Source organism: Atractosteus spatula, chromosome 7, assembly GCF_055471065.1.
Source record: "Atractosteus spatula isolate fAtrSpa1 chromosome 7, fAtrSpa1.hap1, whole genome shotgun sequence".
Taxonomy (NCBI): Eukaryota; Metazoa; Chordata; class Actinopteri; order Semionotiformes; family Lepisosteidae; genus Atractosteus; species Atractosteus spatula.
The window spans coordinates 41947022-42087228 of NC_142712.1; the positions used below are offsets into that span (position 1 = coordinate 41947022).

Below are 140207 nucleotides of genomic sequence, written 5' to 3' on the forward strand. Positions count from 1 at the left end.
CATGACCTCTGTGCATGGCTGAGCTGACGCTGTGTGCCCCAGCAGCAAGCGCTGTCGCTCCTCTGCTGCTGAGCCAGGTGGTCGCTTAGTACTGCACAGATACAGGGGCTGCAGCACCTGCTGAGGCTGGCAGGGGGAGCAGAGATGGTGAAGGTAACATCCGGAGAGTCTGGAGCCAAACTGGGCCAGTAAACAGGGGGAGACGAATCTCTGACACCTATCAGGTAAACAGAAATTGCACTGTATATATTTTCACCTGTAGTCAGTCAGAAACTTGATTCTCATCCACAGAAGCCCTGCTTATTAGAGACCACAGGCAGTGCCAGTCACTCGTGTCAAAAAAGTAGGGAAAAGTAGGACAAGTTGCCAGCAAATGGAAAAATCTGTCGGTGTGAGGGATCCTAAATTCTACATATTATAACCATGAAGGATTTGTATGTTGTGAAAAATGGCATATGTGACAAATTTGAAGTGTTTTATGGCTCTGAAATGCAGGTAAACTATTTCTTTAGTAATTTGCATGAGCAAGTGTGTTCAGGAAACAGAATATTCAGTTGCTGCTGAGACTGAGTACTGTATATTAAATGCAGATTTCAACACTGAGCTTTTTGTAATTGAGAGGAAAGGATTTCAGCTGACAATTTTGTAGCTTTAGTGCTTAATCACACTTGTCAGCAACTTACAGCAATTTTAGAAGTCCTGCAATCTGTACATTATAAAATCCTGACAGAGCTTCTATGGTTCTTGTACAGTTTGCATTGCAGTCAACCGCAGAACAATCTGGTTGCGAGTGATTCTGCACCAATCTGCAGCTTGTCATCACTTGGATTCCAGTCACTCAAGCAGAAACACAGAGTAGTGGTTCTAAGTGAAACATGACTAGCTTGCTTTAAGCAAAGTCACGGTATTAATATAGAGGGCAAGTTTGAATTACAATGTTGTGTTTTAAAATAAGTACTTTTGCATGTCCTTTCCAAATTTAAGAAAGATGTAGTCAGCAAATATTCAATTTAGAAATGTATTCAACATAAAATCTAGTACCTGCAGATTTTAGTTAATTGATTTTAATTATAAGTGTTTTATAGCACAATAGCCATAGTGGACTGTGTTTGTTGGAGTGTCAGAGAGGAGAGTGAGCTGGAGTGTCAGAGAGGAGAGTGAGCTGGAGTGACAGAGAGGAGTGTGCTGGAGTGTCAGAGAGGAGAGTGAGCTGGAGTGTCAGAGAGGAGAGTGAGCCGGAGTGACAGAGGAGAGTGTGCTGGAGTGACAGAGAGGAGTGTGCTGGAGTGTCAGAGGGGAGAGTGAGCTGGAGTGTCAGTGTCAGAGAGAGGAGTGAGCTGGAGTGTCTGTGTCAGAGATAGGAGTAAGCTGGAGTGTCAAAGAGGAGAATGTGCTGGAGTGTCAGAGAGGAGAGTGAGCTGGAGTGTCAGAGAGGAGAGTGAGCTGGAGTGACAGGAGTGTGCTGGAGTGTCAGAGAGGAGAGTGAGCTAGAGTGTCAGAGAGGAGTGAGCTGGAGTGTCAGAGAGGAGAGTGAGCTGGAGTGTCAGAGAGGAGAGTGTGCTGGAGTGTCAGAGGGGAGAGTGAGCCGGAGTGTCAGAGAGAGGAGTGAGCTGGAGTGTCAGAGGGGAGTGAGCTGTAGTGTCAGAGATAGAAGTAAGCTGGAGTGTCAAAGAGGAGAGTGTGCTGGAGTGTCAGAGAGGAGAGTGAGCTGGAGTGTCAGAGAGGAGAGTAAATTGGAGTGACAGAGGAGAGTGTGCTGGAGTGTCAGAGGGTGAGTGAGCTGGAGTGACAGAGAGGAGTGAGCTGGAGTGTCAGAAAGGAGTGTGCTGGAGTGTCAGAGAGGAGAGTGAGCTGGGGTGACAGAGAGGAGTGTGCTGGAGTGTCAGAGGGGAGAGTGAGCTGGAGTGTCAGAGAGGAGAGTGAGCCAGAGTGACAGAGGAGAGTGTGCTGGAGTGACAGAGAGGAGTGAACAAAATAAATGCTACAGATAAAGTAAATTAATGTATTTATATTTATATGTTGCAAATATACCCTGACCGGTTGGGGTAAGTATGCTTGTTCCTGTTCAATGCAACTGACCAAAACAAAAGACAAAGCAAAGTACAGCAAAGCATGGTGACATCATGGGGAGACTGAGAGAGGCGGGGCAAAGTGCCTGAGCTGTGGTAAATGTAAATGTCTCGTGTGAGAAAGACCTGAGGCGGTGCAGTGAAGATCTGCAGTGTGACTGGGTCAGCGGTGGGCTCGCCCATACCACTGGAAGAACAAGCTGCAACTGCTAACTCAAACACGGCCATTGTGCAGCTGGATATAAAGATTACAGATTACATACATACATATATCATAATTCATATTAAATCTCTAATCCAAAATTTATTTCTGCGCACTCTGGAATCTTGTGTCTGCTCTACGTGATTAGAGAACTGAAAGTAGAACAAAAGAGTTTCACAAATTAAAAACTTTCTTTCCACAGCCATTGAAATTAAATTTACACTTTGAGGACGGGATGTCAGTGCTCCAGTTCTTAAAGAGAGAAAGCCAGAATGAGAGTTAGTTAAAAAAGCTCAAGGACGAACCTTTCCTGATTTTCTTTTAGTTGTACCACACCTGTACCTCTACCACACACATCCCATGTCATGGTTTACACGCCTAGTCATGCTTTTAGTTTATAGTGCTGTCTTTTCCTACACTGTACTTAGTTTGTTCCATAGTTGTAACAATATATAATGTGATACAAAAAAGGTTTTCTTAGAGATGGCATTGTCTATGGCCAGTGTTAATTAAGAGCACTGCTGTGAAATCACCACCAGAGTGCCTCAGTGTTCATCTTTCCTCTACAGTAGGACAGTGAGCATATTTCTGAACCAGGAGGTTTTTTTAGTCTTCTTTTGTTTTAGTTCCCTCTTGGAGAGAAGGTCTCCTGCTTGCTTGATGGCAGCATCTAGTGTCATAAACTCTCTTTTGACACCTGCTTGAAATGAACATTTGTTTTCCATGAAGCCAAATACTGATCATACCTGAACATGACAGAAAGATGGAGTAGGTATGTGTATATACTGTAAGTATGTGTATGTAAATATCCAAGACACACAATCATGAGTGTTTTTACAATCCACGACCCTGGAACAGCAGGGCAGCAGTGTGGAGCCAGGCAGTAGGGTTCTGGACTTGTCACTTGAAGCTTGTGGGTTTGAATCCTATCCTATCCTAAGGCAATGAGATTGAGCAGAGGTATTTCACCTGAATTCCATCCATCCATTTTCTAACTGCTTCACCTGTACTGTCCTGATAAGCTCTTCTCAAATTGTTCAAGTAAACTACTTCACCATTTAAATGCGAGCTGGTTTTGATTAAAGTGTCTTCCAAACTAGTAATACAGTAGATTTTTTTGTAATCCATAATTGTTTTCACTTTTTTTTTTGCCAGGAGTAATTGTTTGTTTTTAAACCAACGTATAGATTCGGATCAGTACGTAATGAGTTAAGGCATCAAACAAGGCACATACTTATTTGCATAGAATTTTATATTTTATATTCTGTTTCTGCTCTGTGAAATACTGTAGCTGAGTTTTTTAAAACTTTTGTATTCCTATATGTAAACTACAGTTAGATATATCTCATATCTCTCGTGTCTGTGGGCATCCTTGGATGAATATAGACAGATTCCAGCCATCCATCATCAGGCAGCCCATTATCTCTGGTGAGCGGCACTGAAAATCAGAGCCCATCCTACCAGCACACAAAGCAGGCAGAACTTTGGTCATTTTTGTCTAGGAAAAGCTTCTTGGAAAAAATCATCACCTTTCATCTTATAAATGTGAGTCATTAAAACATTCTGTGATTACTACCTACAGTATTACCTTTTCCCTCTCCATATTATGTCATTGTACTGCTTGAACCTGCTGTACAGTCTCTGCATCCTCTCAGATCACCACACATCTGTCTACCCATGTGAAACCCAGAGGTCTCCGAGCTCAAAGAAGAGAGAGCTGAGCCCAACAAAGAGCGCCCTGAGCCAGCTGGTCCTGAGGCTCACTGGCCCGAGCCACACCGACACCAGCCAGCCTCAGGACAGCACTGCTAGAGCACCACATATCAGAATCAACCACATCACAGCCCAGATCAGACAGCAGCAATATCTCACGCACTGGGACACACACACACAAACACAACATAAACTGGAATGCTACAGAACCCTAAATAGACGCACTAGCCGAATTTCTGTCCAACATAAGTAACAGCAAACAGAAACAGACCTTGACGAAGTACAGGCTCAGTGACACACCCTGGCCATAGAAACTGGGCGAAGGTGCACTTCCTACTGCACTGTGACAAATATTCTGGGATTAGAGAAACATTCTTTCCTAAATTTACAAATATAATCCCAGAATTCCCACACCTGCCAGAATCACAACAACTCCCAATCCTACTGGTAAAGAGAGGAGGGAACTCAGCTGAACTGGCAGCCCAGTGTGTGATCTCCTGTCACAGCCTGAGGAACAGTGAACCCCAATAATGCTCCATATGTTTAAATGTAAATATTTTATGATGTGTCTTCATTGTAAATGTCTGTAGATTTTGTTATGTTAATTTTATTTAGTTTGCTTTTTGGAATACTGATTTTACTCATGCCAATAACGCATCTTGAATTGAATGGACTCTTTTTACACAACCTCATGGAACAAATTCCTACTCTTTCCGCTAGATGGAGCCAGACGGCTTTTCATTCCCTTGAGATTAAAAATCCTTCTAACTAAACGTTGCGACTGTCAGTTTGGTCGTACCTAGAGATGATAAACACGAACACGAACAAATAGATATGTATGTCTTTCAACCTCTACAGATTGTACTGCGTTTAGTAAAAAAATATTTTAAAAAATGGTCCCTTTGTTAGTGTTGGCAAATGCAAGCTCACAGAAGCCTGGTGACGACACTTGATGGGTTAGAGTACAAAAATGGACACCTTGGAACCTGTACTGACTTACAGGTTTGAGTTTGGTTTGCTTTTCCGTGTGGAAAAGCTGTGATTAAGCGGAGACTGTAACCTAAACATTTTGAGCTTGCCTGGGAGAATTTTCCCTGGCAGGTTTTGCAAACACTGCTCAATATTGCGGATTGTGAGAAAATAATTCCATTATAGGTTCCACTGCAGCAGTGGTGCATAAAAATAGTACCGCGGACAACAACAGGCCTTCTTATCGCCCAAACGGATTTGTGATGCGTCTGACTCAAGCTATTAGCTTTAAACCCGCTTGGCAGACTCTGAGGAAGAAATTAAGAAGTGCTTTGAAGGATGCGGCAAAATGTCAGGGTAGCAGGCATCTTACATGAAAATCCACCCAATTCCTGATGCAGTTTTCCCCTGACTTTTCTAAAATAGACGTCCAGCTGGTTAATGTAAATTAAACAGCCCCTATGCTACCGAGATGGACTGTTCTCTTGTCCTGTTGCTTGGTCTGCAGTTACCACATTTGTTTCACATTTCAATTATAGTATAAGAACATAAAAATGTGAAAATAAGGAAAATTCTACCCTTCGTGATTATTTGGTTGTCTAATACTCAAGTGAGTTTTAAATGCTGTGCAGCTGCTTCTTGAATGGAGTCCAAAGCTGAGGTCTCAACTACCTGCCTAGGAAGCTTGTCCCTGACACCCACAACTCTTTGTGTAAAGAAGCATTTTTTTTTATTACCTGTCCCCTTAGAAATGTTTACTGTGCTACACCACTGTTAAAGCAGAAAAAAAGTGGGCTAAGGCACAATGCAACAATAGCAAAAACATGGTAGGGCACCACACAGACCAAGTCAAACTGCCAAAGTAAATGTCTATTGGATGCAGATTAACATAAGTATTCCCAACATAGACATCAATATTCCCATATCTACGTATCACTGTGAAATCTAGAAATAAAAAGGTTCTAGCACAAGGAATCAACATAACTCATGGGACACCAGAACTGGAGGCTTTTTTCTTCTGCCCTCTTCTGATAACTGGGCCTCCAGCGCCACTTCAGTGCTGGGATGAATCGACAATGGGTGAGATCGCCTGTGACAAAGGCCTCTGGCAGAAGGCTGACTTCACTCCTTCCAGCTCCCAGCCACACGGGAGGCTTCTCATGGTCCGGCCTCTCTCCCACCCCGTTCTCCCCATGTTCAAGTATACTGCGGTACTTTGGCAGGGCAGTCTACACAGCTTTCCCATGGTAGTGCTACGTTTATTTACACCAGACATTGACCACAGTCTGCATGATGCTTTACCGCAATTTCACCCTGCCTTACAAGCCTCGACTGTTTATTAACCACGTATCAGAGCAGAGAGCTTTCCCAGAGCTTTCTCATCCATACCTACCCTGCAGACCCACCACCTCTGCAGCCCTACTAGCACTGCACTATGTCTGCAGCAGGTTCATTTTTTCCCCACAGGGCTACAAGGGTTTCATGTAGAATCTTTCCGCCGCAATCTCCATCTGAAACGGGTCAGCTGATCTGTTTTCTTCACTTAAGATTGCTCTGCGCTGGTTTGACAAAACATCTTCTCTCTTACAAAACACTGGCAGAAGCTTCAGCTCTTTTCTGATTCTGAGCACGTCTTTTTAATTCTTTCCAGTCGATATAAAGGCCTTGGCCTTGGCCTGAGAGTTGAACTCAGAGTAAAGTTCAACAGCAGAAATGACTGGAATCCCCAAAGAATGTCCAGAGCGCTGTTGAATATCCTCTGTTCCTGTTGCCACAACGTAACGTTTCAGCAGGACCCCATCATGTGATGCTGTCTTGTACATTAAATACAGTAAATGAATTGTATTATCCAAGTACTAAACAATCTCTCTCTCAGATTTCTAAACAGATTGTTCGTGTATTCTGTGAACAGTGCTATAAGATTTGCCTAGGCAAAGCCTGTGTTTAAGCATGAACTGCTGCTGACACCAGAGAAGACCGGAGAGATGACATAACGCAAGGCAGACATGCCTTGTAATCTTTATATCCAGCTGCACAATGGCCGTGTTTGAGTTAGCAGTTGCAGCTTGTTCTTCCAGTGGTATGGGCGAGCCCACCGCTGACCCAGTCACACTGCAGATCTTCACTGCACCGCCTCAGGTCTTTCTCACACGAGACATTTACATTTACCACAGCTCAGGCACTTTGCCCCGCCTCTCTCAGTCTCCCCATGATGTCACCATGCTTTGCTGCACTTTGCTTTGTCTTTTGTTTTGGTCAGTTGCATTGAACAGAAGAGCAAAGCAGGAATAATAATTTAAAAAGTCTGTTCAATCGAGAGTGAGCCCACATAGCCCACATTCTACTGATAGAAAGAGAATGATCCTTTCAGGGTGTTTTTTTACGCTGCCTGTTTTTGGCCTCTATAAATGAGAGGGATGAGGGGGTGTCATTTCAGCAGTGCAATGTGCAGCTGCAGGCATGACCTGTCACTCTGGGCTGGGTAAGCGCTTTTAAAACAGCTCCACTGTGCAGCCAAGAATTCCCTGCATGTCATCACATTGGTATTTAAGCAGATGCCTGGCGTGGCGCTGCAATAGCTGTCTCCAGTACATTATTGTCTAATCCAATCTGCGGGCTTATCCCACCCCTATTATTTCCAGCAGCATTTCATTATGGTTTCCTAGGAGCACTGAGCAGGAATGGTGGGTTTTAGCAGCTGGAAATTTCATACTGTACTGGGCCTGCCACTGTGCCCTGTGCCTCGCTGCTCATGACTAAGTCCTGGTAAGACCTGTAAGCACAGCAGACATGGCATATGACTCCAAGGATGGAGGGATAATAACAGAATGACTGACCCCATAATCTCTGAGACGCTGTGACTGCTGCTGTGTCCTCAGTCTTATTTATTGTTTTTAACTGTTACGAAGCAGGTGTTTTTCTTCAGAAGCTAACTTTTGTGACTGCAGAGGTGGGGGCTCAGACCTTTTGAGTTTTCTCCACCACACTATTGTTAAAGGATAAAAGTGAGTCTCCACTGAAAAACCAGTGAAAAACAACACGCTATTGAGGGATTTTGTGCTGCAGCCTCTCTGATGGCTGGAAAGGTGATTTTGCTGCAACAGCAAACGCAGCACAATGAAAGCCATGGCAAACAACAAGCTCTACAATGAGATAACAGTGTGTTCTTTTTTTCTTATACAGAAATGTAGTCAGGCTTCGTTACATGCGTTATATAACACACAGAAGCCCTTTGTGCATTATGAGAAGGTTATCTTATCTTTCTCCAGTAAATGTATTATAAAAGAGATGACCTGTGACTCTGCCTCTGAAAGACGCTCACGGTGAAGGGGATCGGCTGTGAGCTGTAACACTGCAGGTGGGAGAGCCGGTGTCAAGTCACTCCTCCCACTGTGAACGCAGCTATGATAGTCATCAATAATGACACAGTAATAACTACTGTATGTCGATATGATTGACTAGTTCTTTCTTCGTAGAATTGCCCAACTGAAGCAGTCCAGCATCCCCGGTGACAAATCTGATCACGATTTGGTCTTGTGAAGAAATGTAGGTTAATTATACAGCCGTTACTCCTTGACAAATAAGCCAACAGTATCAAAGCGCAATACAAATGTACTCCAGTGTACTTATTTAGGAATTGCCAATTATAATGTATAGGTAGCCGATGCACCAATACCTTTCAACTGACAGTGATTAGTTTTCTCTTACAAAACCCTAGGAGAGCTTCCTTTGTTGAGCACACTGCACTCAACTAATGACTACATTAACACAGTGTTAATGGGAACCCATCAATCTCACTGCTCAAGTGAATAATTTGTAGCTTACTTGTTCTGGGAGGAAATAAAAAACAATTGTAACGTCGACAGGCTCAGTGAGCCTCCGATGCTGGTCCTTTTTAGATGGAGGATGTATCATTAAATCATCGTGATTTTTCCCATAAATGTTATAAGTGGGGACAGGCTGGCTCTGTGCTGCTAATAAAAAGCTGCCTGAAGGGTATGCAGTTTTACTGGGAATATTTATGCAAATGGAGGATTATGACTAATGCCTCCTTATGGTTCTTTGCGAGCTGTTTTGAAAAATGCTTCAAGAAATAATCACTTTCAACACGAGTTACCTTTCATTTCTCGTAATATTGTGACAGCAGCAGAAAAGACGCAGAATGCTGAGACCCCGTCTTCTCCAGCGGAGAAGAGCTGCTGTTTTCCCTAGCCCATGATTTATGGGAGCCTTCAAACAGCGGCAGAAGATCAGGCCCCGTCGGTTTAATAATGTACTTGAGAGCTCAAGTGGGAACTACAGCTGGAAGACCCCGCGGTCCTCCAGTACTTGATGTGGCGACTCCTCCGGTACCTTCATGCACACTTTCCAGCATCATGCCCCCCGTCCAGCTAACCGCTCATTCTGAAGACCTCGTCTGAAGAAGGAACTGATGGTGACTCAAAGAGGCTCAGAGGGATGCAGGGTGCTATATTACTTCCCCCACACAACCTCAGGCCCAATCAGACAAGGAAAGTCGTTATGGAAGTACAAGCCCCCCCCCCCCCCCCAAAAAAAGAAAGACGCAAACCCCTGGCTTATAGCACTCCACAGTGAGCCAAAGACAGGGACTCCTTGTAGAATCAGCTCATGCTATAACCTGCACAAGCAAACAGAACAGGAAGATGTTGATGCCTCAGATACCATGATGGTTTCTGTAACTTGTTTCTGGACTACATTTCCACAGCAAAGCAAGAAAGAATTAAAAAAAAACTAAACATCCTATATCCTTCTCCGCCTCATCTGTCCAATTTATAGGGTTTTCATTTTCATTTTCAGAGAATAATTATTGGGTCAATATCTACTTAGGTATCTAAAAGATTAATATAAATGTGTTGCCTTTGTGGGGAGTAAACAGTGCCTTTGAGTTCGCTGCTGTAATTTATAAGGAAATGAATCAGGACAAAGTTCCTGGCTTTAGGTGTAAAGCAGTAATGTATCCACATCCGCATATTTGTAGCATTAATGTGATTTTTATTGGATGACTGACAATACCGTGTTTTCAGAACAGGAGTTTCACTGTTGTTTATGGCAGGAAAGAGAAGACTATCATGTTATCTCTGATATACTTAACCACTCCAGCATTACATGCTTGTTTTGTTTAAGTAATTATAAAATACATCAAGATGACAAGTGGTTTGTCTCACACCCATCACACTGTTATACTTTCAACATTGAGACATAGCGGTAGGTTTTAATTTTCATTTGAAAGAAAGGTATTTCAAGAAACAAAAGTATGGCTTTTCCTAAATATGTTGAGATAAGAAACGTCGACATAAGACATAAGTTTATCTTTGAATAAACTGTGAAGATTGCCTTTATCGTTTTTATTGTAGAAGGAATTCATCTGTAAAAGGTTATATTTAAACAAGAAAGTCAATGGTTATGTAGGTCAGGGAAGAGCTCATTAGAGCACTGATCTAAAAGCATCAGTTATTTGGTTTCACCTGAGTTTTATCATTATTGTAAGGAAAATCAGATAATATATCTTAACATACAGTATCATTATGATTAAGGAATATTATAGTTTTCCTTTGTACTCAAGGTTGTACTTTCTTCCCTACAGGTTAGTGACATTTACAGGGCATTTCCATCAATCCATCCGTTTTCTAACCACTTCTTCCAACACAGGGCTGCAGGGGAGCCAGGGCCGATCCCAGCAATAACTGGGCACAAGGCAGGGTACATCTTGGACAGGATGCCAGTCCCTTGCAGGTCACACACAGACACAAACATGCAACATTCATACAAGGCCACTTCTGGACTTCCTGGACTGTGGAAGGAAACCAGAGCACCACCAGGAAACCCCCACACACACATGAGGAGAATATACAGACTCCACACAGAGAGCACAGGTCCCCAGTTGAACCCAGGGCCCCAGCATTGTGAGTCAGCAATGCTAAACGCTGCACCACTGTTAGGGTGCTTTCGCCATGTCCTGTGTTTCTGGGGGACTTGCTATTCAGTTATCATAGAGCTGCTTAGGCTGGTGAGGGTCCACTCTTTCAAACCAATCTAACCTACCCCATTCTCACTCGGTGGGGGTGTGGGAAAAGGCCAGGGAATGCCATCCAAACTCCACACAGACAGACACCTTTGCACCCAAGGACAGAATTGAACCCAGGCCCCCGCAGCTGTGAGGCTGCAGCTAAATGTGCTGCTACTGTGCCGCCTACTGGCAGAACAGACCTTTAACAGATTAACAATTAACGATTAAATAACCCCCCCACCCCAATGTGTTTTGTGACTCAGACGGCTCTCCCAGCTCTAGTGACATCATCAAAAACAAACCAGTGGGACAGTCTTATCAGCATACAATCCATACACAAGAAACTGTTTGGTAACGGTGTGAATAGCCTTCCAAGAGGGATAACTATTGTAATGATAACACTAGCAGAACAATGCTTTTATAAAAAAAATAACTTTTTGCAAATGGAAAATAAATCAATCCTGCATCCCTAACAAGCAACTCGTGTATAGAGTGTCTACTGCTGGTTAAAAGACAGTGACCTGAACAGGCGAATAGGCTTTGCTGAGCAGACGCTTGTTTTTACTCCTCTGTGGTACGCACCACAGGCACTTTAATTTTCTAATAGCGAAGGTCCCAGACAACAGACCCTAAAAACTTAGTGGCTGTACAATGACAAATTACCATGCAATTTAATAGCTGTTTTTTTTCCTCTGAATTCAGTACTGTGATCCAATATTCCCCTGTTGTGCCGCTCCCACTCCCCTCCCATATCAATCCTTACATTTTCAATACCATCTTATTTCATTTCCATCCAGGATCAGGCTTTTTTCCCCACCAAAGGTTTCATTTCAGCCCATATATGCAATGTGTAATCTAATCATGACAGCAGAGGAAGCAGGCTGATATTTCTCAGTTGCTAGAGGCTAGTGAGTGCAGATTGTTCCATTTCACACAGCAGTACAACACATTTCTTTCCCAATACACTTTTGCATAAGTGAAGAACAAATATAATTACCATTTCTGATTAAAAGCTGCATCCTGATGCAATTTGTGAATGATTCAACATACTAAAAGCCAGATGTTACAGTTTAGAAAAATGTGTTATAGTAATCTATAGAGTTTTTGGATTTTTTGCTTAAGTCATTTGGGGCTTGAATAAACATCTAGAGACAATCAGCAAGGATCTGCTGCAATCTTTTAATACGAGCAGAAAAACTAAACAATTGTGGCTCCCACATACAAATATGTATATACACAGCACAATCAAACAGCAGTATTTTTTAAAAGCTAGTTTTAGGCAAATTGATAAATCCCTTACAAACAAAAACAAGGTACAACCTGGGATTTTACTGAAAGTTTCAATAAATAAAAAGTAGTATAAAACCTGAAACCACCCATGCGCACACAGCAAAATACAACTGTTATTTTTCTAACACATCAGGTCATTGATACATCAAAATTGATAAATGTATTAAAATTGTATAAAAACTCAAATAATCAAAAGCAAAAGCCATTTGCTTAATTTTTAATCTAATGTAATTCAAATCCTCGCATGAGAATTCAATATTGAACTTGACATTTCAATACTCGGCTGTTTTAAAAACTAAAAACTTAAGTCAAGTCAGTTCTTCACACCTTGTGTTCAATAATAATTAATTGTTCCCTATAGCCATTTATATGCAAGGAAATTTTGAAAATTTTCAGTACTGAGAAAAAAAACTAAAAGGGGAAAATGACTCAATGTGCAAGTGCCATTAATTAGCATTTCTTAGACATCTAACAAGTACTTTCTGTCTAGTAAACAAGCACACAGCTTTTCCCCATCATCTATGATATATTCAGTTTTTAACATTAAAACATTCTACTGCTTCTGCTGCATTTTGTTCTATAATAAATATAAGACACAAAACCCTCCTAAAGTGCGGTAACATTATTCGCTAAATCAGATTTTTCCGTGCTGGACAGGATGCCAGTCCATCGCAGGACACACACAAGCACACAGGGACCATTTAGAGACACCAGATAACCTATGGTTAACTATGGTAGCGTGTCTTCGGGAGGTGGGAAGAAAACAGAGCAAATGGAGAAAACCCACATGGACAGAGGGAGAACATGCAAGCTCCGCGCAGAAGGTTTCACAGTTCAAAATCAAACCTGAAAAAAAACTATTTACGGTTCCCAAGACTAAATGACTGCAAAAATCCCCCAAACAGCTGGAAGCTGATTGGTGGTTGTCCACTCTTTTGATTTCATAAACAGATCACACCGTACCGTAAAATCCACATTATTAAAAATTGTGATAACGCATAACAGCACTGAATATTTGCAAGCCTGAGCAATTCAAAAAAAGTTTTGTTTACAGAAGAAAAATGTATATATCTCATATACAAGAGGTCAGAGAACATCACTCGTGGTCTTCAAGGGCCACAGAAAAGCTGAGATGATATTTTTTCATTGGCAGCCTGAGGCCCAGGGATAGAAAGTGAAACTGGTCTAATTAAACCTGAAAGTGGAGCATGAACCGCTAATCATTTCACTAACCCAGAAAAAAATCCAGGACTGTCATTCTTGAACACAGGAGTTTGTGACCTTCTCTATAAATCTACATTCAAACTAAAGAGAAACCTGTAGACGAATAACCATGATTACAGTATCTGAAGCGAGCACGAAATGCTGCCGACAGAAAGGACCTGAGAAAGTGCGCTTTGCAGTTGCGTGTGAACGCCATGCGTCTTCGCGGCGCCGCCTGGCTCGCCAGTCTGAGATCACGGGCCTTCGCCGCGGCGCCCAGGTCTCTTATCTGATGTACTCCTCTTCGGACAGGCCGCCCGTCCCCTCATCCTCGCTGTTCTCCGTCTCCGGTAAGTCACCCCAGAGCAGGAGGTTCAAGCCTGAAAAAAGCACGGCTGAGTTTGTACAAATTGTGCAGACAGCTGAGCTTACAAAGCTGGATCAGTTCCCCTTGTTGATCTTGTGCCTGATGGGCCAGAACAGTGCCCCCGACCCCACATAGTCCATGGAACCCAATGCTAGCCCCACAGGCTAGGGAAAATGCACAAGAGCCTGTGACCTAAATCTAATAGTTTACAGCCGTTAACCCAACAATACTCATGAATTTGGGAGTATTTGATATGTGTTCTAGCCATAATGAAAATGAGTAAATGTACAAGGCAGAATCATTAGCAGCAACTCCAGTTTTACTCAAAGGTCATGGATTAAATGTAAACCACCATAATATACACTGATGCACAATGAGAACAGTATGTTTTATCGAAATAGCAAGGAGAAGTGTTGACTACGTTATTAAAAAGAAAACACAAAACCACGTGGTGAGATTTCAAAGTAACACCATGTGCTCAGTGCTTTTCAATTTAAAATAGCCAAAAACGTGTTGAAACAACTCTTTACAGTCACTCCAAAATATGCGATTTGATTTAACGTAAAACCGGTGAAAGAAATGACGGTGTCCTGCTTGAATAATGGCGACTGCCTGGTCATCATCAGCGGGATGGAAGGATGGCCTGTCTGGGAGAGAATGAGAGGGTACAGAGGGATCCTGGTGTCGAGAGAGAAACTGAGTACAGTTAACATGACCAAACGCAGAGACTTGCGTCCTGTCCTGAAGTCTTCTGGTGTCTGGGAGAGAATGAGATGTTTTGCTTCAGCAATCTGTGGACTTGTCCATGGAAACTAGGAAACAAGTCTGTGGTGTAACCTCAAGCAGCACTCCCCCTGCATGCTGAAGTATCGACACGCCCGTTACCTGCCAGCCTTTGCCAGCTGCCCCGGGCTGCACAGGAAGAGTGGCAGGGGGAGCATTTCACAGCAACTGGTTGACAGTGCATCACATTTCATACTGAAATTTTATTATAGTTTTACACACTGTGCGATCACGTTTCAATCCATTTCTTTTGTGCGTCAGACCATTTCTTTGCTTGAACAAGCAGACTCTCGCATTGCTGGCCGATGTGAAACCATACTCTAACTTGATTAAGCCAAGTAACATGCAATGCATAAATGTGCTTGTACTGCATTCACCAGAGGTACCACCTGGTGCTATTTAATACTTCACTCATGTACAAGTTAATCTATGAATACAAAAGCATAACCGTATACAGTACATCACTTTCACTGGGATTGTCTTCTGCAGAAAGATGCTCCAGGATCTCAGTCTGGTTTTAATTTAATGAGAAAACCAAAGTTAAAGAAGCAGTTTGTGGCATGGGAGTGTGCTGCTGTTGGTACTCGGCCCCCTCTGCCCACTGAGGCACACAGACAAACTGAAGAGCAAGATGAAGGAAGGAGGGGGCAGCCGAGTTTGGCGCTACTTTTTAAGAGAGAGTGCTCACCGGATGGGTCCAGCCTGTTCACCGCAGAGACGGAATCGCTGTGAAACATCCAGAAGTGACCGTTATTGCAGGACAGCAGGCAGGGCTTGCACGGGGCCACCACGTGATAGCCCACAATGTTGCCGCTGGAACACAGAGAAAGGAAACAGGGAGTAAGCACTTTCATTTGGTGCCGCAGGAATCAACAACACAAGCTCCATAGTCTCCTCACCCGTCTCCTGCCGAGCAGCAAGGAAGCAGGGCAGCAAGGGGGTGGGGAGACAAAGGAGAGTTTTCCCACTTGCTTATCTTACAGTTTTTGTTTACTTATTTTTGCCTACTTTTAACTCCAAGGCAAAACCTATGACACACGTAAGCCCAGATTCAAACACCAACCTCTGCAATTACAAGCCACCCACATGCACACGCACCGCCCAGGCTGGCTCTGGAGCGAAAGAGCACAATTTACTTGAAAAGCATCTTCACAATCCATCACTGACACATTGCATTGGATTATCACGGATTTAACAGCATCAGGCTCAGGCCTACAGCAAGACAAGAGCAAAGCTTATGAAGAATAAGACAAAAGGTTCTTGCATGCTTGCCGTCACATCCTTAAATTAACATTTTCTCCTTTTTGCAATCCATGATGAATAAATGCCTTCCAACGTTATGGTATTTTTTGGGGGAAAACATAAGGCTTTAAGTTGTTTAGACATCAGTGCAACACGTTTCATGGCTCATTTTACAAGAACTGGGAAGTATATCAGGTTCGACCCACTGAACACTCTATTTGGGAAAACATGCGTGACCCTAAGCCATTTTCCCCTCCTATTGCAGCATTAATTTATTTTTAAATATCCAGTGCAAGGCTCAAGAAAACCCTCTGAAGCACAGGCTGCACATTTGTGACTTTAACCCGAATATGCAGTACCTTCTGATTTTCTGCACATGTCCATGAAAAGAAAGGTCCGAAACGAGAGGAAGCCGTTCTGCCTATCTAGTAGTTAACTGATACAAGAATCTCCTCCTGTCATTGTTTTTAAAGCGGCCAGGGTACTGGCTTCAACTAAATGCTGTATTTGTACCAAACCCGGTCTGCTATTGAAGACTTTCCTCGTTCTGTGTTGTGAATATCCATTATATCCATTTGATGGATCTTTTATACAAAGTGAATTCACTTACACATGTATTTCCTGAAGCAATCCCAGTGACAGTTATCCAACTTTGCCCAAGGGCAGCGCACACTGGTCCCCCATCTGGGATTTGACCCAACAACCTTCCAACACGTCTCTAACCACGACTCCCCCAAACCTGTCAAAGTGGTTTGACACTTCCAGTCATGGAGTTCTGTGCAGGTACCTACCACTTCAAACATGCAATATCCTTTAGTCTACATTTGCAGCTCTCCGTACAATAGCAGCTGGCGACAAAGTCGACAGTACTGGGAAAAGAAGGAAAAAACGAAATTTAACCGACTACAGCAAGATCTGGGAACAGCAAGTTGTCTGGACTGGGACATTTCTTCCAATAACAGAAGGCGATTTAAGCAAACATGCGCCTTCCGAGTGACTTCAACGCCGGAAGACTTCAAGACAGGACACGAGTCTCCGCGTCTAGTCGTCTTAACTGTACTCAGTTTCTCTCTCGACTCACACCAGCATCTCCGCTGCACCCTTGTTGTGCAGAGATTTAAAATTAATATAGATGATTACTGTGTCTTTTGTGAAAATAGCCCCCGAAAAAATAGAGACCTATGTTTGTTAACAGTTTAAAATGGATGTAAAGGCGTATTTAAAGACTAAATCGAAATGTAAGAACATGAAAGCTGTGCGAACCTTATCTTTATTTACATTGTTTATTTTATTTCATGTGTATGTTTTATTCATGTAAGTGTAATTGCATTATAGATGTACCCCGGGCAATGTTATTGATATGTTTAATGCACTCCTATTTGTATTACAAATCGGAATACATTTTGTATTGTATTTTGTAATTACTGCATAATAAAAAGGTAAAAAAACAGGATCCCGATGCAAACGGCGCTTAAGAAGGGGCTCTAGTGATAAAGCCCATCGCATCGACAGCGCCGCAGACACTCACCTGTTGGGAGGGATGTCAGTGGAGAACAGCTCTACTTTCGTGTCGGACAAAAGCACAGCCTTCATGCCCCGTGTGCACAACAAGCTATCGCAGAACTTGCAGCAAACCAGAGTTACGCATCTGTTTTTAAAGGTTGAGGTAGACATGATTTAGGAATAAAAGTGCGGTCTTCACTAATCACACTTTCAAACCGGATAGCGGATGCTGGCCGACGCTTATGCGTGATTCGGCTACTGGTAATTTTAGCTAAACACTATCGGTTCTAACTTACTTCATAAGTTGCTTTGAGGCATAAAGAGTTTTTTTTTTTAATAAACAATATTCCTTAATTCTGGACTGTCTACCCGCGCGATTGGCTCTAACTCAAAAGGTTAACAGAGTTTTTTTTAGTAACTAGCTACTGCACATTAATTTTTTAAGTTAAATCACGAACTTAGCCCTACATACGGCCTCGGCTATAGTCTTCTGTCTTTTATCTTCATTTGAACGTGTTCGGGTAGCGGAGGATCTGAAGAGCAAACCGTTAGCTACCGTTGAGGTTTACCGAAATCGCTTTTTTTTACTTCTAATTCCCCTAGCTCCGAGAAAAACGGACGGCCACGCTGTCTTCGCCGAACGTCAAATATCTGTCCCGTTTTTGAGCGCTCTCTGCTCCTGATATTGAAACGTTTTGCCTATTTTCTACTGACGGTCCGGCATTGTTTACAACTTGTTAATTCAATGGCAGCTAGAAACTTCCTGATACAAGTTCAAATTGACCCATCCGCCCCTCTGATTGGCTCCCCAAACCCACGGATCAATATTATTGGTTTACAGGGCGAACCAATGCAAAGCGCTCAGTGGACAATGTAGAGACATTTAACTTTATCTCCTCTTATCATTGGTTTAGAGCTGAAGACGTAGACCAATCAAATTTCTCCAATGCTTTGGACAGCGCTTTTTTTCGATTGGTCCGCTGAAGAACAAACCTACAAGTACCGCACAATGCGAAATTAAAAAGAAAAAAACAGTGTTTACCAAAAACCCACACGAAGTAATATTATTGCAAGGAAATTGTAACGATTTGGCTTATGTTACTGGTTTTATCTTACGTGTACAGCCTGTGCCACGCCTCTTTACTGCATTATCTCAATCCTGATTTAGCGGTGTGGTAGCTGCGTGAGGCACCGCCCCCTCGCTCCTTTCTTTTGGTTTGTCCAATATCACGTCAGTCTCAGCGCTCTTGGCCAATAGAATCGCTCGGAGCTTACATTTACCCCCTGTGGAAAGGGGCGGGTCCGTCCTTTTCCAAGACTGAGAGCAATGTTCTGAAGTTAAAATTGGGAAGTCAGAGTGGAGGATGTGAATTATCGTGTTCGGATTACAATAAAATCCTGTATGAAAGGTAACTATATTCTCTTCCATCGTCCAAGACAAGTGATTTACGGTGTTTGTAGCACTAGTCACTTAGCGAAAAGAAATACGTTTGTTAGCTTATTTCTGAAGAGCCGATGCTCTATAGAAAATAGGACTCTTGTTAAGTGAAATAACTCGACTCGAGCGCTATGAACGTGAGTTCATTTTGTTATGTTACAGATACTGCTTATGAGCAATAAGAAAAATAAGGCAGATAAAAACTGTTTATGATCAATGTCGCATTTTTTATAAGGACTAGGCCGTTTTTAAAATTAAGCTTGTGGTTATAGGGTTGCATTGTACTATTAACATGCGTAGCGGTAGCGGGCAAGAGCAAGCAAAAATCTTTTAACGTCATTGTCTTCATTTTAAGTAGCTGTAATAAAGATAGATAACGATTATCACAATTTACTAATCACAAATCCACCAGCCATTTCTTACAATGCTGATAGGACCTTAAATATGATCATTGGAAACCTACAGTGTCACTTACAGTGCTTCTATAATTCTTAGCCAACTATACATAAGTACAAAGAACGCCAAATGCCTTTACTGCGCAGAGGTGAAGTTGCCCTGGAATAACGTGTTTGCAGCACATTACCGGCTAGAGCACGAATCAGTGAAAATGCTCGTGCCCGCTCTTTCTAATACGGCAAATGAATTTGATCGTGTTCTTCCAGAATCGAGTTTCCTCAAACCCGCCCAGACAGTTACAGCGGTGCTGTCTTCTGGGGTCGATCTCCTTCTCTCTCCCGCTTTATTTGCCTGGAAAGTCCTCGTTTAGCCGACTCTCCTCCAGTTTCCTGTTGGAGAAGCTCGCAAACATTCCTTTGAAGTGTGGACGGGCGTTTGGGGGCTGAGGGAGATCTAGTTTCGCTGCGGGAGGGTGCAAACGGAACAAATACCGTGTAGCACAACTTCCATTTTTTAGTTCCAAGAGCTCTTTCGGGCCAGAAAGGTGAGGTGTGTTGAAAACAACAATTTTTAAAAAGAACGTGACATTTGTAATTATATAAGCCCTTCTGGTGATCAACAAGGTGTCTGCAAAGCACCGTTCACGCAGGCACTTGAAACCCAAGGGAAGTTAAATCTCTCTCACTGTAATTTGCTTATTGTCAAATTATGAGCATGCTTCCGAATTTCTTGAAATTTTAGCTGCCACGTGAGTTCCACCATTTACTCCATTTAAAAATAGTTTAAAACTTAGATGAGTTTAATTTCCCTTAATTTGTAGGTCAAGGGTGTCGCTAGAATTGATTTATTTTAAGCCTCTCTCGAGGCCCTGCGACTGGAAGATCACTGCTGGCGTTTTCATCGGCTTGTGCTAATTCTCCTTCTCGGCAGCATCCTGGATCAACTTCGTTGTATTAACTGTGAACAAATGGGATATCGCAATTCTCACTGTACACATTATCATAATCCCCAACCCCCCCCCCCCCAATCCGGACTGTCAGTGTTGTTTTTTCCGCAATACATCCTGTTGTATCCTAGCTAGCACGTTGCATTATCAAGCAATCCTTATCGGCCCCTCTCTCTTGTTTTTCCAGATGAAGACACCCACTTCGTGAGACGCCGGACAGCCGTGATATGAATTCTTCCGAAAAGGAAGAAAAAAGCCCTTGGGGAATTATTGGATCCGTAAACGCTTAAGAGGCATCTCTCTGTGTTTTTTTTTTCCCCGAAGGGGGAGGACTACGAAATTCCTCTTTTTGCGTGCGGGTGTGTGTGAGACAGCCCCAGTGATTGTGCGACCAGGACCGTACGAGCACGAATGTAACCAGCGCGTTGCAGAAGTGTTACCCTGCGCCCTGGGTTCGTTCAGAATAGCGGATGGAATGATTTTCCATTGGAAACAGTAACAGCAGAGCGAGAGGGCGGATTGGCTATAGTCTTTCCTGTGGATTTGTTTTGGGGGAAAAAAAAATTATTCAAATAACCCTTAGTGCCATTGTCATCCTGCTCCTTCTAATCCCGACAAGCGATATATTTGCAACTGTGTTCTAAACAATACAGACATGACGTCTCCTGCTAAATTTCGGAAGGAAAAGGAGATCATAGCGGAGTATGAAACTCAAGTCAAAGGTAAGATATTCCTGTGATATTGTTGTTGTCCGCACTTAAAAAAAAAAGATGGTTTATTTTTTTGGGGGTATGATTGAAACCAGTTGGTTCGGTGGCGGTTTATGTCTACGAAATGTAATTGCGTGTGTTTTATCCGTAAGAGAGCTTAATGTTCGATATAGCTAAAAATTATACGTTGAGTTATCTAGGGCTGAATTGTGAACTGTTTCCTCGTCTTGCAAGGGGTGCCCTTTTGATATCAACGTCTTAGTGTATGTGACTAATTGGGGGTAATTTTAGTGAAAAGGAAGAGATCAAACCGACGACATGCGTAACACTCGGGGTTAACTAGTTGTCTTTCGCGGGAAGATCCGAGCCGAGAAAGAGAAGGTTGTCGTTTTTTTTTTAAACCACAACGACACGTAAACCGCTGTGGAAAGTTGAGGGAAATAATTCAAGGCCGTGCCTTTCATTTTTCATTGTGAAAGTGGCGTTGCGGTGCGGGGTGCTGGCGCCGGTGTCGAGCCGGTGGGTGTCGCCTCGCGGTGTCGCGTGCCGAGGCCGGGGCTCGGGACGGCTCGGCGCGAGAGTAGGAAGGAGCTAGGGCAGGCAACACGTTGGATTCTGCAGATGCTGATAGCTGGCAGGCTGCGGGCTTCACACCGTTCAGTCCGAATCGTGTTCAGCTCAGTGCAAGGGCAGGATGCATTGTGCAAAGCAACTGAATTTGTTTGTAATTCAAAAGGAACGCAACAGGGGGAGAGAGAGACGCCAGCCTGACATTTCATGTGTTTTTGTATTTTCTGGAAATAGGTTCTTAGTCGCCTCGAATCTCCATTTTTCACCTAACTTGAACGTTTTGTGGCGATTTCCGTCAATGGTCCTTTGTTAACTTGCTCTACGCGTGTCTGGGTTTGAGTTCAGGCTCATTTCGCAAGAATGTGGTTTAATTAAAAAAAAAACGGCACCCGTCAGGTCCCTGCGATTTTCTTTAATCTCTCGGTGAGAAGCAGTTTAACGTGTAAATTGGGAGATAAGGGCGAACATAAAACGTCACAAGTCTGAATGGAGAACTTCAACCGCCAGCGTCAACCAAAATACCACGTACAGTACTTCTGAGACACACACACTTGGCCTTATTCTGTTCAATTGTGTAGCGCTGAAGGAGAGGGAATGTCGGTCATGCTGACGTTGGACTCCGGAATTATAATTCTCGATTCTCTTCCTGTGCTGTGGGGAGACATTGTGCTGAAGGGAGCTGCTGTAACAATAACCCCCCTTTCGTGCCTGCAAGCCCGTGTCACTGTTACGAGGGGTTGGGTTGCGTTAGCAGGGATCTCGGTGGACTGACAGTCGCGCTGATAGACCTTGCGGGAGGAGTCCCCCTGTGCGAACGGGCACATTCCAGAGCACAGCCGCAGCCAAGCCGGCTGGCTGGGGGTTTCTGAGCCTCGCGGGGCCCGAGAAAGTGAGGAGGCCGGGAAGCTGTGTGGTGAAATGAACCCGGGTAAATCCGGTCTGTGTTGGTGTAGTGGTGATCCGCTCATTAAAAAAAAGTCTAGGCGAAATACGTTTAACGGAGAGATTTGCAGTACAGTTCTAACATGTCCTCGTGTGACATGATCAATTTCGTGAAGGCCACACAAGTGTGTCACCTCTGTGTCTCGTCGTTGGCCGGTGTTTAATTCCTGTGCAGTGTCAGAAAGGGCCGTGCCGCTGGTCTTGCTCGCTAGATTGCTGATTTGAGCAATCCCAGCTGTGTTCTTAACCGTTCCCAGCGAATCGGCTTTGAACGGCACTGCTGTCCGTAACAGAAAAAGTGTTGTCTCCTGTTCCGTGTCCTAACCCCCTCCTGCGGACAGACAGGAGTGTTCCTTTCAAGTAAAATCACTGTGGACTCAGAGTGAAATATGCGCACGGTGTGGTTCTCAGCGGTACCATTTGATCTCAAAGAAGAGTTTGGAAAACCGCTTTCATTGACCCAGCTCCCCTCCAAACCCGAGCTCAATCGGTTCAGCCATTGGGTAGGAGTTGAATTTTAAGCCCCAAAGGTATAATTCAGAATGGCAATTGTGCTGAGCACCACCTCTCTCCAAAAAGTAGGTTCTGCACAGTGCTACCTGCACCTTATGAAGATTGAGGGCAATGGGTGTTGAGGTGTCAGTCATTTCTGTGGCTGCATAAAGGGATTTCTATACTTTCAGATGAAGGAAGGAAAGAAAAAAGGTGTTCTGTCTTGGTATACTAATCACTAGAGCAAAGCAGTAGGCTCCCATCCTTGGAAAAACGTCGCAGGTAGAACCAGTATTATTTATTGCACGTTTTCAGATGGACAGGCTGAAAAAACGGCAGCAGAAACAGTACATGTTAATTAGTTCTAGACTGAGAAGGTAGGTCTTTTTCTTGCCGGTGGCGTCCGAAGGCGTTCCTGCTCCAGCGGCGCTCGGTCTCGGCGGCTCTGCGTGGCCTTCGCTGCAGCCTCAGGCGACGGCGTGTGAGCACACGGATGAGAGAAGGCCTGTGTGGTTCCTCCTCCTCAGGCGGACCGGTTCTCTGCACCGGGGGCTGCCAGACAAGACCAGTCGCTTCTTTTACACGAGGCGTCCTGCATTCATTTCCTGTGGCAGCAGCCCCGTTGCTCCAGTTGGGAAATTGAGTGAATGCTGCCTGTGTAAAGGAAATGTTTTGCATGTGATTTGGACGAATAAGTCCCAAGAAACACGTGACGGCGGAGAATCTCTTCTGTCTCTCACAACGGGTGAGCCTGTTTAAGGCACCTCGCCTGGTGAAGCTGGGACCCTGCCCTCTCGCTCTGCAGCTCTTCCTGAGCCGGAGAGTCCCCTGCTCCAGCTGCAGCCTTCCTTCGCAGGCCAGTGATGCTCGGAGCTATGGGGCTGCGGTGTTTGTGCTCTGCGCACGTGTGGGGGAATTAAGCGGACCTGCCCTCTCTTGCTTTGGGCTCCTTTTACTGTCTTTGACGCTGGCACTGTTTAGTGTGAAGGTCAGTCCGTGCAGAGGCACACCAGGTATTAATTAAACACAAGAATCCACAGCTGTGTGAGGGAGGGCTCTCGTCACCTCTTAGGAAAGTTAACCCCTGATATTTATCTGCTTGTCACTTTTTCTGAGGATTCAGAATCCCAGGGATCCTGACGTGTCCTCAGAGGAAGTCACATTGTGGCATTGTTCCAATTTTCTCTAGTACCGCGGTCATAAGGGGCTGCTCTTCTCCGACATGAGCTGTCAGGCTCCACTTACTCATACCCTGCCTGTCAGGTACAGTACTTGCACAGCATGTCATCCACTTTCACAGTTATATTTTCAGTTAATTGTAAGTGTCTCTGACCTTTGGAATAGGAATGCTTGCCCTATTCCAAATATTTTGACTGCTGTTGTGATGGAATTGGATTCCCTTTCCTTTAAAGTTCTCCCATCCCAATCTGTGATTGTTACCCTTGTCTGTGATCCTTCAGTCCTGAAGTGCTGTGTCAGTAGTGAAATGCTCACTACCGGAGTAGTGCCTGAAAAGTGTGTGCTAGGGAAGATTCATAATGCTTAACTCTTCAGTTGCTAGGGAGGGGTATCTAATGTGCATTTTGACTGCACACTGTTCTAGCATTGTGCATTTTTCTAAGTGTGCATCAGGTAAACAGTAATCACCTGAAATTCTGCTGAACCTCGGTTCACTTTTCTCCACACAATGCATCATTACACTTCACAAGTCCAACTCTTTCTCGAACCTTCTCGAAGCTTCGTTCCCTGTGTGAATCAATATGGAGATTTTCAGCTTCTCCAGTGAAAGGCTGCATTGCTGAGTTTTCTGAGACACCAGGCCTTAATACAGCGCAGGAAAGAATTCACTCTGCTAACCCAAAACAAGACTACACCTTGTGGGAGTGATTCTGCATGGTAGCTGCTGTGAGGTATGAATCTGAAAGACAGTGGGATGAAGCCAGTCACAGCTGGAACAGCCCATCCAGTAGGCCTGAGCCAGTTCTGTCACCTGAGGCTTTGCGTTCCACCATGAGCCAGTGTTTCTAAGGTCTGACAAGTGCGTTTTTATGCTCGTCTCAGTCTTGCAATACAATTTATGGATCTTTATTTCAGGAAAGCATTTTTCATTCTGTGTCAGCTTTGTACCGACATGTTTTTCTCCACAGGCAGCAAACGTTTCCAGTCTCGTTCAATGGCGGTCCTTTTGTTCCGGGTCTGCTTTCTCAAGCCTGACCTGCTTCACGCACCAGGGCCCAGATTGAACCAGAACTTTGACCCACCAGCCTGCAGCCAAATACAAATGCAGGACTTGGAGGCAGGTTGCCATCCGATTGAATCGGAATGCCACTTGCAGACTGAAAGCAGCTCTCAACTGCTTGGCCTGTTATTGACACAGGGGCAGAGGTGAAATCGGGGCTTAACTTGGAGATGGGGTCAAGGAGGCTTGGCTTTTGTATGGCAGCCCATTGTCTGATGATGTGCGGGACTGTCTTCCAGGGAAAAGCTTTCAAATCAATTGCCATTCATTTGCATCTATTCCCACTTGAAGCTTCATTTGTTCCAGCCCTGCAGAAGGCTTCCGGTTGGCTGTTTGGGAATTCGACTGTAAAGCGACACTTTCTAGTGTCACAACCAGACTGAAATCTGTGCTCTCCTGCAGCAGAAAAACCTGGCTTCTGACCTGGACACTGGGGTCTGTGTACGTGACCAGCTGCAGCAGTGCTCAGATTCCAGTCTGGTTGTGACACTAGAAAGGAGGCTAAAGAAACAGCAGAGTCTATTGCTATCCCCATTCCAGCAGCTGACAGACAGCTTGACAGAACCGTCGCGTACTCTGCTTAAGTTTTATTTTACATAGCAGGTTTGAATTTCTTATTTCTAGAACGTTTTTATTCAGTTGAAACAATCTGGAATTTTATTTCCCCCTTGCAAGAACTCTGTGCAATAAAATGAAAACAAGCTGAAAGTTGTGGCACCCTCCATCTCAAACGTGTTATGCACTCGTTTTTATGAAGTGCAGCATGGTCATGAAAAAGTGAATGAATGTTCATTCATCCTAGTGAGCTGCAGTTACTTTTATTGCAGTGAATCCATACGTCTGTGACTTTACAGGCGTTCTTTACTCCACATGCTAGGATGAGAGAATGTCAGTTTAATAGAGGCATCACTGTCAAGCAGAATACAGTTTAACAGATCATTAGCTATCACTAAGAGCTGTGTCACTCTGCCTGGCATCTGTCTCTGCCTTCAGGGGACTGTAGTCTTGTGTGGGAGAGGTGTTGACAGTGCACTGTCCTGACCCCTCCTGCTGCCCCTCACGCTGGTATGAGGCTTGCAATAATAAGGTGTAGCTAATTAACAAAAATAATTGATGCATGACAAGCCACATATTGTGGGTGTACATTGTTGGTAATGCAAGTATAGGAATTTTACCTCTGCTTTTTCCAGAAGGTATAAAAGGAGGAGCAGACTTCGTACTGGAGAAAGGGGGCCACGTGTTGGTGTCACTGAATCACGGGGTTTATTCCGTCCAGCCGACTGTGCCTGGGTTAGAATAAACCCATCGGAGGTCCTGGCAGGCAGCTCTCCTGGCACCTTGACTTGTGCAGTAGAGCCCTGATGAGTATTAAAAGGGAAGAGCAGGAATGAGGCACAACAATAAGACAACGGGAAGGCGATCTATTTTAATGATCTAAACGGCCACAAATCTCAGTGTTCCTGCCTGTTAACTCAACATTAATCCGGCGGGACGACACCTCCCCAGCAGTGATTTATTAACCCAATTATTAACCGTGCTGAATGCGTTCCAGATTCAGGGGAAAGATATTCACCTTCGGCCACACAGATTCTTCTTTAGCCACTGTTCAGGGGAGGCGTAGAGGCTGTCAGAGTATTGCATTCTTGGTCAGAAAGAGAGGAATATTACAACAATGGCTGCACGGTTCTTAATGAAAAGTGTGCTAAAGGAGCTATCCTCAGTAACCTTTCTGAGGTTTTCCTTACTGTAGATCGGAACACCCATAGCACACAGCTGCACGGCAGGAAACACTAGCACTAGGAAACCTATTCCTCCCAAGTCATCGCCTCTTCTCTGTCTGCCCAGTCTCTTCTCTTAACCAGGTGCATATGTGTAGAATTGGTTTCCATTGAACAGCACTGGGTGGGAGGGTGTGATTCACTGTGCTGAGCACCTCTCGGGTGAAGCCACCTTCCATGAAGAGCTAGGGGGACCAGTCTGACCCCCGGAGCCCTGCACTGGGACTTTGCTTCACTGGTATACTTGGCCGGGAGCTGGTGTCTTTCTGAGGTCTGAGCTTGGTTCTGAGCAGGAGAGCAGGGGGAGCAGGAGCTTCTGAACCACCGGAGGCCCTGTCCCACAAAGAACTTGTCTGACTGCCATGGCTGATGAAGCCTACAGGGTGGACGTGGTCCTTTCCCTTGGGAGCAGGAAATGTCATGTTTTTGATGTCGGAACTAAAAAGGCGAAGCAGTCAGATGGAGAACGGCGGCTCCTTGCAACCTCAAAAGGAGGTAGCTTTAAAAAAATAATTCCTTACACTTACAGTATATAGCACTTTTCTGGACACTCCCCTCCACCAATGTGCAGCCCCACCTGGGTGATGCAACAGCAGCCAAGGTCCAGTGGGCTCACCACACACCAGCTATCAGAGGGGAGGAGAGCAGAGTGATGAAGCCAACTCGTAGATGCAGTGACTCTTCCTTAATTGGGATCTGTCGTTCCTTCCCTGGCCGCGGAGTGCAGAGTGCAGGCTGAGCGGTGCAGATGTCAGGTGTCCAGAGAGCCCGCGCTGCTGCTCCCCTCTCTGTGACAGTGACTTGCAGGCGGCGCACCGGCTCTGGCAGATGGGATTTCTGGATCGTGTGAGGGAGTTTCACACGCACGCCGGTGGAAGCGAGTCAACAAGCTGTGTCTTGAGTCGCTTCTCCGTCTGGGGATGGGGTGGGGGGTGGGGGGAGGAGGAGAGATGGGTTTTTTTGGTTGAGATGCTCACAGACTGATCTGTCCAAAAAGCTGCCTTTCCGCTGCGTTGGCATAATTTAGCGCGGAAATGAAAATGGCAGCATTGACTTTCTGTCACCGCTAATTAATCTCCTGCTCTTCCACTCGATAGCGGAATTTATTAAAGCAGCTCAGGGGTGAGTGGGGGGGCGTTTCTCTGCGGAGGAGCGTACAGGCTCGGTTTCCGCCGCGGCTGCACACGGCGAGGTGGGCCTGTGCGGGGCTGTGTGCGCGCGCCTCTTCTGCAAACTCGACCTTCACGCGAGTGCAACGGCCACGGAGCGCTGCGGTCCCTCTGGGATGGTCTGATCCACTTTCGTTGTCTTGTTTCCATTGCCCAAGGATGATGAGGGTGTGTGTGTGCAGCTTCTGTTATATCCGTCTGTAACTCTGCTGCACTCTGTAGTTGTTCTTGAGTCTCTTATGCCGCCGCTGTGAAACAGGAAATTTGCTGGCCTCCTCCCAGCACCCCGGCAGTGGACGATGTTCATCTTGAAACGCATCATCAGTGTGCTGGCGTTGGCCCTGTAGCTGATCCCTAGGCAGCGCCTGGTAATTGCCCAGTGAAACACTCCAGCAGGTGCGGCTGCACCTCCTTGTCTGTGCAGATCGGAGTCGAGATCTGGCTCTGGAGCCGAAGTGCTCTGCCATATGGCGCCATCATGCACAAGGGAGGGAGTGTTTGCTTTCTTTCCTGGGTCTTAGGAGGAGGAACAGATGCGCTCAAAGATTTCTTAGGCCTTTGCATGCATCCTTATTTACTTGGCACTCCTGATTTCTTGTTTCTCTGTATGATTCGTTTGTGCTTTCATTTGGCTCCGAGGAGTAAATTATCTAGTTCTGATTTGAACAGTGGAGTTTCTTACAGATCTCAGCCTCTACTTCAGTTTTATTAAACTGCCTGGACCGTTAGGGTGATTGTTTCTCTGTGCGGGGATTGTGGTTTCATTAAGTGTCCGTGAATGAACCTTGTGCCAGGTGTAATTGGTGTCATTTAAATGGTCATGCTGCAGATTTTGATGATGGAGTCGTTAGTGGTAAAGTAAGGTGATCGAGTTGGGGCGAGGTTGTTTTTCCTTCCCTGTAGACTGTAGGTATTCATACTGCTGAAGTATTTGTGGGGCTGCTAATGGATCATATTCTGCTCCCAATTTGGATGGTACAAGTTCTTCTGAAGTGTTAAGAGAATGACCAGGTGTTTACTACAGGTTTATCATACATGTGCACTTATACAGGTGCTTACCAAGACGTGATTGGAGTTTTCACATTTTCACCTTTGAACCTTCCTGGTAAACCTGAGCCTATTTGTCTCTGCAACTTTGTGCAGTGGAGACCAGGCCTGCTTGACATCTCAGGTAAGGCTGTACTGAGTCAGCAGAGGTGCTCACTGCAGTCACAGGCTGAGTCCTAGAGAACTCCTGGGCTCCCCCAGTGGCAGCGCACCTCCAGGAGAGTGTCTGGGGCTGTGTCCTGGATGACTTGCAGGCTTGTGGTGATGTCAGCGAGAGACATGCTGCTCCTCCAGTCAGAGATGACTCTCCTGTCAGGTGCAGTGGAGCTCACAGCCTGTCCAGTGAGGAGTGTCTCTGACTGGAGGGCTTCTGAGGGGGCAGGTCTGACCTTCCTCAGCCCACCCATGTGGCACAGAAAATCCAATTGGGAGTTGAGACCCAACTGGCAATTCCAGACTGGGTGGCTATCACAGGAAAAATTGTTTTTAAAAAAAAACGGAAGAAAAGGCTTAGCAAATTTCAGAGTTTAGTTCTCTTAGGCATCTGCTGTAAACAGCTCCCTCTCTTTCCTGTCTCTGTTCCTCCTTCCCATCCCCCCCTCGTCTGTTTCTCTCACTTCCTCTCTTACCTTCGTCTGGAATGTGGGTGTTTCCAGAAGAGCTGTTTCTTTTTTTGTGCTGTTGGGAAGGGGGGTGGATAGCATCTTTAAAATCTGAGGCACAGCAGAAGAAAATGATGGATATTCCTACATTAGCAAAGCAACAAAGGGAGTAAGCGGTGACAGTATGGGGGGGTTGGGGCACGATAACAGAGATGAGCAGAGACAGTGGAATGAGGGATTTTTTTCTGGAGTCTGGATGCCGGCAGGTGTTGCCGTCTCTCCTAATTGAATGAAGTAAACAGCTTGTGTTTCCAGTGACACCTGGTTATTAATGACTAAGACTTTTCTCTCATTCAGGTAATTTCTGGTTTAAGGGTGTTGCATTTAATTTTCTAACCTTACCCCCAGACGTTAGAGCCTTTTCTTTTGATTTGCTTGTTTTTGTTGTGTGAGGAATTGGACTATTAGGTCATAATGAAAGAAATGCAGGTTTATGTGTGCGTGTGCATCTGTCTTCTGCTCCTTGGATTCATTTGCTTGTATGAGACAAAATCCACCTTCCTGTTGCCATCCATGGACTTAGATGACAATGTGTTTTTTAAACAAAATATGAATTGCTGCAAAGCTATTGCCAAATTGGATGTTATCAAATTGCTCTCATTATTAATCTTTACAAATTGCTGTTGCTTTGGGATATTTTTGGAGGAGTATTTTATAGGTCTGCATGATCAATATGGTTGAATTTGAAGAAGCAGCGAGACATGACTGGGTAGTGTCTTAGGGTGATCAAAATGTCTGCCTCCTTACTTTAGCAATTAGAGGTGACTGTGTCTGTGTGAGGGGTTACATTCAGAGGGTTTGTTCAGAGCCAGGAAGCTGTGGAGTACTGTATAGTACTCGCACTGAGTGAGCGAGAATAATGTTTCTTCTGCGTGTTGTGATGAAAAGTTCACACGTACATTCTGGCCACCGGAGATCAATCTCGGCATCTGTGTCCGGAAGCCCAGCCTCAGTGACACAGTTCTGAAAGGCACATGGCCCCTGTGCTTCACTGGGCTGTGCTCTCATTCCCCTTCAGTGCTTGCAGGTGGAAGCTGTGGAAGCTGCTATGCATGTCTTTTTTTCTGTGCAGCAGTAACCTGTTAAAACAGATATTTGACTACCAATTTGCATACCACTAACTGAAAACAGTGGGTAACCTTTCATCACTATTTACACAGTTTCTTGGAGTCCCCATCCAGGGAGATACTGGAAGCTCCATGCTAACAGTACTGCGTTGCTAATTTTATCTTGAATTTGACAAGGGGGGAAGGACTAAATCAGAGTCATTTTTGGGTAAAATGTATCCTCCCCTTGTCCTGCTCCTGGAATTGTGACAGAAAAGGGTTTTCTTAATCCCAAAGCTGTACGTTAATGTGCTACAGTAAGACATGGTACAGAGAAGTTTCAGTTCCCATGGCTTCATCGCTCTGGTGTGAGAATGCAGTACTCTGTTAAGCACTGGGCCCAGTGCGGCGAACTGTGACCGAGACCTCTGACTGCAGAGGAACTGAACCCGGCCACGCTGGTGCCACGCAAACGTTCCATTTCGCCCTTGCTTTCTTGAAGCAGTTTGTGGACTGCTCTGTAAACCCTCGGTTAAAAAGGAAGTTGACTTGAACTGTCCTTAAAAGGAAGAAGATTCAGAAAGATTGGAGCAGAGGAGTGTGCTCACAGCTGCAACACCCAGACCCACTTTTGCAATGTTCTGGTGAGATCTGTTGGAAATTAGTGTTATATGCTGCTGGGGGGAGGTGGTGGCTCTTATTTTAAGGCATAATTGTATTCCAGCACATACAGCGTCTTTTTGCAGCTTTCATTTCGTTTTGATTTCAGTTTGCGTGTTGTCTCTCTGCAGCTCTTGTGCAGGGCAAACTTGTTTAGTCCGGGAGGGCTCGGAGGGAAGTTTCCTTCTCCCAACCCCACAGGCAGCACTGACCTCTTCACTGATGGGTGGAGACCCCACCCTTCCCTGCAGCAGGGCATGAGCAAGTGACCTATAGAGCTGCCCAAGAGGGACCTGCCCTTAGACTCGAGCTCGTTCATGTGGCGTGCTTTGGTTGAAGGTTTCAATGCCAAAACATTTCAGTGTTTGTGAATTTGTGGAGCTTACTTAAAAATCAACAGCCTTCCTCAATTTAAAAACCGGAAAGATCCAGAGTTCACAGATGTTATCTCTGAGCTCCCAAAGACCTGAAAAGGGAGCATGTTTCTTCTCTCTCTGACTTTTTTTTTTGCAAATTCTGGTTGTCCTTCCATGATATAGCCACTCAGCAGTTCCCCAAATTCTCCTTCACGTGAAACACGGGTGCTTTCAGGAGACAGGTGTGAGAAGGTGACTCCCCCTGGGACAGGCAAGGACCTCCAGTCTTCTTCTCTCAGCTTTGGAGCTTCATCGAGCTACTTTTTTTAACAAGCTGCTCTCTCTCACCCTGGGGAAAATGTCCCTTTTCCTGAGGCTGTTTCTCTTTGTAAATGGAATGCAGTCAATTACCTGTGCCAACACTTTTTAAGATTTTGGAGAGAAAAATATAACTATGCCCCCAAAAAAGGTGCTTCAGATGAAGTTTGATATTGTTTAATAGAGTAGATTTATTCTATGTAGTCGGTAATCACGAACAAGGCAACAGTGGTCTGTAAAGTACTGTATTGTAGCTGGAATTCAGTAGTGAAACCGGTCTATAAAGTTCTTTATTGTTGTAGTTAAACTGTAACCCTGATAGACACTGCACTGTTCAGCAGTTGTAATTCTGAATCGATATTGGTCTATATTAGACTCTGTTGTAGTTAGAATTCAGTATTGGTGGTGGTCCATAGCTTTCTGCGCTGTAGGAGAAGTACCTGTTTTTAGTGCAAGACTACTGCCCTAATCTGCCTCCAGGGTCTACACTCAGACAAAACCAGGAGCTAGACGCAGCATGTAAATGCTATTTGCGGCACAGAGGAAGACAAAAAATCTGGAACTTTATATCCTATGCTTATCCTCTTCCATATAGTAATTATGCAGCAAGGATTGAAAATGCCAAGTTTCTTGTACGAATAAAGCACCCGAGGTTGAAATTCAGCAAGACCCTGGTCATCTTGGCTTCATTCTGAAAGTCCTCCAGGACACATCACAACTCTGCAGCAAAGGCCAGAGGATTACAGCAACACAAATATCTTATTCCTGGAGATCTCCACTGGCTGTTGTTCCTTTGGCCGTGAGTGCTGGGCCACACAGTCTGTCATTTTTGATGAATTGAACACATTCCTGCCTTTTGATTCACTGTGAAATTACAGCACAGCAGTCTACAGTATTACATTAACACTTCAGAAAATGAAGCTTTAGTACTTTTGTAATGGTACACCTGCATACTGCTTACACTCAGCGGCTAGGAGCTATTTTTGGCATCAAAAGAAATTGTTCAAGCCCGTTTGATTGCTATTTATTTTGCTTGCTGCACGTGCAGGTTTGCCAGTTAAAGCTTTCGGTGAGCTGCGGATAACTCCTTGCGCTGCCCTTCGCTGCAGCGCTGTCTGCCCCTTGAGCCTGGCTTAGCCGTGCTGCAGCCCTCAGCACCCTCAGGAGGGATGCACCGCCTGATGACAAGGCAGCTTGGCCTCATTTGCAGTGAAAACGGATATCGCATGCAATAAAGTGAGCCCAGCAATCCCCAGTGCTTGACGGGCATCATCTTAAATGTTTGTGCGCCAGCAATCCTCGCAGAAGACATTGCCATGTTTTATAAAGCAACCAGATTTACAATTCATAACTTGTTGTAGGTACCACGCATCAGTGGTCGCAAGACTGAATCCCTGGTCAGGATGAAATATCTGCTTAGTCTTCAATGATATCGCATGGATGCTAACCTTGCCTTTCTGCACCTTTTTTAAAACGGGTGAGGGTGACTGCTATGTGATACTCAAGAATTCACTGATGTTTTAAGCAGATATTTCATTATTTCACCAGCGTGACTCAGTGAAAGAGCACTAGAGCACCGTTCCCAGCATGGTTTCGCCCAAGGGCTGTCCTTTTCATTGTGTGCGCTCCGGTTTTCACCTGAAAGAGTTAGACTTGCAGCTCTTCTGTAATGGCTGGGAAGGAAGTGGCTCAGTGTTGTTCCTGCGGTGAGGGTCTGTCTGTGTGGTGGCATTTTGCAAGCAGTTGTTTTCAGCGCGTGTCTCGGGGACAGTCTGCAGGGGGAGTAAGGGCAGGAGGCATGAAAGACTTGTGAGCACGCCGTCCTTCAGAAACATGAGTTTGCACTGTAAACTGGCACCACATGGCTTATTCTTTTTAAATTTTTTTGGAGCCCTTTTATCTATTACACATGAAGAAGCTTTGGGGCAGACTAGGGGCAAAGAATCGCATTCAGTTGAAAACATGAATTTTCAGTCACCGAAACACGCTCGCATTCTTACTTCACCCTACAGACCTCACTGCGCCCATTGCCCATTGTGACAGGTTTCTAGGGTCATTTTCCTTTTCGGACCGCTCACAGTGTACCCTGCATTCACCGCAGTTCATACCCACCTCGTGACGACATTATTCCTGCTCTGGTGTCCTCAGTTTTCAGAGTTCATGGCAGCACTGGGATGGGAGCCTTCTGAGAACAGCCAGGCTCGGCTGTAGATGTAAATGGGTGTCAGTGCAGCAGCAGGGGTCTCCCTTCCCTCTGTGCCAGAATTCCCAGTCCAGTTTCACTGTGGTGGCAGGGGAGGGGCTCATTGTGCTGCAGGAGGTCCCTTTCTTTGAATGAGATATTAAACTCAAGTCCTGACTATTCAGCCATGAAAGATCCTTTGGCACTGTTTGTAGGAGTAGGTGTGTCACTTGTGGTGGCCTGGCTAAATTCTGCTCTTGAGTTTGAACAATATGGCTACACCAGCTTCCCCTTAATTCAGCCAGTGAAGAAATTTCTCTCTTTGCCACCTGATCTGCTGTATAGTGAGGCTTCTGGTGTTGAATGGCTGCAGTGTCACCTAGGTGGGGATGAGGTGGGTCCCCTCCTATATGGATAGTGATTCTGGCTGAATTATTGCAGAAACGCAGTAAATATGTAACATCTGCTACTCTGGTTCTGTGCTTGTCTGCATTCACACTATGTGTATAATGGCATGCTGGTATACAGCCTGAGCTGAGCTGTGCTCACCCCTAAGTTTGCAGCTGTACCTGCTACTTTGCCTGTATCCTACATGGTAGTGGAGATTGATGTAGCTGTGTGGAACCAATTTGTACCGTTGTGTTACTACTGCATTTCTTGGGCTTGTTTGCCTCCTCTGTGAGTCACTCTGGATAAGGGTATCTGTCAAAGAAGAACCACCTGTGTGCAGATGTACTAACGCTCTACCACTTGTACGTGAGGATAAACTTAAATTGCTATCTGTTTTCTCAAGGAAGGCTCAGTGGCCTTTTTATCGCTAGCTGTGGTGTGAACATGTGTTTGTTAGTTTGTCAGCAGTGAAGGAATAATCTTGATAATCTGGCTAACCCCATGTGCTTCAGCAGTGGAAGGGTTTCGTTAGTACTGCATAATAGGTTAGACCACCCTGTTTGTAGCATGCTTGTAGCAGTCTAAGCTTCTTCAGCCTTAAAATATGATTTTCCTCTGTTAATCCATATGGCCTCTGTATGATCCCTGCTTGCATTAATAAATAGAGAGTGAATATGTTCCAAACTGTTATTCCTGTTCAGTGCAGTCAGTGTTCAGTGTTTTGCATTTCATTCATCGAATCATAATCTCATCTAGTTGTAAACAATAATTATATTGCTGAATTGTTTCTGCGCTCTCCACTTACTCAGTTTTGTCAGCGGCTTTTTTCTCACATCCTGTAATTTTTAGATTCTGGTTTCTATTTAGAATCGTTGATCTCTTTTTTTTTTCCCCCCCCCCCGATGGGTTCATTTGGTTGGTTGAATGTCAGTTTTCTATAATGGGGAAGGCCAAGCGTGGCTTGAAATTTGCTTTGTGCTTTGTCAAACATGGCGATGTGTGCTGCAGGAATGGGTTATCTGCTTTGCCACCAGATGAAACAAATCCACTCCAGCTCCTGATAATCCTGCAAAGCCCTCCTTAACGGGCACACGTCTGCCTCCCGTATCGAGCCACTCTTCGCCGCCATGGAATGGTAAACGTTTGGAAGCTGTTTGATGCTGCGCTTTTGAAGAAAATCCTCCAGGATTAAAAAATTGGTCATCTTGATTTAAGCAAGGTTGTCTGGCGGTGAGGTTGGCCTTGTGCCTGATTTGCCGCCCGGGTGGAGGAGTGAGACACCCTTCTGATTCAAGCGCAACTCTGCCCGGACCGATCTCCAGAGTATTTTCACAGGCTATCGTGAGGTATTTTTGTGCGAGTTTGGGTTTTTGGGTCCAAATGGGATCTTTTTTTTCTTGCTTCTTTTTCAGACATGAACTGCTTTGTCACCTGGGCTCAGTGTGGATGCTGCTCTGTGGTGAATCGGAGATCTGTGTGTAATCCATTAGTCCTGACAGGGTGGGATCATTATTCCCCCGACATGCTCCTCCATCCCTGGATAATGGTTTAGTTTTGATTTGCTATTACTCAGCCAGCAAAGGGTATTATTAGTCCTCATTATGGTTTCCCCAGGCTGAGCTGTGCAGCGCCCGTTGCCAGAGAGGAGAAAATCTGGCCTTTCTGCAGCAGCAGGCTGAGTAGTGGCTATCCGCTTTGGGCTCCCTGCTCTTCTCTCTTTCTGGCACTCTGAAGATTTTCCATTGTCCATAGGAGATCCTACAAGTGTGCCGTTATTTCGTCTTCTACAATTCCTGGTTGCAACACATCTCATGGGTCGACCCCGGTGTGCCATGCAGCAATCCGAAAGCGTGGTCTCCTGCCGCAGGGTTCCCCACCAGTCCCAAATTACAGCCCTTGGGCGATTCCTGTCGTGTGAGATAAGAAAGAAGCATAAGGGGTAATTTTGTAAATGCAACATTAAAGTGGTTAATCACATGTGTGATGGTGAGACCTGTCCCATTTGTATGAGTGGCTATCGACCATGAACAAGATGGTGGTAGTAAAGTGGTACGTAAGCGGTAACTTCCTCCCGGATCGCGGGCTCTTCCGAGGGGCGGTCCTCCCGGATCGCGGGCCCTTCCGAGGGGCGGTCCTCCCGGATCGCGGGCCCTTCCGAGGGGCGGTCCTCCCGGATCGCGGGCCCTTCCGAGGGGCGGTCCTCCCGGATCGCGGGCCCTTCCGAGGGGCGGACACGGGAGCTTCCTCACATGCTTCTAGGCCCAGATGCCGTGTTGCCCTGAGTCTGCCCATGCACACACACGCTCTCTGCCGCGGGGGGCTGGCGTACAAAGGCCCTATTGGAGTTGGAAGCTAATTGTGGCTGACCGGCGGTCAGTCAGCTGACCTTTCCAGTTGTCAATCAGTGGAATGTGAGCCTGCCGGAGTTTTAAAAAATGAGAAAGCTGACGTTCGGTAGAGTTGCAATTTAATCTTTTCATAACTCAGAGCGTTTTCTTTGGTGTGCTATCTTTTAATTTATCTTTGAATTAAACAGAGAGCCTGGAATTGCACACATATAGTAGAATCATTTATTAGTTACCCTTTAACTATTACAAAAATTAAAAATACATTTCTTTTTTCACAGGGGTGGTTCTCCTCTACCAGGAAGAATGTTTTCCAGAACGTGTTAGTCTCTCAGCCCCTTTCTAAGCTACAACTGTCCTGTCTGTCAGCTTTGTGTGGTGCTGTTCCAGGAGGCAGAAAGTGCCTGTGTTGATTTTTTTAACGTGATTATTATGATCACAATAAAGGCAGATTTTAAAAAGCCCACCTCTGGTTCTCGAGGCTTTGTGTGTTTTCTCATGATGACAGGTGTTTTTTTTCGGAGGATGTCTGTGACAGAGCACCGCAGTGCCAGGGCAGTGCCTCAGCGGAGGACTCTATTCTTAGCTGTAAACAGCAGTGACTGTGCAGGCTTGCTCGGAGGGAGTGGGTCGGTGGTGCTATTCAATGGGTTGAAATTCCAGGAAAAGCAAGGCAGTGTTTTTGTCTTGCTTTGTCCTCGGGAGAATAAAGGCCTTTTGTCAGCAGGTTAGGTAATCGGGCAAAATTAAAACATCGGTATGCCTGTAGATTTCCGGAGTGGCGCTTGTCACGTTTATTGTTGTAACTCCATGAAGAAGATGATCATCTTTAAGCCATTCTCTGTGCCTTTAGGAAATGATTAATTTCCGAATATGAGAATTTAGAACACCGGAGCGTCACCTCAGGAAGTGGTGTTCATGCGTGCGTGTCCCATCACCCCCAGCCTGTGCGATGCTGAGTCGAGAAGCGATGATGGCAAAGGGCGGCGGCAGTGTAGAGCCGGCTAGCCGGCAGGGCTGTTGAAGCCGACAGCCTGGTTTCTTTCAAGAAGCGGCGGGATGAGGCCCTCCAGTCAGGATGGAGTGTGCGAGTGTGGAACAGGCTGCACAGCCATGTTGTCGAAGCCGTTACCCTCACTTGGCTATTAACTGTCAGATGGAACAGGTGGGCTGAATGGTCTGCTTTCCTTTGTAAACTGCGTGTTCTTGTGAATCCATTCACCTTGCAGAGCCTTATTTATTCTCTCTGCTGCTCATTCATGTGAATGGGCAGAGCTGGGGTGGCCGGGGGGCAGTGTGGACAGGTGGATGGGCAGAGCTGGGGTGGCCGGGGGGCAGTGTGGACAGGTGGATGGGCAGAGCTGGGGTGGCCGGGGGGCAGTGTGGACAGGTGAATGGGCAGAGCTGGGGTGGCCGGGGGGCAGTGTGGACAGGTGGATGGGCAGAGCTGGGGTGGCCGGGGGGCAGTGTGGACAGGTGAATGGGCAGAGCTGGGGTGGCCGGGGGGAGTGTGGACAGGTGAATGGGCAGAGCTGGGGTGGCCGGGGGGCAGTGTGGACAGGTGGATGGGCAGAGCTGTGGTGGCCGGGGGGCAGTGTGGACAGGTGGATGGGCAGAGCTGGGGTGGCCGGGGGGCAGTGTGGACAGGTGGATGGGCAGAGCTGGGGTGGCCGGGGGGCAGTGTGGACAGGTGGATGGGCAGAGCTGGGGTGGCCGGGGGGAGTGTGGACAGGTGGATGGGCAGAGCTGTGGTGGCCGGGGGGAGTGTGGACAGGTGGATGGGCAGAGCTGGGGTGGCCGGGGGGCAGTGTGGACAGGTGGATGGGCAGAGCTGGGGTGGCCGGGGGGCAGTGTGGACAGGTGGATGGGCAGAGCTGGGGTGGCCGGGGGGCAGTGTGGACAGGTGAATGGGCAGAGCTGGGGTGGCCGGGGGGCAGTGTGGACAGGTGAATGGGCAGAGCTGGGGTGGCTGGGGGGCAGTGTGGACAGGTGGATGGGCAGAGCTGGGCCGATTTTATTTTTCCTCTGCTTGAAAGAGAGAAGATCTTTTTCAGCCTTGGCGTGTGTTGACCTGCAAGAACAGTATAGCTTTTTCAAGAGCCGCCGCTCTGTGAGCATAGTGGAGGTGGGGTTAGAAGTGTTTTGCACTTTTAATAAAAGAAGCAGAGCCAAGACGCCCAGAGAAACATGCTCTGGCAGGACCGGAACAGGACCCCCCCCCCCCCCCCCCGCACCAAACACACATACCCCTGACTCCAGGCCCTGCTGTCTCCGGAGGATTCTTCCTTGCTCAGGACCCGGCGCCAGGTCTCGTCTCCTCCAGGTTTCTCTTGGCGTCTTGTTTGTGTTGGCATGGGGCTGTGCTCCAGCCGAACCCCGCCCCCCCGACTGATAACGGCCTGCGCTGGGCGGGGGGGCATCCGTCACTGGGGCAGATCTTATTTACACAGCGATGAGCGAGGAGGCCGCCGTGCCCCCGAGTACCCCTCGTGATCTGGGATGGAGGGCAGGGGAGTTTAGGACAGCTGATAACGGCAGGGGTGAGTAGCTCTGGACCTCTGGAGACAATGTTAGGAAGAAACGGGAGACTTGTTCTCTTTTTTTTGCAGGAAATTGGTTTCCTGTACGATTTTAATTTTCAGCAAATACATTTTTTCGTTCGGTTTTGAACCCTTTTGTTTTGATATTTTAGGAGTTTTTCAGAGCAGTGAAGACTCATTTACCACATGTTGACTTTGCTGGGGTGGAGGGTGGGGTGATTTTTGCAACTGTGTCTTGTAAATATTGTTAGAAATAACAAAAAGGAAGAGAACAGCTTTTCGTGGGTGAAAGGGGGGTAGAAAAGTGTGTTGACTCTGTGGAAGATACCCAGGTCCTGTGACCCGGGCAGTTCTGGGCTTCCTTATGCCCTCAGGGACTTGCCCCATTTGTCCCTGACCTCTGGCTTTCCACTCTGTCAGGTGACTTGCTGCCATGGCAACTGGGAGGTCAGAGGGCACTGAAAAATTCTACTTCATGCATCATCTGACTGTGGTCCCTAGGGATTCTGGGCAAAGGCCAGGGGTTAGAGGAGTCACTGTTAGAGTGTCAGTCACTGACTAATGTGTCCTCTGAATGATCAGGCTCAGTGTTCGCACAGCTCCACTGATGGCCCTTAAAGCCTGGGAAATCTTTCACTCTGCTTGTGCATCCTGTTGCTACGCTGACAATGGCAAAACATTTCTGCAATGAAATCACTTTATAAGTATTTTTATTATACTGGATAATACTAACACTATGAAGATGTTTGTACTTTTAAATCTCAGAGAGTTTTTTAACACTTTTAATGCAGGAACTAAAGCGGTCAAACTTGAAGGTACTGTAGATCACAGCACAAAGCAGTTAAGTTCAAAGCACAGCGTCAATCGTCTGTTTGGTTAGTCATAGCGTAACTTGTATAGCCGGCATTTTTAGGACAGGACAGATTGATTATTTAGAAGTGATTCAGTTCCATTTTGAGTTTCAAGGCTTGTATCTGTTACTGAAGTCTGAACAACAGTCCCATACACTGTGGCTGCAGGTTCACACACAGAAGGGAACATGATCTTCAGCTGGGGCGTCAGTGCGGCGCTCCCCAGGTTGGTTGTTAAAGCAAGCAGAGGCGCAGGATGGACTTCAGTCTCTCTTCCAGCACCGCGGACTCGGCCTCTGTGCTGCAGGGTGGTCGGCTGTGGCCTGACCTCGCCGGCCCTTTCAATTCGCAGCCTGTGGCGGGTTAGACTGGGGTGTGCGCCTGTGGGGGAAGGAGCTCCTCTCCTGCCTTTGAATCTGCCTGGAATGAGCTCGGGAGCAGTGGAGGGGTCAGAGCGTGGAGCTGAGCTGCCCCCGGCGATTTGTCCAGCAGCGCAGCACTCTACCGCGGATACGAAGGAAGAGCAGCAGCAAGGAACGAAATAGTGTCCAGTGCATTATGGTTGTGATGCTTCACACTTCTGCAATCTGTGTGGTTAAACTGAAATACAGATCTATTGCAAATCCAGATATGGATGCAGTATGTGGGTCTGCGAATAGATTTCTTTTTTGATGTGTGCTGTGATGATGGCGATGCAGCTTTGCAGAAGAACAAAACCCCCCTTTTTGGACCTTTGGAGGTGGGAATTTCAGTTGAGCGTACAAAAAAGATAAATGTGAAATCCTCCTCCATTAGCAGTATAATAGGTCACCCGAGGTACGGAGACAACATAATTGCAGTTTGCTAATCTGGCCTTTGACAGCACAGTCATTCTCTTTCACAGTCGATGCCCCATTGTAAATCCCTGTCGGAGCGGTAGAAATAGGGCAGCAGGGCAAATCTGCCAGCAGCGCCTTTTCGCAAAGCGGAACTGTGTAAAACGCTGGATGCCATAGCGTGACCTGTATGTAATTATTCACGAAGCACTGATTGCTGCGACTTTTAGATTGCACCTTTGTTGATATTGTCAGTCTGGCGGAATAGCTGAAATAGAGGTATCGCTACCAGAAAAAAATGGCAAAGAATTGCAGGTCCCTGTTGTTGTAGTCCTCCGCTGACAGTAGTGCAGACACAACAGGAATACTCATAGTGATCACGACGTGAACTTCTCTAGCCTTCGATCCCCCTGTCAAACCACTTCAGCCTTGCGGCATCGCACTAGTATTGGAGAACAAAGGGCACGAGGCTTCCTGCTGTCCACGTTCTGAGCGGCCGCTGAGGGTCAGGTCACCCTGTGTGTGCCGGGCGGTTGGAGCCGATGCCCCACCTTCTTCCAGTGGGAAGGTTTGCTCCTTTGCCGGAAATGACCCTCTACAGCCGAGCTGCACTGTATGTCCAGAATGAGCTGACCCAGGTCTCCCGAAGCGAAGACCTCCTGATCCGTTGGCTGTATTCCTCTCCGTTTGTCTGTCTTTCTGAATGCAGATCCATCAACCACTGACGCTCGGAAAGCTTCTGCTCCAGGAAGAGGGCAGCCTGGCTTTTTTGGCATCTTGAGCCCTGGATGGCCAGCAGCAGAAAAGACTTGATTGTTTCTGCAGGCGTCTGTCGTCTCAAACTCCCCCCTTTACTGTTGCTCGGTGAATTAGCGGCAGAGCAGCGATTTCTGAAAACTCTACAATAAGTCAGCAGTACGTAGTAATGTGCTGAGATCTGTTATGTATTTTCCTGAAGGGAATATGACAGTTTTCTTCCTCTGAATTGATTTGTATTCTGCCACTCGAGACTCTATGCATATTGCCATGCTGTGTTAAGACTAATATTGTGACCGTATTAAAACGAATACATAGTTAAGATTACTATTAATAATCCATCCATTTTCTAAACACGTCTTCCGATTCAGGAAGCCTAACCTGGCAAGCAGTGGGTGCACCCTGGATGGGTCACTAGTCCATTGCAGTGCACCCAAAGACACAAACACTCACAAGGGCTGATTTTTCCAGAAGCCAGTTAACCTACCTCGTATGTCTTTGGACTGTAGAAGGAAACCGGAGCACCCAGAGGAAACCCCCTGCGAACACAGGGAGAGCACGCAAGCTCCTATTGTGTCCTCAGCTGTTGATTGATAAATTATACAATCGTACGTCGCCGTAGAGATAATCCACAGGTCTGTCAGCCAGCCTCCCCCATGTGGATATGCAATAAAAAGGATACGAACCAGCCCATCTAGCCTGTTTGGTAGTTGGCTGTTAACTGATCCCAGGATCTCATCCAGCCATTTCTTGAAAGCAGTCAGAGCGGCAAGGCTGGGCAGCTCCTTTTAGACTCCCACAACCCTACAGAGAGACTCCCATTGCTCGACTTACAGTGCAAACGTTTACTCACAGAGCTAGTTCTGATGGAGGGGGATTAGGATTAATTTGTTTGGGTGTTTATTTTTTTACATTTACAGTAGTGTTTACAACTCAAGTCCACGGTGAAAACCAGCTGCAGATTTTGCAGGCTGACATGATCTTATAGGACAGGTAGAATCTAGGTGGTTAGATTCATTCTATTACCATCTGAGACGCTACACTAGAATAAGCACACGAGGCTTTATGAAGTCATTTAAAATGATATCCTGCTTAGATATCCTGCGAGGGAAGATCAGTGCTCCATGTTTCCTCCAGCTGTGGTCACAATTGTGTGAGCTTTTTTTAAACTAGAACTTGCACGAAAAGGGACCAGATGTGCTTTGCAGGATCAGGAGCCTAGAGATTGTGTTCCGCTGGGTGACGGTCTGGGACAGCATTTAGCGTGGCGTGCAACACTTACAGCACCGACACAGGAGTTCATGCTGAAGGGCTGGTCCCATCCATAGACGGGCAGGGGCTGTCTGTAGAGTCCAGGCCCTCAGAACCCATTTGGAGCCGGTGGCTCAGTAGGACAGCTGTTTGCATGTCCAACCCCTTTTCCGGGTTCGACAGGAAGAGGAGCTAAAACAGTTATGGGCCAGCGTGATGGCAGGAGGAAGTTTAATTAAGAAGGACAAACGGAATCTGCGCTGGATGGCGCAAGATGTTATCCTGTTCAGAAATAGGGCCGAACAAAATGCCTGTGGACCTCGTAGGAGGTTGGAGTGGATAAGAAGGAGGTGTGAATCTGCTTTCCTCTGAAGCTGTTGACAACACAGACAATGGAAAGATCTGGGCCGCGGCAGGGCAGCTCGCTGGCTCACACCATGGCGTGCGTATCTAGCCACACGTCTCAGCATGGGGGGAAGTGGTCAGGAATCCAAGACGCATCAGAGCGGAAAACTGGACCGACGGAGTGTTCCTGTCGGCGAGCAGGAGTCCACAGAGGGCAGGTTCTCTGGGAGAGCTGCCTGTTGCGTCTGGGGGAGTAGTTCTCCGTTATGATGGCCGGTGCCCGTTCGGCAAGGAGCATCGCCGCACCCCAGCGGAAGGCGTTAGTGGCTCGGGCTCGGAGCCTGGACAGCTTAGTTTCTGTACGCCTGCTGCAGCAAACTGAGTGAATCTGCCATTGGGAGGGCAGGAGGAGCAGTAGGCCATCAAGAGACTTCTGGAGCCAGAACAGCTTGCTGTGGCTCAAGAGTTCTCTTGCTGTGGCTGTGAAACATGCATATGCAATGCGTTGAGACATCTGCATCTGTTTCTGGATGATGAAAAGGAGCAGAATGTTATTTTTGTTTCAAATCATGGATACCAGCTCATGGCTTCCCTAGTGCAAGCAGCACCTGTCTCTGGCCTCCAGTGGGAATCGGGGCAATGAAAATACTTGGTCCTCTATCGTGGGCAAAGTCAACCGGAAAGGATGTGAGCAGCGGATCAAGGGTGCTGACTGCTGTTCGATCGCTTGCTTTGAAAATCTTTCAGGGCCAGATGACTGTGATTGTGAAAGGATTACATAACTTGTTTAAAATAGACACCACGGGGTTATTAAGCCTGTGCAATTTCTTTATTTTCGAGAAAAGAGAAGTGCAACCATACTGTTGTATAGCATCCATTTTTTTTTGTATTTCTGACATTGAAAGTGTTAGCATTCCTGCTTCAAGGAAACTGACGCGTTTTAGAAAAACAGCACTCTGGAAAAGGGTGCATGGAAAAAATTATAGACGTATGCACAAGATGAAGTGCTGTTTTTTAAAGAGAAAAGAATAACAGCAGAACGATTCCTTCAGGGTTGTGTGAGCAAGGACCTGGGAGCCTGGAGCTGCTGCCGTGCTGTACAGTACATTGGCCAGGCTTTCTATAACTCACAAAGCAGGTCTGTCTGTGTCGCGGGAGGCGGTGGGGGCTGGGGCTTGAAGTGTGAAGGTTTTATAATGAGCACTTTGTCTGCCTGAGGAAATGCTTTTCTTTACCGGATGAGTTCTGCAGCACAGCGGAGCTGAGGAACAGCCTTTCCTGGTCTGTCTTCAGGCCTTGCGCAGGGAATGGCTCTGCAGAGCGTCTGCATCTGAGCCGCCCTGGGTTGTCCCAGCGGAGCAGCGTACGAGACTGTAGATGTGATCTGTGGAATCATCCGTTTGGCAGGGAATCTGTTCAGGTTAAAAAAATCATAAAGAGTGTGCTCTGTGTCTTACAAGACACGTACACAATGCACAAGCGAAATACTCCTACAAAGCCCTGCTCCTGAGCACGCTGATGTTCCTGCCCCTGATCTGGACACAACAGGACTCTGTTGCGGTGGCCTGCGTCCCAGACTCTTGACTGATTAGGTGAGATTGATCCATCAGGATTCCAGCAGGGAATACTGTTAATCCATGAGGAGCCCAAGAGGGAAGTGGTTTCCACAAGTGCTTTCCACGTGCGCCACTCAGCATGGCGATATTCTCTGGCTTTGACCTCACAGCTTGAGCCCCTGGGTTTCCAGAGCACAGCAGCTGCATGGAGAGATCAGGAGTGATGCACAACCTTATCTTTAAATTGCTACCTGTAAGCAGTTCAATACCTGTGTAGAACTTGGCTTTTTAAAGTAACTGCACTGGACTTGAGCTTGTAGTACAAGCTCCGGTCTGGTAGTATAAAGGCACTTAACTGTTAAGTACATTACTGTACATAGTTCATTTCCAGCTACTGACAGCGGCTTTGGTACCTATATTTGAGACTGTGCTATTTCCTGAAGTGTGCTTATTAAACTGTATAATGTTATGATTTAATGTTTTCTTTGCTTTATGATGACATCTATTTTGTCCATTCTGTCAGTGAGCTGATTGTTTGCAGCTGTGAATCACCCAGGATAAGGTTGTCTGCTAACTGGAGTCTTTTTGAGGTGTGTTAGCTGTTAAGAGCAGCAGTAAAAACTCCAGGTGGATTAGCTGATTGATAGAGGGTGCTGGTGCTGGTAAGAGTCCATTGATAATTGAATATAATTTAATATTAGTCAGTATTAATTAAGCTGATTGAATTAGTGACTATTTCAGATGAAGGTTATCTTTTCCTTGATCAGGGGGTATATACCCCAGAAAGTCCTGCTGCTCTGTGTATCCCCTTGAAACTGCAATGAGGGGAAAGTGTGTTTTGGAGGCAGTAGAGTGTAGAGAGCTGAGGAGGACAGGGCTGTGGACTTGAACTGTTCATGGGTAGAAATCCTGGGTGTGGCACTGCTACAGTGTGACTGAGCACTAGGAGGAGGCTCTGCTGTGTCATTAGGTATGTGTGTACATCACTTTGGATTACAGCCTGTTTATTTCAATAGTCAGGATATGTTATTACTGGTAAACTTAATCTTAGTGTTTTAAGCAGCAGGCCCAAAGGACTTTGCGCACGACCACTGTCGTGTTCTCTTGAACAGATTTTACTCCATAATATAAATCTCGTCAGGAAGCCTCTCTGTCCAGCTCTTAAGAACCTCTTGGTTGCAGTAAATGTGCCAGCTCAGCCTTGTCAGGAGCTCTGCAGTTCTGAAATTTATGAGCTCGATGCGGAGAATAATTTCTTCCAGTTAGATTGTTTGAATTTCCAAGGCACTGTCATTGTTTTACCTTGACCTTAAAGGCCCGTCTCATTGCTGTTTATTTATTGCCTGGAAACGGAATGTTTTTGGACGATTGCGCTCCTCAGTGCGAGTGCAGATCTCTGCAGTGTGGATATTGAAATGGAGATTAAATCGGCCCGCTGAGGGGCTTAATAGATAAAGATGCTTGCCTGACTGCAAGGTGAGCTTGATTAACCCGAGTTCAAGCTTCAGCCATGTTCCACTTGGCTGAGCACCGCTGAGTGTAGTGTGGGATTAATGGGCGAGGGCTGTCTCTGCCTTCGGAGACACAGCGCCCCCCCCCATAGGTGAGGGACACACTGACCCTCCTATCAAACTGATCCTGTTGCCTGTCAGTGGCTGGAAGGTGTCGAATGAGTCCTCCCCCACAGTGTGTGGAGCTAAATGAAGCGAGTGATGTCATGCCCCGCAAAAGAAGGTGCTACATCACGGGAAAGAAAGCAGCACAAATGTTACTTTCAACAGCACAAATTGGCACAAATGGAGAGCAATGAGAGGGGTTCAGTTCTCCTGGGCCATTGCAGGGGTGCTGAGTGAAAAAAGGCCCTAAATCGCAGAATGGAAAAGCACCTAAGAAACCACTTTCATTGGCACACACTGGCATGAACTATTATGGTGGGTTTCATCGCTTGTGCTGTTTGTAGCTTGTGCGGGGCCACAGGAATCGTAGCTGCAAGCCGACACTTGAAAGTCACACCACTGGCTCTTCCAGATCAGTTGGGTTTAACTTAGATAATTACGTTTTTTTTAATGTTATTTTCATCCTCTCAAGAGAATAATTTCTTCCAGTTAGGTTGTTTAAATTTCCAAGGCTCTGTCATTGTTTACCCTTGTCCTTAAAGGCCTATCTCATTGCTGTTTACTTACACAGGATACAGGATACTCGCATACAGGATTATGGATACAGACCTTGTTTTTGCTTTGTGATCTGATTTTACTATTTTAGACTGTTCAGTTATTGTACTGATGTTTTGCTTTAACTTTTTAAATACCACCAAAAAGGAATTTCGCAAAGGTTTGGCTACTGTGCTCAGTCATTTGCACAGAGCAATGGTATCGAGGTGCTTGGTGCCGCACAGCTGTGGCCGCAGTCCAGACTAGTAACTCAATCATGTTTTTATTGATCAGCTGCCGAGCCCGTTCAGTCAAGAAGCTGCATAATGTAATCTGAACACGAAACACTCATTTAAGATGGTTTATGGTCTCCCCATTTTTTGTCCCTCAATTTGATTAATGAATTTTTTCTTCCCTCTCTTCTCCAGAGAAGATGCAGCAATCACGCTTGTTAAAAAATTACCTCACAGTGTCTTGGCTCTCCTTGTTTCTTTGCTGTATGCAGCAGATTGCTTATAAATATAAAAAACGACAGTTTTAAGCAGGTGGGTGTTTATGACTTACTGCCAAGGACTCAATAACTTCGCTATATCTGATTTTACTAGCTGATGCAGCTGCAGCAAAAAACAAATTCAGGAATCTACTGCACTGGCCTTTGTCTTAGTTTATTAAATGCAGCAGGTTGTCCCAGTCAGATGAAACAAACAGGCTTCTGCGCTTCCTGGTTTTGGGTGGAGAGCATGTAGCTGCTGTGCACCATGTTTGATGGTGACTTGCGATCCTCAGTGAAGTGCAGACCTGGTAACAGTGGTCACAAAGAACAGTTCAGAGATGCCTGTCCAGTCAATAAGAGCCCAGTGTGGGCTGAACCCAGGGGACAGAACTGCCCTGCAGGACCATGAGTGACCCAGCCAGCACTGGACTAGAATGTCGTGCAGGAAGAGTCACCTGTGTCTTTTTCAAGGTCTGAAGTCGGAGGAGTGTGAAGCCTGTAGCTTCAGCCAAGAGGCAGGTTGTCGTGGCTCTGCGGAAATATTAAGCCATCGCTTTGCTCCAGGCTCCCTGTGGTTCTGCTGCTGTGCATTGGCCACCGCCCAAGGGACAGATACTTGCACAGACCCAGCCCCTGTCTGCCTACCCTGTTGCAAAAGGAGAATCTGAGAAAACTCGCCCTTATCTCTCAGCTTGAATCTGCAACGGCAGCACCCCCAGAGCTCGTTCTTGAAAACGAGAGTGTTCTCTAGACAGCATGAGCACAATGTATGCTCCTGTATGAGTGTGATGTTCTTAATGGGGCTCAGTGTTAGAGACTGCATGTAAATTGCTTTAAGGAATCTGGATTTTGAAGGGAGTGTAGAATGTGAAATAAAACAAAGAGAGAAAATCATGCATTAGAGCCTTTTCTCCTCCTCGCCCCCTGAAGGTCCTGTTGGCTGTTGTGTGCAGTGGGGATGAGGTTCTCAGTCAGGAGTCTTCAGGTCCCTGATGGCAGCTCTTGGCTTTTTGTGTCTTTTCTGTGCCCTGGCAGCCCAGCTGTGTCACTGCACACGGCTGATGTTCTTTCCAGATGTGAGACTCCCAGCATGCACTTCCCCAGCCCCGTGGCGCGCGCGCTCCTTCATCAGTCCCACATGTTTTCTGTCCTGCAAGCCTCACGCTTTCAGGCTCTCAGGCCGGCCTGACGTCCGCAGAGCCCAAGGACTGTGGTCTTCCCGGAGCAGCGCGTGGGCAGTGGAGCTCACCGGGTGCTGGGCCTGAAAGCCACAGCAATGCCATTGAGCTGTGTTGGGAGACCACGCAGCGCAGCCCCCCTGTCAGACAGCTGCGTGGATTTCTCAGGCTCACCTGCGTCTGGGGGTCACGACAGGGCTTCGCTTGTCGCGCTGGCTGGTTCTGTGGTCCTGATTGGCTGAAGATTTTGGTTTTTGCTCATTTCTGTGCAGTTATATTGACTTTTAGAAACCACGCCCTGTTGCCTACACTGGGATATAAATATGTTGTCTATAGGAGGAGTCTCCAGGTTTTGTCTTTTATTTTGCCGCATTGCAGGAGACCCTGAAGAGCGGTGTCTCTGTCCCAGGACCCTGCCTCCTTGCAGACCAGCTACATCCAAAGAACAGTCCCCAGACGTCCCTGTTAACAGCCCCAAGTTCAGACTGTGTCGTACCTTGCATGACACCTCTCTCTCCCCCAAAACAGGGGAGGGTATCATGGACGCAATGACTGGCCCGGGTGTGGGGCCAGTGAACAGTACGTCACCCGGCTTTCCGCCACAAAGTGCCCCACGTGGTGCCCATCAGAGTGAAATGGGTAATCCTGACAGCCGGTCCCCAAGGTAACGGTGCCAGGGGAGAAGTGATGTTCTTCCATCACGTAACTAAGGACTCCGTTGAGATGCTGCACTCAACCATTATTGAATTTTTTAGTGTCTTAAAGACAAAGGCAGAGCACAGTGGTGCAGCCAGTGTTACCAGCTGTCTGCAGTGAAAAGCCACAGTTCTGAGCCCAGCATGCCGAACCTGTCTTTCAAACAGCGGGGCTTCAGAGCGGCTTACAGTGGAGCAAACTTCGTCGAGGCTCTGTTGGATGTTGGTTAGAACAAATCAGTTCTTAAACACACCTGACAACATTTGTAGCCTAAACTGTTGCACACAGATCAGTCATGATTTTTTTAAAAACATGGTACCAGTTCCAGTTTTGGAACACTATCTCCTTCGCAAAAGCCCTGCAGTAGTAATTTTCCTTCTTTGTGGGTGAAAAAAGCAGGAAGTTGCTTGTTTTTGTCTAAGTGAAATATCACGTTAGCCAGATAAAGGGAAGCAGATCACATTACATGTACAGTATAAACATTTTTGTTTTAAGGCCCTGTGTTTATACGGGAGTATTTAAGGATTATATCTGACATGATTTTTAGTCAATTTTGAAAACGACAACCTTTTTTCTAATGCTTAATGTCTTTCACTCCATGGCTGTCGTGCAGCGTGTGTGTTGCGCACTGCAGAAACACAGGTTTGATTGCTTCGGGAAGCTGTGAGGATAGAAATAACAGCTTTGGGTTTTAGAAGTGCAGTTATATGGTGCGTGTGTGGGCGCAAGCAAATAGCCTTTGAGTTAAAGTTTGTTTCCTTTTAACAAATGGTGGGTGCAGATCATAATACTATGATCTCAAGCTCAAGGATTGCACACTGGATAAATATTCTTGACATTGAGTGCAGTGCAGGTTTTCTCTAGATACTTTAATCTTTAAGACTTGGAAGTTTTTATTTCTGAATTAAAAGAAACATCAGGTTTTCAGTCTGTTTCGACAGGCGGCGGGCAAGGACGGTCGAGGGGTGATGTCGGTTGCTCGGAGCTGGAGGCTGTTGGCTCCGGCTCACAATTCACGGATCGATGGATGGGAGGGAAGCTGTGTCCCCGAGGGCTGGGTGAGGGCTGAAGGAGGAGTCCGCTCGTGGGGGATAAGGGTTCGATCTGTTGTCAGTCTTGCCCGACGGGAGAGCCCTCAGACCCGCAGGGGCTTCTCGGTGCACATGATGGGCTTGCATTGGCGACTTGGGATAATCGGAGTAAACTGTCCCTCCTTTCTCCCCCATCTGGAATCTCCTGTCACTCTGCTGTTGGACGTAGCGGCTTGTGTACCTGAGACACTGAGGTTTCTTCAGGGTTCGGGTCATCCGAAACACAAGCTAGCCTGATCACAGTGGAGGTGTTTTTCTGGAGGCTGGTGCTAGCTGCAGAGCGTGTGAGATGGCTCCCTTGCAAGTAGTTCTGGGAGAGGGTGAACCGTACAGAACGAGCCTCGGGGAGTTCTCTCGCTTCTTTGAAGCGGTTGGTACCTTGACGTGGCATTCGGGACCAGATGGCACCCGTAGGAGAGCCTGCGGTGATGGGGGAATGCAGAACTGCGGTTAGAGAATTAAGACGGACTCCTGTGAAAAGGAGAGCCCTTTCCCTGACTGGGTTTCTTTTCCAGGTTTTCCAGCCTTTTCTCTGCTGTCCTCGGGAGAGCCCCTGTCACCACCCAACACATTCCTGTCTCATTCCTCTCTCTGCCGCCCCGCTTTGAGAGCAGCAGGATCACCGCAGTTCTTGAACCTGATCAGATGGGGGCATTGTCCTCTTGGGTGCCACATAGCACATCCCTGTAGCTCACACATCTTCCTGTTGGGAGCCAATAAAAACTCTGTTTTGATCCAGGTTGCTTTGTCGTCAGCAGCCCACTACGTCCTTCCTGATTAAACAGCCCACAACCCCTTTGGGGGTTCCCTTATTGGTGTGTTGCCTTTTTAGAGAGGAACAAAAATTCCAGATTTGCTTCTGGGGTTGGAGAGGGGAAATTATGCTAGAATTTTGGACAGAAAGTCTTCTTAAACATGACACAGCATTTGATAATATCAGTTCCATACGGTATGTAACATTCAGGGAGAGTCCTGGAAGTTTCCGAGTGTCATTTCCTAAAGATAGTTAAAAGATTTTCTCCCTAAAAAGTTACATAACGTCATCTGAAAATTACACATCTAAAAATAGTTCCATTCCCAGATGTTCTGCAAATCCAGTGCAGTCTTTTGGTTGTCATTCCAGGGATTACGTCTCTTAAGCTCTTGTTTAACACGTCTGTATTACAGTAGTTTAAAGAACTGTAGATTAAGGTATCCGACACTCAGATAGCAATGTGTAGTTACACAAGGTCGATGATTGCTCCTTTTGTTAAGGCATGTATGTGTACATAAACTCCTGTTTAAACAGTGATAGTTGCAGGGCTGTCTGGGAGCCAAGGCTGCTTCATAAAACAGGCCTGTAACTGGCACTGCTGAGTAAAGCAGGATGGACAGTCGCTTGGTTGCTGAAATCTGGGCCCCCAGATATTAATGCGAGCCTCGCAAACCTATTTAAACAGTATCCGAAGGAAAGGCTGTGTGTGGAAAGGAAGCCGAGGAAAAGTCAGGAAAAGATAAACCCCTCGCTCTGCATTCCTCTTTCCTTCTGGACCGCAGCACTCCTGCTTCTTGGGCAGAAACGCTGGGCTCTTAATCACATTCAGCTGTTGCCCCTCGAATGGCAGAAAACACAGCTCCCGTCTTTCTGGGCTGAGTCCGCCCCCCAGTCCCCACCCCGAGGAAACCCGAGCCACACACGAGCGTGAGAGGGCCTGTCGGAGGTGAGGCAGAGGCATGCCTCTGCACGCTCCAGGTGCACTGTGCGCGCCTGTTGCACCAAGCCGGCCTCTCTTTAACGCTGTCTTCAGCCCAGCACTGCCGAAAGCACAGCTGGATTGACCACAGGGCAGCAGAATCCATAGAACTTCGAGCTGAACTCAACGTTCGGGCCACCATAAGCTCCAACAGAGGACGCCAGGCAAATGCAAATTCAGACAGCTTTTTTGGCAAACACAGTGTTGCCCGAGCATATAAATCATATAAACCTAGGTGTGGACACATTGAGTCCACTCGGCAGAGTCATCATGCCTCTTGTGTCCTCTTTGTCTAGATGCAGCTTGCTGAAGCCCTTTTCATAAAAAACTGATGCTCTCCCATCTCCTTGATCTTTTTAGATTCTGCCATTTCTAACCTCAGCTTTGGAAAAGAAATAAATTTGGCCACCAGGGGTTGACCAAAGTGGAGACATGGAACTGCCAAAGTGAGAATTGCGGATCTTGTGCACGCCTGACAAGTACATGCAGGTGTATGATCCTGTATGTAGCATTCCTGCTGTCTTCCTTAAGGCACTCATACAGTATGTTATAGTTTGCATTCCTTCCTTTATGGTCCTCTCCAGCTCTCCATACAGCATCCTCACACCCTCCCTAACTCATGATAAAGCTTACCCAGCAAACTGCCTCACCAGGGCAATTTGCCCTGCTGAGCAAATTGGTGATCCACAGAAAACCTCCTCCCTACAATTTTGTCCTGTTGGAGCTCAGATACCCGCTTCATAGTCTTCCCTTCACCAAGAACCAGCAACAAATGGCGGAGTACATCTGAGCGCTCTCTCATTGCGTGTGGGGACAGCCTCAGGCTCCCCTCCAACCCTGAACTGGAAGAGATGGTTAGAAAATGGATGCATCCCATACAGTACAGCTTGAATGACTGTATGTGGAGTATTGTTAGCCGAGACAGGAATCCACACAGAAGGGCTTTGGTGCAACTGCTATCCCTTTAAAACATCTCAGGTGGGCTTCCTGGCTTGAGACATTCTGAGTAACATACCTGTGGGTTTCCAGAGGGTACACAGGATCCTCGTGGCGCTGCAGCTGAGCTGTCTGTGCGTCTGCCAAGTTGCTGATGCTATGCGCACTCTGAGTTTCGCAACCCTCCTGTACTCACTTGGAGGCCATGAAAGGAGGAGGGCTGGTTCGCTCCCTGTTAAGCCTTTACAGCCCTGCATTCCTTTGAAGGGAGCTACAGCGCCCGGTAGACTATAGAGACCGACAGAGAGTGCAGTCATTTTCTATGTGCTGAGCAAATTGAATCATGTATTATCCTTTCATTGCTTCAAGTCTAGGGGCTCTCGACTTGAAAGTTCAGGGCTGTGGGCTCAAGTATTGGACAGGACACAGCAATTGTACTTTGAACAGGGCACAGTGCCCGAGTTGCTCCAGTTAATGGCCTGTCAGACAAACAAATTGCCAAAATAAAACTGTTGAACTTCTGGTGCCTTGCACACATCCTAAATTTGCAGTCTTTCGCTCTTGTTGACTGTTCCCTGCAGCAAAAAAACCCCATCTTGAAGTTAATTATTACTTTGCTCCAGATCATTTTCATGATCCTTTGACTGCTTCTCGTTAACCAGGCTTGCATTTTAAAACAAGTTGCTTGGGTTCTCGGCTGATCGGGGGCGCCCGGGCCGCTGGGCGAGGTGGGAGCCCAGGGCAAGGTGGGCGCCCGGGCCGCTGGGCGAGGTGGGAGCCCAGGGCAAGGTGGGCGCCCGGGCCGCTGGGCGAGGTGGGAGCCCAGGGCAAGGTGGGTTCCCAGGCTGCTGGGTGAGGTGGGTGCCCGGGCTGCTGGACGTGGGGGGTGTGCTGTCGGGGTAGAGATGAGAGACTGGATGGGATGTATAAATTACCCGCTTGGCTCCGGCACGATTAACTGCGAGGGAACTGGTAGTGTACTGAGTCGTAGAGCCGCTGAAAGGAGGTTGAAAAAGCCATTAATTCTCTGTGATTGAGGCTGCATCCAGCTCTTGAAGCTGTTCCCTTGGGCAGCACAATAAGTCGTCTCGTCAAACTCCAGATGATATTTCCATCTCGAGCTCCCGGGAGCCGTCGGGACTCACTTTCCACTCCCAATAAAACCATGTTAGAGAGCTTCTTGTGTCAGATAGTCTTTGCCGGGGGGATGGGGTGGCTTTGAGTTAGGCTTAAAAGAAAAATCAAGTTTGAAAATTGCTGAACAGGGAGATGTGGCAGATGTACAGTAGATTGCGTGATTTCTGGTTTTAGCTTTAAGGTTTATCTTTTATCTTGATCCCTTTATTTTATACAAGAGATTGGGAAAATAATAATAATTCCTCGCCTTCACATAGCAATTTTCTGGACGCTCCACTCAAACCTCTTTACATGCAATGCAGACTCCCCTCCACCACCACCAATGTGTAGCACCCATCCGGAAGATGATGACCTTATCTGCCTTCAGCAGTAAAACGTGCTAAACCTCTAACTGCTCGGTTGCTGGGATATGTCTTTGAAGGCAGAGAACTGGGCCCCCCCCAGTACCCCCTCCAGAGTGGAGAGCCATGTCCGGGAGTGTGGTTCCTTGCACTGGTCTGGTGAAGGCTCGTTTAAGGGCGGTGACCTCATTTGGCCTGTGTGCCAAATGGTGGTAATAATAATTGCTTACACTTATATAGTGCTTTTCTGGACACTCCCCTAAAAGCGCTTTACAGGTAATGGTAAATGGTGTTGGCCCCTGGGCTTTTTGAGGTGGGGGGTAAGGATGGTGACCCCTCCCTTCGCCTCTCCAACCAATCTCAAGGCCGCAGTGCAAGTCCTTCACCACCCAAGCCCTGGGGCAAGGTCAGTATGACTGCTAGGACACCTGCTCTCCTTCAGCCCCTGCAGTTGAGGGAAAGCAGATTGGCAAGCGTGAGCCGTTTCTAAAGTGGATTTAAACTGCAAAGTTGCAGGGTATTAGAGCGGAGAGGAAGTGCGACGACGGTACTGTAAAGGTGTATATTTATTTCCATTGAGCGAGGGAAGGCCAGGGTGAAAGCGATGATTCATCTCAAGCAAGGGATTGTAACCACATTATCTTAATCGAGATCTGAAAAAGTAATCTAGACGACGGACTAGTCAAAACGTTTCTGAAACTGACCCCAAATGGTCCTTTAGGTTTCCCGGCTGCAGAGTGCCATGGCTGTTTGTGTGTGGGGGGGAAGAGGATGCCCATCAGCAATCGCAAAATAGTGGGTTTGTATTTTGTCACATGCCAGATGAATTTGTTAGAGCACACTCCGAGCTTCCCTCACCCCAGCCCGACCACATTCTCTCCGCAGTGAAATGACCTCATGGTTTCGTATTTCATCCAGCTGTTAAAATGCCACATTTCTGATGATTAAGGTGGTGGGGGGGAATAATGGAGTGAGGAAGAATGCGAGAATGGTTTCTGCTTACGATTCTTTCTCGTTGCTCTGTGGCTAATGGCTCCACAGCTGAAATTATTGCTTTGTGGGCAGCTGTTATTATTAAGACAAAAATTCCCCTGGATGCAGCGCCGTGCCGATGACTAAGCTCGGTCGGCTTTCAAGGCAGAGTAACCCTTGAGGGCTCGATCTGGCTCGGACCTATCGGCACCCGCTCCCAAGTCGCATTGGGTCACATTCCCAAGAAGCCATGGATAGGATCGTGCAGCACGGAATGTCGGAAATCTTCAAGAGATGGGTCGGAGTTCTTGGAGGGGTGGTGGGCCTTCTGTGGTGACGCGGAGAGGGTGAGGCACCGTGTGTGATATATGGAGCTGGGGTTTGGTGTGCATTTTTATTGGGTGGGGTTGGGTGGAGATGTTACACGCGATTCTTGTGTTGTAGTCAGGGTATTTCTTCTGATTCTTATTTCCCATGGCAATATTCAGACCTGCGCAAAAGTCTGACGCTCCCTGTGTGATTTTGCGCCTCTGGTATCCGTTTCCTCCGTTCTGGATTCGCGTGGTTCTGGAATCTGTATTGCCCTCTGAGCTCATTGGGTCCAAGTCGCTGGGATTTCTGGCACGGAGCCCTTGCTGCAGGAGATGGCTCGACTCTGGAGATCTTTGGCTCCAGCAGACAGTTCCATATTTTGGATATGGAGGCGCAGACCCCTTTCTACTTTCTTTCGATTGCATGAATATGGGACGATTCCGATAACTCCCGTTATTCCTTGCTGGAATGAGAAAAAAGCTCACAAGTATTGGGCATCTCATACCTTTCCTTATGTTGGTAAAAAAAATTAAGTTTGTCTCAGGTGTCGCAACGGTTGTCTGAAAAAAACGGTTTTTGAACCGATGTACAGAAAGAACCCCAACTCCTCTACTCATCACTTCCTTTTGGTTCATTTGCCATTTTAAGACCACCGTTCATTTCAGTTGCTTACTGTTTATTGTGCGGCAGCTGTTCCTAGTGTATGACGGAGTTTGTAACGAAGGTTCAGGAGGAATGACAGCAGCCAAGCTCCCCTTCGCCTCTGCTGCTCTTCCTGGAGTGCTGTACAGAGTCACAGGAACGTCTCTCCACTCCTTCACCCCACCTCCACCGGTGCAGCTCCCCTTGGAGAATTTCCCCTCTGCAGGGGCTCCTGGCCTCCTGTCCTGTGGCCAGGGGCTTGGTTAATCCAAATTTCTTTATTCCTGATTTTTTCAATAAACCTATCTCTGTGTCATTATCTGTTGCTTTGCCAAGTATCCCTTATAATGTAATTAAAAAGGGCTTTCTTAATGTTGTAGTGTTTCTTTTTCTTTCTAATATTACCAGCGCAGAGGAAACATGGCAAATTCGTTCTCAATGGCAAATTTGTCAGAGCTGCTTTTGTGTTGCCCAGCGATTGTTTTTTCTCCTGAAGCATGCTCCAGTTACTCTGCCCGTTTATAGCTCCTTTTTAAAGCGATAATTGGAGCCTCGAAAGCTCACCCAGCAGTCCTCCAGTCTGGGCCGAGTCTTGATGTGCAGTGGGCTGGCTGGTGAACGGGCGGCAGGTCTCTGCAGACGGGCGCAGGGGGGCTCCCGCCAGCGCCGCGGTGTCTCTTGGAGGAGGGCGTGTGACCGCCGTGATGCCGCTCGGGAGGGAGGTGAAGGGAGAATGCAGAGAGTGAAACGGAGCAGAAAGAGCAGATCGATGTTTCCCTGCGGATGTGCACGGTTTCACAGTCCGAGCCGGCTGGAGCCCTGACTGCTGGGACCCGGGTGACCGCTGGCTGCCTCGACGTGCCCCTGCCGGTTTGTCCTGCCACTGACGCAGCGTGCGAGCGGGCCTGACCTCGGCTGCATCAGGCACGCCCCACGCCCACTCCCACTCTTGAACAGTCACAGGTGCGTGCTTTGCAAATCAAGAAAGTGAAAAGGCAGATCAGTCCTACTCCCGCGCTAGGCCGGGTTTGCCGATTGAGCAAGGCAGACCCGACTGAGTGTTTCCATGCAGTGCTGAAAACGGCAGCCTGCTTCTCATGCTTAAAGCGCACCAGATTTATTCCGTTTGCGGTTGAAATCGCTGTGGATTCAATCTGTGAGCATCCTGGCCCTGCGGCGTGTTGGCTGTCAGTCCACTAGTGCTCCAGTCCACATGCTCTGTGCGTTTACTCCAGTCGTCCGAGGGCTGTAACTTCTGTACGTACTGTACAAGCTCGTCATCTCTGATGCTCAGGCATTTTTTTTTCCCCCCAGTGAACCACAGTCAGCAGCCACCATTATGTCATGTCTCGCAATGCTCTGGGTCAGCATCTCCTGCTTATCCGTTTGGATGATCATCATCACTGCAGACCGGTATTTATGTTCTCTTCTGGATACGATTCCAGCCCTGAGAAAGGACAGATCCCTTCCCCTGTCGGAGCTGTGGCTGGGGGTTCAAGAGAGACTAGTAAGAGCTTGAATTTCTGTAAGGCATCAGCACAGGAAAGCGATTTCAAGTTTTAAGGGCGTGGAGAATAAAGGTCATTATTCTTCTGTTCCTGCTTTGTTAGTGTTTCTTGAAGTGTGTTTCCTTCTCGTTCTGTCGCGGTCAGGTAGTGCCGAGAGATGGCAGCTGTGCAGCTGTTCCCCTGGCAGTACTGCCTGGGCCCTGCCTCACCTGCCTGCAGCTCTGAGCGGCCTGCTGACCAGCTGGCTTGGGTGGGGCGCGCCTGGGACTCTGTCGATCAGTTGGATTTATTATCTATTAAGAAGTTAATAGATTAACGCTTGGTGACTAGATGGGAGGTGATCTTCAAGCGTGAAGTACAGGCAGCATGCGAACATGTTCAAAACAAAAAATAAAAAACAACTTTTTGTTCAAACTCTTCTTTCCTGCCCCTGGGATTAGTGTGGTCAGAGTTTCCGAAGTTCAGCGCACTTTGGTAAAATAAAATGCTAGAACTAGGCATATACAGTATTTTAACAAATTAGGCACAGATTTAAGTGAGTGTTTCAGTCACTTGAGGATCTACTTCATGTGCATGCAACAGTTTGGTATGTAAATAATCATCCAAGTCTACAGTATGTAAATGCTTTGTGGTGTTTAGAATCTGTCGCACAAGCTCTGCGTTCGGTTCTTAAACACTTGGGCTTGTGGTAAACTTATTTCCCCTGAGAAGCAAATTTGAAACCCTGCTTCTCTCTGTTCTAGAGTTAAAGAGGCAGGGGCCATGTGAACGCAGGCCAGGTGGAGACCGGTGGAGCCGAGCCCCACCCTGTACTTCAGTTCAGCGGCTCCCGCAGAGTTGTACAGTATTTCTTTTTAGCCGAGACAGCAGGGTTCATCTGGGATCCAATACGATCCCGCAAGTGACCTTTATTTGGTAACTGGGCTTGCTCAGATGGAGGGTCTTCTGAGTTTTTCTTCTCCAGAACTGGGTAAAAGAAAACTCTCTCCGCAGTGGTTTCGTGGGCCCTCCGTGGGCAGTGCCCTCTGAATGGCTCATTTCTCGCCACAGTCAATAGAGCATTGTCACATCCTGGCTATTAACGGTTCTCAGCACAATAGAGCTGTGGGCAGCGCTCTGCCCCTTCATTGTGTGCGGCTGTGCGCGTTTGCGTCCGGGCTTAGTCATCTGTGTGCTTTTCTTAACTAGAAAGTCCCGGGAGGAGTTCGCTCTTTTTTTTCACGACTTTGAAAGTGAAAAGGCTGCAGAGGTGTGTCGGGCCACTTTTGTTTTTGTTTGCCTTTCATGAACATTTTAAGCAAAATAGCTGGCAGGCAGCTGATTGGCCAGCTGTCAGCTTATCTGATTGCCCACTGAGCTGAGACGGCTGGCTGGTTAGTGCTGGTCGCTTTTCCAGGAGTTCAAGTTCGACTCAAGGATTTAAATCCAACTTATTCATGAAGGGAGTCTGATTACAAACAATACTTATTTAATTAAAATCATTAGAAATATAATGAAGTGGAATATTGTATGAGGGTTTGTGCTTTTTTGGCCCCACAAGAAATGTTTGTGATGTGACCAGAAAGCATGGCCTCCCGTTTTTTTTTCCCCAGGCCTGTCCTGCTATTGCAGCAGGTAGTTAAAAAATCAGGGTTTTGAGTGTGATTCGGGACAGGACATATGGAGTTTCCCTCCCCTCACCAGGTGCTTCTATCATTCCTTCCCCTAGATCTCTGATGAGGAATCCTGCAGCTTGTTCAGCCTGAAGCCCTGATCACAGTAGTCAGCGTGTGCCCTTTCCCAGACAGCCAGTTGCACCCAGCGCTGGTGCAGAAAGCAGTTTCTTTGTGCTGACAGATCCTATGTGAACGGAATTGAAGGCTTCAGGGGTAAATGCCATGGAAAAGGGAAAATAAGAGCCTCTATGAGCACTTAAAATCAAACCAAAAAAAAAAGGCAGAAACATACTCTAACAGGAGTCTTCTTGCTTTTAGCTGCAGCAGGCTCACTGTTCACAGTAGCTGATTAGGTAGCAGGTACATTCTGTTGTCAGATCATCACCGAGTGTTTCATGGGGTCACTAATCAGCAACCCGCTCCCCGACATTGACCGTCTTGGACTCCCCCTGCAAGCATAAGGAAGCTGAAAGGGCCTGAGTGGCCCTGGAGTCTTCAGGCATAAAATTTGCAAAGAACGGCTCCTTATATCAGACTTGATTTCAGTGAACTACAGTGCCTTTGTGGTACTGAAGCTTCTCTAATTGATCAGACGGTCAGTGCTATAAACACAATTTCCATGTGCTCCTGGAGATCATGACCAGTGCAGCCCTTAGGCCTGAAGCCCTCGGTGAGGAAAGTGCTGGCTTGTTGCTGCCCCTCACCTCAGGCCAGCTGCAGAGTGCGGTCTGGGCAGCCAGTTAACGCACGTCCTGCGCTGACAGAGCTGCCATGAAACTCCGGGCTTCTGCGTGGCAATCGCCTGCTAGACCTGGCCTTTCTATGGAAGGGAGGAGGGGGGCTTGTCTCGCAGCGAGAATCCGTAACCATGACCCGTCCCTCAGACGCCTGCCCTGGAGATGTGGGACCTGGGAGGCTGCTGGCATGTGGCTCCAAGGCCTTGCGCGCGTTGTTCTGCAGGAGCAGCTGCTCGGACCTCATCACCCCCCCACCCCTTCCCATACCGGAGTCTTTAATTCACTTCCTGTGCCCCTGGGTGACCAGCTCCCGGCACTCGTCTCTGTGGGCTGGGTGTTTAGTGCAGTGCCATGTGTTTCCAGGCTGCCTTCCTGCACGGCTGGGGTTTGGGTGTTTTTTCTGCTGGTAGGCCGGTGCTGCTGTTACACCGGGGCAGCCAGAGGAGTTTAGTCTGTGGAGCTGCCAGGTCAGCAGCGTCTGTTCTGCATAAAACCGAGGGGGCCCCGTGAGGAGCTGAAGGCCGAGGACTCGCATTTTTCCGTGTTAAGTCGCCCTACTCATTTCAGTAGCGTATGAGAGAGGTTTCTGGCAGGTCGATGGCCCATCCAAAACTTCTTAAACAACAGCAGTGGCCATTTTTTTCATGGGGTCACTTCATTAGTTTTCCAGTTAATTTTCCAGCCCTATTCTGAGGAGATGTCAGGTTAATCAGGGCTGGCACAATTGAGAACAACTGGCTCGGTGTCAGTTGGCTTTCCAGGCTGTGTCCGGTGGGCAGGGGTGTGCCATGGAATCGGAAGGCGTTGTGGTTGGAAAGTGTGGATCGGGAGCTTCATGGAACTCTTTCCAGTATTGTTTCATTTAAAGTAGCTTCGTTAGTTTCATTTAACCCGACAACAAACATTGCTCATTAGAGTCCTAGTCTGCTCCAGTGCAGAATGAATGAATGAATGAATGAATGAATGAATGAATGTCGTTTCTAGCAATAATGCCGGGTGTTTTAGAATCGACTGTTGCCCTGCCAAAGGTTTGAGACCTCTGTGTGGTCCTCGAGCTGGGAGACTTTGAGGAGCACTGCTCTACGGACACGAGCAGTTGTGCCCCTCTTGCCTTCCTCGTGTGTTTTCCCCTAATCTGAGTGACAGCCGAGGACTTGGGGTTTCAGCTCTAGCTGCCGGAGCTGCGGCCTGCGCCCCCGTTTCTGTTTCCCCGGAGGCCGAGCGGGGCGCGCGCCATCGCCTCCGGAGCTGAAAGGCGATACCCCAGCGTGCGAGTTGAGCAGATGGAGGCTGTCCGCTCGGAGTCTTTGTTTTTTGCCCCGGTTTCGTTTTTGCCTGCCATTTCCACAGCGACGCTCCTGATGCCGGGAGAAGAAGGGGTGGCTCGGGCTTGCAATAATTCCCTGTCTGTTCTCACTTGTTCAGAATCACGGATCGAGTTACAATAGGGTCGCACCGCATGTCGGCAAACGTGCCAGTTCATTTACAGAGAGCTCAGGGGGAGCGAATAACAGCAGCCACAGGCCTGGCTAAACCAGTGCTCACTCACTGTTTTCAGTGGGAGATGATGAATTTAAACGCAGAGCTTCTGCTGAGTGCATTGTATCGAAAGATTTCAAATTTTATTCCACAATTTTATTTCTTGCTATTAAAGGTATGAAGTTATCCACCCAGTACATGACCAGCAACACTTTCCTCCCCCCACATTTGTGTCCCCGTTATTCTTAATATCCTGGAGGGGATGTGCCGGTTGTTGCTATAGGGAATTCTGGCTGAAGTAGTTGACTCTCTGGTCTCTGCTCTCCAGTGGTGTGGGGGCCACATGCTGGGTAAGAGCTCGTGCTGATTGTTGTGGACGCAGAAATGAACCCTCCATCCTTAAGATCACTTGTGATTTCATGATGTTTGATGTTGGCAGCCCAGTTTAGCAGAGGCATATCTCTCTCCTCAAAGGCTCTGATCTCTGATTCTCTGAGAGGGAATCTGTGGGAATCCTCTGTGGAGTTCTATTAATCTGCTGGAGAAATAGTAACAGTATACCTCTCAAGGAGCATTCCTGATGTTCAGGGAATAGGTCGGCATGTCTGGAACTAATAGAATCCATCTTGTCCTGGAATCACATCAGGAAACAGATAACCCAGGACTCTATTCATAGGACCACAGAGGCCCAGCAGAACTTGCGCACACACATTCACACACACCGCCCCCGTGTCAGGTGCCAGGACTCATGAAAGGCAGCTCCTCTCCTTTATGGGCGCGTCTCTCCCGGATCAAAAGCAGTTATGCAAGGAGGCCCTGCTGGTTGGGAACAGCCCCCCTCTCTCTCTCTGGTTAGGCTGGTGACCTCAATTCTGTGCACTTCCTGTGCCTTTTTCTCCCATCAGCCCCAAAGAAAAAAGACCTTGTTTCCTGTTTGCCGAGATGAATGGGAGATATTTTTTGCAAGCCTGTGAAATGACGCAAGAGAATGCAGGGGGCTGTGGTGCTCAGGCCTCAGGAAAGGGACGCGGCTATTGTCTTTTATTTGTAATTTTTGGCAGTTGTGTTTTTCCATGAACATGTGGAGGACAATGGCACTGTCAGAGCCACACAATCCTGCTGGGGCTTCCTCCCCCGACAGGCCTCGTCAGAAAGCAGGTCTCATGTGAGGAGTGTTGATCTCGGCGCTGAAGAATGCACAGTGGTGAAACTGAAAACACACGTTCTGGATCTTTAAAGACGTGCAGCTGAAAAGCCGATTTCAGAGAACAGGGGTGAATTACAGCATGGCATCAGCAACTACTGTGGCAGAGCCACTGACAGCAGGAGCTGCTTTGGATGTCTGCTGAAGGATCGAGCACAGGGAGGTTCAGTAGCTCACTCAGGGGGTTCACTCACTGACAGGACTAGGGTACACTCCTTGCTCACTCAGGGGGTTCACTGATGTCAGGACTGGGGTACACTCCTCGCTCACTCGGGGGGTTTACCGATGACAGGACTGGGGTACACTCTTCGCTCACTCGGGGTTTACTGATGACAGGACTGGGGTACACTCCTCGCTCACTCGGGGGGTTTACCGATGACAGGACTGGGGTACACTCTTCGCTCACTCGGGGTTTACTGATGACAGGACTGGGGTACACTCCTTGCTTCATTGTATTCCAAGAGAAATAAAACTGGACTGTTTTTTCTGGCTGGTGTGGGAATGAGGCCCAATCAGTATTGTTTGGTCTCAGCTATTCTCTATGTTCTTGCATTAGTAAGTGGCTCGATCTCAGCATGATGAAACCAGGCCTGCTGTGTGCTGTGTGAGATGCAGAGAGGCGAAGTTGGTTAATATAAGCACAGAAAAGCGCTGGGTCAGATCCCGGCGTTCTGGGAAGAAGCCCTCGTGTTAGCAGCATTGCGAAACAGTCCGGCCTGTGAAGCCCGAGCTGTTCCGGCCCGTGCGAAGAGGCCCTGTTTGTCACATGCCCCACTGTGGGAGACTGCGTCTGCAGCCCCAAGCGCCCTGGCCGACTGGAATTGCGATTTTCTGTACCCAGCTTTCTGCCTCTTTGTCTGGTGATGGATGATTCGACGCCCACTGCCATCACACTGCAGATGACTCACGCCCGAGCAATTTGTTGACGGACTCCCTTTTCCTCGTAGGAATTTTCGCAGATTTGTTCTGCTGCGGCTGATGGACTCTGTGGGGCGCAGGAAGAGCATGCTCCCTCTTGTGTTGCCGTTGTTCTGTGCTTCTCTCCGGGAGGCTCCGACCTCTACCGGACCCCCAGCCCGCTCCCGCTCTTCCTGGGTCTGCGCGGTTCTGTGCTGCTCTCGGGGTCACATCGCCCAGCCCGGTGGCTCTCTGGGCTCTCTGGGGCCGCGCTTCCCCAGTTAATGAGAGGTGACAGATCTGAGGTCGTGTGAGGAGAGCGGGCCCGAGTGACAGCTGGAAGATTGAGGAAGCACGGGAGGGGGCGTCTCGGTCTCTCTCGGACACAGCGGTCTTCCTGCGAGGAAGAGCTTGTCCAGCACTCTCATCTGCCTCTCCAGCCTCGTTCCTTTCTCCTTTATTCACGGGTAGCGATTCTGTGATGAGCATTGCAAATAGTCAGAATGATGGCATTTTTTGTTGTTGTCTAAGGTTTAAGCAATTAATACAGAGTTTATTTGCTGCAGCCACAGTGTCTCGCGCTGTAGAGGCAAACAATAGCTTCAGCTTATGTTTGGAGGGCATTATGCTACCACTGTTTAATTTGCCTCAGCAATGTGAGAAGTGCAGTGTACAGTATGTTATGTTGCTCTATCAATAATCATTTTATCTGTGACACGTGTGTAGTTCGGTATTCTGAAGCTGGGTTCCTTCTTCAAAGCAGCTCCTCGGTGCTCTGCAGCATAATATTGCTTTGTTCTGCCCTGATGGTGAAAGCCGTAAAGCTAATCACGTGCAGGAACACTGACAAGCACATGTAGCTGGAGACAATTTGGAAGCTGTGGATTAACCTAGATTTCCACCAAATTTCTGTCCTCTTTTCTGTGTTTTTTTTCCCCAGTGCGTCTGCAGGAAGAAATAGTGGAATCTTGTGAATAATTTATTGCACAGAATCCGACAGCGGTCTGTTGCTGTCCGCTCTGCGCCCGAGAGGGCTGTCTTTCTCCAGGGTTGTGATTTTAGAGTCTCCTTCTGCAGTGCCGCCCAAGGCTTGTGGGGAAAAAAACGAACGGGGAAAGGGAAATACCCCTTGGTAAGCGGGCTCGAGCTGAAAACTGTTTCCAGATCAGCCGAAGAGGTTTGCTTCTTCAGCGCTAGTCAGCTTTGCTTTCATTTTATCGGCGTTTCCCTGACAGTCCGATACTGCAGCTGTTTGGCCAGGCCTGTGTGCCGGCAGCGCGTTGCTGTTGAAATGAAACCGCCAGGGACGGCGCTCCTGCTGCAGAGCGGGTTTCCTTGTGGGTAGTTCTGCTTCTGTGTTAAGAACAGCTGTGGGCAGTGTTTTTAAAAGGTCTTCCCAGCGGCTCAGGCAGCTTCCATGAAACAACAGGAGTGTTTCCCCGACGAGAAGACGCCTGACTTCTTCTGCACAAAGCTGTGCGCTGTGCAGCCTTCTCTCCGACCATCGGAAAACCAGTCAGTTGCTCGGGAAAGCTGTACTGGTCACAGTCTTTCCACTTGGCTGCAGTTTGTCTCGCAGAACGAAAGATGAGTCCTCCTGTCTCCTGGGTTGTATAGGGTGGTGCAAGCTTCCCCAAAAATGGCTTTTGTCCGTCTTGCTGATGCCTGCTCGAGAAATGCACTGCTGTGCGGGGTCTCTGTCAAGAGATTCCTCGCTCTGTAAATATATCTGGTGTTGCAATCGGCTTTCAAGAGCGTCTGCCTGCTGATGTAGCGGTCTTTAGGGCTAAGGCCTCCACACAGTACTGACGTGTCGCGTGGCAGTCCTGGATAGTGAAGAAGAGAACATGATGTCATCTTAAAAGAACCACATTTTACCTTCATGGGTTGCTCTGTCAGTGTTAAGTGTTAGACCCAATCTAACAGGGTTGCCTTTAGCAGAGTTTGTCATGAGGGGGGACTGAAATATTCCACTGTTTTCCAAGGGACTGGGATCCGAGAGTCATTCTGGCCAGGCCGTGCGATTGTAAACCTATCTTGTGTTCTTCAAGCCAGTTGTGCATTGCCTGTTATTGAAAGGTTACACAGTTCTGGGGGGTGGGGGGTAAATTGGGGTGAATATTAGGCGGTTCCTAATATTTTGGCCAGGGAGTGTAAAATGCATTTATCAAGCCAGTAAATTGTCTGACTGCGGACTTCTGCACTGTGGAGACAGGCCTCACGGTGTGTGGATGAAAGGATGATAAATATAATCTAATTAGAGAGGAAAAACTGTTCTTCAAAGTCTCTGAATAATTGAAAACTGAGTTCTGTGTGTCCTTAAGCTAACCGGCTTACACAGTCTGCGCAGCACACAAGTTCAAAAGCCAGTCAGCCTGTTGCCTGCTCAGCCTCTTAATAATGGATGAACAGCTCCAGAGCTCAGTCTGGCTTAGTGTGCAGAAGATCAGGCCTATAAATGTTTGAGTCTTGTGCTGTTTCTGGTCTGTATTCATACTATTTTTATAGTCTTTGATTTCAGCAGAGGCTGTAGCTGTTGTCCAGAGCAGACAGAAGGCACTGGGATTTTAGACTTGTTTAGTAAGAACTGCAGTGGTGTTCGCTCACGGTGGAAGAACGGACCCACAGGGCTGCAGCACTGCGAAGACCATCGATGTCAGTGATTGCCTGAACTTAACAACTCTTGTGACGGGAACTTAAGAACATAGAAATAGTTCAACTCAAAAGTAGGCCATTTGGCCCCTCTTTCCTCGTTGGTAGTTACTTTCAGTGCAGGTTTTCTGAAGAGGAATTGCAGATTTGTAGGAAACAAAGGGAGTATTAGAAACCAGATTTTTTCATGTTCTTTCAAAGGTTGAGAGAGGTCGATGTACGGTCCCATATTGAGCTTTTATAGACCTTCCTGTGGGTGGAATTGCGGTCTCTGTTACATGTCAAGATAACATGAATTAACAGGTGTAATTTGGGTTTGAGACTTTGAGTTTGGGTATTATTATTGTGTAGTCACAGTTTTTTATTGTTTCAGACAGTTCCTTGGCAGATTCCAGGTCTGGGTAACGATCATCAGGGCCAGTCTCAGTATTGTGCATGTGCGAGCAACGAGTCGTGACGTTCACTCTCAAAGGGAATTTCCCACTTTCGTTTTTGGAAAGAGGGACTTACAGTAAGAGAGAACTACCACCAAGGTGGAATTCTGACAAGGTTTTCCAAATATAGAATGTAGGAAGAATTCCCCATTACAATTAGGATCGCTTATTTTTTCAGTTTGCTTTCCAAAAAAGTTTTAGTGAGAATTACCAGGAGCCCATATCCTCAAGAAGAATGCTTCGCTATTTTATGACTAGTGTTTCTCGTACACACACTCTGCCTGTTTGCCAGGGACAGCCCTTCTGCGTTAACCCTGAGCCCACGGAGCAGTGTGCCCGACCCTGGACGCAGGCAGCTCAGCTCAGAAATGCGCGTGGATGTTGTGAAAAGCCTTGGTCCAGTTGATTGAAAGTTCCTGGCGTGGGGGTGGCCTGGTGGTCCCTGAAGCAGTGCGGTGTGAACGATGACCATGTGACTGACTCAGCTGCAGCCCCCCCGCCACGCACGCGCCAATCAATATGCTTTAGGACTGTGACTGTGCAGCACTGCTTGCCCAGGGCCAGTGCCACTCAGGAATATCCCTGCTCCATTATCTTTCAATTACTGCACTGTTTCTGGCTAGTTAGTCCCATTTATATCCCTTCCCTATTAGGCAGGGGCGTCTCTTACACTCCAGTGCTCAATGGGGTCACTTGGTGAGAACTGAGCCTTGCAGCCGCAATGCTGCTGCTCCTGGGCTCTCTGCTCCCAGCCTGGCTTCCCTGGAGCAGCTGACTTTTTCAATGAAATTCCCGTGTCCCGAAGCGCACGTTCATTTGAGCTCGGACCCGGCCGATGCGTGTAGCCCGCCTATCGGGAAGGGGGCTGTGAGGACTGGGAGCTGCGTCTCCGTCACACGCTGTGGGTGAAAAGCCTACGGGTGTGAGCAGGAGGGTCGTTGGTGTTCATTTCCAGGTGTGGACTGGGTTAAAGACAGTGGCTTGAGTTGGTTTTTAAAAATAGCTTTAAAGCGCACGCCCACGAAGTGTGCGCGAAGGCACGTGTTGTGGCAGCCAGCCTGAGACTGCAGGATTGATGTTTCCCGGGAGAACGAGGCTGCTGCTGGGCTGCTCTTCTCTGGGACAAAGGGGCGTTTGCCTCTCAGGTTTTCTAAATCAGGGGGTCATTCACCACGCTGCTGAATTTTGGAATTCTAAAGATGTTAGACGAGCTGGGGGGGGGGGGGGTCCGTCAGGTTTTCCCTGTGTCCCCCCCTGCCCTAGCCCTGTGTGAACACTCCCATCAGGCCTGCACCTCTGCTCCCGCCATGCAGCCACGAGGCCCGTACTCAAGAGAGCCAGACTGATCCATTCGCACATCTGGGAATCTAAGAAGGTGCCGAGATGAAAGAGGAATCCCCCCCCCAGTGCACCCAGTGAGAAGTTTTACCTGCACTTCTTTCCTGAGCCCAGCTGCGCGTTCCTGAGAGCTTAACACAAACACAGTCCGGGGTGCGAGTGTATGAAACCCCAAGAACAGGAGACACTTCCTTAGTGAAAGAGTTGTGGGAGCCTGAAGCGAGTTACACCGACATGGCCGAAGGTGATGATCCAGCTTCGTTCAGTAAACAGCTGGCTGAGGCCCTGCGGTGAGCTAGTGAGCTACCAAACGGGCTGGGTGAGCTGAATGGCCCCCTGTCATCTGTAGCCGTTCCTGTGTTAAGTTAAGCTTCACAAGAGCGGGTGAGTGATACTGAGCAAACTGCCAGGCAGGCCCAGACCGGCAGGGAGCAGCGAGCCGTCTGTCCTGCGCGGTGCTGCGGGTCGAGAATCGGAGGCCCTCCGGCTTGCCCGCGGTGCAGTGGCCAGTAGTTCCTCTGCGAGGTCGGTTAGGCTTCGTCGTCCTATCTCATTCCGCATTGACGCGTCTCCCTCCCGCGACAGCCTGGCGCCGCCGGAGCGGAGCTCGTCTCGCAGACAGCAGGGTCGTCGTCTGGAATCTCGCTTCACCCGGAACTTCAGGAGCTCTTCGCCGAAATTTGCCTTGCGCACGCTTCCCTGCTTTTGCCTGAAAACGGTGTCTGCGTGTGCAGCCCTCCGCTCACGCTCCACAAGACTTGCCTTCAGCACACCGGGGGGAAGCTGGCCTGCACGGGGGAAGTGGTCTCTGAGCGGCGATGGTGGAGGAAAGAGCTCGGGGACTTCACACTGCTCTCTCGCTCTGTCACCCAGATGCTCGCTGGAGGAAGTCTGCTTCTCCAGTGATGTCAATCTGAAACTAATGCTAAAAATTGCACCATTAGTATTGTGAAAAGAAAGTACCCCCCGCCTCCACCTAAGAATCTGCATTCTGTATGATCGCTATATGAGAGGAGTTTATTAATAAAATCGCTTCACTTGACTGTTCGGCAACAGAGGACTGTGAACAGTAATGAAGGCCAAACCCATCCGGATTCTGTTCACCCGAAAGTGCAGAGGTACAGTATGTGGATTTTGGGAACTTTTACAGTTTTCTTCTAGAATGAAGTAGAACAGCATTAGAGCTTTGTTTTAAATAATACAGACTTTTTAGTTCAGTCTCTATTCGATGTTTAATGCTGTACTTGTTTATTGCTTTTTTGAGCTGAATGTTCCCAGGAGATCTTCGCTTCCAGTAGGTCAATTTCACAGCTTTGGTCTGTGATGCCCTGTGAGCTGAGTGGTGGATTGGTGTCTAGTGCTGTGCAGTGCTCTGTATGGCGTGACGATGGATAACAGGTGGCTTCATGGACACAGTGTTTTCAGATCTCCAGAAACTGGCTGTGTGGTACGGGGGGGGGGCGTGTTGTTACAGTCCGGCCAGTGACAGAAGTTTGAAAGGTCCGGTCACTTGTGGATCTGCAGGGCCGTGCCTCAGTGGGTCACGGTAATTATGCACCCTGAAACTGGGAATTTATAGACATATTCTCTTTTAAGACTGTTTTTCAGAGAAACAAGAATAGACTGTTCTTTTAATTTTGCTTGAAGGTTGGCTGCTTTAAATCCTCTCTCGGTTGAACGGGCATAATCCTAGGCACGCTGGAGAAGTGTGTGAGCTGTATTGACATCACACGGCCAGCGCAGAGACATATACATCTATATTTGAAATCAAACGATACTCATCCCGAGCAGTACTATGGGTATAATATTGAAAGCACAGATCCTCTAGAGATTGCATGGATGTCATAATCCAATATTTTAATGGACTTGCTTGTATTGAGTAAAGTAAATTCGTTTAGGGAAGCCTGAGTGCACAATGGAAAGATTTCAGGGAGAGCTCTAAGAGTGAAATGAAAAGAGATTAGGTTAAATAAACCTTCCTCTGTGGGGATTTTAAGGCGCATCTGCCTCCAACCCCTGCATCATTATCCACGATACCGTGCCGCGCCGGGCGGGCTGAATTGTAATCGATGTGAGCTCGTTGCCAGCGCGGCGGCAAATCGCCACTTCCGTGTTTTCCGCTGGAACGGGAATTAGTCGGTGTGCTTTTGACAGGTTTTGCCCAAATGAGCTGTGAAGTGCAGGCTGTGCCGACGCGGCGGTTTTTGATGCCGTAGTTCTCCCCCCTGCGGCGTGGCTGAGAGCACCCTCTAGCGAGCTCATTACAGACCAGATTATTGTGATCGCCTCCTGCTCGTCTCGGGACCCAGCTCTCGTGCGGGGCCGGGTGTTGTCACCCTTCACCTCTGCGCTGGTGGGGGCCCGCTGGGGGCCGCCCCAGGGCTCCCGGCGGCTCCCGGCCCTGATCCAGCCTGCGGCGTGTCCCTCTGTGAGCCCCCAGCCGAGCCCGGCGTGCGCGTTGTCTTGGAGTCCCAGCTGAGTGGAAGTTCCCTCCGGGTTCATGCTGTTTTTGTTGTTCTCTTCTCCACCTCTCTCCCACGCGTCCTCTCACTTCTTTGCGAGTGCGTGTTGGAGTCCTTTTCTGGTTTGTGTTTGTTTGATCACCTCGCCATCGGGCAAGGCCTACTGTATGTGCATGATGATTTTAAGTTTCGGAGAGCTCTCTGTCCCAGCCCCTGATGCTGGGCTGGTTCTGTTTCGGCCCGCGTCTCGTGCTGAGCCCCCCACCCATCCAACGGTGGCCCGTGGAGAGCGAGCTCATCCGCTGGTTCTCTTTGCTCTCGCTGGGAGACGGCATCTGCACAAGAAGAAAATTCCCTGCGAAGCCTGCTGAGCCACATTGCCCAGGGCTGTTTGTCATCCAGGCACACAGAGGTGGTCTGTGGCGTTTGTCCCAGCTGAAGCCATCTTTCATTCAGCTCTATTTCAAACAATGCAAGATGTGATGAATCTCTCAGGAAGAGTAGTGGGATTGTCCTACACTTCCAGATCTGTGCTCTAAATAGCAGGCCCTGCATACACCAGTTGTGTCCACTTCCTTTTACATTTCATGTTGTAGTCTAGAGCAAAACCTGCACTCTGTGTGCGTGCGTGCGTGCGTGCGTGCGTGCGTGCGTGCGTGCGTGCGTGCGTGCGTGCGTGTGTGGGGGGGTCCTGTATTACTGTCAAAGAGGGGCTAAAATCTAGGGAACTGTCCCCATAAAGACAACACCTCCAGACAAGCGGGGAATTTCCGCAATGGACATGAGGCTCTGAACTAAATCTCCCAAAACTGTTCCACGTCTGTACCGTGTGTGGAGTTTGCAGTAGTAAATACAAATTTTAGAGTCGGTGGCAAATTCCCTACAGCAGTAGTCATACAACTATGTAATAGAGTGAGAGTGGTCCCACTCATGTTACCTTGTGTTGTAAGCAGCTCGTTGTAACAGGACAGCGCACTTGTGGGTTCATCTCCCAAGAGCCTGTCTTCAAGGCCTCCTTTCCTTGCACTGTGTGTGCCCAGTGAATGACCGCTACATCTCTTCCCACAGAGATCCGGACCCAGCTGGCCGAGCAGTTGAAGTGTCTGGACCAGCAGTGCGAGCTCCGGGTGCAGCTGCTGCAGGACCTCCAGGACTTCTTCCGCAAGAAGGCCGAGATCGAGATGGACTACTCCCGCAACCTGGAGAAGCTGGCGGAGCGTTTCCTGGCCAAGACGCGGAGCACCAAGGACCACCAGTTCAAGTAAGGGTGGAGCGGGCGGGGCTTCAGGGTAAGGGTGGGATGTTGCACTGGTGGGTGTGGCTTCAGGTCAGTGGGTGGGGCTATATGGTGGTTGGGGCGGGGCATTGGGGGGCGGGGACAGGAATTCACCATGGTAGGTGGAGGTAGTTCAGGGTGGCATGGGCAGGACTTCAGAGATACAGGGTGGGACTTTTGCCATCTTAATTTGTTTAGTTGTTGTTTTTTTTTTCCTTTGAAAGCCTAAGAAACCCACTGGGCCAGACCTGTCATGAATTATTTTGATGTTAAGCAAATGGCTAAAACAGAAATCCTCCAGGATGGGATGCTAATCCCAGTGACCACTCATTTGCCTGGCTGGGTGGACTGATGCAGTCTCAAGGACACAGCAACAGTCTCCCCAGTGGGGTCTTAAACCAGACTCCCTCTATAAGCAGTGCAGGCCTGTTCTCTGTTCTCCACACTGCGGTATTCAGAAAAGATTACCATGGCTCTGCAGCATAGTTATTTCGCCGGCATTACTGTGACCTTCCTTTGTTTTCACAGTGTTTCTACTCTCCACCATGCCGGCCATCTACACGGGCCAATGGTGTGTAGAAGTGCGTAGTGTAGAGAGAGACTGTGGTGAAGGTGTGATGGTACCAGGCTGGTTTGTCATGGAAACTGCCAGAGGAGTGTGGTGTTACCGTCTCGGAACAGATAGCGTTGCTCACATCCAGGAAGGGTCAGGAACCCAGGAACTGCGTTCCAGAAACCCCCTTTAAACGGAGGTGCTGCCTTCTGTCTGATAGTTTGCTCTTTTCCGTTGCGTTCTTCAGCCCCAGTGGGTTTTTCCATGGCTTTTGCTTTGAAGGGATGTGTTTAGAAGCATGGCTCTCAGGTTATGAGAGCCACACTCAGAAGATGATTCTTGTCAAATGAACGTTAGTGTGTCTTAAAACCAGCATCTCCCAGGAAATGCCTTTAATTACATTAAGAAACCCCTTTGACTGCACTTTTGAAAAGCAACAAGTTACATATGGTTCCAAAAGATCCTTGCAATGGCTGCTGGGTTCTGATAATTTACTCTCCCCAGTGACTTTTGTTCAGTCGTAGGTCAAGAAGTTCCTTGAAGGAACTATGCCTGTCTGGCTGTCCTGTTTCCTGGAGAGCTATGGGGCAGACAGGGAGTTTCTGATCGGATTCCATTGCCTACCAGCTGTGAAAACAGTCTCGCAGTCAGCCTTGACACCAGGATTCCAGGCCATTACAGGATTTTAACCCTTCTAATACATAAATTACTAAATATATCCTTAATTGCTTAATTAACCCAGGTGCTGCAGATTACTTCAATCATAAAAGTCTAACAGGAGCATTTGTTTCAGGTGCACCTATCTAATCCATGTTTCTTCCAGTCCTGGTGCGGGGGTAATTATTTTAGAAATCACACAGTTGCATCTGCTGCCTTTTATAAAATCATTTTCCTGTGCTTACACCCAGGCATTTATTGTATAGCATTTCATTCCTACACTGGGATCATGCTTTGACAAACCTCTCTGTGATTATTGTAATAATAATGTTTATTTTATGGGCCCCATTCCAGATCTGAAAGTGATGTACAATTAAAACTCAGGAAGCAAAACCAAAAATACCCACCTAATTTCGAATGAGTTGAGGTTTGGAGGCAGACTTGGGATTTCTGGAAAGATTTCTGAAAAGACTATTCCCCAGTATCCAGGAGAAATCCAGTCTGCGGTCTCGTCTAGGGACCGGCAGGCAGGAGAGATAAGGCAGAGGATTGCATTGTGCAAATGTGCATTTTACTGTGCTCTTATTTTGGAGAGCAGCAGCCTTTAGGCAGTACCACAGTAACATTTGGGAGCTGTTTCCGTGATTCTGAAGAGGGGGTGTGGCCGGGCTGCTGAAGAGTCTGCCCCTGCTGTTCTGTTGTCTCTCAGCCCTGTGTGCCAGGCAGCCAGGTGGCAATTTTGTGCTCTGAATGTTTCAGTTTGTGTTCAGCTCAGTGAACTCGTCGCACACTTAAAAAAACATTGCGCTTGTAATGATAAATAATTGACTCGGTGAATAATTGAGTACAGTTGTAGGTTTTTCTTCCCCCCCACTGCCCTGCTGTTGGATGGGAAATCTCCATCCCCAGCTGCGAGTCTGCGTCTGCCTTCAGAGGCAGCACGGTTGATCTGCACCGCCCCCCCCCCCCCCTTTTCTGGGAGACACGGGTGTCAGGTTGAATTAGCGGGAAGGGGCCTGTGCTCCCCAGGGCAGCGGGCTGGACCTCTGTCAGGGGGATGCGCGGAGACGAGCTGGGACTGAGGAGGACAGGGGAGGCTTCTGCTCCGGCTAGCCTGCTCGGGCTCGGCCGTTCGAACCCTGTGCACCAGCTAGACTGCAGGCCCTGATCCTTTTCCTCTCAACTCCATTCAGTTCAAAGCACAATAAGATGAAACGGTAAGAGCTGATAAGCAGTATGATTTTGGGGGACACACATACTTCAGTCACAGAGATCCTCAATTAGCCATGAGCTACATCGGCCAAATAACCCCCCTACTCCCCTCACTCATTTGTAATCTCTTTCTTATGTCCCAGGTAAATTCTCATCTGATATTTGGGCTACACCATGAATATTAAAACCCCCTTTCTTACGCTCCATCATTCTCTCTTCCCCCATTTCATATCCTCTCTCCCTCCTCCTGCCTCCTCTCCGCGAGACCAGTGCGACAGCTCTCCAGGCTCGTGAGCAGAAGAATATCGCCTTGTTTTGGGAGAGGTGACAGGATAGAACCCCCCCCACCCCTGCCCTGCCCCCCCACCACCTGAAAGGCAAGAGCGCATGTCAGGAGAGTGTAGGGGCGAGTGAGACCCCCCATGCAGTAGGGTCACCCCTCCTCCGGACATGAAACAGATCTCTGGAGCTGAGAGCTTCCAGGCTCTATCCAGAGAGCAATATTTGTTTTTTTTACCCCTGCTTGTCAGAGCGAAGGAAAAATGTAATTCAGAATCTTCTTTCCTCTTTTATTGAAACGACTTGTGTGTTTTGGTTTTTTTTGGTATCCCCTGTCTGGCTCTGCGAGGGCTGCACTGACCACACTGCCGTGCCTTGTCAGCGTGTGTCTTACTTCGTTGTCGATGTATTGGGGTGAAAAGCAAATCCGGTTCCTTAATATCTGAGCAGCTTGACTCCTGCTCCTCAGAGCTGTCCCTCTGATCTGGGGTATACTGCAGATAACACATTTAGATGAGTGATTTGGTGCCTGCTGCGAGAGGCTTTGACGGTATCATGTGGAGTGTATTAAGGGGCCTGCTTCAGGTTTTTTTTCCTGATGTCTCAGAACAGTACTGTGGCTTTCTGAGGGGCTGTGTCTGCTGGGTTGATACAATCCTAGCTATGCTCCAGCTGCACGCTGTCTGCTGAGCTGTGAGAGGGCCAGCCTGCCACTGTCCTTCCCTCGGTCTTGATCAGGCGATCCTGCGGGGCAACGCAGCGCCCATAGCGTCCTGACCTTGGTATTCGAGCTATGCGCTGGCCGGCCGGGTGGTGGGTGTGCCTGCTGCTTGACAGCTGGGAGCAATCCGGGCTTAACCCTTTCCTGTCTGGGTCAGCGATGCTGGAAATGCCGGGATTCTTGGCTGCGAGGTTTTAGAATTTCTGTCTGGCTGCCTCAGGGGCCAGCGATGCGCGGCGCCCGGTCAGAGCTCTGCTAACGTGACGCTCTCAGACAGAATTCCTGCAGAAGATCACCTGGTGTACTAATCTGCCCTTAAATTTGTCAGCGTCATGGAAGCAGGAGCGCAGTGATCCGGGAGAGAGTAGAGAGTGGATCATGGCACCCATCTTGTAAAAGATGAGGCACGATTATGGGAAGCGAGGGATAAAAAAAACCTGGAATTTATTAGACTGTTACAATTCTGCCATCATAGCGCTTGCTAGTTGTTTTTGAAATTTTACTTGCGGAGTGAAAAGATTTACCAAGCTGATATTGCCCAGAGTAGAAATAGAAGATCCTGAGAGAGCTGGTGCTCTCTGCCCTGTCTAAGGATTTGCTGTCTGAACTCCCTGTGTGCTGCTCATTTGAAGAGGCACTCTTTTTTCCAAATGGTAGGCAGGACAGGCTCGTTTCCTGTTCTCGTTTGTGTTATTCATGTCCGTTTCAGGAGCAGTTAGGAAGGTAACGTCCAGTTCAGCAAAGCACAGTGCAGTCAGTACAGGGCTGTTTTTTTCCCTTTTACTTGCTTCTGTACTTTGTTGAAGTTCCTTTTCCTCAGTCTGTATTATGTACGGAACAGCGGTGTGTGTACAGCAGCAAAGTGATGCCCTTTTTTTTCCCCTGAGTTTGTCTTGACTAAAAATAGTGATCATGCACTGAGGTACTGTTGCAGAGACTGGTGAAATGTGGCTTGGCAGTCACGCTTCACCCAGGGAGCTACAGTATGAGCAATCCCAGCCTGCCGCATGTTTTACCCAGCGCCTGCTCTTGGAAAAAGCAGGAGTCTAAGAATTTGTTTGGGGAACTCAAACTCAATTCTAGGGCACGCAGGAGCTGCACAGGCACAGGACATGATGGGGTTTTTATATAGGACATTTTAACATATAGGACATGTTTTAAGATAGACAGTAGGACAGTTGTTGTCCGGAGTTCTGGACATTGAAGACACAAGGTCAAGGATCAGGAGTGTTTGCAGGTAGTGTGAAAATCAGCCTGGTTTGGGCGCCCGGACCACGTGGTCATGGTGCGATGCTCTGTGCTGTGCTGTACTGCATGTCGGGGGATCCCCTGAATGTTTCTCATTACTGTTTGCCAGATGGTGTTATGGAATTTTCAGAATGTCGGTGTCTGTGAACTGTTGCATAATTCTTATTGCTCTAGAAAGACAAACAGTGATAACCCCCCGCCTCACCCTCCCAGCAGTTTACTACATGTGCCCCACGAGAAAGAACAGTGTCTCAGTTGTGGACTTGCTGTTAATTAAGTTTGTGCCCCTCATGACTGAGACGTAGGCCTGACGCTCTGTTCGCTGCGCAAACAGCCTGGGGCCGGAGCTGGCTGGGATTGCAGTAAGAAGTGCGTTATGCTGCCCGAGAATCTCCTAATCTCATTAGGCTCCTATTAAGTATGCCTTCGCTGCTCCAGGAACTGGAGGCTTGCTCAGGGTGGGGTCAAGGGCTGGGCCCTCCCCTCAGAGGAGCGGCAGTTCGTGTTTTTCCCACAAGGGCTCGTTGTGCAACACCGTGTCGAGAGGCATGCCCTGGCCGGACAGCCCCGCCTTCCCACTGCCCTTTGGGGTTGAGAAGGGTTCCTCCTCCCCCCCCACCTCCACACACACCCGCACGCTCTGCAAGGACTGCCAGGCGAGAGAGAAACCTCATGCCAGCATGCATGTCATCCATTTCAACAGACATCGAGACGGAGTGGTTTAATGCCACAGGGGGCGTTCTTGTGCTCGCCTGGGTTTCTGTATGTAGGAGCGCAACAAAGGCTGTTTTGTAAGACATGAAAGGCCTGGCTCATTTTTTTCCATTTGTTTTCTCTTCCCTGGCGTTTATAAGCCTTTTTCTTTTTCCTTTGGGCTTGGGCTTTTCTCTTTGTTTGTCTAACTCTCAGCCTGTAGAACAAGTTGGATTGGTTAGTATTGTGTGTGTGAGTAATGTATAAACATGTCTGTATATGACCATTTCTGAAATCCAGGGAATCCTGTTTCGCAAGCCATTAAGGAATCCCTTTCCTCCATATGCACTGTGCCCCCCTGACTGCCGGCCCTGTGCAGCAGTCATGCCAGTACTGGGCATCTCATAGTCTCATCTCAGCTTTTCCCACTTGCAGTGCAGCATTGCAGGCCGCTGTGGTTGCTGTGCGTGGTGCTCTCAGCATGGGACTGTCTCAGTCTGATGAGCAGACAGGCACAGAATAGGACTCTGCATGTGGCCCGGCTCTCTGTGCACTTCACCTCAGTACAAATCTCCTGACTCCCACGCTGCTGTTCCACTCGCTGAGTTCAATTTCCAGCACTTAGTAGAAGAGTTTTCTCGGGGAGCTCAGACAGCGCGTTTGGGGGTTTTCCATCAAGCTTTTTCTAATGGCTTCCTGATCCTTTGATTTAGAGTGGAAGGAGGTGGCATTGGCTGGGGGTGTTGGCCTCAAAATGCCTTTTCTCAGACAGATGATGAGGAGGGCAATCTTGGCTGTACCCGTACTGCTCAATCACGTGGTCTCCTGCCTCGAGTTTGGGCTTTAGCCTGAAGGCACATTGTCTCTGTGTGTGGACACATGTCCACCTCTTGGTCTGTGCCTCCCTGACAGCCTGCCCTCTACAGAGGTCATGCCTGTACTGGGCATCACATTACCCCCGTGCTCTCTCTGCACTGAAGGGGGAAGAGACCTTCCTGTCAAAGCCCACAACCCTCAGATCCCAATGCTTTCAGCTTTTCAAATGCAGTACAAGTACAACATGACATCATTATCTGTACCAGTTTTAGTTCAGATGAAAGTGCATTAGCATAGCAATGCTTTAAGCAGGAATGAACTTAATGCAATGTCTGATTCACTGACATCTCCATAATTGAGTGAAACTTAATTGCATTTGGCTTTTAAACAAAGACTAAAACCTGACTTTGTGAGATCACATTGAAAAAAGATGAAAGGCGCATTACAGTCTAAAGAACTGGAGAGTAATTTTTTGGTACTTCAAAAAATACATTTCCTTAATAATAGTTAAATTAGGTCTGCTTATTCAGTGTAAGCACTGTACACGATCACGATCTTGTGCTGCCACACACTTATTGCAGTGCTCAGTTGTTTCTGCAGTGGCTCCAGTGAATTTGAAATAGCAGGGTGTAATGTCCGCGACAGCAGCCAGCCCGGTTTTAATGGTCTGGCCTGGTCATAGTCAGAAACTGTCGCAAGCTTCTGGCTCTTTCCCCAGCACTTCGTCATTCATGGGGCACTTGTGCTCGATCCCAGTACACCACAAGCGTGGTGTTAGTGATGGGGTGCTGTTGAGACAAGAGTATCAAGCATAGCAACACCACAGCGCAGGGTAATGAGGTACGTGTAAATGAGGCCATGGGCAGGACAGGGGTGTTGGTGCCCCCTGATGTACCAGTACTGTCCAGGGGAATGGGGTTCATTTTGCGTGCTCTGCAGTTTCAGTGGCTCAGCTCTCTCTGGAAGCACTCACTGGAAGTTCTCACTAGGGCTAGTCTCCAGGACGGGGGCTCACTACCCAGAGCTGTGTGTGTTATGCGTGTGTGTGTGCGTGTCCGCAGGAAGGACCAGAACGTGCTGTCGCCGGTGAACTGCTGGAACCTGCTGCTGAGCCAGGTGAAGCGAGAGAGCCGGGACCGTGCCACGCTCAGCGACCTCTACCTCAACAACGTCATCCCTCGCTTCGTCCAGGTCAGCGAGGACTCGGGCCGCCTCTTCAAAAAGGTGAGGTCACCCCTCCGTCCGCTCCGTCTCCGTTTTCCGTTTCCCCTGTTGAGAGGTTGGCAGCTCCAGTCAACCTTTCTCGCGTATCACAAGACTTTCCTCTTGGCCAGCTGCGCACCTGTGAAAGGCTGTCCCCCTTCACAACCGCATCACCTCATTTCCCCCAGGTTTCAGCGCCTGTCCGGGGCCTGCTGGCACACTCTCCATGTTGGAAGGAGAGTCAAGTCAGAGTCAAGGCAGGGTTTCTCCGTCTAGTTATTGCTGATACAGGAAAACCTTGTAAGAATTTAGCTGAGCGGATCTAGGAGTGTTGCTCATCAAGAGTTGCCGAGCTTCTGCTGACAGGTCTGGGTGCAATTATCAGGGTTAGGCAGGAGATCTCAGTAGCCTGGTGACCTGACTTCTTAAAAGCTTCCTTTCCTTTCAGAATCCCTAATTCTGTGTGGCTAAGTGCCCTGGTGTGCTCCTGTTAGTGGCCCGGATCTGTGGCCAAGGCCCAGAAGATTGATCTGTCCCACTGGGCTTGACCCGCCTGTCTGTCAGGACACTTGAGCGGTTTGGACCAGACTGTAAAAGCCCTCAAACGCAAAATGTCTGTCAACGTCTTGGTTCGGTTTATCATAACCAGTAAGGCTTAAACTGAGGTGTTTCGTCTTCCGAGAGGAAATTGGATTGGAATGGATGTTATTGCTGGGGGAGTTAAACGGGTCTCGGGAGGAGAGTTAAAGGCTCTTGATGCTGCCCGAGTTTCCTGTTGCAGCACTCGTATAAAGTCATTTTTTTCCTTCTGCCTTTTGAATAGGGAGCAATTTAACCAGAAATCAGCTGAATGTTTTTTAACACGCTTCAAATACTCCCTTAAATGTGCTAAAATTACACAAATTGCCTATTGAATTGCGTATTCCTAACTATTTTCTGAGCTCAAAAATGAGTAAATTACCTGTCAGCAAGATTTATCTGCAATTAACTTTTCCTCTTAAAAAAACAAAGCATGTTAAAGATATTGGGAAAACAAAATTGCAGATGCATTAGTGATGTATTATTTTGTTTGCTTTTTTATGTACATAAAATAATTACATTAAATCTGGTTGTCATAGATTACTCTCGGGCTGGGCTCTCTAATCCAGACTAATCCCTTTCATCAGGATAAGTCACCCACTGTGACCCCGGTCCTGGTAGCCTTCATGCGGGTGGGCTGGGGGGGGTCAGTGTGTGTGTCTTAACTGGGAGGCTTTTCTCCGGCAGTTCAGAATGGCCCACCTGGAGCTCAAAGGGCTTCGCTTGACCTACAGGTCCAGTAGAGGTCTGTGATGTAGCCAGACTTTCCTGACTCTCAGTATGAAACTTGTATGTACTGTAGCTACTGTGACATGATAAAGATAATCGGCTTCACTCTTGCATTCTCCCCCTTTCCCCACGGTCCCCTTTTTCTTTAAAGCTGCTGTTACTACTCTTGTTTGCATTGCAGACACTCTTGTAAAGGGTGACATGCAGTTATGTACAGTTAATAGAATAAGTGACTAAACGAAATAGGTACCATATCAAAGCGAAGGCATCATATTAAGTCACAGACTTGGTAAACCGGCAGAGCTTCTCGGTGTGGGGTGCTGCTGTCCAGGTCTGCATGTGGGTAACCCACAAGGCAAGGGGTGACGTACCGCTGTCCTGGCTCCGTGTGGGCTCTTCTCAGCCAAGAGTGCAGCTCCGCTCTGCAGGCAGGCAGTGCAGACTGCGGTACTCCAGAGGTGTGGACCCTTCTTTCAAGCCAGCTGCTCTCATTATCCTGGAGCGTCACACCTCCCCTCATCTGTCCCTGTCACTTCACCTCTATTGTAAATCCCCCCTCACCACCTCCTCAGCCTGTCTGGCTGGAGCCTGATTGAACTAAATCAGTTTGAGACTCTGAGTCTATCCGGTCGGAACCCTCCCTCTAAAAGCAACGAACAGCCAAAAGATTGAGTGATTGCTTTAAAAAAGTTTGAGAATTGTTTAAAAAAAAAAACAGGCTGGCTATTATGAATCCAGCTCTGAGACTTGGAAATCACCTCTCGGGGGGGGGTTCCTGTGTGTGGTGTATTTTGACTTCTCCCTCATATTTAATTGCTAAGTATTCTTTTGTGTTCTGCACTGCAGCAGAGCCTGCCTGCACACAGCTGAACTGCAGTGAGCTGCAGAGCTGCAGTCCAGCCCTGAGAGAGCTGGGGGAGGGGTTCTGTGTCAGACCGCAGAACAGCGCTTATTGACTTTCAGCTATTACCATCGTTCTTTAATGAAGCGTAAATTCATGTATATATGTTGTGGCTTCCATGTACATTTTTGTTCTTGGAATAATGCCTCCTGGATCTCGAGGAACCACAGCATTGCTGTTTGGCAAAGCAGAAGACCACGGAACCTGCCCAGCGAGTTTCAGAGCTGAGATCTACTGAGGCGCACGTGACTCTCCCAGCAAGAGAAACTGTCCTGGCTGTTCAGCTGGGCCATGCACTGTTAAACCTGATCGGTTGGCATGCTCCTGTCATCTTCAAAGTATTACTCCCAAGCACAGAGTGGACAACAGTCTGTTGGAGTGTGGATCGATCGAGCTACCCAGCCATGTTGTCGAGGCCTATACTCTGGCTTATTTCAAGAACCGTACGCGCTCAGTTAACTAATACCTGCCAGGCGCACCTCCTCATATTTGTAATCGTTAATCAAGGGCACCTCTGCCTGTTCCTTCCCCCTCGATGCAGCGTATCCGATATCCCATTGAAGCACTCCCTGGTCCCCCACTGCCTTCCTGTTTCAAGATGAATAGTGCTCCTCTAGTTCTTCTGTAACTTTAGGAAGCTGATCTCCTCCTTGTTTTCATGCCATTAGTCTTCCTGCTCTCCTGTCTGTGCACTGGCTTCAAAGAGCAGGCGTTTGCACCACCCAGATGGGCCGCGGGGAGTGTGCTGTGGCCCCCGTAACAGCTGTGTGCTCCTCCTGTGCTGCTTGGATGGCAATAGCAAATCGAAAGAGGGCTTTCAGCCTACAGGAGGGTCTCTGTAGAGAACAATTTCAGAAAAACAAATAGCAAAAAACCCTGCAGCATGGTGGTGGAGAGGGGCCAGGGGTGGCATGCTGGCTTGAGAACGAGTGAAGTGCTTTTGAAACCGATCCTGAACTTTACTCTGCTCAGCCGAGTGAGTACCTCGGCTCTCAGGCCTTTGAGAGAGACTAAGAGGGCTGTATGGTGTGAGTGTGATCTGGGTTCGAGTAGTCAGGCCCACGCGGATGAGATGCAGGATGGGTTTGGGATGCACGGAAGGCAATACTGTAGCTGTATTTCCTGTCACGTCTTTCCTTTTAAATTAACTGGGGTGCTTTGCCCTGAAGATTGTTCTGTTACCCAAGGAGGTCAAGAAGCAATTAACTTGTGCCAGAGTGCCTAGGACCCCACTGGGAACTGCAGACAGCACTGATGGAGCCGAAGGTTTCAGTTAAATTGTTCAGGAAAATAAAGCCATCCACGCTATGCCACAGTTTTGGATGACCTTTTAAAGGGTATACGAATCTCTTTAAATTGTGGAACGTCTGAAAACCCCGAGTGCCAGAGAGCGGTTAACACCAGCAGCCCTTCTCAGTGAGTTAGCCTGTCTCCTGGTATTTCCTTCAGTGTTGCTCACGTACAGGCCCATGGCGTTCCTAGGCTACAGTTTCCCATTTCTTTGATGGGCGTGGTGGTGATTTTTCAGGGGGACATCCTCGTGCAGGAGAAGATCCATCACCCTGATGGTCAGCGTGCTCTCGGGTCACCTGCCCAGCCGGTAATCGATCAGCTGCCACTGCTGTATTTTTCTTCGGGGCTCACGGGCTCAAGACACGGCCGTGTTGTTCCCGTCGTAGCTCATTAAACACAAGCCGGCCCAGCCCCTCCTCGGTCTCCCTAATGTGTCTCCTGTAATTGAAAACCTCCCTCAAGTCAAATCATCGAGCGGGCGGAAGAGTTACGAGCCGTCTTTCTTTTTTGGCAGAAGCTTTTTTGAAAACCAGGCCTGGGAGTAGATTTTCCCCCCCAAAATACATGTAAAAAACTTCTTCACGGGCAAGACATCGTCACTCTTTCGTACTGACTATTGCAGCCCATCGAAAGCGGTGCATTTCGCCGGTCCCACTTTTTTGAGAGAAGGTTCTTTGCGAGTCCAGTGCAGTGAGGAGCGATTTCATCTGGGTAAATGTGTCCCACCCAGCACAGTAACAAGGGGACCCAGATGGGGGTCCTACTAAGGTACACAGCTGGGGGATTGAAAATTGCCTTTAAATCATCCCTGATTAAAGACCCAGGAAGCTGTTCTAACTAATTAAGGAAATAATTTGTTCAATTAAGCAATTAATTAACTAATTTAGAGCTCTTATGACATAAAAGCCAGCAGACGGTGTAGCCCTCCACAGCCTGGCTATTGCTTATAATAACGTGGGTGTGAAACAAAGGAAAGGTTGTCTCAGATGCTTTCACTCATTAGGGCTCATCGAAGCGTGCCTCGTGTTATCGCAAGAGAAGTTTAGGCCAGAACCGGTGGGAATTGAGGTTTTTGTAATGTGGCAGACAGCGTGCATGTGTCTGTGGTGCTGAAGTGGAGAGGATGGAGGATGAGGCAGAGGAGGGTGGGGCCGGCCTGTTGTGTCCCCTTTGCCCCCACCCCCTGTCTCTGTCTTGTGGGAGCTCATTAGTTATACCTTGACAGGCGCTCTCTGTTTTCACTCTGGCCCTGGGTTAAAACGCATTATGCTTATATTATTAATGTTTCCTTATTGGCCCCTGGAGGGAGCCGCCCAGAGTGCCAGCTCATCCCGATTTCGGAAGTCCTTCTGAGCGCACGGCAGAGAGAATGTCGCCCAGCCCGCCTCCACCTCCTTCCTCACGAGCCCCAGTTCCTCCGAATCGTGATCTGAAGAGCCGTTTTCTCGGCCTTATTTGAATAGCCTCTTTCATCATCCTGTGACTCTCAATAAAACAATAAAACAGTTACCCCTTCCTGCCCCTGATCGCTGTTTGCAGGTGACAGAACAAGCGCATTTTAACTCCTTTCCATCTTGCAACACTGCAGAGGAGAAATGAAAATGAATTGGACTTGAAAGATACTGTACCTTGATGAGCCTGATGTTTTCCTTTTCTTTTTCCTGCGTATGAAATCAACTCTAATGTGCCTATAAACATGGAGAGCCAGCTTTAATCACGGGCCATGTGGTCAGGCTGCGCACCCATTGTTTTTCATTTTCAAAACGCCTGCCCCCTGTAATTTGATTTTAACTGAACGGGGAGGAAGGCTTATTCAATTTGGTAGGTAAATATCGGGAGGGGAGGTCAGGTAATTGAAATGGGAGATTAACAGAGCTGGCTCGAGCCCCATTAACCTGATTTTTTTTTCCCCTTTCCTTTTCTGCTTTTCATTTTTCCAGAGCAAGGAGGTGGGCCTGCAGCTTCAGGAGGATTTGATGAAGGTCCTTAACGAGCTCTACACGGTAAATCAAGTTTATTTCAATGCTTGTCCTCCCACTTAGAAAAGAAAGAAAGGGAAATTGCATTAAAGGGCCGTTTTTGGGAAGATGATTGAAGGGCACTTGCGCAAATTAATAAACGTGGCAGCCAAGCAAATGGGTTCTCAAGTACCTGCCGGCCAGTGTTGCAGAGCAGCTGTCGGGAAGGATGGGCTTCCTGCTTCCTGCGTTGGCACTGAGGGGTCTGCTGGCCCTGAACCCAGAAGGGTCCGGACCTGGGATTAGGGCATAGTGTTCTCTTTCAGTCCTCCCTCGATCTGTTACAAATGAAGCCAGTTAGAACAATTACCTGCTGATCTGGCAACAGCTTTAAATGGTTGTTAAAATCGATTCGGTTCCTCCTGTTCCTCCTGCTGGAAGTGAAACAGTCTTGCTGGAATCCTTTTTCCCCCCCGTTTGTTTTGTTTCTCATTGGCACGGCCTGTGGTTTTGAGTGGGTGTGCTGTGAGGCGGGTGGGGTGTGACTTTTGGGAGACGCCCTGTCGTTTTGAAGCTGGCCGGGGGCCGGGGGCCGGGGGCCGGGGGCCGGGGGGGTGCAGTGCTCGTGCAGTCCTCCTGGCTCTGTGGTCGGGGAATAAGGTGTGTAGTTGGGATGTTGGGCCCATCAGGAGGGCAGCTCTGCAGCTCCAGCCAATAGAGGATCGGACAGCCGTGGGCAGAATTGTCGAACTCCAGGCGGCAGGTCACGCTCTCGAGTTCAGCCTTGTGCAAGCCCTTGTCTTGTTTACATTACAGATAGCAGGGGATGTGGAGCCAATGACCCCTTCTGCTTTTAAACTTCATTTCCCTTTCCTTTTGCCAGACTAAACCGCCTCCTCGACCCTGGAACCTGCGTTAGGGTTTTGTTATGAAGAGCAGTGTAAATTAATCAATTATTTGTCCAGTTACATTCCACATAAAAACTGCCTCATATTCCACGTCACCTGAAAACGCTCAGAGAATCTTGAACTCGAGGTCTTATTGCCAGGACAAAATTGCCTTCTCTCACTGATATTTGTAATTCTTTCCCTACAGTTTGACTGTTTTTTTGGGAAAGGAACCGGGAACAGAGTAGGAGGTGCTCCTACTACATGGTTTGCTCAGTAAACAGGATAAAATTCCTAATTCCACAATAATATGGCTAAATTTGCTTTCTGTTTTGTTATTTCCACATTGGATGGAAAGAAAAACAGTCCGGGCTAGAGATATCAAACACTCCAGGCCTATTGCACTGTGAGTCACCTGCTTAATTACTGGGTACGCGCAAAGAGACGGCATCATGCTGACAAAATGTGTGAGTGCCCGGGTTGGAAGGAAGTAATTAACCCCTCTTCCCGACTCGTCGGAGACGTGGGGCCGAGGGGGAAGTGTGGCAGCGAGCTCCTCCGTTGCCACGCCGAGACGCGTCCAGCAGGCGCGATGCACAGACGTGGCACATCTCGGCCGCCTCTGCTTGACTCAGCAGTTTTTTTTAAGAGCCAAGTCGAACCATGTTATTATCTAGTCTGTGCACAAACCCCACCGAACACAAGACACAAGGGCCTGCGAGAGCTGCCGCATGGAGCTAATTAATGGCATGGTATCTGAAACGCTGCGGACGTTTTAATTAGAGTCTTTAACGGTTATTTTTAAGGAACAATTACAGTTCCCCTCGGTAGTGTAGAGTGAGTAATTGTGTGGAACTGTTCTTACGAGGAAAGGGGACCGGGGGGGCTGGGAGAGTGATCGGTTCATTTCTGTCGCCTCCGATCCGGCCACTGCATCCTTTCGAGACGCCGTTCCTGCCTTTTTTTCATCTTCGGTAAATGACTCCAGCCCGTTTCCAGGCCCGGGAAAGGAGGAGGGAAAAAAAGCCCCTAATTAAATGGTTAAGAATGACAAAAATAGACTTTGGCGTTGTTTCATACCATCTGTGCTTTATAAAACGTGGGGAGCCGAATGTGGGGAAAAGTGCGAACGCTCAGCGATTCTGCAGGTTCACGTGCCAGTTTCCTGACCCGGTCCAGGAAATAAAAGCCTGCAGGTGTTCTCTGTTCTTTCATTTCTAAAATCCGATTTAACGGAGCTTTAGGAATGAAAAACCGGCCATTTGGAAAGAGCCCCGCAAGACCGATTGATCGTTTTGAAAGAACAGGCGACGATGCCAGGAACCTCTGAAAAATTAGCTTTGCAGAAAAAATGCTCTGCAACCAGATGTGCTTTTTATTGACTCTATTAATCTGGCTTCTATTACAAATTGGAGTGTAAATCGGCAATGGATACAGATTGCCAGCCCTAGTCACAAAAGGAACTGAGTGATTGACGCTGTTTTGTCCTAATTCCTGACTCGTTTTGTGTGGGTATATATTCACGCTTATGCATTTCCTGTTCAGCAGGATTTCTGTCAAACCATAAGAGCCACTCTTGGCATGTTTTGAATGAGACCGACCTCTGTTGATCTGCACACTACCGTCCTCATTGATTGTCATTCCACAGCTGTTAAAGCTGCTTGGAGTTCTGATCTTCTGTTGGTCCTAGTATCAGGGTGTGGGGATCTTACAGTGCTTGCAAATGGCCGGTTTTTACGGTACTTTATAAAAGCAGGACTTCTCATGATGATCTGTCACATACATGCTGTTACTTCAGCTGCGGTACACTATGGTGAAAGCAGAGTGAAATGTATTAAAATACAGTGGAATTGTAGAACATAACACAATATAAATCACTGAAATTAATGACAAAGCAAGGTGGAACGCATAGTAACGACACAAAATGCTCTGCACATTTACTGTGCTGTATCTCATCTCCACCAGCCCGAATCTTTGCTTGGGTCTGCTGAGAGCTGAGGAGCAAACGCAGGTTTGTGTCCTTCTGTTCTGGCCGTGCTCCTGAGCTGGGCGTGTCTGTGGGCCCTTGCAGGTGATGAAGACCTACCACATGTACAACATGGACAGCATCAATGCCGAGTCCAAGCTGAAGGAGGCAGAGAAGCAGGAGGAGAAGCAGATGGGGCGCTCCGTCAAGCAGGAGGACAAGCAGACGCCGCGCTCCCCTGACTCCCTGGCCAGCGTCAAGATCGAGGAGAAGCACGTGCGCCGCAGCTCCGTCAAGAAGATCGAAAAGATGAAGGAGAAGGTGACTGGCCTGTGTGCGCGTGCGCGTTTGTGTGTGTGTGTGCACGTGTATTTTTTTGTGTGTGTGTTGTTGAGGGCGATGGGGCTATACAGACAGTGTCTTGCTACTGTTGGTGACTTAAGAATATTGAAAAGGTTCCTCCAAGAGATCATCATTTGTCCAGTCTTGTTCGTTTCACCACTAGTAGCTTAATGATCCTAGAGATTCATGAGCCCGTTTCTAACGGGGTCCCAAGGAGTCATCTTAGCAGAGATGGTCTGCACCCCTAATTATCCTAAACCTAAATCCATCTTGCATCTCCCAGGACACTTGCAGATTTTGAAAAAGTAACTCTGCGTTGACTAGGTCAGCAGATGAGATGTCCATGTCCTTTCAGAACAGGTACAGAAACATCATTTCGAAGGAAATGGCTCATTCCTGCAGGGATTTGTGAAAATTGTGGTAATGCACATGCTGATGAAGGGAGATGTTTGAGTTACTCTCTGCCTTTTTCTTGTGATTGCAGTTTCTGTTCTGTCATTTAACATTGAACTGAACATTAAGAATTTCTATATGCTAAAATCTGCAGGGTGTTTATTCTTTGTCGCCTCCCAAAACTGTTGGTTAGAAGGAGTTTGGAAGCTGTAATCACAAGTAAAGAGTTATAATGTGGCATGGTGGGCTATGAGCATGGAGGCATCTTCTCTTGTCTGTCCATCATTGAGGTGGGTAGACTGAGAACTCTTTACTGCCACCAGTCGAGGGTGTATGAGTCAATGAGGAAGACTTCGAAATTCAGTCCTCCTTCTTTGCTTTATTACCTTTAGATTAACATGTTTTACTCTCCTCTCCTTCACCCAGCGCCAAGCCAAATACACTGAAAACAAGCTGAAAGCAATCAAAGCCAGAAACGAGTACCTTCTAGCGCTGGAGGCCACCAACTGCTGCGTGTTCAAATACTACATCCACGATCTGTCCGACCTCATTGACGTGAGTACGCCGGCCTTCATCACGAACATCAAGACTTGGGGGTTTTAAACGACAGCAATGAAGCGATTTGTATGTTTACTAATTTCTTAATAATTTTAAAGATCTTATTGATTGACTTGCAGATCAATCTGTTGACTTAAGAAAGCCAAATGGTGTGTACAATCACTATTACTCTCACACCCACAGATCAACATTGAATTGAACTGTCAGCCCTGTTGCTGGTTACAAATTACAAACCCAGAATTCTACGGCTTTTCCTTCCCCGTAAAAGCTGTTTAATCCTGTTTCTGGTTGGGAATCGGCACCAGGCGGCTGGACCAGAGATTTGATTTGTAATTCGGAAACAGCCAGGCTGAACAGCCAGAGCTGCATTTTTCCTCCTCATGTAAACGTGCCCGTATTCTCAGTACCAAGAGCAATGTCTTCCTTGCGTAAGAATGGTTATTATTTCAATCTTATTTGGATTATGTCCCGGGAGAGGAGAGCCAGACAATGTATTATTGAAAGCTTATCATAAATTCTCTGGGAGACCCTGTGCTATGAATATGAATGATCTCTTTCATGTCTGCGCTAACATGTGAGGCGATCCCTGTGCACTGGGGGGCTGTGGTGCCGTCCGATATTAAAGAAAGATGAAAGGACTAATAACATGCTGATTAAAGAGGAGACAGCCCATCAGCTCCGCCGGATTGTTAACATAATCGCTCGCTCGTCTTTCGGGGAGCTCAGGTTGTTTCTGTTTGCATGGTGTTAGCGCTGCGCAGTCAGGCCTGCGGTTTGTGGAAACGAGCTTCTGGTCGGACTGGGGGGCTGATCTGTGATGGGATATCAAGCCTTTTACTTTCATTCAGAGAGTGGCTGAGCGAAACTCGGGGGGGGGTCCCATGCGCGCATAGGAAAGCTGAGAAACAATATACGTCTTTGAGATGGATCTGTCATTATCTTGATCGAAGGGAGTTTCATGGTGTTTGGAGGGGGGTATCCCCTCTGCGGCATGTCTTTTGAGTCCACCGTTGTCCCTCTCCCTCTGTCCCTGGCAGTGCTGTGACCTGGGATACCATGCCAGCCTAAACCGGGCCCTGCGCACCTACCTCTCGGCCGAGTTCAACGTGGAGTCTTCCAAGCACGTGGGCCTGGAGACCATCGAGAACGCCGCCGAGAACCTGGATGCCAACATGGACAAGCAGCGGCTCATGGAGATGTACAACAACGTCTTCTGCCCCCCCGTGCGCTTCGACTTCCAGTCGCACATGGGCGACATGGTCAGTGCTGCCGGCGGGAGGGGACACATGTGCAGGTCCAGGGTCAGGAACGGGAAGTGGGGTGGCAGTTCGGGCTGGAGCAGGGGTTTGGGCTGTACTTGGGATTTAACGTTGTCGAAAAGTTGGGAGGCTTTGGTTTCGGTGTTGATTAGTGCACAGGTTGAGCTGGGATTTGGGCTATGATTGAGTTTTAGCTTAGAATAGGTTTTGCAGTAGTCTGGGCCACTCAGGCTTGGACAGTTGACTACACCAGGGTTAGGACTGGGGCATAGGTCTGGCAGGGGTCAGAATGGGACAGCGCTGCAGTGAATACAGCTTCTGACGCCAGATCAACTTTTGCCTGGCTTGTGAGGCTTGGATCAGTGAGGTACTCGACAAAGGTGATGAGATCGGCTATATGCCCTTCTGTCATTTATCGTAAGATGAGATAAAACCATTACTTTCTGCCTTTACTGATAAAGTATGTGTGCTTGATTAACAAATTTCTTTAGGGCTGAAGCAGTAGAGCTTCGGGGCAAAGTCACCGAAGGCCCTGTCACCCCCAGTGGGCTGGAGCAGTAGAGCTTTGGGGTACGGTCACAGAAGGCCCTGTCACTCCCAGTGGGCTGGAGCAGTAGAGCTTTGGGGCACAGCCACCGAAGGCCCTGTCACCCCCAGTGGGCTGGAGCAGTAGAGCTTTGGGGCACAGCCACCAAAGGCCCTGTCACCCCCAGTGGGCTGGAGCAGTAGAGCTTTGGGGCACAGCCACCGAAGGCCCTGTCACCCCCAGTGGGCTGGAGCAGTAGAGCTTTGGGGCACAGCCACCGAAGGCCCTGTCACCCCCAGTGGGCTGGAGCAGTAGAGCTTTGGGGCACAGCCACCAAAGGCCCTGTCACCCCCAGTGGGCTGGAGCAGTAGAGCTTTGGGGTACAGTCACAGAAGGCCCTGTCACCCCCAGTGGGCTGGAGCAGTAGAGCTTTGGGGTACAGTCACAGAAGGCCCTGTCACCCCCAGTGGGCTGGAGCAGTAGAGCTTTGGGGTATAGCCACAGAAGGCCCTGTCACCCCCAGTGGGCTGGAGCAGTAGAGCTTTGGGGTACAGTCACAGAAGGCCCTGTCACCCCCAGTGGGCTGGAGCAGTAGAGCTTTGGGGTATAGCCACCGAAGGCCCTGTCACCCCCACTGGGCAGATGAACAGTGAGACCCCACTGTAAACCAGAATCAGCTGGAACAAGGGGAGTCAATGGATATTGGTTGGATACTGAAGTGTGGTATCATATAGCACCTTAAACATAAGCTGCAGGATTTAAAAATCAAATCTGACAGGAAGCCAGTGCAGGGACCTCATGATGGGAGTATCCTAGAAGCTGAATTTCCAACATATTGTAAAGGCATTAAAATAATCAATCTTAGAAAAACAAAAGAGTGAACTGGGTTTTTTTTCTAGTGTCAGACATCACAGAATGCAGCCTGGCAATGCTTCTAAGATGTTTTTTTTCCTGATATTCTGTTTCTTTGCTTATGTTTCTTAAATGTGCACTGGATTAATATTTGACTTAAGGTTAAAATCAGATGCCAAGTTTAGGTTTGACTCTCACATCTAGGCCTAGAATTTGGCTCAGCGTGAAGATGTCGGTTCTATGTTGTTTTTGTAAGAAATAAAAAAGATGTTGGTTGTGGGAGGAAAAGGCAGCTTCCTCGGTGCGTTCAAGTGAGGGGAATTGAATTCCGCAGTGTTGTATTGCAATGGGTTAAGTGGGTGTTTGGCTGTCAATACAGGTCTCTTGAGCGGTCTGAATATTTGCCAGTATAGGAGTTTTGACAAGTCTGTACTTTCAGATGGTGAGACAAACACAGCTGGGCCAGCAGGTGGCTGGTCGCAGGCGGCAGAGCAAAGCAAATGCAGACATGGCAGGAAAAAAAGAACATTTCTGTGGTCCTCAAAGAAGGCACACCGGGTCTTCAGAGCTCCCCAGCTCAGGCTGTCAGATGTTTCCTTTCTGTTACACGGTATCACATGAGATTAACAGTCTGCCTTAATCTTCCTTGAAGAGCTTCCTTGGGATGTCGGCCCAGGGGCTGATATTGTTGAAGTAAAAGGATGGATTGCACTAGTTACTATCAGGTACCTGAGCTTGGAGTGAAAAATAACAACAACTGTCGGACTTTACCCAGTAGACCACTGTGTATGGCACTTTTTCACCAGAGTTCAGCCAGTTGTCCTGCCCTGTGGTTTGGCAGTGCGTTTGTGTTCCCACTTCCCACGGCGCCATGTTACTGCGCCGGCTGCTTCTGTCCTGGGTCCGCTGCTTTTAGTCTTGGCTTACCTGCGCGAGCCGCTGGGGCCGGCCGCCCTGTTCTGCGAGCACCCCAGCGAGCGACTTGGGGCGGAATGTTATCCGATCCCGTCGTTCTCCGCCGCCTCGGGGGATAGGAATCCAGATGTGGTGGCTTCCGAGGCTGCGGACTCGCCAGCTTTCCAGACTGTTGGCGTTAAACCGGCTGTTCATCGTTGCTGCAGCCCGGGGCCCCAGGCCTGTCTCGTGCAAAAGAGGTTAAAATCCAGGGATTAAAGTTTCAAGAGGGACTTGAAACATGGTTTGGCATCGTGCTCCTAGCGCATTCCTCATATGGGTCAGTTTAACAGTTTAACAGCTCGGTGTCTTGCTGGTTGTCTTTTATTTAGCTCCCCCGCCCCCTCCAAACGCTTTCTAGCAGAGAGAGCTTGTTTATAGCCGGACGCAATTCTTCGACAGAGTATTTACGGTACGTTTCCAGCAGGCCACTAAGGAATGCCTGGAACGCTGTTTCAGATTTCTGTTCAAGATGTAAAAAACCAGCTAACGCGAAAGTGGAGCGGGCGGTTCTTCCTCTCCCCCTGTGGCGAATGTGCGGGCCTGTTGTAGCTCAGGAATGAGACTGTTTGGGTGGTGGGTGTTCTGTGCTGTTGCACTGTACTGTGTCTCAGTGCTCTGACACCTCCTGTCCTGGTTCACCCCTTTCTCTCTCTCTTCCCCCCCTCCTTCTCCCTGGGCAGGTGGGGCACATGTGTGCCCAGCAGCCCCTGCAGGGAGAGCTGCTCCAGAGGTGCCAACAGCTGCAGTCACGCCTCTCCACGCTCAGGATAGAGAACGAGGAGGTCAGTCCAGCACCGCAGGACCCACAGCAGATGTGTCGGCTCAGCTGCTCAAAAGAGCTTGTGTGTTAGAGAGGTTACGAGTGCATGTGTCAGCTGTGTCCCGGGTGTCTGCATTACTACAGCACATGTGCGTGGGGCAGTTTATCATTCCAGTGCATGCACACTGTTCTCAGGTCAGGTCTATCAATGCATGGTTTTGTCAAATTCAACGCGCTGATTCTGTATGTAACAATCATCTTGGCTAGAATTTGCCACAGCTTGAGAATGAAATGCGTAACATTGCTGTTAAACTCAGAAATGTATGGCTGGTGTTTTTTTCCTCATTTCTTGGCTTTAACAGCTTCTGAGTGACTTAACAGCAACAACCAGAGCCCTTGAACTCTGTCAGAGGCCCAGAGAAAAAGGAAATCCTATATTTTTTGGTTTGTTTCTCTCTGTGTAGGTAAAAAAGACCATGGAAGCCACCCTCCAGACAATCCAGGACATGGTGACCATCGAGGACTACGACGTGACCGACTGCTTCCAGTACAGCAACTCCATGGAGTCGGTGAAGTCCACTGTGTCCGAGACCTTCATGAGCAAGCCCAGCCTGGCCAAGAGGAGGGCCAACCAGCAGGAGACAGAGCAGTTCTACTTCACGGTACGGGAGACCGCGTGTGTGCCTGGAACCCCTCCTGCAGCGGGTCACCCCTCTTCATCAGCCGAGCCTGTGAGCAGCTATGCTGACCGATCTGTGGAAAGCTCCTAGGGTCCTGGGGTGGGGAGACAGCAGCAGAAGCCCCACAGTACCCTCTGTCTGAAGGATAAAGACTCTGGGTCCCATGGCCCTCTGATGAACTTCCCTTATAATAAAGTAGATTTTGTACCTTTAGCATGAAACTCCAGGCTGTTATACAGAATTAGGCTGAGGGATGCTGTGGTGTGAATTGATGCAGTCATGGTGAAAGCTGACCTAGATACAGGCGCACACACCCTGCCCCCAGTCCCTCCCACGTTGAGCCGGCGGACAGACAGAGCTGCAGACGGAGGGGAGGAGAGCAGCTCTGTGAGGGGAGGAGAGCCCTCGTCCGGCGGGTTGCGGGAGCGGATCGATTTCCCTTCAGAGCGTCGGCGTCCCGATGGACCCGTGACTTCGCAGTTCGTGCCGGGTTCTTTTCTGAACTAGTTTACCGATGCTAGCCCTCCGAGGGCTCGCCTGGTTTTTTGAAGGACCTTGGGGAAGTGAAATGTGCACTTTCCAATTTCATCAAGTTAATAAAAAAGCCATCTGTGCTCATCAGGATCAAATACAGTACAAATATGGTGCATGAGTTGTTTGAGCTTTGAAAAGGATCAGAAGTGATTTTAAACACACGCACATACAGGCAGTGCTCCCATGAGTGTCTCATACCTGCAAGGGATTTAAGGGAAGGATCCCTTTTTTGAGTATTGAGGATTCTATCTAATAAAAAGAGAGAGAAATGCCCAAAGGTTAGCTTTCATATCATCATTCTCTGTTTCAAAAATGTTAAATTCAGTACTTCAGTCTTTTTGTTCCTGGTTTGTCTTTTTTTTGTCACTTTTGGTTTGTCTTGTGTGGTTGGGTGAGGCATCTCAGTCCTGCATGAAAGTGTGGCTCAAAATTTCACTTTTTCAGGGACAGGCTGAGGTTGTAGGTTTCTTTGCAGAATCATGGAGGGCAGAGATCTGTCACACAGTGAAGAGGTGGTGGGAGGGAGTTAGGGGACACGGGTGACTAGGGCTCAGGAATACTCCGCAGGGAGGGGGTATGGGGGGAATATTCATCAGAACACAGACCTTCTAGTAGGAAACCTTCACTGACTTCTTATTTTACACTGCTGTTATTCTATGGTTCTTCTGTCCATGCTGGACACACACACACACACACACACACACACACACACACCATACCCACCCCGCTCCCTTTACCAGGATGGGAATCCATTGAAGGGTTCGAGGACCTGTGTCGGCTGTACCACCTCTTATCGTCTCCACCGTTTTCATTTGCAGAAGCTGAAGGAGTTTCTGGAGGGCAGGAACCTGATCACTAAACTGCAAGCCAAGCACGACCTGATCCAGAAGACACTGGGAGAGAGTGAGTGGCCCGGGTGTTTTGGGAGGGCGGGTGGGTGAGTGGGGTGTTTTCTGTGTGTCCGTGGAAGGTAAGTGATGCAGATCTAATTCACTCACACGGGCAAGGAAGTAAAATCAATTTTCTCCAGTTTGCAGCTAGGTCACTTCTGCTTTTTGCCGTATGAAATTATTTTTGCCGTGCCATGAGGAATGAAGCCATGACACTAACACATACCAGGATGTATCGTGGCACTGCATGGATGTTCATCAGGGCAGAGTGTCCGATATGGCCTGAGCAGCCCTTGTGTGTCCATCACAGCCCTGCGTCGCCACAGAAGGAGCACTGGTCCTCTGTTCCCACTCCGTAGGTTCACGACCACTCTGTTAGCAGCACGGCACACAGAGGCTGTATTGTTGAGCTGGCACTGTGTGAGCTGTGTCTTTGCTGTAATTCCATGGGGCAGGAGGGGCCGCCCTGTCCTATGTCCAAGCTCGGAACGAGGTGGGCATTACTGGACTGGCACGCTCAATTCATCACCACAAGAAGTGAACTTAACCTCTACGACTTAGAATAAACCAACTTCCAGAAACCTCACAGAGTCCATCTACAATATTCATTCCACTTGACAACATGCATGAGCAGCCTTGTTTCAGATTCATGGCGCTGGTGCTTATTTCTGCCATGATCGTGCAGTAAGGTATGGTAGGAATGTCAGTTTTAAGGCGCAGAGATTGTTGGGTGTTCTGGGTAGGTGTTTAGCTCTTTTAAGTAGAATCTCCAGCAAGCGCAGTGGTGGGATAGTGGTGAAATCAGCTGGCAAGTCTTTCTTCAGTATTCAGCATGTTCTCACTGTAGTTAACTGTACCGTTCTGGGTTTGGTCAAGTCACTCGTGGAAGTCCCTTTACTGCCTGGCCCACCTGTAGCTCGTTTCCGAACCCTGTCCTGCACCCCGATACTGCCGATGCAAGGTCCTGACCCCTATCTCTCTCTCTCCTTGTCTCGTCAGGCCAGAAGACCGACTGCTGCCTGGCCAGGTAGGTGTGGTGAAGGAAGCTAAACCTGAGAGCAAACACAAACGTGCTCAGTAACGCTCACTGCCAAAAAGCCCAAGCTAGGAGCCAGGATATTTTTAGGAGTTTTTATTTTTATTTCATTTTATCTGCTGTTTAACAAACATCTGCCAAGTTTGTGGGTGTAACTCTTAGTAGTGAGCTGGAAGAGAGAGATGTTTAATAGGCCAAATCCATTAAGCCCCTAAATAATGATGTACTAATTTAGCTGGAACATGAACAAGGGAATGGTTTTTGTTACTGGAGCACCAAGGCATTCCAGAAGTGAGAATTCCAGCCCCTCTTGCCTCCGGCATCAAATTCCATCCGGCATGTTCTGATGGTTTGGGGATCTCTGGACAAACCAGATGTTCACTGGGAAATGGAACTGAGTCCAGTTCCAATTTTAGTGACACAGAATATTGCAGAGATGGTTGCCATGTCTGTTTCAGACTGTTGAGGGCAGATTTTGTTCTTTTTGCTACTTCAGCAGAGTGTCTGGAGTATCTCCATTACCTGATGTCTTAGTGCTAGTTTTCTCCACAACCCACACCAGAACAAGCAGGTTTTCTGACAGGGAATGGGAGCATGGAAAACGTTTCCTTCTTTATTCACTTCAGTGTTTCCATCATATTATGAAAGATGAATCCAGATAGAGCTTTTCAAGGCTGCACATGGTTTCAGGACGGCCTGGGTGTCACAGAATTGCTTCAGTTGGGAGGAAAGGTTGTGTAATAATCAAGTGCCTTGTTTTCACTCTTGCAGCGGAAGGAGAAACTCGACAGTGAGGAAGCAGGTAATTTTCACTTCCTGCTGGCACGGCGGTGCCTTTGTGTCTGGGTGTGTGATCCAGTCCACATCCACTGCATGCAGGGGACTCTCCTCCACCCGACAGGGCACAGGGCCACCTCTCAGGCCCCCGTCAGGGGTGACGGAGGAGACCACCAGTCTAGGGGGGTGCTAGACCCTTGCAAACAAAATTAAGAATGCAGCAGGGCTTATTTTACTTAATTGTTCTAGGCCAAGGTTAGCATAGCTCACATTTATTGTTTTATAACTACTGTATTTGGCTTACACTTTTAGCCAATGCAGCTTAAATTTATATCTGATTATACACCTGGGGTATTTTACTGGAACAATTCTGGTGAAGTACTTTGGTCAAGGGCACGGCAATAGTGTCTCACCTGGGATTCGAACCCACATCCTTCCTGTTATGAGTCCAGAACACTGACCACTGCTCCACACTGCTGTCTGCTTCTATGGCATAAATATTTCATTCCTGCCATCCCATAGGTCATCTCTGAGGCTGCCTGCACTGATCTGAGACAACTGGAATGATTGATTCTCTGCATTAGCGCATAGTGACAGTACATTTAACAGTAGTGTGTTGGGATAGTAGGGTTTTCCCACTGCATGCTTCAAGAAGTCATTCTTGCTCCTGATGATCGATGATCTTATTAATTACAGACGGACACCCCATGGACAATCAATCAATTAGTGCGATTGAAGGGAGAAAAATTAGTTCTGTTGCCCAGGACAAACCCATGAAAAAGAAAAGTTTTTCAAACAGACAGCCAGAGAGAGACAAGTGCCATTTGGGCATTTAAGAATAACTGTTGTTTGCTCAGAGTTGGTTTCCACTCAGTTTTCCCCCTGGTGAGATGCTGTCGAGTTTCTTTGGTTTTTTGTCACCCTATAATCATCGTCCGTCATCGATTTAATTTTAGAAGATCCTTCCCTTTCCTAAAAGAAGGCTGCAGGGAAGTGCTGACCAGTAACATACTTCATGCCATCACGACATACTCATGAGTACAAACAGTCCTGCTCTGCTGCTCGCAGGGCATGAGTACTACACTGCCCCCTGGTGTTTGTCTGCACTCATGACCCCCTTCTCTACCCTGTATGTGTGTAAACCATTGTGTGCAGCTGTAAGCTTGTTTGAAAATCAAAATTAAACAAATGTTGCAGTGTTGCTTTTCTCCATCACGTATATCTGGAATAATATAACAGGAGAAGAGAAGCTTATGAAATCTTACATTCAGCATTCTGAGTAATCATTAAATGAAAGTGCAAATATTTTCCTATGAAAATGTTCTGTTTAATGTAGATGAGCAATGCATTTTGATAACCAGTTATTATTATGAAATTAATTCATTCTGGGAACTTGAAAATAAACTGCATTGTGAAGTACTAGGTATAGAATGTGTGTGACAGTTAAACTGACCTCGGCTAATCGAGTCAATTCCCTCTTATCCATGTTGGTGGCAGCCAGGATCAGTATGTGAGGGATTCATAAAAACTGTGCTCGTCTCGAAATGCCTGGGAGAAGCATCCTCTTGTTCCCAACAGTCTCCGTCAAAATAGATGAGAAGTGGTCTCCTAGCAACAGTGGGCTTCTGCTGCTCTCCCCTCGGCGCCTGTTGCCATGGAAGAGTAACCAGGAAGAGGTTTCGAAATCTGGCATCCAAATTCTGTATCCCTCAGCACAGGCTAGTTTTCTGTCTTAAGACCATCAGAAGAGGTGGCTCGAATCTGCTAACCTCGCGCGGCAGAAATGTCTCGGGTCATTTCCATCTCGGCCGTACCTGGTTTTGTTTTTCTTGTGCGTTATTCCCCCGTCACACTTCCTGTCTGTCCCCTCTGCAGGACTCCAGCCAGGTCATCCCCCTCATGGTGGAGAGCTGCATACGGTTCATCAGTCAGCACGGTGGGTTGGGCTCGCATGGTGGGTGGGGCTGGGGGGGGGTTAAAAAGGAGTTATGCTCATATCAAAAGCATAATTCCATAACATTATTCCTTTTCCCCCCAAAAAAATTTGTTAGTCTCCCAAGTGGCTCAGCCTTAAATTGCCCACCTGTACAGAGCCTGATCTCTGGAGTCCAGTCACTAGCTGACTGTGACCAGGATTCCCCAGGCAGTGGCGCACGGTTGGCTGAGCACTGCTGAGGAAGAGTGGGATAAATCCAGCCAGGACGTTCTCAGCTCTGGGAGATGCAGCGCAGCCTGTGGTGGTGCTGAGGTCTGGCGAATAGTGTACTCCTTGGTTTGATGTTTTGTGGCCTGCTGTGTCTGCAAATGCATAGGAGATGAAGCTCTCCTTGGGAGCAGGGTGTGAGCACAGGTGCTCTGACACGGCCTCACCAGGGTAGCAGCTCTGCTCTCACACGGCTTTGTGGTGAGGGGGTACACATTCTCAAGGACAAGAAGGGAGGGAGAGGGGGTTGGTGTTGCCCTAATGTTCCAGAGTGCATGCTAGAGCGTACTAGAGCACTTGTGTTCTCTTGTGCCGATGTTCCAGAACACGTACTAGAGCATGTGTGTTCTCTTGTGCCGATGTTCCAGAACGCGTACTAGAGCCCTCCTGTTCTCTTGTTCTGTCCTTACGCAGGTCTGCAGCATGAAGGCATCTTCAGAGTCTCGGGGTCACAGGTGGAAGTCAACGACATTAAGAACGCCTTCGAAAGAGGTGAGGTTTTTTTCACCCTTGAAATGCTAAGGCTCTTTTAAACCTGCTGTCAGGCACTCTATTGTTCTGTGGAATTTAGGAGGACAGGCCAGTACCAGTGCGTCTTCTTTGATATGTAACAATTCTGATAAAACACCTGGTATTTTATCTGTTTGTTCAAACAAATGACCACCTTTTCCAAACTTTGTAATTGGTTTGTAAACAGAGTGAAATATTTTTGCCATGATCCACATCAGGTGACAGTGTGTATTTTGCAAATAGATTTTTTACGGAGTACATATGCTTACCTTAATTCTGTAATTAATTTTCAATAACATCAACGTTTTGATAAATAAAGGTGTCATTCTTCGTGATTTATAGGAACTAAACCTGAAGTGCCTGTAAACTGCAGGGTACTGCGATAAGAGAATAAAAGGAACAACTCAATATTGTTGTCTTTATACTCAGAGAAGACAAATTCTGAAACGTCCCCTAACAAAGCACGGGGCTTTTTAAAGACTTTTCATTTGCAAGGGGTATGGCAAAAACAGAAGGGTGGTTATAAAAGCAACAGCCTGTAATTATACGACAGGCTGCTCAGATCACAGAGAGTGAGCCGCTGAACAGTCTGGCTGTCTGCTTGTCACCGCAGGAGAGGATCCGCTGGCCGGAGACCAGAATGACCATGACCTGGACTCCATCGCCGGTGTGCTGAAGCTCTACTTCAGAGGCCTGGAGAACACCCTCTTCCCGAAGGAAGTCTTCCACGACCTCATTTCCTGTGTCTGTAAGCATATGGGCCGTTTATTATTAGCACGTCCCGTGCAGCCCTGCTTTTTGTTTCGTTTTGTTCTTGTTTCTGCACAGCCCCTTCCTGGAGAAGGCAGGATATTGCGGCTCCAGGGGCAGTGCAAAAGAGAGCCCCTGGAATGAACCAGTCTGTGGAGACCCTGGAGTCAGCCCACAGTATATACAATAGGCCTGACTCCCAAGTGGAGTTAAACTCGGGAGTCTTCAAGACAAAGCAGGAGGTGCCTCTTTGCTTAGAGAGCTGTGCGGCCGCAGGGAGCAGACAGTTCACCTTGTTGTTCATTGACAGTGAGGCCCAGTTCACCTTGTTGTTCAGCCTGACAGTGGGGCCCAGTTCACCTTGTTGTTCAGCTGACAGTGGGGCCCAGTTCACCTTGTTGTTCAGCTGACAGTGGGGCCCAGTTCACCTTGTTGTTCAGCCTGACAGTGGGGCCCAGTTCACCTTGTTGTTCAGCCTGACAGTGAGGCCGCAGTTCACCTTGTTGTTCAGCCTGACAGTGAGGCCGCAGTTCACCTTGTTGTTCAGCCTGACAGTGAGGCCCAGTTCACCTTGTTGTTCAGCTGACAGTGGGGCCCAGTTCACCTTGTTGTTCAGCCTGACAGTGGGGCCCAGTTCACCTTGTTGTTCAGCTGACAGTGGGGCCGCAGTTCACCTTGTTGTTCAGCTGACAGTGGGGCCGCAGTTCACCTTGTTGTTCAGCTGACAGTGGGGCCCAGTTCACCTTGTTGTTCAGCCTGACAGTGAGGCCGCAGTTCACCTTGTTGTTCAGCTGACAGTGGGGCCGCAGTTCACCTTGTTGTTCAGCCTGACAGTGGGGCCCAGTTCACCTTGTTGTTCAGCCTGACAGTGGGGCCCAGTTCACCTTGTTGTTCAGCTGACAGTGAGGCCCAGTTCACCTTGTTGTTCAGCTGACAGTGGGGCCCAGTTCACCTTGTTGTTCAGCTGACAGTGAGGCCGCAGTTCACCTTGTTGTTCAGCCTGACAGTGAGGCCGCAGTTCACCTTGTTGTTCAGCCTGACAGTGGGGCCCAGTTCACCTTGTTGTTCAGCTGACAGTGGGGCCCAGTTCACCTTGTTGTTCAGCTGACAGTGAGGCCGCAGTTCACCTTGTTGTTCAGCCTGACAGTGAGGCCGCAGTTCACCTTGTTGTTCAGCTGACAGTGGGGCCCAGTTCACCTTGTTGTTCAGCTGACAGTGGGGCCCAGTTCACCTTGTTGTTCAGCTGACAGTGGGGCCCAGTTCACCTTGTTGTTCAGCTGACAGTGGGGCCCAGTTCACCTTGTTGTTCAGCTGACAGTGGGGCCCAGTTCACCCTGTTGTTCAGCCTGACAGTGGGGCCGCAGTTCACCTTGTTGCTGAGACTGATAGTGAGTCTAATGGCCTGCTTTCATTTGCAAGCTTACATTCTTATATTGGTAGTCATTTACAATTCAGGAGGTTATGAATGGAGGCTAGGGAGAGAACAATGCAGTGTGAATGAACTACTGCTGGAGAGCTGCAGGACCTGGCATGAACTGGTGATGACTTCATCTTTTAAGTTTCGTCAGTCTGAAGCACTCCACTGCACGAGAGTGGAAAGGGACTAATTTTGTTTGCTTTTTTTGTGTTTTCCTCCCTTGCGCTCTTGTCTAGCTGTGGAAAACCCCCAGGACAGAGCTGTGCACATCCGCAAAGTCCTGCTGTCCCTTCCCACCTCCACGCTGGTCGTCATGAGATACCTGTTCGCCTTCCTCAACCAGTGAGTGCGCCAGCGGCCCATTGTGGCCCTGCCCTGGACAGACCTGGGCCTCTAGCAGGAATGGCTGGCTACACTGTGGCTGAAGTTCAGTTACTGTATTTTCAATGTCACAGAAGCTGGATTGGTGTCACATTGTAGCCTTCCGCTGTAATGACCCATTGAGTGCTCTGTCATGGTACTGTAGCATGTCCTGCTCATTCCCCAGCTTGCTCACCTGTGAAGGCCTGTGTTGAAACATTGTGTCTACCACGTTAAACCACAGTTTCACCATGCTGCCATTCATTTTAGTCTGCCTGGTGCACTCTTGACTTCAGTATCATTATTTTTACAAGCATGAAGCCTTTTTTTTTTTGCTTCTGCTTGTCATTCCATGTTTTTGCAGAATCGTAAAAGCCACTTTGTCACAAACCCGTCGCAGGTAATTTCCTAAAATCCGATCAAGCGGGCGCTCTCCAAGCTCTGGAGGCTCTGGTCCTGAGCAGGGGACGAGTTCTCTGTGCCAGCCAGCAGTCTTTCAGAGTAGTGGCCTGTTGTACAGCTGGTATCAACAGGATGCAGACCTTTTATGTGTAGCGGGTTGGTCCTGGGTGTAAGGACAGGGTGCTGGAGACTCGAATCCCCTGTTTTGTCCAGACCTGGGGAATCCCAAGAAATGGCAGTGAAAATCGTGAGGAAGAACCACACATCTGTGGCAGTAAAACAATCCAAATGAAATCCAGATGAGCAGAGCCGGGTAATTAGAAGCCTGACTTGTTACTGTCCAGGACGGGCGCATAAATTCTTCTTTAATTTTATGATTTGGCTCAACAGGAGCAGTACAGTGATTCCCCCCCACCACCACACACACACCCTTCCGCTCTGATCTCAGGTTTCCTGTGTGACCTGACAGAGGATAAAGTGGGGGTATCTCAAGAGGGGGTCAGTGCTCCCAGGACAGTCTGGCCAGCACAGCCACAGACAGAGGCAGAGAGAAAAGCAGGGCGGTTGCTGCTGTAAAATAAACCAGCTGTGATGGAGAGTGTTCTAGCTCCCTGGAAATCAGACTGGATTGTTTCTTAGTTCTGATGCATAATACAGCTCTGACGTTACAGGCCAGGTTGTTTAAAGTAAAAAGCACCTGATAGAAATACAAGAATCGTGCATTATAGGTTTAAAATAAATACTCATGAAGCCTATATAAATACGCATGCATCTGTTGACATTAAGTATTGGCACCCTTTGTGTGTCTAGAACATTGCCGATCACAGCTTTCTTCATGTACAGTGGGAGGTTGTAGAATGCAAGAGAAGGAGCACCAGTGAATTTGCTAACGGAAGATAATGTACTTGGTGCTGACATTGAAGTAAACAGCTGCAGACAGATGTGTACGTGTTCAGGTGTTATTTGTCGTTCATATTGAAGGATATTGAGGTGTAAGTCGTGCTGGCCCGCAGAGCAGTGAAGTGTGTACATACATTTCCTGGTGGTTTAAAAGCGTTGACATGGCGTTCTGTGTCTGTACGCGTTCAGCCTGTCTCAGTACAGCGAGGAGAACATGATGGACCCCTACAACCTGGCCATCTGCTTCGGCCCCACGCTGATGTCGGTGCCCGATGGGCATGACCAGGTCTCCTGCCAGGCGCACGTCAACGAGCTGATCAAGACCATCATCAGCCACCACGAGGCCATCTTCCCGGGGCCCCGCGAGTTGGAGGGGCCTCTGTACGACCGAGGGGGCGCCGCCGAGGAGTACTGGTCAGTGGGGTTATTGCATCTGGGGTGGGGTCCTTATTTCTGCAATGCGGGCGGCACTGCGGGCACCGTGCCCGCTCCGTAGCAACGGAGTCCGATGGGAGGGTCGCCTGGAGCCGGCAGGGAGCCTACAGCTCCGGCACGCTTGCTCACTGGGAGCGAGCAGGGTTTGATGTGCGCAGTTTAATACAGTAGGTCTCTGGTGTTTCTGTGGTCCAGGAGTTCTTTAATAACATAGCTGACTAGCTGTCATGAGGCCAGCTGTGCCCGGAGTCTTCTGTAAATGCATCTAGGGCATCTTTTATCAGGTGGTAGGGAGGAGTCCTTGGCTTCTTGGACTGGGACTTCTGGGTTAATAGACCGCAGGAAACTGCCAGGGATGTTCAAAAATAGGTTGAAGCTGACAAGTTCTTTAACCTTCCCCACAGTGAGGTCACCCTAGTGTTGTAAATTTGAGGTGAGATCCGTGTGTGAGGTCTGAACTAAAGCAGGTAGGGTTTATATGACACCGTTTGGTTTTACAACAGTCTGGAGCAGCTGAATAACTCCCCGGAGATTGTGACAGTTAGGGAAATGACTATATTCTGGCCATTTAGGATTCCTGTATGAAAGTGTCTTTTCTGAGCTCGAGTATTTTCCTTGTGACTGTGATCATATCTTGCTGGGTTTTGATTGCAACTTCCGAGCCGCGGGGTGGAGACTGAGAAGAGAGGCTCTAGAGAGCAGAGGGGATTTTTGAAAAGCTTCCAAGCTGAGTTTTCTGTACAGTATTTCCTAAACTGGCATGTTTAGAGACCTGTTTTGTATTAGAGGGTTTTCTGAGCTTTTAACCCTCCTCACCGTTAAGGTCCATTTAGGGAGGTGAAAGAAGAAGAAAAGAGGGAGAGAAAAACAAGAAGAAACTCTGTTTCTTAAAATGTGCCTTTTATTCTTCCTGAGGATCAAACATTATCTACTAGTCAGCTGCTGTGTAACTTGTTCTTTCACTGTAAATTACAAAAATCCCTGCCATTTCAGAAAAGGACATTTCGTCCAACCAAGATTAATAATTTTCAGTCGTAGACATTGAAATCTGCTTAGAATGGAAACACCTGAGTGGTTTCTGGGAAGTATTAGTGTACCCTTTGTCACTAATGCTTTAATTCACTAGAATAGCTAAACCACCACTTGTAAGCATGAGATTGAAGAATGATATGATGGAAAATACTCTTTTAACAATTATTAGTTAAATTAAGGGTGCTTCAGCTGAAGGATGTTAGGATTTCTGCCTGCACATCCACCGTTACGTTTGCCAGATTTCTGTTTTACTTTGATGAACAATTAAAGGTTGTCAACACGCATAAACTGTCAAAAAAACAATAACACTCTGATTTGCTTTCTTAATTCTGACTCGCCTTTAAATGCTCTTAGAGCAGTCTGGTAAGGCTGAGATCAGAGGGCTCACTGATGGTGTTTGTGCTGCCCTTTCCGAACCTGCCGACTCCCAGAAACAACTGTCCCGTGGGGGACAGGGGAGGAAGAGGAAGGAGGATTGCAGAGTTGCCTTCCTCTGGCGGACGAGGGGCTCTGGGAATGAGAGAGAGAGGAGCTGCGCTTCACAGCAGGAGCACCCCTGGGGCAGCTCAGTTTTCCACATCAACACCCTGCAGGGGCTCGGGCTCGGAGGCCAGCGCTGCGCAGGTCGTGTGAGCTCACGGAAGAGGATTCGGGGGAGGGCCTCAGTGAAGCTCTTTCATGTCTTCCCCCCTGCGTTGCTCTACTTCTCTTCAAAGAAGACGTAAGAACATAAGGCTGCCGGCAAGAGGAGGCCAGTCGGCCCATCTGTCCCGCCTGGTTAAACAACAAGAAGTTGTTTCCAACTCAGTGTTCTTCTTGCGTGCAAAAAACACCTCCGAGGTCAGTTTCTCCATTACACAAGAGGAGTTTATTTTCCCGCAAAACAGCTGCTCTTACTTTGGCAAAGAAAATGTTTTCAAGCTCTTACAGATGACAAAATCCCTTCAGGTTCAGGTGTTCAGTGCGAACACTTATTTTTCCCGATGCAGCACACGCTGCAGTAGTCCAGCGCAGGAAGTAAAGCTGTATTCCACTAAGAGACTGGTCCTCTTGTCAGTCAGCGATTCGTGGCACTCGTAGAGGTTAATTCCAGGCTGGAACTCAGAAGGACAAAAAAACAGCACGTCTGGGCTGTGGAGCCTCTTCGGACAGGAGGGAGAGAGCAGCAACATGAGGCCAAGGAGAACAAAGGGAAGAGCTTGTGAGAGCAGGCCCAGCAGGTGAGAGAGTGTCCAGACGGAAGGAAATCGGATTCCAGGAGAATTGTGAAGAGCCGAAATTTCTGGAACGGAACAGTTTAAAAGGAAATTAGCCAATCAATGAGGAAGGCGTGATCCTGGTTTGAGCATAATTTTGGCATCTGATGTCTGTCTGGAATCCCTGTGAAAGTATGCAGACAGAGGGGCTAGTGTGATCATGACCAGGAGGTTTTGTCAGCAGTTGTCAGATGCCGTCCAGTTCTCCAGGCTTTTTGAAGTGATGCTTCTCTGCTCATAAGGGATTTGGGGTGATGTGCACCGACATGCAGAGCCTCTGCCTCCTGTCTGAGCTTAGACAGCGGGGAACCTAACTGTGAAGAGCAGACAGGGCGGACAGTTTTATGAATCTGACAAATTTAACACGGTTTAGCTCACTTTGAAAGCACCTGGGGAGGATGAAGAACTGGGCATTGTTTTCTGGAGACTGCTCTGCACAGCTTCCCCAATCTTGACTGAATGGTACCGAGCCCAGAATCAAAATTGGGCCAGCCATGCCTAATGCTCCAGTGTCCCCTGGCTCTGTGGTGACCATTTCCCTTAACACTCCCTTGAACAGCCATGCACATGTGCAGCAATGACCGCAGGTCCAGGAGCAGCTCTCCCCTTGCTACATGTACCATCCACAGTATCTGACTGAGAAAAGCCAGTAAATCCCTGGGTATTGTTGTAACCAAACAAATTTCACATTTCCTAGGTTGTTTTGGAGAATTTGCATGATCATATATCTCCCAGCATCCTACTTTTCTGACCAATAAGTCTTATTTACTGGACCTTTTGGAAAATATGAGGCAGAATTACCTGACACTTGTACATCTTCCTCTACACTGACAGCAACAGCCTGTTTTTGTTCTTAGAACCACGACTTAGTGACAATTGTTGACATTCTAGGCAAAAATTCCGATAGGAAACGTCACCTGATTGTACAGCTCACGAGAGTGCTTCTGCAAGGAGATTCGAGGAAAGAGAGAACTGGATCTTCTGGTAAATAAGGAGGTTTTGAACACCGGTCTCGCACAGCTGTTCAGAGCCGTCAGGAAGTGGGCGTGAAGAAAGGGTTTCAGTCGTTCCCGGCGTCGCAAAGGGCTCACACCTGGGCGCCGCCCCCCGTCCTGAACCTGGGCTCTCGTTGTGTTTTGCAGTGACAGCCCCCACAGCGAGCCGCCCACGGCAGACGATTCCGTGCCGGACACGGTCTCCGAGCAGCACAACAGCGAAGACGGTGAGTGGGGCCGAGCTGCAGCAGGGAGCCAAGGCGCGCGCCGTCTTCCACCGTGAAACACTGAGGCACGACTAGCAATAAGACCCCACAGGCCAGGACGGGTCCTTTCCTTGCGTGTGCGAACTTCCTTCTGGACTGCTCCTTCGCTCTCGGCCTGCGCCGTTGTTTCTTCTCCTTGCATGGCGGCAGTGGTGAAGTCGGGGGTCCCTTTCTAACCTGGGGTGCTTGTCGGTTTCAGAGTCAGAGCCCATCGAGGCCATTGCCAAGTTCGACTACTCGGGGCGCACAGCCCGGGAGCTGTCCTTCAAGAAGGGGGCGTCTCTGCTGCTGTACCAGCGCGCCTCCGATGACTGGTGGGAGGGGCGGCACAATGGCGTGGACGGGCTGGTCCCTCACCAGTACATCGTGGTCCAGGACATGTGAGTTGAGCCTGTCGGAGCCCTCTGGGCCTGGAACGTAGTCCCTGTCTCCATAGCGATAAGAAGGCTGACGGTACAAGGCAGCACTCTGGATCGGATGCAGTAGTCCAGCAACAGGCCCAGTGAGATCCACAGCCCAGAACATTCTCAGTGTTTATAGATGTGGGAAGGAGAGCAGCCATTTGACCCCATCAATCTTGATCTCGGGGAATGACCACCACTCAGCCCTCCTGCCCGAAACCGATCAGCCCGGTCCTCAAGACCTGTGCAAGACCTTCCTCCTGCTCGTGCTTTCTCCAGCAGCCTCCTGGTCCTCCTGGGGGTTCGTGCTGCTTGCCTGCCATGTCTTGTGACAATTGAGGAGTTAAAGATAACTCGACAATTGCACAGGTCTGTGGTTGTCCAATCAAACCCCCCACCCCTTGTTTGTCCATCACAGCTTCAGTCCCAGACCACGCCAGCTTCCGTTTATCCCCCGGAGCTGAGTGAAGGAAGCACAGTGGAGTGCCTTCCCTCCAGGATACTTCCCTCCCAGATACAGTACATCGTCTGTATCTGGGCTTAAACCCACAAGCCTCTGGTGATGGGTCTGGAGCACTAACCTCTACTCAACACTGCCCCCTCCAGGACACACAAGGCCTCTCTCCTCTTTTTTTCCTGTCTGCGTGTGTAGGGGTAGAAGGAGCTTGTGTTGCAGGAAAGTACACTGGCTGACTTCTGACAGCAAGGGATATTTATCTACACCTTTTGGATTTGGTTCATTGTCAGCCCCTGGAAGCATTCGAAAACGTTCAGTTTAAAGCATGTATCCTCCTTAGCATTAAGGTGTGACACTATACTGTTAGCTCTGCGCGATGTTTTTTTATACGGCTGTTTTTTGTTATTCATTTGCTTGTGTTCCACTGACACGCGAAAATATAGCACAGACAAATCAGTCGGTCAGATTCCAGATGACCAAAACTTGTCCATCTTCAATCTTCTGTTATTGGGTTCATCTTTTCAAAGTCTTTGCCATTACGATAAGGCAAATATGCATTCTTTTTTCTGGAAAAGGTTTAGGCTTTTCAAAACTGGCTGTGTCCTGTCTCGAGGAAAGTGAAAAAAGGTCATGCTCTGCTGTTTTTTGTCTGCTTGATACTGGTGATAGCTTTGTTCAGAAAAAATACGAGCTCGCCCCTGACCAGGACTGTGTGGGGACTGTGCTTAGTTGTCAGAGTGGCTGCTTTTCACATGGGATTTACTGACAGCAAGGCTAGTGTAAAATTAGGGGACGTTTTAAAGAGCCGTTGAAGTAAAACTGTAAATCAGGAATTAGTGCTGTCTCTCTTGCCTGCTCCAGACCACCCTTGGCAGGAGTTAAAGCTGGGGAGCCATATCGGGGGTGATTTACAAAAGGGAGGGCTGCCCCAGGCTGCCAGCGAGGTCACTGTCCTGCCTGGGTGTCTTGACTCACTGTGGCTCTCCCGCTGTGCTGCGCTCTGTCTCTGTGCCACAGGGAGGATGGGTTCACCGAGCGGTCGAGCCCCAAGGCCGAGCTGGAGGTGGCGTCGGAGGTGCCGCCGCCGCCGGAGGAGAAGGTGTCCGCCAGGGGCAGTGTGAGCTCGCCCACAGGAGGCCACGTGGCCGATATCTACCTGGCCAACCTCAACAAGTACGAGACGCTGAAAGTGCTGAAGCCATCCCTTTCCTTTCCTAATGCATTCACAGGTCCTCTGGAGTGTCTCAGCTTCTCCCCTGTTTTCTCATTAGGTTGAGGCAGCGGCCAGAGGCGGGGGGCATCCGGAGGTCTTTTCGGACGACTGAGGGCCTGGCCGAGGGATCCCCAGGGGCCACAGCCGGAATCCGGGCCACCTCCATGCCCACTGGCAGCCTGCCCAAAGAGGGGCCGGACAAGAGGCCCGTGAGCGCGCACAGCGTGCTCAACTCCATCACCCGCCACTCCTCCCTGAAGAGCAAGGTGGAGAGCCCGCAGTTCCGCAAGGCCGCCACCGCAGGGCGCTCTAAGAGCTTCAGCAACCACCGGCCCCTGGACCCCGAAGTCATTGCGCAGGTAGAGCACAGCTCCCAGGTGTGCATCCCCGGTTTACTGTTTCGGTCAAAGCTCCTCCTGCTCTGCTGCGTGCTGCTTGGCGAGAAGCAGGCTCTGTTGTTCTGTGTGTAGGTTTGTAATCGGATACGTCCGACCAGACTCCAGAAATAACGAGTGGTTTTCCATCTAAAACAGCTTGTAATGTAATAAACGAAAAGGAGCAGGCTCTGTGTGTTCCTGTGGTTCATCGCGTGCGGCTGTGAAAAGCACAGCTACCGGGACCGGACTGATACCCCTCTTGTCCGAACCCTTGACCTGAGCTCGTGGTCCGCAGATGCTGTCGGTGCACAGGTTACAGCCAGTCCCACAGAGTGGTGACTGTGCCCTTTTCAGCAAGCGAGACCATGACCTTTCGTTCTGCCCAGACAGTAGCCTGAGAAGACAGATAATTTATGCTGCACTAGGGCTTTTCAGACTGCCTGGTGATGGGCCTCACGCTGCTCAGCCCCTTGATTTGTAATTCTCTGAAACCCAATAGTTGGCTGGCGTCTTTCACCGCGGACCTCGTCACGTTTCAGACATCAGTCACGCGGCCCCGTCCTCCTGTGCTGGTAGTGTGGGCTTTATTCAGGTCCCCGCGCACTTTACCTAAAGGTGTGTTCTGCTCTAAATAATTTCTCAGGTCCTCTCCGGTTACTGATGAACAATTTAGGGATTGTGCTCCAACAGTCGCTAGTCCCCCTTTCTCCCTCCCTCTGTTTGGAAATAATCTGGGTGCCCTGCTCACCTTGAAGGCTCGGCTCAGATCCTACTGCAGTAGCCTAAACGTAGCTGAGCCTGTTCTCACAGGGTCTCAGCCTGGGGTCACTGATTAAACATATAGTGTTACCCTGTCTAAAAAGCACAGCCATGTTGTACAGTGAAGCGAAGGCTGATAAGAGCACCCCCCTGAGCTCGAGAGGCTCAGCGAGAGAAATGCAGGTCTAGCTGTTAAAATAGCTTTTCTCTTTAGGGCAACTGTCCGCAGAGAAACGTCTAACAAGTGAAGCGCTAGCTAACACTAAATTGATGCAATAATATTCATTCACTTAATTTAGATTGAAAAAATTACATCTCCGTTTACTGCAATCGAATGTCTCTGTCGACCTTTTTTCAATAAGCCTGCTGGAAGAACCCAGTAAGTGACTCGGCCTTCCTTTCTGCGTCTCCTGCTCTGTTCACGGAGGCAGGCAGTCAGGTGCTGATTTTGCGGGTTGCTTGGTTGCTTGCTTGCCTGCCAACGCCGAACTCGGCTTCCTGTCTGAGCTGTGATGTCATTTCCTCTGGCCGCGGGCCCCTCTTGCAGGACATCGAGGCGACGATGAACACGGCGCTGAACGAGCTGCGGGAGCTGGAGAGGCAGAGCAGCGTGAAGCACGCCCCCGACGTGGTGCTGGACACCCTGGAGCAGCTCAAGAGCTCTCCCGCGCCCTCGCTGGGGCCCACCTCCGAGCCCTCCAGCCCGCTGCACTCGCGGCTCCTCAAGGACTCGGACTCCTCCTCGCACCCCCTGCAGCGCAGCTCCAGCTCCGCCAGCGACGTGCCCGGCGGCTTCCGGCCGGCCAAGGCCCCCGCCAAGGGCCCCGCTCCCGCCCGGGAGGGGCGCCCCCCGGCCACCCGCCCCAAACCCGTCGTCTTCCCCAAGGCCGGCACTGCCAGCCCTGCTGTGGGCTCCCCCACCTCCACCAGGCCCCCCACGCCCCCTCCCCCGCTCGCCCCCACTGACAAGTCCTGTCCCGTCTGAGGCACCCCCCTCTCCTGTGAGAGCGCCCCCTGCTGGCGGCGGTGGGCGGCGGGCGGCGGGCCGAGCAGAGCCTCACAGCAAGAGAAAGGCCTGCCTCCCCCTCGCTCCTGGGGACGAGGCAGAATATAATTTCATCAAGACATCACTCTCCGCAGCTGCGTGGGGAGCTGAATGTAGAACTTGTTTTCTGGAAGACATCTGTGCACGCGCACATCGGGAGCAGCAGCCTGAGTTTGAGAAAAGCTTGCTGGTTGCTCCCTTTTTGGTCTTAAATCTGTTACACACATATGTAGGAACTCCTGTTTGGAATCGGATTCATAAAGACCTTTTGTCCCTCGCCGGCCCTCTGGAGAGAGAGGGTCGGAAACTCTCGAGGGCCCCTGTGGTTTCTCTGACCCCTGTCCCGTACGGGCGTGTCACTGGCCGCTCCTGTTACTAATCCCCAGCTGTGAACGTGGGCCGGGAGAGGAGACGATCTGTAACTCTGCTGCTCGAGTAGGAAGAGACTTGGATTCCTCAGCGCGGAACAAAACACTCTTATTCCAACTTGATTCACTCTTTGTACAGGGAAAACAAGAAACCAGCAAAGGTGTTCCTTTATCAAACGGAAGATTTTTAGGGTGGTAGAGCAGGTTGGGTTTTTTTCCAATGATCTTTCTTGGAAAATTAAATTGGACACTGTTAAAACAAGAAGGTTCTGCCTGTTTGTCGATAGGTCTGTCAAGACTGCTTTTTTTTCCTCCACATCTCATTCCTCCGGAATTAGTTCAGTAGAGTAGGTGTCAGGAAACAGATGCTGACAACGATTGCATCCCCTCCAATGCGTAAGATAATCTCCACAATCTTGCCAGGAAAGCAGTGAAGTAGCGTGCACACAGCTTCTGTGCAGATAGGTAGACAGTGGTGAGATAATGTCAATATTAAAGTCATAACAGACTTCGGGACTCAGTGGCTTTGACAAGCCTGGCAGTGAGTTCAGTGCTTAACTGCCTCCATCCTTGTTCAAAAACTCATGCAAGGCAGTGCGCCGAGTCAGGTGTAGATGTTGGAAGCTTTTTGGAAGTTTTAGTTCTTTTTTCTGCGTGTTTGCTGGGAGCCATCATGCTGCGAACTCGGCATCGGCGTGAAGGTGCCAGACGTCGGAACTCTGGCCACAATGCGAAACGGTTCACGCTCTGATGGAACCGAGGCTAGCTGGAGAGTCACAGCTGTTTGAAAGCATGGTGAGGTTAAAAAGCTCAGCCATTAGATCTTCCATGAGATCAGTAGGTCCTCCTTACAGATTTTTATGCCTGGCTGGTTGACTGTAAAGACAATAGTACTTTTTTCAGTACTATCTACAGACAGGTATGATAACTGGAATACTGGAGATAATGCATTTTAATGTTTGTTAAGGGAGTTTTCCATATTAAAAGTGCATTGGATTAGGTCAAAGCACAATTATATTTTTTATATTCTTTATTATAAGTATTCTAAGATTAAATGAATTTGTCTTTTGTTTTGCTTTTATGTTTTTAGGTTTTATAGTTTTTTTTTCCATTTTTGTGCTTTTTTTAAGAACAAAATACAACAAATGAAGGCTTGTCTTAACATCCTGTATATTGTAACTTCATCTGAAATGTGATTCCTCTTGAAATAGTGTGAAGGGAGGTTAAGAGGGTTTGACCTCTGACCTTTCACCCATGACCCTTCTCAGATTGGCCTATCACAGAGCGAGGGGAGGACAGTCTGAGAGAGAAATGGCTCCAGCAGCAATAAATCTAGTGCCGTATATCCTTGTTGATTTCAGTGAGTTCTGTGTATATTATGAAAAATTGTTTATTCATAAATATCAACCTGTTTTATTCCACTAACATTAAGTTGCAAGTTATCTCTTATTAGTAAAATAAACTGCTAGAGTATGTTTTGAAGTATACACAGTAAAATGGCAGAGGGGCCTTCTTCAGATGAGTCACTCGGCCAAAGTGCTGTGGTCTTTTGGAGTCCTGTTCCTGGCATGGAATTGGCCTCTGTGTGCTCCTGTGCAGTTCTCGCATTCTTGCAGCTCCCTGCTCTGAGCTCATAGAAAGACACGTAATGTGTTTGACTTCGTATTTAGTAAAAAGACGTCTTGTACTATGAACAGGGGAGGATCGATCTCCGGGTATAGACTTCTAACTCCAGCGATCGCTGCAGCTCAGATCCCAAGACCAAGCTGCTCAGTTTCAGTAGTAAACTAACGCTGCGTTCTCCGAGTCTTATTGGGGACAAATGGAAGAGCAATACCTGCCTGTGTCTTGCCTTTTTACTGTGCGTTTACTTTTAAAGCACTGTTAGTCAGTGGTCACTGAGCCCACAGATCCCCTGCAGGCCTGCAGAGCCTGTGCCCTGGGTTCAAGCCAAGCGAAAGAGTTTGGTCCCGAGCGTTTACAGCTGTTTTTTTATATCCTTTATTCAGGAAGCTTTGACAAAAGAGACTGGATCATTCACGGCTCTGTGGATTTCTTTTAAAAGATTTTTCATTAACATTTTTCAGTTTTAGATAAATGCGGTGTGCATATGTCCTGCGCTCAATGTCTTCGGGCCCTGAGGCCCACTCATTGCCACACCGCTGGGGCTTGTCCTGGGTCCTGGGAAGAGGGGGTCACATGGAGCCTCTATGGATGCAGGTTTTGGGAAGTGCTCTGACCCAGGGGGAAGCCAGAGCTCCAATGGCACAAGAGGGCTGTGTCTCTGCAGGCCTGTAGGCTGTCGCTTGCTTGAACACCTGGCAGCGTCGGCAAGCGCTGTCCACCCCAAGAAGAAAAGCCTCAGTGACCCTGGAGAGCCACAGAGAGCGCGCCTGTGCACTTCAGCAGCAGGGGGGTAATTGGGGTGGAGGAAAGGGCGTTGTCATCTCTGTCTCAGTCTCGAGCAATACCCATCTGCAGACTCTGGTGGGTGGGGGTTGGTTGAGGTGTTCGGCTCAGCCACGGGGTTCTGTATATTGTTTTGGGGAGTTTGACTTTTTGTGTTTTCGTGTATTTGGTGGGGGGGAGGGGGGAAGACGCTTCATCTTCTCATGGGGTTCCCATGTTGCCTCGCTCTGCACTCCAGCCAGGCTACACTCACCCCTGGGCACAGCTCAGTGCAGGAGGCAGGTGTGTAGCCAGTTAGGGGTTGTGCTGGGGCCTGCGATCATTATAGGAAGAATCAGGTGACTCATTAACTGTAATGGAGGTGCCAGCGTATCAGGGGGATTTGCAATAATCAGACGGAACAGGGTAATGACAAGCCATGCCGCAGGGGGGCGCTGCACACTTCTCCATCTTCCACAGCAGCTCCAGGGCGCCTACCAAAGTCTGCCGGACCAGCCGGAGAAGGACGGTGTGCCCACGGGCCCCTTCGCCCATCTCCTTGCTCTGCTGTCACCTGAAGACAAACTGTAGCGGACTGAAGGACATCGCTTGTCCGAAAGACCTCTGTAGTGTTAAGGATCCACTGAATAAATAAATGCATCGGAAACTGTTTTTTTTGGTCAAAAACTGGAGCTTATTTTTGTATTGTTGTTTTTGTTACTGTGTATCTCAGACATTCCTGTCTCAATCTCCATGTACCTTCTATTGCTATCTGAATATCCTCCTTATGATCACTGCATTGTGAATAGACCTTATCTGATTGCATTACATGTGGGTAGGTTGACTACTACGTGACGTGTCTCCTACCTCTTCTGTGAAACTGGATTTCAGTGTTTTGGATGTGTAGAAAAGAAAATGGCATTAGCTCACGTTATACAGTATGAGCTTAAAAAACTGTGCTTTTTTTCATCAATACTTTTTTCGTAATTTCCGTGCCGTAGCTCAAACCTTGGAGAGGTTCTATTCCGGATTCTTATGGTCAGACATCAAGATGCACTTAAAATTGCCTTTGTGTGCTTGTGAGCTGGTTGAGTGAGGATTTTTTAATTATATTATTGTAATTATTAAATTGGTATTTCTCGTCAACTTTAAAAAATAAAACCAACAAAAAAGACTGTAATGTCAAATATATTTATAGTGGTCCATTGAAATGTCTATATATTACCTGACTAAACCTGTGTTTGAATGTACTTTGTATATACAAAGTTGTACATTGCAGAGGTACGTTATTCTTTTTGGTACAATATTGTACAGTAATAGCAATAGTAGTTTACTCTGAAATAGACCTCATACAAGTACATGTGTAGTTCTTGTAGTAAACCTTTTTTTAAATAAAACTTGCTTGCTATAGATATCACTGACATTGCATTCATTCATTCAGGAAACCACATTTCTGCACTGTAAGTGTGACTGGCTTTGGGCTCTTCTGGGTTCAGTTGCGTCACTGAGCTGAACTGTTACATTATTATTAAAGCAGGCCATGTGGGCCCTCTCGTCCGTTTGTCAATTAGGAGCTCGCTGATCCCCGGATTCACCCAGGATGACCTGTACTGGTGACGGGACTAAATCCGCACCCGTGGCTCTGGGTGTGCTATGGGGCCTCCTCTCATTATTTATAGCCAGCAGGTCGTTGTAAAATGGGGGAAAAAACCCAGTAGGTTCTGGTCAGAGTGTGCAATCTTACTTTACTTTGGTTTCCCTTTATTATCCTGCAAGAAGCTTTCAGAAGGGGTTATAATTAATACAGGGCTAGAAGGAGCTGCTTTGAGGGCGGGCTTAAGATGTGAGAGAGAGGAAAACCTTTCAATGGGCCGAAGGGGGAGAGAGGAGACTGGTGGGATACTGCAGGTTGTTCACCGTCGTGGGCTTTGAAACGTGGGATTCAGGAAGGAGGCGGAGCACGAGCACACTGTGCGGGCCCAGATGACCCACTGCACCGCCAGAATCTGCCTCTTCAGCCCGGGACCCCAAACCGGCAGGTGGGTGCCAGCCCGCAGGGAGGGGAGACCCAGGCGCTGTCGGGTACGGTGCGAACTTGTGATGCTAAGTGCTCTGGATATCCAGGCTGCAGCATCTTCTCCTTCTGTCTGATCCTCTCTAGTCATCTTTGTCCTTATTTCTGTCCACTTCTCTTTGGCGCAGCGCTCCGGCGTTTTGCCCTTCGCTGGTTACTGCCGTTTCCTGCTTTCGGGGTTCAATCCTTCATCTATTGATGCAGGTCTCTGTTCTGTTCCTAAGAGCAGGCTGTGGAGTATTTTAGCTTTTTTAATCCTCTTTTAGGATTTTTTCACCTGTTTCGTTGTCTCCATCCATCCGTTCACAGGTGGTGCGCTGGTACAGTTGTTAGCAGTTGTTAACAGTTGTTAGCCCCAGGGTGCTGGGGCCCTCGGTTCGATTCCTGACTTGGGATGCTATCTGGGGAGATTGTGTGGGTTTCCTCTGGGTGCTCTAGTTTCCTCCCACATTCCAAAGACACACTGGTAAATGAATTGGCTTTTGGGAACACTGGCCCAAGTGTGAATGTGTGTGTTTGTGTGTAACTTGCAATGGACTAGCGTCCCAACTAGGGTGTACCCTGCCTATCCCCTTTCTTGGTAGAATAGACTTTGGCTCCCCCTTGACACTATACTGGATAAAACTGGAAGATATTTACCCTATTGCATTCATTTTGTTTGTTGTCTGTCTCCTCTCCTCATCAATATCTCCCTGTCCCTTTTTCGAATTGTTTAGTAACGTTTGTGTAAAAACTCGCTTACAATTACTGACGATCATTCCAGGTCATCAAGCCCTCATAACGGTGAAGGTGAGTATACGATAACAGGGAAGAGCAGATTTACACGCCTACATTTATTATTGGGTGTCGTTATGCTGCCCTCGTGTGGACATTTGCGCTAATAATCAAGAGCTAAATGTGTTGATGAATTACTTTAAAAGGTTTTTGAATGGATACGACAATGATGTTTCATTTTTTTTTCGCAGCAACAGCAGTAGTCACAAAATCTATGAATACAGTATTGACGCTGCATCAGCTGTAGTTTAAAATACTCAAACGAAATGCTAGGAAATCCACAAAGCTTTTTTTAAAATCACTTTATTGGCCATATACAATTTCTTGTATTAGGAGTTTGTCTTGTTGCGTACCCCAGCGTGCTCTCCATGAGACACAGAGAGGGAGAGAGAAGCCTGGGGTTAGAGCGCAGGGTCAGCCATTAATACGGCACCCCTGGAGCAGTTGGGGTTAAGGGCCTTGCTCAGGGGCCCAAAGGAGTAGGATTCCTCTGCCGGCCGTAGGATACGAACCAGCAACCTTCCAGCCACACCCGCATATCATTAGCCAGAGTCACCGCACCTTTACGTTCCTTAAGGGAGTTTTGAGCATTTACTACATATCAAAGTTGTTTTAAAGTTCATCCTGTAATGCACATCGCATAGTAGCTGCAGCTACTAACGTCTAAGGGATTAACTTTATTTCTCGCTCAATATGCCTCTCATACTCAGTACTCACTGGAGGAAGTTTAAGTGAACTACTTTTAATATCGCTCTTTATATATATATATTATTTTTAGTCTGTCTCTTTAAGCACAGAGGGATATTCAACTAGGAAGTTGTGACAAATCGAAACCAGCGTTAGTTCCTGGACTTCGCTGGATGAGCCTTGAATTTCGGTGAAGCTGGTGTTAAGGGGAAAAAGGTAAATCGCACTTTTCTGCAGAAAGATCCCAATTTTCACGGTTCAGGAAAGCTGTGCGAGACGTTGGCTTCTTTAATGAAGGTTGTGTTTTCTACTTTTGGTTGGTTTCGGAATGTCTCGGTGTGTTCTCACTTGTGTTTCTGTAAAAAGCTTTGTTATGCATAAGCTAATTGACAGAATCGATACTGAAATGGATACAGTGCGGAACATGAACAAATCGGATTGTGGAGTACGAGTCGCAGTTGTAATGTCTTTGGGTGTTTTCGCAATAATTCGGATTTTTTTAGTTTTTTTTTTTTACATTGGAGCAAAAACGGCGTTGCTCCTAATAGTGAGTGAGGGCTTCAAATCAGCTCCGCAGGAGTCATCCATTCCCTGTGTAGGACAAGGAAAAGTGGAAGATAAAATATCGTAGCGCGGCGAGGATGGAGACGATCACTCTGGTTCTTTTAGTACAGTCGGCGCTTTATTAGTCAGACGGGTGTCCGGCTCAGCAACAACCAAGCAAGAACTAAGACCAGACAAAGCAGGTTACAGCATACTAGGGTCACTTCGGGTACTGGTACGTAGGTATAGGGTGGTAAGTGGGTTAGAACTATTTTACAGTGATCTGGGCAACCTCACACAGTGTACAGCGGCGCTGGCCGGAGGCTCCCTAGTCCCCGCCCTGGCTGTTGTTATTAGTGCCCCTCACCGCGCTCTTCGGCCGCAAGGCCAGGCGAGGGCGTCACACTATGAAGACTTCATCGCCTTTTTATTGTTATTTTCCCTTCACGACTGCTAACGCGCAGTAGTGCAGCGAGCGATTAATAAATTAATAAATCCGAGCGAGTCTCTGGGAGCGCAAAGCCGGTCATCCCAGACTACGACAATTGGGATGAAGATGAACCAGGTTGCGTCTCTTGCGCTCCCGTCTCTGTTTGTTGCGTTATACTGGATCATTAAAACCGGTTAGACCAGGTGTTTGCTGTTATGTGGATGTTTTCTTAATCATCCTTAATCATCATCATTAACTGTTTCATACGCTACATACTGTTCCTGTTGGACGTCGCTTGCTCTTTTAATACCTGCCCAAAGACGGTGTGTACAGAGTACGCTTTTACTTTGATGAGTTTATTGAATCGTCGTCCTAGGGTTTCCTACTAGAATAGAAGGCATCTGGACTAATAAGAGTATAAGGAAGGTTACGAAAGACAGGAGGCCGTTTGGCCGAACAGCTCCAAGGGTAGTTGGTAGTTAATTGATCCCCGGATCTCATCCAGACGTTTATTGAAAAAAAAACGGGGTATCAGCTTCAGCAGCATGCATGGGCAGCTTGTCCCACACTCCCACCACCCTTTGTGAAAAGATGATTTTCCCTCGTTATGCATGCTTTTACTGTAGACGTATAATCCAGTTTTCTGTTGCTTTCACCAGACGCGAGCAGGCAGGTGTGGGTTGCTGAAGTTCCTGCCGAACGCCTTCCCCTATCAGATAGACCCCGTGTCAGCAAAGTCGTGCTGTCCCGCACTCCAGGGGCGACTAATATTATCCTTGTGGACTGTGGGCACTGGGCAGCTGCGTGTCAGAAACAGGGCCTCTCCAGGGCAGGCTGGTGCTCCTGGCACTCTGGGGCGCCGGGTGTGTGGCGGCGAGCCCTGGGAGAGGCCGTGCAGGACTCATCCCGCCGGTGCTGAGGCAGTCCGCTGTCCTCTCACCTGGCTCGGCCCGGACCAGCCTTGAGCCCACCGTGCCAGAAAGCCCGTAGTCTTGCGCGTGGTGACGGTGGGGTTAAGCACTTTCGAGAGTCCAGGGCAGCCATCCTGCTGTAACAGGGGTTGGTGCAATGAAAAGTGTTTTTCATGCCAATAAACGGGGAGTCCGAGTCTGGTTCTGAAGACCCAGTGAGTGTTTCTAAAGCTGTGTCCATCATTTGTAAAAAATGGGCTTCAGGGCTGAATGTCTTAATGTCTCGGCCACAGACGATTCCTAAATGAGTGAAGCAAAACACCTGCTGAACTGACCGCTCTGAGTCTGCTCCGTGCGCTAAGAAAATGGGGATTTAATGGTGCTCTGTAATACTGTCCCTGAGAGAGCCTCCCAACCTGGTGTCCTCAACTTCTGGGGCGTGAAGGGAACCGCAGGTTTTCTGGGTCTGCTCTCTCCTCGGTCTGCAGGCTGGAGTGCAGACACTGTGGGGGAAAAGCCCCTCAGGCCTGCGCAGGTCCCAAGGCCAACGGTCTCGGAGTTCAGCGCTGCGCTTCTCGAAGAAGAAAATAACGCAGCTTTGCCATGTAAACAAAATGACATTTCCAAAGTAGGTCATCGTAACTCTGGGTTTTTTTTTTTCTGACACAGTTCGCAGGCAGGAAGTTACCGGCTTCCTTTGTGAAGTTTGTACCGAATGTTGCAACAGCTGTTTCACAAGAGCCAGCCTGCCCGTCACCTGCATGGCCTGTGATTGAATACACTCCTTTGTCTTTTTCCCTCTCCTGCCGTTAAAAAGAGGTGAGTGTTCTTGTCCTCTGCCTTTCTGTTTTTTTCTCAACCCTTCTTTAAAAACAGGATACTAAAATGTTGCTGACTACACGAACACTTCGTAGTGTCAGCCACACAAGTGAACGGCTCCCAGTTTCCTGCTAAACTCGTCGCAAGTGAAAGGAGGACGAGTGTCGGTCCGTGACGCTCCCTCGTTCCCATGTAACGAATCCCCAGGTCTGTAAGAACACATCGCAAGGTGACACTTCTGTCGCACGTCTGACCCGAATGTTTTATTGAGCACCTGGACAGTAACCGTCAGGACTCCGGTCTGTGACAGTGATTGTGTTTCGTCTGGTTTTTCATATAAAAACTAAAAGTTTCCATATGAAAACAAAGAGGCACAAATGAGTGGCCACAGTAACAAGCAGTAAAGTATCAGCACCGTGTTTGTATTAGCACTGTTTTCGTTTCCGCACTCTTGTTAGATACCCAGTATACTGACAGATACCCAGTATGATTTTTCTTGAGCTCAAGTGGTTTCTCTCGGTGAACAGGGTCACGGTTTTTAGGATTGTGGGACATGAGTTCTGACAAAAAGTATTTGAAAAGAAGTTCAAATGAAAAGTCAAGTGTCATGCACTCTTCAAATTAAAATTCCTTCTTTGGGTACGCATGTCCAGAAATGCACTCTACTAATCTTCCACATCACAGGTGCTTTGATGTCAAATCTCAGTGTTGAGGTTTATTTCCCTTAATAATGAGCTCTTTCAAGAGGCCACTTTTCTCATTATTAGTTTCGCACATATGGCCTTTGAAATCTCCTAATATTTGAAACTGTGGTATTTGGCAGATTTGGGAGTGCAGATGTTGAAAACAAAAGGGAATCTTGTATTTGTGCTGTTGTCCCTGATTATGTCCTTAAATAATCTTGTTTGTAATGCACTGTGTGTGTATTAGAGACATTGTGTGAGCCTGTGAAATAGTACTCTGTATTAACAGTTAAATATTGTGATATTGGTATAAAAACATCAACTACATATAACTTCTAAAGAACAAGTCTTCAGAATGATCTATAAACATGTTGTTTACTGAACAATGTTAAAACAAAAGAGAGTAGAGTTGAGAGTGAGACATTTGGTTTGGTAGGTTTCTCGTATCTATCGTTCCAAGGATCCCTTCCAGACTTCAACAACATGTTGGGTAGGTTGTTCCAGATCCCCACTCCCCTTTGCGTAAAGAAGTGACTTCTGTTCTCGCTGTCTTGCAGACCTGAAGCCATCGTCAGTGCAACGCTTTCCCACAGATAAAAAAAAAATGACCAGCACCGCCAACTACCTGTGGTCACAGGAGGACATCCTGGGTCAGGGGGCAACGGCCAGTGTCTACAAAGCTCGCAACAAGGTATCGGTACCACAAGGGGGCGCTGTAGTTTCACTTATTGGCTGCTTACCTGAGATGAAAATGCAAGTATTTTGTCATGTGCGAGCCGCTCTGGTTCAGGTGTCATTTGTTTTCCCTGTGAACGAGTCTGATCTCCCTCGAAACCGCAGCTGGCGTCTCGGGAGTGCTCTGTGTGCTTCCTGAGTCAGGGGAGCGTTCGGCGAGGCCAGGGGAGTGGAAGCCCAGCAGAAGGCATTATGATTCCACCTCTGTCACTTTGGTGGTGTGTGTTGGCAGACAAAGCGATGCACGAGCTGGGTCCCAAATTGGCTCACTGGAGGAGCGAAACACAAGGCAGACAGGCTCAGGCAAGAGCAGCGAGGATCGTGTGTCAGCCGTCTTCCAGTTACACAGAAGGCTGGGCTCTTCGGTTACAGCGTTTATTTCCCAGCTGCCTGCTGCCTATTAAACAGTACTTAGCGGTCACTGAGCCTTCACTAGATCCCAGTTTAGCCAAAGGTTTTCCCCTCTGAGTTTAGGTGGGTTATTATTAACGATGATGAATTTGGATACCGTACTGTGTAGCACTTCCACCTTTATTTTGTTGAACGGGTCTGGAAGTCTCAGGGCTAACGTGGGAAAAGTGAGCTGGGCTCTGGGAATAGTGACTGGCATCAGGCGTGGGCTCCTGGGGCCGCTGTGATGTGCAGGGAAAAGCAGCTCTCCTTGTTTTGTGTTTAAGGGAGTTTTGGGGTTTTGAGTAGGAAACGGAACTGTTATGTACACGTAGCAGGCACTCTTCCCCAAAGACAGGGTGCCGGAGCCGCCAGCTGCTGCGGGGTCCCGGGAGGAGATGCAGCAGGAGCTGTCCCGGGAAACGAGACGGTTTCCTTGCCCAGCTTGCTTCTCTGAGAGGCGTGGTGTGGCCTCTCAGTGGGCGGCGCCTTGGCCACCTGCAGAGTGAGAAGCCGCAGCAACTCGACATCTCTGTTGAGCTCCTTAGGCAATGCTAAGAAATGTCTTCAACACTGTGTGTTTCTAAAATAACTGACATCTGTGGATTTATTGTTTTAGATTTATCAGGGCCTTTTTTTTTCAGAAAAGTGTTCAGCAGTGGGCCTGATGTGCACTGCATTATACCAGACAACATTCCTCATCCTGAAGAAGTGTGCGGATGGACAGGGTTTAGGTGCAGAAGTGACAGTACACTCACACCCCAGGAGCCGAACCTAATTCGTTCCTGGAAATTTGTTCGGAAGGCGGGAGATCGTGAATCAAAAATAAAAATTCCATGATTTCTTATGGGGAATTTCTCCCCCATTCAGAACCGAAGACAAGTTCACTCAAAAACCACCCTAAACATATAATTCCATACAGACCATTACAGCAAGCTTAGTGAACAATGTGGTTCTACTCAAATAAGTCGACTGTAGCTGTAAAATAATTCATGATATTATATTTACATTTTTCATTCTTTCATAATAGATCGCTATCCAAGTGATCAGCTAGAACGATGTGCATACTGTTGTTGGCTATTACAATAAAGAGTCTTTTTCTCTTCCTTAAGACCCCATAATGAACGTCAACAAAAAAAAACACTTTGAAAATGAGAGCACAAGGTTTCGCTGTGATCGTAAACAAAGCACTGCTGCCCCACAGCGTACTTAACCACAATGTCTTGCACCCGTGCAGAAACAAGCAGCTGTTGGGTGGCGCTGACTTTAGATGTTCACAGAAGGTTCTCGGGCCAAGTCACTCACTTTCGAGCTTCGAAGTTCGGTTTAGTGAAATTTTCGTGTGTATAACAAATTACAAGGCACAAATTCTTCATGTTCAGATTGGCAAAAATTCATATACCGCGCATTCTTATACCCGGGGTATGAGTCTACTTCATTCTGCACGCAGTACAGTGTTTGCTTGTTTCTCAGAAAACTGGTGAGCTGGTGGCAGTCAAGGTGTTCAACAACATGAGCTACATCAGGTCCTACGAAGTGCAGATGAGGGAGTTCGAGATGCTCAGGAAGCTGAACCACGTCAACATTGTGAAGCTGTTCGCGGTGGAGGAGGTAGGGCCCTGGCCGGATTTCACACGCAGCCGAAGGAGATTACTCTGGGTTCATACTGCTCTCTTAGCTCATGGTTTTCAGCTTGTGCAGTGTGTCTCTGTACCAAGGGCATGAAGGCTTTGTTTTTATCTCATCTAGAACCCGACACCCCCCTCACCTCCACACTCTCCCATCCCCACAGCCGTATTCCCCTCCTAGTGTGGGCCTCGCTGGGCAACACCCCATCTGCTCAGTTTAGGGCTAAACCCTTTTCACAAGCAGCCAGCATCTAGAGCTTCACCTTCTGGCACTGGTGCAAACTGCAGTCCCTGTCTCACCCCTGTCACTGGTGCAAACTGCATTCCCTGTCTCACCCCTGTCACTGGTGCACACAGTAGTCCCAGTCTCACCCCTGTCTCTGGTGCAGAGTTGCCGCTGACCCCTGCAATTGCCCATTTGCCCCACATGTGCTGGAGTAGTGCCTGACGCCCATGTTTCCTTCCCTGCTGTGGCAGATGCACCTGAACAGCAAGCAGAAGGTGCTGGTGATGGAGTACTGCTCGGGGGGCAGCCTGCTCAATCTCCTGGAGGAGCCAGAGAACGCCTTCGGGCTCCCGGAGACTGAGTTCCTCATCGTGCTGCAGTGTGTCGGTAAGCTGACAGGGGGCAGCAGTGTGCACTGAGCCCAGGGCAGGGGACACAGGCCCTGCACTTTATTGCACCTTTAATGTTAGAAGTGTTTCCTGCAGTGCTCCTATAGGGAAACAGACTGAAATAACTGAATAAAAGACATTTAGAATTAGATACATTTTGTAAAGGTGGGCGCACAATTTAGTAAGTTTTAAAGAGATAAACTCTTTAAAAATGACTTATTATCCATATTGTAAGGGACAGAGGAAAACAGAAAAGGGATACAGTTGATTATTCAGTTAATAATTCTGATTCTAATTACGTCATCTATAATTACAAATAAAGGAAGTGCAGTATGCCCAGTCATGACAAAGCTCATTGTAGGAGACAGTGCAGAAGCACGGTGGGAGGAGCTTAAAATGAACACCTGAAAACATACTGGACTGTGCAAACAGCAGGAAGAAATTGCAACAAAAAATTATAAGCAGGAAGTTTAGGTCTGAGAAAGGTGTAGGTGTGATCTTCTGTCGAGGATCAAAGCTTGTTCATGCATCTGAAGACTTCAAGGAGTCTCAGAAACACAGAACACCCATGGCAGTGAATAAGTCCCAGATTAAGTCAAACAAATTTCCACCTACCTAGTAACAGCACACCAATCGCAGATCCTGGGTTTTCCGGCGTGTGTGCTCAATGGTGGCTTTCTAACAGGGAGGCTTGTAGATTGGGTGTCGAAGGGGCTTCCTGTAAGAGTGCGTTCTGAGAGCTAGCAAAGTCGGTTCCTGGAGTGATGCAGGTCTGGTGCCGGTGCTGGGTGGGATGTCGTCCCCGTGTCTCACAGCCCCTTTCCCGGCATCCCAGTGTCCGGCATGAACCACCTGCGGCAGAACAGCATGGTCCACCGCGACATCAAGCCCGGCAACATCATGCGCCTGCTGGGCGAGGACGGCCTCTCCGTCTACAAGCTCACCGACTTCGGGGCGGCGCGGGAGCTGGAGGACGACGAGAAATTCGTCTCCATCTATGGCACGGAGGAATATCTGGTGAGGAAGAGGAGGGAGACGGACCGGAAGGGGGGGGGGTGTACTTTGCCACATTTTCACACTCGTGCAGCAAGCCATTTTCTCGTTTGTAGCGTTTCGACAGCAGGCTCGTCTAAATTCATGGCTCCTCTGCTGTGAATCATTCAGGCAAGGGCCACTGTTTCTGCCCTGCGTAGCTGCTCAATGAACTCTTACTTGCACAAGAGTCTTGCAGTGAGCCAATACGCCAATGCAATTTGGATCTCCAAAATCGCCATCCTCTTCACCGTAGTTTGGAATTGTTCAACCTTTTCGGAGGGAGTCAGCGGCGCTCTCACATCAGCGCCAGCCAGCTGGGTTGGATCTGGGGCTGCACGGGGGGGCCGCTGTGACGCGTCTCTGTTTCCCTTGTGTGTCCAGCACCCCGACATGTACGAGCGGGCCGTTCTCCGGAAGCCTCAGCAGAAGTCATACGGCGTCACCGTGGACCTGTGGAGCATCGGTGTGACGTTCTACCACGCGGCGACCGGCAGCCTTCCCTTCGTGCCGTACGGAGGACCGCGCAGGAACAAGCAGATCATGTAGGGGCCTGGCGCTCCTGCTCTGGGAGCTGAGAGCCACATTATACCCTCTCCGCGCCTTTCTCCTGCTGAACATGCCATCGGGTGTAGAGCTCCTATTGCTCGTATTGCTCTTCCTGGTTTTTTTGTTCTCGTAATTGCAGTTCCCATGCAGTACAGCAGGGGGGCTGGACCGAGCCCATCACTGGTGTCTTCAGTCAGGCTGATGAAAGGATGCCTTTCTCTGTCACATCCTTGTGCTGCAGAAGTGAAGATCTTGCTGCTGCCCGTGAAAGCACCCCGGAAGCCCAAGATCATGATTGTTCCCCTGTCTGTTCCCACTCCACCAGGTATAAGATCACCACTCAGAAGCCGACAGGGGCAATAGCAGGGACTCAGAGGGTGGAGGATGGGCACATAGAGTGGAGCTACGAGCTTCCCGTATCCTGTCAGCTGTCCACGTGAGTGCTCAGGCTTCTTCCTTACATTGGAGCAGTATACATCTGCAGTCTGACCTCTTCAGGTGTTTGTGCTGCGTGATGCATCAGTATGAACGAACCTGCACGTCTGCCCCTTGATGCCTGTAGCAGGAGGTGCACGTGCCACAGTGTTTGAGAGCAAACAGGGATCGCTTGCACATGGAGCCATGGAGAGCAGGGACACCTGAATCTCAACGCCAGCATCGGCAACACCTGGAAATAGTGTCAGCACAGACTGAAATAAGCTTATTCAATTAATCTCATCAATTAAGCAGTTAAAAAAGTTCCTGTTTCCTGTTACAAAGTAAGGAGAACTTATCGCAGTGTACCCTCCTGTGTTTTGTATAATGACGTTGTCCATTGCTGGTTTTGTAACTCGCATTTAAGTATATGTAAGGGAGTTCTCAAAAAGCATTCTTAGTAGCATCGCAGAGGGCACTGTGTTAATTAAAAGCATGTCATCGCGCTCTGGCCAGCGAGTCTGTGCGCTGTGCTGGGTTGTCGTGTGCAGCCACGGCTCTTCTGTCTTTATCGCAGGGGGCTGAAGGCCCAGCTGGTGCCAGTGCTGGCCAACATCCTGGAGGCCGATCAGGAGAAGTGCTGGGGCTTCGACCAGTTCTTCGCCGAGACCACGGGGATCCTTCACCGGGTGCCTGTCCACGTCTTCTCCCTGCAGCAGGCCTCCAAGCACACCATCTACATCCACCACTACAACACGTGAGCGCCTTTTAATCCCAGCGGCCCAGTGTGGTACTGCCAGTTGTGCTGATGAAGCAGTAACGCGCCCATGTGCTACTGAAACTCATCAGGACTTCCTGCAGGCTTTTAGGTCACCTGATGCAGTTCAGTCAGGATCATGCATGTGGAGTGATATTGATCCCCGTCTGCACAGCCTCAGCTGTGACCAGAATGTCTTCAGAAACCAGAGGAAGCCTGTGAAACATGCAGGAAGCTGGCTGTCCAGTCCAGACGTGCACAGACGTCCTTATTTCAGTCACTGGGGTTTTTGTAATTCACTCCGTTCTCATTCCTATTGGCACTGCCGGCTTCTTAATTATTTCATAAGTGGTTAATGAACTATTTTATAGTTTTTAGGGAGTTCTTTGTACTACAGTAGCTAAACTGGAATGCACTGGACATTTCAGAGTTCTGAGTGTCCGAACAGTGCTATTCACTTGAGAGACCTCCTCTCTCACAAGGAAGTGCTGTAACTCCTGGTCAGCTCTCGACAGGAGTTCAGGCCTGGCTCAGCCTCTCCCCCTCTCCCCCCTCGCTGCTCCCAGGGCCTCCATATTCTTTGAGGAGGTGTTCAGGCAGACTCAGGTGAGTCCTGAACAGCAGCAGTTCCTGTTCAACGGGCATCCCTTGCTCCTGGATCCCACCATGAAGGTGATGAGCTTCCCACCAACCATACCTGACCGTCCGATCTTCCTGATGAGCCGCGAGCCGCAGAAGACCGTTGGAGTCCTCTACCGAGAGCGTAAGGACACCTCGAGTCTGGTCCAGGCTTGTGTTTCTATGAGCAGAGCTCCGCTGGGATCTCCTTATAAAATCTTTTTAATTGCTTATTTTCTGCATCTTGACAGCTTATGTCTCTCTACTGTAGACCTCTAGCCTAGAATGTGTTTTTCTTGATTTGAACACAATATGGCAATATGCCTTGTCTCTCCTTTCCTTCTGCTCTATAAAAGCCATCACAGGCATCCCAAGTGGCTCAACCGTTAAAAAGGTTCTCACACTGCTTGGAGAATCCTGGTCAGACTCGTCTGGCAACATGGCCCAGGCTCAAACTTGTGAGCACAGAACTCAACCTGTTGAGCAGCACAGCAAGCCCTGCAGCCTCTAGGGCACTTGCTGACTTGCAGTGCAATCAGTGAGGGACGTGCCTCTCCTGCAGTCAACACTGATCCTCTAGTACAGGGCGGTACTTCCTGTGATGTGTTCAAAGATGAGTGGTTGTAAGATGGGCATTATGGAGGAGTCTGCCTGCACTTCCTTGTTCTTTCCCGTGTGCGGTCACAGGGTTCATAGCTGCAAGCCTAGATGTGAAAGGCACACAATTGTTTAAATTAAAGTTATGGGTGTGTCAGTCATTTTGGGTATCTCTTAAAATAATAGGCAGTTCTGAATTCAGAAAAAAATAATCTGAACTACATCAGGAGTTATATCCTTATAGCCTGCCCCTCTGCTATAAATATAAGAGACCAGACAATGAACACATCTGTGTTTCCACGAGTTTTTGCGTTCCAAACCTTCACTAGCTGCTGAAGATGATCTGTTTAACTTACTCTTTCCTTTCCTCCTTTTCACCCCATTTATTAGCGGAAACCCCAGCTGTACCTCCACGGTTTGATGTGGTTGCAGATTTTTCTTTCACTAAGGTAGGTGTCCACCTAAGAAATGAGAAGGTGTGTTGTGACGGGAAGAGCTGATCGTGGTCACCACGCCCAGTGCAGCTCTGCAGACGGCTCTCTCTCTGTTCCTTCTTCTCAGAGTATTGTGGGCATTATTCACCAGTATCTGAGGATTGCACAGTCTTTGCTGAAGTGCCAGGAGCTGCTTTTGAATGGATTCTATAGCTTTTTGTGAGTATACCTACAAATCACAAGAATGAGAAATCCTGAGCAGTACTATAGCACTTCAAACCCATAAGGACTCTTTGAATTTGAATGTAGCAGGTGAACCCCCTCTTCCACCACTGGAGTGCAGTGAGTCTTAAGTGGAATCTATCAAAAGCACTAGAATTGTGTTCCCTGTCACAATACTGGGGCACGCGCAAGGAGATTCTAGCCTAGAGGGAGCAGTGTCCCCTACTAGTTTACCTGAGAGCATAAGAATGATTTCCGGTATGTGCAAGCTACCCAGTCATATTGCTGAAGCCGATACCCTGGCTTCTGGCAAGAAACAGATGGGTGAGATCCTTAAAACTACCCAATGGCCTAGATGGGCTTAATGGCCTGGCCTCCTCTCGTTTGTAACCCTATGTTTGTTTGTAAAGGAGATAAGCTTTCAATTGGTCAAACTAGGTCACAAGCAGCAAATTCATACAATGTCATATATTAAAAAACTTTCCTTCTTCTGAACAGATTTTATTTAGATTTCGCAGAGAATCGTTTACCCCCAGAAAAGTGCCAACATGTTCTTTGCTTGTTGATTACAGCGAGAACGTGCGACAGGAGTGTAGCACCGTAGTTAACAAGATCAACATCATGAACATGAAGCTCACTGCCTGCCTCAAGACAGAGGAGAAACTCGTCAGACTGTGAGTCTCACTGTCATTGGGGCCTTATTCTCCTGCTTTCTTCTTCTGACCTGCAAGTGCTCACAGCCTGCACTCTGCAGCAAAGAAGACGGTAAACTCTCCTTGCAGTGCTGGGGTGACTGACCCTGAAAGAAGACTGACGTCAAAACGTAGCCTTGCACCTGGTTTCTTCAGGTTGTTGACTGGTCTCCAAAATGGCAGATGCCACCGGAAGGTCCGCACATGGGACAGCTCACGTCTCCCACGGTTTTCCTGACTTAATTTCACTTTTCCTGACGTTTTCTGCAGTTTGTTTAATAAATTGTTTATAAAAGGAGTTTGCACCCCTGGTGCTGGAGAGCCCTTGTCCAGCAGGTATTATACAGTAGGTAACCATTACATCATCAAGACTTGGAAGGATTTAATTGCGATCAGTTACAGTACGTAGGTGGTTTGTTAAACTGAGCACTTGACAGACCATTCGGAAGGAATCTCTGAATAACCTTCAGCCCACAAAGACAAGAGTAATCTTCATTGAACAAACTACTTGTGAGTCTTGCTGCTCATAAGTAGTTGGTTTGACCTGACCTGCAGGGCTGGCTGGGTTGGGGACTGGTTGGACTGGGGACTACTTTGGATGCATCGAAATGCTTCTCCTATGATTTCGCTGTATTTAGCATGTACGTCCATCTGCCATTTCTGCCATCTGCAATAACAGGAAGTGATATGATGGCATTACCAAAAAGCTGGTAACTTAGTGTTGTGCATGGACAATAGAGTATACAATACATCTCTGGGTTGGTGTGTTTCTGTATAATACAGTGCAAGTGGAGAAAGTGGCCCCTCTCCATCCTGCCTGTGCAAAATTGGGCTCCTCTCTGGACCTCTACCTGTCTTTTCAAGAACACCTCGTCTCCTGTTCCCCCAGGGGCCAGTCTGGAGGGGACTACAAGACCCCGGAACGTGCCGACCTCTTGGAGCACAAGAAGAAACTGCACCTGGTGAGGACTGTCTTGATTTTGCCTTCTGGCAACATAAAAAATGTGTCAGCCAGTGGTACAGTCTGAATCAGAATGAGGGCTCACTCAGAGTACAGGGTAAAACCTATAGCTTTTGGTACTGAGGTGGAACTTACTGTAGCTGTGTGTCCTCATGTCCTCCAGTACTGAGCTGGGACTTTACCAGTGTGTCCTCATGTCCTCCAGTACTGAGCTGGGACTTGAACAGTGTGTTCTCATGTCCTCCAGTACTGAGCTGGGACTTGATCAGTGTGTCCTCGTGTCCTCCAGTACTGAGCTGGGACTTTACCAGTGTGTCCTCTCGTCCTCCAGTACTGAGCTGGGACTTGTGCGCTTTGGTTGTGGTTGTTTGAAAGAGGAATGTGTGCAAATGTGACAGGCAGTCCTTTTCAATCTCCTCGCGGCTGTTTTGCCGTGTTCAGCGCTGTGCTGAAGCTGGACTTCTTCCTCAGATACAGGAGCACCTCCCGTTGTATGTGGAGAGCGTGCGGGACCTGCAGGCCCGGCTGGAGCAGATGAAGCAGGAGTGGTCCAAGCAGTCGGATTTGTGGGCGAGGGACAGAACGTAAGCAGCGGTTCCCCTCTCCTCCACACCTTGTCAAGTTTTGTTAGCGGTCAGGCAAGCAGTGCATAACTTCAGTCATTAAGGGCCAACAAAATTTCAGGTTTGCAATTCACAAGGTAATTGAAGTAATTATTGGTTTACTTGAAGCATATTGGAGCAATCAGACACCCTTTGAAAGTTTTCAGCTGTTCATAGTTCTCAGGCTCTTATTAGAGAACCAGTTTTCTACCTCAGTTTAATGTTTAATGTTTACAGCATCTCTGGGTGCACTATGTGTAGGCATAATGGGTAAACTAAATTGCACGTCATCTTTTTGTGTGTTAGATGGCAATAAGGCCTGTCTAATCAGAGCACGCAGTGTCTTATAATGACTTACGTGACAGTAGCTGATGGTTTCCACACACAATGACGATCCCTCTCTTTGTGCAGCACACAGAAAATTGATGTTCTGCTTGGGAAGATCACATCAGTGTACCAGCAGTACAGGAAGGACAGAATGACAGGCAGTAAGTACATGTGGGCGTGTTTAGGTTTGACAAGCTGTCTCTCTTTCTGCCTGCTGCAAGAAGAGATCGAAGAGCAGTCAGAGGACTGTGTTATTTTTTGTGCAAACTGTTGAATTTAAGGAGCAAAGACCGCCTGGATAGAGACATACGGTATCTGATGAAAACTAAAGAAACAACGGATATGACAGATTCCAAATGACAGACAGGGTAGTTTAGGGAGTCACCAAGTTAAATTCTGTGTCTTTTTGTGTCAGATCAGGCCATCGGAGTACTGGTTGGAGGAGCTGTAAGGTGAATCAAACATTGAAATCTTACTAAGGGCTTTTTGATTTCCTTTTTCACAGAACTGTTGTATAATGATGAGCAGATCCACAAGTTTGAAAAGTGAGTACTGCAGTGACAGTCACTGGACCCATTTGCGACCACATCCTGCGCTGTTTAATACTGTACACGGACAACACTTAGTTAATAAAAGAGATCCAGTGTGAAATTCATTTTACACATATTCATTATTTTTAGTGAGTATGTGTGCTGTGTTCTTTGTTTGCATACACTTATACAGTTTATACATACAACATTCATTTATATTTTAAGTGTTTAATGTGCTTAATGGTTACCCTTCTGTGTTTTTAGGATTAACCTGACGGCACACATTAAGAAAGTCAAATGTCTCTTCAGAGACGACTGTGTGCAGACGTACAAGAATGCTCTGGTGACAGTGAGCAGCTGGTCCAGGTGAGCAGACAAGGGAAGGCCGCTTTGCTAATGAAGCCGCACAGGTGCCGTATGGTTAGCAGAGCGTCTCTGAGGTAGGGTGGGCCTAACTCAGCTATGGTATTCCTAGCGGGCTTATGGTGATGTCAGCGAGAGACACGCTGCTCCTCCAGTCAGAGTTAACTCACCTGTCAGGCGCTGTGGAGCTCACAGTCTGTCCAGTGAGGAGCGTCTCTGCGGGTGGGCGTGTCCTAGGAGGGAGCACGCCACCCGGTCCTACACAGGATGTCTTCAACTGCTGTCCTTTCCAAATGGGGGCAGATATGTAAAGGACAATAACAGGTCATTTCCAATGGGGAAGTAAAAGTGATAATTCAGGGAATTAGTTGAAGTGTTTTCCCACACAACATGCGTTTGATTCTGGCCTACAGTGACACAGTTCTGTAAGCTGCAGTATGTGATACGGAGAGCATGAGCTGGCTGGAGTGTCCTCGGCCTGCAGAGCAGCAGTGCCCTGTATGCCAGCTTAGAGCCCAAGAGTTTGTGGCGCTGCCGTTCGCCCTCTGATGTCTTGGCTCTCCTGTTGGTGCTGCCAACCCAGTGTGAAAAAGAAGAGAACAGTGACAGTGCATGTGCAGTTATGACAGCACGTCGTCTTTGTAGCCTGGTCTCATCATTTCTCTCAAGCTTGTTAAGCCTGGGCCTGGTTAGTCTTGAGATTGTAGACCTCTAAAGAAAACCAGGTTGCTTCCGCAAGTGGTGTTGGTGGACCAGTAGGAGGTGCTATCCCTCTCAGAATTTCCAAACCACAGTATGATGACGGGGGATGTTGTGTTGTAGGAGGCACTGTCTTTCAGATGAGACACTACACCAAGGTCCCGACTACTTGATCGTCTAACATCCTAGGTCACTAGGTGCTATCTGGTCTTTCACACTCTGGTCTCAATAAAATTTCCCTTTAACTAAGTATGTGGAGAAATTTCTCTTTAGTCCCCCTGATCTGCTGTGTGCTGGGAGTGTTGGGGAAGAATGGCTGCTCTGTGTCACCCATGTGAGGGGCTTCACTTCAGTGGAGCATGAAGTGGGTCTCCCCACATCTGTAGAGCTCTCTGGTGTCCACTGGTACAAAATTGATTGTCAATGAGTTTTATATTTTATATTAGCGTTACGATGTGATTAAGCTGTCTTGAGTGACTGCTGATGTCAGGCGTGTCTGTGTTTCCTCAGCACATTGAATGACATCAGGAAGAGGCTGAAGGATCTCAGCTGCTCTTTACATAAAGTCATTGACAACCTGCAGAGCTGTGAGGAGCATCAGAGCCAGGTAACGGAAATAAAGTCTGCGAAGCTATTACATTATTTTTCTGTTTATAGCCTGTCAGTATTTATTAGAAACTTGACATTTGAGGAATATGCTCATTTTTTGCCGTTTTCCCATACTGTCATTTTGGTGTTGAGCCGTGGCCTCCTGCATTTTGTCCCGTGCTTGGCCATGCTGGGGTCGCGCTGCGCTGTTTCCACTGTGATAGGCACAGGTGAGCCAGGTGGACAGACGCAGCAGTGGCCTGTCTCTGCTCCCCTCTCTCAGGTGCTGGACAGAGCACTCCTTGGAGCGCAGCAGAAAGCGCTCTGCGCGGAAGCGCCGGGCGGCATGAAGGACCGAGACCAGATGATAGCCAGGTGAGAGATCTGGACGGGCACCAGAGGGGGGGGGCATTTCACTGGCTGCCACTCTCAGGAGGAGGACCAGGAGTGGACATTCCCCTGGTCACAGCTGTCCCACAGCTGGTGGGGTGCAAATTGCCTGGGGTGACATTACCCAGAACAGTCAGATGGGGGAGTTCTAATTACTTTATTCCATCCTGTATTTCTGGTTGCTCTTTGTAGGATATAATGGGTATCAAAAATCAAAGATTTTTATAAATCATATTCCCTTTAGTTTTTGTTGTTTTCTTCATCAATCATTAACTGACAGACAGCATAGTGGTTGATAATTATCTTTTCATCAGTTATTGTCCATCAGCCTCTGTGAAGGGCAGAGTGCTGCTGTGTGAGGGCTGGTCAGGGCTGCGTGAGGGCTGGTCAGGGGTGTCTGAGGGCTGGTCAGGGCTGTGTGAGGGCTGGTCAGGGCTGTGTGAAGGCTGGTCAGGGCTGCGTGAGGGCTGGTCAGGGTTGTGTGAGGGCTGGTCAGGGGTGTCTGAGAGCTGGTCAGGGCTGTGTGAGGGCTGGTCAGGGGTGTCTGAGAGCTGGTCAGGGCTGTGTGAGGGCTGCTCAGGGCTGTGTGAGGGCTGGTCAGGGGTGTCTGAGAGCTGGTCAGGGCTGCGCGAGGGCTGGTCAGGGGTGTCTGAGGGCTGGTCAGGGCTGTGTGAGAGCTGGTCAGGGCTGTGTGAGGGCTGGTCAGGGGTGTCTGAGAGCTGGTCAGGACTGCGCGAGGGCTGGTCAGGGGTGTCTGAGAGCTGGTCAGGGCTGTGTGAGGGCTGGTCAGGGGTGTCTGAGAGCTGGTCAGGGCTGTGTGAGGGCTGGTCAGGGGTGTCTGAGAGCTGGTCAGGGGTGTCTGAGAGCTGGTCAGGGCTGTGTGAAGGCCGGTCAGGGCTGCGTGAGGGCTGGTCAGGGGTGTCTGAGAGCTGGTCAGGGCTGTGTGAAGGCCGGTCAGGGCTGCGTGAGGGCTGGTCAGGGGTGTCTGAGGGCTGGTCAGGGCTGTGTGAGGGCTGGTCAGGGGTGTCTGAGGGCTGGTCAGGGCTGTGTGAGGGCTGGTCAGGGGTGTCTGAGAGCTGGTCAGGGCTGCGTGAAGGCTGGTCAGGGGTGTCTGAGAGCTGGTCAGGGCTGTGTGAGAGCTGGTCAGGGCTGTGTGAGGGCTGGTCAGGGCTGCGCGAGGGCTGGTCAGGGCTGCGTGAGGGCTGGTCAGGGGTGTCTGAGGGCTGGTCAGGGCTGTGTGAGGGCTGGTCAGGGGTGTCTGAGAGCTGGTCAGGGCTGTGTGAGGGCTGGTCAGGGGTGTGTGAGAGCTGGTCAGGGCTGTGTGAGAGCTGGTCAGGGCTGTGTGAGGGCTGGTCAAGGGTGTCTGAGGGCTGGTCAGGGCTGTGTGAGGGCTGGTCAGGGGTGTCTGAGGGCTGGTCAGGGCTGTGTGAGGGCTGGTCAGGGGTGTCTGAGGGCTGGTCAGGGCTGTGTGAGGGCTGGTCAGGGGTGTCTGAGAGCTGGTCAGGGCTGCGTGAAGGCTGGTCAGGGGTGTCTGAGAGCTGGTCAGGGCTGTGTGAGGGCTGGTCAGGGGTGTCTGAGGGCTGGTCAGGGCTGTGTGAGGGCTGGTCAGGGGTGTCTGAGAGCTGGTCAGGGCTGTGTGAGGGCTGGTCAGGGGTGTCTGAGAGCTGGTCAGGGCTGTGTGAGGGCTGGTCAGGGGTGTCTGAGAGCTGGTCAGGGGTGTCTGAGAGCTGGTCAGGGGTGTGTGAGGGCTGGTCAGGGGTGTCTGAGGGCTCATCAGGGCTGTGTGAGGGCTGGTCAGGGGTGTCTGAGGGCTGGTCAGGGCTGTGTGAGGGCTGGTCAGGGGTGTCTGAGAGCTGGTCAGGGCTGCGTGAAGGCTGGTCAGGGGTGTCTGAGAGCTGGTCAGGGCTGTGTGAGAGCTGGTCAGGGCTGTGTGAGGGCTGGTCAGGGGTGTCTGAGGGCTGGTCAGGGCTGTGTGAGGGCTGGTCAGGGGTGTCTGAGAGCTGGTCAGGGCTGTGTGAGGGCTGGTCAGGGGTGTCTGAGAGCTGGTCAGGGGTGTCTGAGAGCTGGTCAGGGGTGTGTGAGGGCTGGTCAGGGGTGTCTGAGGGCTCATCAGGGCTGTGTGAGGGCTGGTCAGGGGTGTCTGAGGGCTGGTCAGGGCTGTGTGAGGGCTGGTCAGGGGTGTCTGAGAGCTGGTCAGGGCTGCGTGAAGGCTGGTCAGGGGTGTCTGAGAGCTGGTCAGGGCTGTGTGAGAGCTGGTCAGGGCTGTGTGAGGGCTGGTCAGGGGTGTCTGAGGGCTGGTCAGGGCTGTGTGAGGGCTGGTCAGGGGTGTCTGAGGGCTGGTCAGGGCTGTGTGAGGGCTGGTCAGGGGTGTCTGAGAGCTGGTCAGGGCTGCGTGAGGGCCGGTCAGGGGTGTCTGAGAGCTGGTCAGGGCTGTGTGAGGGCTGGTCAGGGGTGTCTGAGGGCCGGTCAGGGCTGCGTGAGGGCTGGTCAGGGGTGTCTGAGAGCTGGTCAGGGCTGTGTGAGGGCTGGTCAGGGGTGTCTGAGAGCTGGTCAGGGGTGTCTGAGGGCTGGTCAGGGCTGCGTGAGGGCTGGTCAGGGGTGTCTGAGAGCTGGTCAGGGCTGTGTGAGGGCTGGTCAGGGGTGTCTGAGAGCTGGTCAGGGCTGCGTGAAGGCTGGTCAGGGGTGTCTGAGAGCTGGTCAGGGCTGTGTGAGAGCTGGTCAGGGCTGCGCGAGGGCTGGTCAGGGCTGTGTGAGGGCTGGTCAGGGCTGTGTGAGGGCTGGTCAGGGCTGTGTGAGGGCTGGTCAGGGGTGTCTGAGAGCTGGTCAGGGCTGTGTGAGGGCTGGTCAGGGGTGTCTGAGAGCTGGTCAGGGCTGTGTGAGGGCTGGTCAGGGGTGTCTGAGGGCTGGTCAGGGCTGCGTGAGGGCTGGTCAGGGATGTCTGAGAGCTGGTCAGGGCTGTGTGAAGGCTGGTCAGGGCTGTGTGAGGGCTGGTCAGGGGTGTCTGAGAGCTGGTCAGGGCTGCGCGAGGGCTGGTCAGGGGTGTCTGAGGGCTGGTCAGGGCTGTGTGAGGGCTGGTCAGGGCTGCGCGAGGGCTGGTCAGGGGTGTCTGAGAGCTGGTCAGGGCTGTGTGAGGGCTGGTCAGGGGTGTCTGAGGGCTGGTCAGGGCTGCGCGAGGGCTGGTCAGGGGTGTCTGAGGGCTGGTCAGGGCTGTGTGAGGGCTGGTCAGGGGTGTCTAAGAGCTGGTCAGGGCTGTGTGAGGGCTGGTCAGGGGTGTGTGAGAGCTGGTCAGGGCTGTGTGAGAGCTGGTCAGGGCTGTGTGAGGGCTGGTCAGGGGTGTCTGAGGGCTGGTCAGGGGTGTGTGAGAGCTGGTCAGGGCTGTGTGAGAGCTGGTCAGGGCTGTGTGAGGGCTGGTCAGGGGTGTCTGAGAGCTGGTCAGGGCTGTGTGAGGGCTGGTCAGGGGTGTCTGAGAGCTGGTCAGGGCTGCGCGAGGGCTGGTCAGGGGTGTCTGAGAGCTGGTCAGGGCTGTGTGAGGGCTGGTCAGGGGTGTCTGAGGGCTGGTCAGGGCTGTGTGAGGGCTGGTCAGGGGTGTCTGAGGGCTGGTCAGGGCTGTGTGAGGGCTGGTCAGGGGTGTCTGAGAGCTGGTCAGGGCTGTGTGAAGGCTGGTCAGGGGTGTCTGAGAGCTGGTCAGGGCTGTGTGAGAGCTGGTCAGGGCTGTGTGAGGGCTGGTCAGGGGTGTCTGAGGGCTGGTCAGGGCTGTGTGAGGGCTGGTCAGGGGTGTCTGAGAGCTGGTCAGGGCTGTGTGAGGGCTGGTCAGGGGTGTCTGAGAGCTGGTCAGGGCTGTGTGAGGGCTGGTCAGGGGTGTCTGAGAGCTGGTCAGGGCTGTGTGAGGGCTGGTCAGGGGTGTCTGAGGGCTGGTCAGGGCTGTGTGAGGGCTGGTCAGGGGTGTCTGAGAGCTGGTCAGGGGTGTCTGAGAGCTGGTCAGGGCTGCGTGAGGGCTGGTCAGGGGTGTCTGAGAGCTGGTCAGGGCTGTGTGAGGGCCCATCAGGGCTGTGTGAAGGCCGGTCAGGGCTGCGTGAGGGCTGGTCAGGGGTGTCTGAGAGCTGGTCAGGGCTGTGTGAGGGCTGGTCAGGGGTGTCTGAGGGCTGGTCAGGGGTGCGTGAGGGCTGGTCAGGGCTGCGTGAGAGCTGGTCAGGGGTGTCTGAGAGCTGGTCAGGGCTGCGTGAGGGCTGGTCAGGGCTGTGTGAGAGCTGGTCAGGGGTGTCTGAGAGCTGGTCAGGGGTGTCTGAGAGCTGGTCAGGGCTGCGTGAGGGCTGGTCAGGGCTGTGTGAGAGCTGGTCAGGGGTGTCTGAGAGCTGGTCAGGGCTGCGTGAGGGCCGGTCAGGGGTGTCTGAGAGCTGGTCAGGGCTGCGTGAGGGCTGGTCAGGGCTGTGTGAGAGCTGGTCAGGGGTGTCTGAGAGCTGGTCAGGGCTGTGTGAGGGCTGGTCAGGGCTGTGTGAAGGCTGGTCAGGGCTGTGTGAAGGCCGGTCAGGGCTGTGTGAGGGCCGGTCAGGGGTGTCTTAGAGCTGGTCAGGGGTGTCTGAGAGCTGGTCAGGGCTGTGTGAGGGCTGGTCAGGGGTGTCTGAGAGCTGGTCAGGGCTGTGTGAGGGCTGGTCAGGGGTGTCTGAGGGCTCATCAGGGCTGTGTGAAGGCTGGTCAGGGCTGTCTGAGGGCTGGTCAGGGCTTGTCAGGTCTCAGGTCTCAGGTCTCAGGGCTCACGGTGTGTCGAGGAGAAGAGGCAAGTTAGGCAAATTGGACGTGGGACAGTCCCAAGAAAGAAAAGATCATTCTTGACTCTCCCAATTCAGGAGCAGAACAGGAG

The 140207-nt window shown here is 48.7% G+C and overlaps 3 protein-coding genes across 7 annotated transcripts in view; 2 read left to right on the forward strand and 1 right to left on the reverse strand.

Annotated features, from left to right (window-relative positions):
* Positions 1-13384: 13384 nt before the first annotated feature.
* LOC148831023 (protein FAM72A) lies at positions 13385-17686 on the reverse strand. The gene is made up of 4 exons (XM_088922221.1): positions 17395-17686; positions 16658-16735; positions 15313-15437; positions 13385-13854 (listed from the first exon to the last, which is right to left on the reverse strand). The coding sequence occupies exons 1-4, from the start codon at positions 17538-17540 to the stop codon at positions 13760-13762; spliced, it is 444 nt and encodes a 147-aa protein (XP_088778347.1). The 5' UTR covers positions 17541-17686; the 3' UTR covers positions 13385-13759.
* Positions 17687-18707: 1021 nt separating this feature from the next.
* srgap2 (SLIT-ROBO Rho GTPase activating protein 2) lies at positions 18708-116697 on the forward strand. Of its 3 annotated transcripts, none has more exons than XM_088922012.1 (23): positions 18708-18778; positions 20337-20871; positions 72285-72477; positions 79733-79895; positions 85317-85379; positions 88293-88508; positions 89349-89477; positions 90518-90739; positions 93755-93856; positions 94299-94496; positions 95867-95951; positions 96938-96965; positions 97746-97776; positions 99627-99687; positions 100369-100446; positions 101078-101212; positions 102868-102973; positions 104483-104707; positions 108159-108238; positions 108477-108657; positions 110153-110308; positions 110407-110725; positions 112032-116697. In XM_088922012.1, exons 2-23 carry the CDS (start codon positions 20805-20807, stop codon positions 112467-112469), a joined length of 3276 nt encoding a protein of 1091 aa, XP_088778138.1. In that variant the 5' UTR covers positions 18708-18778; positions 20337-20804; the 3' UTR covers positions 112470-116697. The 3 variants fall into 3 exon arrangements, with proteins under 3 accessions (XP_088778138.1, XP_088778139.1, XP_088778140.1); XM_088922013.1 differs by having other exon boundaries at positions 110407-110707; XM_088922014.1 differs by lacking the exons at positions 108159-108238; positions 108477-108657.
* Positions 116698-118962: 2265 nt separating this feature from the next.
* ikbke (inhibitor of nuclear factor kappa B kinase subunit epsilon) overlaps positions 118963-140207 on the forward strand; it is a 24143-nt gene continuing 2898 nt past the window's right edge. For 2 of the 3 annotated variants that reach the window (XM_088921227.1, XM_088921226.1), the window contains exons 1-20: positions 118963-119036; positions 121374-121523; positions 122764-122897; positions 124805-124942; positions 125437-125572; positions 126410-126591; positions 126991-127151; positions 127481-127591; positions 128147-128326; positions 128893-129089; positions 129932-129990; positions 130103-130194; positions 130770-130871; positions 131779-131851; positions 132322-132434; positions 132864-132940; positions 133285-133324; positions 133574-133675; positions 134882-134978; positions 135243-135334. In XM_088921227.1, the coding sequence (XP_088777353.1) occupies positions 122811-122897; positions 124805-124942; positions 125437-125572; positions 126410-126591; positions 126991-127151; positions 127481-127591; positions 128147-128326; positions 128893-129089; positions 129932-129990; positions 130103-130194; positions 130770-130871; positions 131779-131851; positions 132322-132434; positions 132864-132940; positions 133285-133324; positions 133574-133675; positions 134882-134978; positions 135243-135334 (2039 nt within the window). In that variant the 5' untranslated portion in view covers positions 118963-119036; positions 121374-121523; positions 122764-122810. Of the gene's footprint in view, positions 119037-121373; positions 121524-121623; positions 121731-122763; positions 122898-124804; positions 124943-125436; positions 125573-126409; positions 126592-126990; positions 127152-127480; positions 127592-128146; positions 128327-128892; positions 129090-129931; positions 129991-130102; positions 130195-130769; positions 130872-131778; positions 131852-132321; positions 132435-132863; positions 132941-133284; positions 133325-133573; positions 133676-134881; positions 134979-135242; positions 135335-140207 lie in introns of those variants that run through there. The other variant, XM_088921228.1, reaches the window with a different exon arrangement.

What these genes read in the sequence shown, in the direction of transcription:
- LOC148831023 (XM_088922221.1), bottom strand. Translation starts at nt 17,540, where the DNA reads ATGTCTACCTCAACCTTTAAAAACAGATGCGTAACTCTGGTTTGCTGC. An exon ending in GATATTGCATGTTTGAAGTG is followed by an intron (nt 15,438 to 16,657) that starts GTAGGTACCTGC and finishes TCTGTGTTCCAG; the next exon opens with CGGCAACATTGTGGGCTATC. An exon ending in GAACAGGCTGGACCCATCCG is followed by an intron (nt 13,855 to 15,312) that starts GTGAGCACTCTC and finishes TGCTTTTTTCAG; the next exon opens with GCTTGAACCTCCTGCTCTGG.
- srgap2 (XM_088922012.1), top strand. Translation starts at nt 20,805, where the DNA reads ATGACGTCTCCTGCTAAATTTCGGAAGGAAAAGGAGATCATAGCGGAG. An exon ending in TCCTTAACGAGCTCTACACG is followed by an intron (nt 85,380 to 88,292) that starts GTAAATCAAGTT and finishes GGGCCCTTGCAG; the next exon opens with GTGATGAAGACCTACCACAT. An exon ending in CTGTTCGCCTTCCTCAACCA is followed by an intron (nt 102,974 to 104,482) that starts GTGAGTGCGCCA and finishes GTACGCGTTCAG; the next exon opens with CCTGTCTCAGTACAGCGAGG.